This window comes from Salvelinus namaycush, chromosome 8, assembly GCF_016432855.1.
Source record: "Salvelinus namaycush isolate Seneca chromosome 8, SaNama_1.0, whole genome shotgun sequence".
NCBI lineage: Eukaryota > Metazoa > Chordata > Actinopteri > Salmoniformes > Salmonidae > Salvelinus > Salvelinus namaycush.
In genome coordinates, this window is record NC_052314.1 from 54837242 (window position 1) to 54981420 (window position 144179).

At 42.0% G+C, this 144179-nt stretch overlaps 9 protein-coding genes, 2 long non-coding RNA genes and 2 pseudogenes across 12 annotated transcripts in view; 5 read left to right on the plus strand and 8 right to left on the minus strand.

Moving 5' to 3' along the window:
- Nucleotides 1-4202: 4202 nt before the first annotated feature.
- On the minus strand, nt 4203-6761 carry LOC120052845 (endonuclease domain-containing 1 protein-like). The gene is made up of 3 exons (XM_039000032.1): nt 6653-6761; nt 5667-6035; nt 4203-5335 (listed from the first exon to the last, which is right to left on the minus strand). Exons 2-3 carry the CDS (start codon nt 6024-6026, stop codon nt 4754-4756), a joined length of 942 nt encoding a protein of 313 aa, XP_038855960.1. The 5' UTR covers nt 6027-6035; nt 6653-6761; the 3' UTR covers nt 4203-4753.
- A 6995-nt stretch (nt 6762-13756) lies between these two features.
- Nucleotides 13757-15571, minus strand: LOC120052848 (annotated as a pseudogene).
- Nucleotides 15572-36996: 21425 nt separating this feature from the next.
- Nucleotides 36997-39493, minus strand: LOC120052844 (endonuclease domain-containing 1 protein-like). The gene is made up of 3 exons (XM_039000031.1): nt 39423-39493; nt 38442-38810; nt 36997-38114 (listed from the first exon to the last, which is right to left on the minus strand). Exons 2-3 carry the CDS (start codon nt 38799-38801, stop codon nt 37527-37529), a joined length of 948 nt encoding a protein of 315 aa, XP_038855959.1. The 5' UTR covers nt 38802-38810; nt 39423-39493; the 3' UTR covers nt 36997-37526.
- A 4429-nt stretch (nt 39494-43922) lies between these two features.
- Nucleotides 43923-46941, plus strand: LOC120052203 (probable E3 ubiquitin-protein ligase HERC3). The gene is made up of 10 exons (XM_038999032.1): nt 43923-44047; nt 44665-44698; nt 44909-45039; nt 45197-45321; nt 45505-45581; nt 45691-45815; nt 45920-45979; nt 46100-46205; nt 46305-46497; nt 46742-46941. Exons 1-10 carry the CDS (start codon nt 43923-43925, stop codon nt 46939-46941), a joined length of 1176 nt encoding a protein of 391 aa, XP_038854960.1.
- Nucleotides 46942-48059: 1118 nt separating this feature from the next.
- On the plus strand, nt 48060-51133 carry LOC120052839 (E3 ISG15--protein ligase HERC5-like). The gene is made up of 8 exons (XM_039000027.1): nt 48060-48198; nt 48282-48422; nt 48743-48909; nt 49186-49249; nt 49712-49782; nt 50032-50215; nt 50524-50626; nt 50741-51133. The coding sequence occupies exons 1-8, from the start codon at nt 48061-48063 to the stop codon at nt 50950-50952; spliced, it is 1080 nt and encodes a 359-aa protein (XP_038855955.1). The 5' UTR covers nt 48060; the 3' UTR covers nt 50953-51133.
- Nucleotides 51134-56615: 5482 nt separating this feature from the next.
- LOC120052204 (probable E3 ubiquitin-protein ligase HERC3) lies at nt 56616-65248 on the minus strand. The gene is made up of 19 exons (XM_038999033.1): nt 64888-65248; nt 64697-64808; nt 64469-64545; nt 64139-64360; nt 63659-63750; nt 62795-62925; nt 62513-62637; nt 62259-62335; nt 62105-62149; nt 61337-61529; nt 60849-61027; nt 59571-59717; nt 59354-59494; nt 58867-59033; nt 58527-58590; nt 57973-58043; nt 57540-57723; nt 57133-57235; nt 56616-57018 (listed from the first exon to the last, which is right to left on the minus strand). The coding sequence occupies exons 1-19, from the start codon at nt 65117-65119 to the stop codon at nt 56807-56809; spliced, it is 2574 nt and encodes an 857-aa protein (XP_038854961.1). The 5' UTR covers nt 65120-65248; the 3' UTR covers nt 56616-56806.
- LOC120052851 lies at nt 60094-60949 on the minus strand. Its single transcript, XR_005477417.1, has 3 exons — nt 60873-60949; nt 60491-60613; nt 60094-60186 (listed from the first exon to the last, which is right to left on the minus strand). It is a non-coding gene; the product is annotated as an uncharacterized LOC120052851 (long non-coding RNA).
- On the minus strand, nt 61359-62098 carry LOC120052850. Its single transcript, XR_005477416.1, has 4 exons — nt 62022-62098; nt 61855-61914; nt 61629-61734; nt 61359-61529 (listed from the first exon to the last, which is right to left on the minus strand). It is a non-coding gene; the product is annotated as an uncharacterized LOC120052850 (long non-coding RNA).
- A 3711-nt stretch (nt 65249-68959) lies between the features above and the next one.
- On the plus strand, nt 68960-76830 carry LOC120052846 (T-cell ecto-ADP-ribosyltransferase 2-like). 2 transcript variants are annotated; one of them, XM_039000035.1, is made up of 4 exons: nt 68960-69171; nt 71002-71089; nt 73348-74054; nt 76059-76830. In XM_039000035.1, the coding sequence occupies exons 2-4, from the start codon at nt 71030-71032 to the stop codon at nt 76189-76191; spliced, it is 900 nt and encodes a 299-aa protein (XP_038855963.1). In that variant the 5' UTR covers nt 68960-69171; nt 71002-71029; the 3' UTR covers nt 76192-76830. The 2 variants fall into 2 exon arrangements, with proteins under 2 accessions (XP_038855963.1, XP_038855962.1); XM_039000034.1 differs by lacking the exon at nt 68960-69171 and adding an exon at nt 70534-70555.
- Nucleotides 76831-77936: 1106 nt separating this feature from the next.
- LOC120052205 lies at nt 77937-79002 on the plus strand (annotated as a pseudogene).
- A 17929-nt stretch (nt 79003-96931) lies between these two features.
- Nucleotides 96932-105555, plus strand: LOC120052206 (probable E3 ubiquitin-protein ligase HERC3). Its single transcript, XM_038999034.1, has 23 exons — nt 96932-97292; nt 97372-97483; nt 97635-97711; nt 97820-98041; nt 98418-98509; nt 99314-99444; nt 99602-99726; nt 99904-99980; nt 100090-100217; nt 100325-100384; nt 100505-100610; nt 100710-100902; nt 101147-101301; nt 101561-101683; nt 101988-102086; nt 102448-102594; nt 102678-102818; nt 103139-103305; nt 103582-103645; nt 104129-104199; nt 104449-104632; nt 104941-105043; nt 105158-105555. Exons 1-23 carry the CDS (start codon nt 97061-97063, stop codon nt 105367-105369), a joined length of 3021 nt encoding a protein of 1006 aa, XP_038854962.1. The 5' UTR covers nt 96932-97060; the 3' UTR covers nt 105370-105555.
- A 14098-nt stretch (nt 105556-119653) lies between these two features.
- LOC120052857 (endonuclease domain-containing 1 protein-like) lies at nt 119654-122213 on the minus strand. The gene is made up of 3 exons (XM_039000040.1): nt 122105-122213; nt 121118-121486; nt 119654-120786 (listed from the first exon to the last, which is right to left on the minus strand). Exons 2-3 carry the CDS (start codon nt 121475-121477, stop codon nt 120205-120207), a joined length of 942 nt encoding a protein of 313 aa, XP_038855968.1. The 5' UTR covers nt 121478-121486; nt 122105-122213; the 3' UTR covers nt 119654-120204.
- A 10701-nt stretch (nt 122214-132914) lies between these two features.
- Nucleotides 132915-144179, minus strand: part of LOC120052858 (T-cell ecto-ADP-ribosyltransferase 1-like) — a 13043-nt gene continuing 1778 nt past the window's right edge. The window contains exons 2-4 of the mRNA XM_039000041.1: nt 140291-140378; nt 135866-136572; nt 132915-133955 (exon numbers count right to left, since the gene is read on the minus strand). Of these exons, the coding sequence (XP_038855969.1) occupies nt 133826-133955; nt 135866-136572; nt 140291-140350 (897 nt within the window). The 5' untranslated portion in view covers nt 140351-140378 and the 3' untranslated portion in view covers nt 132915-133825. The remainder of the gene's footprint in view (nt 133956-135865; nt 136573-140290; nt 140379-144179) is intronic.

The following is a 144179-nucleotide window of genomic DNA, read 5'->3' on the forward strand; positions in this document are numbered from 1 at the left end:
GAATGCTGTACTTACATACCTGATAAATCTGAGGAAATAACTGACCTAATCCAAAACATCAGGACTGAGGGCACTAAATATCATGATTCCAATCCAGATGATTTAGGCTTAGTCATGTGGTTGTCTTCCACATTTTGTACATGAGGACATTTTTTGGTCAGCATGATACTTCCAATAGTGGGAGTTCTGGTTATTTTTCTTATCCTCATCCAGGTTATCAAGTGTGCTAAAATCCGATGGTTACGTGATAGGGAATATCATAAGATTCATCAACCGTGTCCTTTTGGAGATGGGTGTCAGTGGTGTTCACCAGAGTCTGGAGTGGGATACTTGTTATTTGGCCATTGGCCAAGTTGTCCTGCAAGGACTTCTGATTGGTCAACTCCAGGCTAGGGTGGGGGGTTATAAATAGCATCCTGATCCTTTGTTTGGTGAGGAAAATCTGAGGATAGGGGAGACTGAACATCTGACTCCCAACATAACATTTTGAATGGTCCTCTCTGAACAAACCACATTTTCTTCCCCGGATTTGCTTTGGGGTTTGTTATTGAAAAATAACATAAATTGCTAACAGATATACGTGCTTTCAGTTTGTCCCATTTATTTTCCAGCGATTGAGCGTTGGTTAGCAGAATGGAAGGCAAGGGCAGACTAGCCACTCGTCGCCTGATCCTTGCAAGGCACCCTGATCTTTTTCCTCAAGATCTCCGTTTCCTTCTCTGGCAAATCCCGGGGATCGGGGCCTGGTCAGGTGTCTGCAGTATATCCCTCGCGTCCGACTCCATGAAGAACTCCTCGTCCAATTTCAGATGAATAATCCCAGTTCTAATGTCCAGAAGTTCTTTTCGGTCATAAGAGACGGTAGCAGCAACATTATGTACAAAACAAGTTACGAATAACGCAAAAAAACAAACAAAATAGCATGATTGGTTGAGAGCCGATAAGACGGCAGCCCCACCCTCCGGCGCCATCGGTCGTTTATGTACACTCAGTGTATGTGGGTATAGTAATATGGCTTGTGGATCATTCTGTGTTTATCTAATGTAGCAGGCAGCAGAGTGTGGCATAGAGGAGTATTGACGGCAGATAATACAGAGTAGCATAGTTAAAACCAGCAAGTGACTGGCATATGTTTTAGAAAAAAAGGGGTGAACAGGTTGAAACCGTAATTCACAGAACAGTCAGTTACATCAGTTATACCAGGATTTCTGCGTATTGATATTTGCACCACAGTTGTAAGGAAGGCTTGACCTCAACTCTTCTTTGCAGAAACCCCCATGTGCTTCAATGAGGCAACACTCAAATGTATAGTTCTTCAATTCTGGTCCAGGGGACAGTGTGTGCAGGTTTTAGTTCCAGTCCAGTACTAAAACATCTGATTCAACTAATCAAGGGTTTTATGATCGGTTGATTAGTTGTATCCAGTGAGCTGGTGCTGGAACAAAAGCCGGCACAACATGCAGGTTCCAGGATAAGAATGAAATATTAGCCAAAACATGTGTTGCTCCAGCTGTGATTGAGTCAGTGCAAAAACTTTGTAACTAAGACCTAAAGGCTAGTGCTACTGTGATTTTGAGCATGGCTTGAGCTTGGAGAAAGGGCACTCTCTGTCCACATCCCTCATAGGGATGACAGTCATTGTCCCTCAGACATATTACACAACCTAAATATTACGAGGTCATACATACTGTTTGTCTGGACTGTCAGGTTATGGGCCTCATATCATTAATTCAATGTACATGCTTATCACCCCAATGTTTGTAAAGTCATTTCCCCTCAGACATATTACACAACCTAAATATTACGAGGTCATACATACTGTTTGCCTGGACTGTCAGGTTATGAGCCCAACCAAAACAATGGAAACGCCATGGAAACGCATGGGGGAAAAGAAAAGATCCAGAATCTCCTCAATGGCCACCAGCAAAATTAGCCTACATTTAGGCTATTGTTTATGTGTGTTTCACTCTATGTTGAGGTAAAAATCTGACAATAATGCTGGTATGGATGTCAACCCGAATACATGTTGATGTTATCATCACCAAGAAACTGCATTACAGTTAAAACTGACTGACGACCACCATCGATTTCTCTATGCTAGCTATGCTACCAGTCTATATGAATGGGAGTTAGCCTTTAGCAGTCACTTCTACTAAACCTGAAAATGGACTATTTCTAAATGTTATGCAACGAAAACAGACAAATACATCCAAATCAGACTTTAGTAACCACATTGTGGGCATGTCATCAAAAATGACGATTTGACAAATATCTATTTTGTTAGATCAGATTGGTTGAATGTGCGTCCTTCTATCCCCCACGGTCTGCGTTCCATTGACTTCTTTACCACATCTATTATCATTCAACACTTTAGTTTATCAGAGATGATCAGTCCTGGTGATCAGGGAGATAGAGAGAGATACAACCACAAGAACAGACAGGCTACTGCCAAGCCATTGAGTAGAGGAGCCTTTGGGGGTGATTGATGGAGGACTCGTACTTGTAGGAGATCTGGTGAGACAAACAGACAAAGACAGACTTTCATTCTCCAAAGAATAAGGTAGACATTTTAAAAACAATTGACTCTTGTGTCGTCTACACCTGTTTGGTAGTTTAATGTTGTCATATCTTTTCGTTTACATAACCTGTCCTCATCTGGGGAAGAGGTAACAGTCGCGGATGCTGTCAATGCTGTGAGTCCTTGAACTTGTCAAAACGATCTCTCTGTACTCGTGATCTTTATTTCTTACATTGTTTACCTCAGTCACCCTAAACACCTCTGCTGGGGATATCAGCTGATCAATGCTGTCTGAGAAGCAAGTGTACTCATCAATGTTGACTACAGTGCAGGAAGTGATGTTGAAAAGGATCCCACTGTCTGAAGCAGCTTCCTCCGCGTCGGAACGTTTGGCCTTGGTTGTGGTAAACCTCCCAAATCGCACTTCTGACCCTACTTGTGCCTCATATTTTTTGCTTGAGCCACGAAACACAGTTTGGCAGTTCTGTATTCAAAAGCTTCATGGCATCCATTAGCAGGAAGTGGAGGGATTTGAACCGGAAGTCGCCGTTGTAGACATTGACATTCCCACTGCATCGTTTAATCTTTCTGAACATATTTCCCCCATGTCCATAAGCCACCAATGCATCTGAGTGTTGCTTGACGCCTCCCGGGATTAACTTTGTACACTGCTTTGCCTGCCAGGCAGAACTATACTCTATACTGCCTTTCAGTTCTTCTTCCAGCAGACCCCCTTCCACAACCTTCTTCAGCATCTGCATCTCCTGACTGGAGGAGAAAATAACAAACAAAATGGTATCATTTTTCCCCCCCTTATACCGTAGTTTGGGTTGGCAATGGGCCTAGTGCAGTTTTACCAAGCTGTGCAATGGTTGTCAGTAGTGATTTAGGGTTTTGGTGTTTTGCCTGATATAAAAAAATCTAGATGGAATTAACAAATATACAGAGTCAGACTCTGGGAGTTGGACAGATAATAGTTGTGTAACAATGGCACTGCATAGGGCTACAATATACATGACATATTTTACTAGTCAGTTTCGGTTTTAATTAGAGTAGATGGGAATGAAATAGAATCGACTGAGTTGTTCGACTGAATCATGAATCGAGGCATCTCTATCTATGACACAGTTGGCCAGTAATACCTTAACTGGGGAGGACAGACTCATAGTAATGGCTGGAACGGAATTAATGGAATGGTATCAAACACATCAAATACATGGTTTTAATGCGTTTGATACCATTCACCGCATTCCAGCCATTATTATGAGCCGTCCTCACCTCAGCAGCTTCCTGTGATGCTATGGCATTTCTGTCTGCAACGTTCCACAACATTTGCATACTGATCATGGCCCGGTATGTAGCCCTTTTATACTCCAGGGTTTCCCAAACTCGGTTCTGGGATCCCGCCTGGGTGCACGTTTCGAAACCACTGTGTAGTGCGATGGCAAAAAAACTAAATGTGCACCCAAGAGGGGCCCCAGGACCGAGTTTGGGAAACCCTGTTATACTCCTTCCCAGTTTATGTACTTAATCGACCACGAGAGGTTACCGAGACCCAATGTCCACCCACAGTATTGCTGCTTTCATCCAATCTCTTTTGACAAAAAGTACCAACCAGTTCACAGACAGTATGTGGAAAATATTTCTATATTTATGTCGATGTATACATTTCATCCTTCCACAATTTGCATTGCAAGTCAAGCTTTATTGGGTTAAAGATTCATAGCAACAAGCATTCGCAAAGAGTTGAGAGCGCAACTCTGTGTGACAAAACAATCAAACATATACTTTACAAATAATTATTATGAGCCGTCCTAAGGACCTGTTTTTAAATTGTAATACATTTTAAGCACAAATTTGATAAATTGGATCATATTTATGGTCAGGGATTTGTTTAAAATATTGATGTAGCCTAAATCAGGGGTTTTCCTTCTTCTCAGGGACCCCCAGCCATTCCTTGTATTTGAACTATTCCACAATTAGCACACCTGACTCAACTAATAATCAAGCCATTGAATAGGTGAATCAGATGAGCTAAATTGTGAAACATCTGGAGGTCCCCGAGGAGAGGTTTGAAAGCCACTGACCTACATCAATATAATCTATAGGTTCAAAAACATCATTATACTGTAGGCCTATACTAAACAGTAACAACAAACGTAAGAGCCTAAGCATTAATTAAAAATCCAAAACAATCATACCAGATATATTAGACACGTCCACATCTATGTTGGACTAACAGCCATTAAAAATGTTGAAATTGTTGTCAACATTCAGTAGCCTTCTAATCTCAGTCTCAAGGTCTGTAACAGAGTTATACTCTGTAACAACACTGAGAGCTGTGTTAGGACCCAAGGCACCTCCAGATCTGAGAGGGTTGTCATTGTTGTCGGTGCAGCAGTAGGCATTCCAGTAGTGACTCGGAACATTGACTCGCTTGTTCTGGTCTACCCACGTGTCGCCTGGGACCACCCCTGTCACCACATATATCTTACTACAGCCTGCACTCAAAACATCCTTCAGCCTTGTCTCATACCGGTTCCACGGCCCGGTGTTCATCATCCTGTCTTGCGGAGCTACGTTGGTATGGGTCATGGTGGCTTTGGAGGCTTCTCCTTCATGGTGTCCTGCGGGGTTTAGGTGCCCGCGGTCATACGAGCCAAAGTTTTCATTGAGAGCCTGACTCCAGCCCAGCTTGTATTTCCGTTGGTATTGTGGAGAGCGTTCTAAGCATTCATTGTTTTGGTTGTATTTCCCGATCTCACGCGAGGATTCTATCTTATCCATTTGCTCTGGTGGTAGGTCAGGATGCACAAGCTGAAAAATACAAACATTTACAAATTAGCCACTCCACTTCAAGCTTTGCGGTAGCAGTCAAATACAACTCATTGTTATTATTACTGGTATTCTAGGCTACTGCTATTTAGTCTGAAATTACAATATACGAAATAGTACCTTCTAGTGCTTATTGCATGAATACAATCATTTTCTAACCTGCTCTACAGCTAATGTCCTGTTCTACTGCAAATATTTGAACTAAACTAATGTGTTATATCATTCTGTAGTTGTGCCAGTCACATTAAATGGCTGCTGCACTGAATTTATAGGACATTTAAAAAAGGTGATAATGAAAATGAAATATGCAAACCTGTGGTTCATAATAAACTATGGACCCCTCTCTGCCAGGGACCCCTTCGATATCCATTTGATAGGCAGAGTACAGAGGGATCCTCCTGCCATGGTCATACAGAGTGGCAAAGTAATAGTTGTTACCGTTTCTCTGACAGATGTATGCAGGAGAGGCAGCATTGTAAGCAGAGAGACATTTCGCAGGATTCACTAAGCCCTGTGTGTTGGGCTCGATCGGAGTGGGGAGAGCTATTTTCAGACCAGACACTGGCGTATTTCTGAAGAAAGAATCTTCGCAGTTGTCGAAATTTGGAGCCACTTCCCCTCTGACCCCCAACAAGGAGAGGAGACAGAGGGACAAGAGGGACAGAGTCACCATGCTGTGCCCCTGTGGAGAAAAACGTCACAGATGAACCTATATTGCAATGTTACCTTTACATTATGACTGTTTAAGGTCACAATTAGTCACTAGAATCAACTCAAGTCAGGTTATGAAAACCACCCAAGTTCCTGAAACAATATAGTTCCTGTTTACTGTAGTTGCCCACCATCTAGAGGTTGACTTCCTGCTTCTCATTTCTGGTCAAAGGTTGCTAAATGATCGTGTTGCTGTAAGGTTAATTATGCTATAATCATATACACTCCAAACATATTGTTAATATGTCAGAAGATAGTTTTGAAAATCAAATCAAATTGTATTAGTCACATGCGCCGAATACAACAGGTGTAGTAGACCTTACAGTGAAATGCTTACTTACGAGCCACTAACTGACAGTGCAGTTTTAAAAAATACAGATAAGAATAGCAGTATATTTCCTTAAGTGCATATCTTGATTGCATGACACATTAGTATTGTTTTATAAGCTGCCACTAGCCTATTTAATTTCCTTGTATGAAATAGTTTTTGCTGTGCTCGATACAGAGAACTTTGCGCTATTGCATCGATTTTCGAAATAACCATAAGAAATTGAATATCCAAATAATTTGTTAGATTTTCAATCTCACCTTCTGAACTTGTTTAACAGTCCTTTGAATTGTCTCACTCCTTCAGAGGTCTGTAGCATCAGAGAAAACACGTCCTGTTACTCTCTATATACTGTACATCATCTCTCTCTCTCTCTCTCTCTCTCTCTCTCTCTCTCTCTCTCCTCTCTCTCTCTCTCTCTCTCTCTCTCTCTCACTCACTCACTCACTCACACTTTTCTTGCAATCTAGATCCATAATCATTATGCCTAATTCTATGTCATAAATATCTATATTTTTCTGCTCGGGATGTGCACGGTTATCGAATATCCGAATGGACGTTAGTATTCGATTACTTGTTTTAATATATATTTTTTAAGACAAAAATGTATATGACTATTTTAACCCTGAAAAGGCTTTTTCTGAATTAAATTAAAATATCCATGTGACATTGTTACATACCCAGTTATGCCATGACATTTCAAATGATTCATTTAATAAAAGTTTGACTCTTTAATGTAGTTTTTATGAAGTGCACGTGCGCCCCATAAAAAGACCAGTAGCCAACCAGAGGCCTTCAGGTGGAAATAAAAGTTAATGTAAAGTTAATGAAATGAGAAGGAGTGGGCTACAACGAGCAACCAAAACTGTTGTTTTATCTGAATTGGTTTGGAGAGAAAGCGGATCCTGTGGCCTCAATTACAGTACGGTTCCTTCAGAATTGTTCACACTCTTTGACTTTTTCCAAATGTTGTTGTGTTACAGCCTGAATTTAAAATGCATTACATTTAGATCACTGGCCTACACACAATAACTCTAACATCAAAGTTGAATTGTGTTTTTATATATTTTACTTAAATTACTTAAATGAATACAAAATGTCAATAAATATTCAAACCCTTTGTTATGGCATACCTAAATAAGTTCAGAGGTAAAAATTAGAGGTCGACCGATTATGATTTTTCAACGCCGATACCGATTATTGGAGGACAAAACAGGCGATACCGATTAATCGGCCGATTTAAAAAATATATATATACAGTGGGGCAAAAAAGTATTTAGTCAGCCACCAATTGTGCAAGTTCTCCCACTTAAAAAGATGAGAGAGGCCTGTAATTTTCATCATAGGTACACTTCTACTATGACAGACAAAATGAGAAAAAAAATCCAGAAAATCACATTGTAGGATTTTTAATGAATTTATTTGCAAATTATGGTGGAAAATAAGTATTTGGTCACCTACAAACAAGCAAGATTTCAGGCTCTCACAGACCTGTAACTTCTTCTTTAAGAGGCTCCTCTGTCCTCCACTCGTTCCCTGTATTAATGGCACCTGTTTGAACTTGTTATCAGTATCAGTAAAGACACCTGTCCAAAACCTCAAACAGTTACACTCCAAACTCCACTATGGCCTTCGCAAACAGCACAGATGGACAGATCTCACGAACGCTTCTTTTACGCTGCTGCTACTCTCTGTTCATCATATATGCATAGTCACTTTAACTATACATTCATGTACATACTACTTCAATTGGCCCGACCAACCAGTGCTTGGCTAACCGGGCTATCTGCATTGTGTCCCACCACCTGCCAACCCCTCTTTTTACGCTACTGCTACTCTCTGTTCATCATATCTGTATAGTCACTTTAACCATACCTACATGTACATGCTACCTCAATAATCCTGACTAACCGGTGTCTGTATATAGCCTCGCTACTGTTATTTTCAAATGTCTTTTTACTGTTGTTTTATTTCTTTACTTATCTACACACACCTACACACACACACACATACTTTTTTTTTCTCGCACTATTGGTTAGAGCCTGTAAGTAAGCATTTCACTGTAAGGTCTACACCTGTTGCATTCGGCGCACGTGAGAAATAAACTTTGATTTGATTTGCTGCTACCCTCAGACTGCACCCCGGCAAGCTGCAGGTCCTCGGTAATGTTGCCGTCCATTTAAAATGTTTAAAGTGTGTCACCCCAAATTCAATTAATCAACAATAACGTAGTCGTAAATCTGTTTGTGCTGTTGCCAACTTCTTTTGTCCTTGTTCATTCGCTGTCTGGCAGATTTAGACTAGGCAAAACCAGTGATTATTTTTATTGAGTGTGGTATTCCTGGGCTAAAACTAAATGTGTACACTCTCGTGTTGCCCCTGGAATGATTGTGAAGTAGACCAAATTCTTTACCCCCACAAAATAGTTTGAGAAAGTAATCTGTGTGTTATCATGTCCTGTCGGTGACTGCTGGTCCTTATTGAAGCCCTCTCTCATGACCAAGCACATTGGGGTGTGGAAGAAGGCCCTGTCTGTGATTTTGACAAGGAAACATATTCTACGCACCTGTGACCCAAGGATCAAACACCACACCATTTCCCCCCCGATGTTCACAACATGGACATCTATTTATTTATGATACACATTGAATAGCACATTTCAATTCAGTGTGCAATTAATGGAGTAGCGGTCTAACCCCGGGGTCTCAAGTGCAGCTCGGCGCCATTTCACAGGGAAAACTGCCCTATTGTTGCACGCAGCTAGCTATTAGGATGTTACTCCTTCTCCTCTTTTCCGTGGATGGATTCCAATAGCTCCTAAGAGAGCTTTGGGCCCTGTGGCCGCTCACAGCCTTGATCTCTCTGGCCTCCAGACCTGCATCAGAGAGCTCCTGGATGGTAGTCATCTTGATGCAGTGGTTGGTATACCTACGGGATGTGCCGGCCTCCTAGAGAGAGCGAGCGAGCGAGCGATTAATAATAACAATATGACAATGATTCTATTCATATGACTGTATAGCAGCCAAGCTATTTGAACAAACTGTTAAACCTTGCACAGACGGGGCAGCATTGATGAAAGCGTGTTGAGTCCCATTGGCTCTATGGTATACCACAATGTTGTCATTGGATAGCTTTCGTCTGGCTAACAATGGGAATTCCAAATCACCCGTTGTATAAAACTATATAATATATGGCAGAAATGTCACGTAGCCTATCAGAGGGCAAGATGGAGCCTAAAAAACAAGTGTCCTGGGGTTGATTTGGGATTCATGGTGAACATGTTCTGAAACCTAACTAAAATGTTGTTTTGATACATTGATTTGACAAGTAGTTTGAATGGTGTTACGTGTCTATTGCTTCAACATATTGAGGGCATTTCCCCCCAAACTAGAACACTGTGTATGAAGGAGAGTACCATGCTGGGCATCCCAACATCGTCACATTCTGGGAGGTGTTTGAGGAACTGACAGAGGATCAAAAGAAAGCATTCCAGAATAAAGTTCTGTTCTGTCATTCACTGCCCTCTCCCTTTTACCACCTTTGCCCCTTCAGTGTTCCTGACTGGCTGTGATCGTGTGCCCATCCTGGGTATGAACCAGATCAGGATGAGGGTCCAAACCCTTCTCAACTCCTCCCAACAGCATTTCCCAGAGGCGCTGACCTGTCACTCTCTGTTGCAGCTGCCCATCTACCCCTCCAAAGAGATACTACAGAGCAGGCTTATAGAGGCTGTTGGCCACAACAGAGGCTTCTGGAATGAATAATGGGTGTATAGTGTTGCTGCTGTATATACTCCTCTCCTGTGTTCATCTTTTCATTGTTCCATAGTTGGGTTTAAGATTTGGATTGATTTAATGTAGGGTTGTATTTCAAATCCTAGCTTGAGATCTGTGCGGTACTATGACATTATCATATTGCATTCACCAAATTTTATTAAAACATTTATAAATCAAAAAGTACAACATGGTTTGTGCCTGCACATTAAACAACTCATTAACAAAAATAACAACCAAGATACAAGGAAATCCCAAAGTATTTGAAATAATCTAATTGTTAAAAGGAAGCATATCAGGTTGAGTTGAACACAAGAACTATTCATTTACAAGACCCACCAAATGGTTCATTACAGAAATGAATGAGAGCATAATATCCCTGCAGTTAGGTGGCACACATCCTTCTCAACCATGTTCCCCAATTCACAATATAGGTCAGGATTTAACTCAAGGCGCTCTATAGCGAAGCGCACTATAAGATACTTTTAAAGGTCATTTACACTTGAGCAGACATGCCAGCGTTACCATGAATGTGATCTCAGTGAACATCGGAGAAAATGCCTTTAAAAGGCGTATTTTGGGTTGTATAGTGCCTTGACATAGAAATAAAACCTCCAGGCTCATGATTTGAGCATTACTGACCTCAACTTATATTTACAGTACTACTCAAGTTCATAGCTCTTCTAAATTAGTAATTTTCCTTCTTGAACTTGATTCCATTTCCAAAAAGACGTACATACTGTTCAAATGACGCATTCTTAATTCCCTTTGAATAGAGACGCTCATGTGAACAAAGTCGTATCGGGTTTTAAGACACTATATAAAGGTTATGTTAAAGGTACAGTCACCCGTGATTCAATTACAAACATTACTCTTTGATTTTTAAAAGATCAGTGCAAAATAGATCACTTCCAGATCAGTGGAGGCTGCTGAGGGGAGGAGGGCTCATAATAATGGGTGGAACGGAGTGTTTGATGTATTTCATACCATTCCACTGATTCCGCTCCACTAATTACCACAAGCCCATCCTCCCCAATTAAGGTGCCACCGACCTGTGTTCCAGATAAATACAGTAAGTATATTTTTGATCAGTGCTCATCATAAGAGATCTTTATGCGACAGCGCCCTCTGGTGTTTGTGGTCAGATTTAACAATGGCGTTCAGGAACGAGTTGTTGGTGAACTCCACGGTACATGGCCAGGGGGTGCATGGGTCCAGCTCCAGGATGGTCACATTGTTGGGCGTGGCAGTGCTCAGGAGGCTACAAGTACACAGTTCATGTACAAGGTTAACTGTGGGCCGCGGGCCAGTAGCGGCCCAGGTTGAAACCGTTGATCCACACCTGGCCCTAGTGATTAAAACAAAACAAAGGAAAAGCATTTTTTTAAAGTCTAGAAATAACGTACGTGTTCAGGATTCAGTAGTTTCAGGGACCATGAATAAGTTGTATGTTGCACTAGGGTATATGAAACGAACGTGTTTTAGTAAACCACACTTATGTGATGAGTAACCTTGCCTGAGATCTGAAGAGGTGTATCTAAGGTTAATGCCTAGGCTTTAGCTCAGAGGGCTAACACACCAGTCTTGTCATCGCACAGAAGACACAGGTCAGTTATACTGACCAAAACTATAAACACAACATGCAACAATTCCAACGATTTTACTGGGATACAGTTCATATAAGGAAATCAGTTAATTTAATTTAATTCATTAGGCCCTAATCTATGGATTTCACATGACTGGGAATAAAGATACCTTAAAACAAATTGTGGGCGTGGATTAGAAAACCAGTCAGTATCTATTTGCCTCATGGGGTACTCTGTTCACAACTTTGGCATCAGCAAACCTCTCACCCACACGACGCCAAACATGTGATCTGCAGTTGTAAGGCAGTTTGGACAAACTGCCAAATTCTCTAAAATGATGTTGGAGGTGGCTTATGGTAGAAATATGAACATTCAATTTTCTGGCAACAGCTTTGGTGGACATTCCTGCAGTCAGCATGCCAATTGCAACCTCCATCAACATTTTAGACGTCTGTGGCATTGTGTTGTGTGACAAAACTGCAAATATTTGTGTCCCCAGCACATGGTGAATGCACCTGTGTAATGATCATGCTGTTTTATCACCTTCTTGATACGCCACATCTGTCAGTTGGATGGATTATCTTGGCAAAGAAGAAATGCTCACTAACAGGAATGTAAACAAATTTGAGAGAAAAAAGCTTTTTGTGCATAGGGAACATTTCTGGGATCTTTTATTTCAGCTCACGCTACATGGGACCAACACTTTGCATGGTGCGTTTCAGTGGAGGCTGCTAAGAGGAGGACGGCTCATAATAATGGCTGGAACAGAGCGAATGGAATGGCATCAAGCACATGGAAACCATGATTATGGTGATATTAGTTATCAGCTGCTGCTACTCTTAAACCTTTGGATGCCATCTCCCATAGTGCCCTTCGTTTTGTTACAGATGACAGTTTTGATACTCATCACTGCATCCTGTATCAAAAGGTTAATGTATATCTATATATTCGTTTGTGTATAAAGTATATATTTATGTTGTATATACAGGACACATTTGTAAAAGATGCCTAGGTATCAATATGTCTTCCCTGTTCAAGTAAAGGTACAAAAATCAAATAAAAGTTTGAGTTGGCATTGGGCCGAGTGCAGATTCACCAACCCTTGCAATGGTTTTGATGTTTTACCATGGTACAATAAATCAAAATCTAATGAACAAAGATACAGAGTCAGACTCTGGAAGTTGGACAGATAAGAGTTGTGTAACAATGGCACTGCATAGAGCTACAATATACATTACATATTTTACCAATCCGATTTGGTTTTTATCAGAGTAGATGGGAATGAAATAGAATCGACTGAGTTGTTCGACAGAGTCATGAATCGCCACATCTCTATGACGTTTGTCTGCAACTGACCGTGGCACTTTTCTGTTCCCAGTTTATGCACTTTATAGACCACTAGAGGGTACCGCGACCAAAGAAATCTCCACCGACAGTATTGCTGCCTTCATCCGATCTTTTTAGACATAAAATACCAACAGGTTCATCAACAGCATGTACAAATGGTTCTGTAATATGTCGATGTACACATTTCCTACTTTCACAAAACAAGCGTTTATTGGGTTATAGATTCATAGCAACAAGCATTCACAAAGACATGGTTGCACAATTCTGTGTGACCAAACAAGCAAACATACGCTTTACGAATAATTACTACAAAGGATACATTTTGAAATTGTAATACATTTTAACCACACATTTGATCAATAGGACAATATTTATGGTCAGGGATATGTTTAAAATATTGATGTAACCTAAATTAGGGGTTTTCAAACCTCTTCTCAGGGACCCCCAGCCATTCCTTGTATTTTAAGTATTCCACAGTTAGCACACCTGTCTCGACTAATAATCAAGCCGTTGAATAGGTGAATCAGGGGAGCTAAATTGTGAAACATCTGGAGGTCCCCGAGGAGAGGTTTGAAAGCCACTGACCTACATCAATATAATATATAGGTTCAAAAACATCCTTATAGAGTTAGCCTATACTAAATAGTAACAACAAACGTAAGAGCCTAAGCATCATTTCAATATCCAAAACAATCATACCAGATATATTAGACACGTCCACATCTATGTCGGTCTATAACAGCCATTAAAAATGTTGAAATTGTTGTCAACTTTCAGAAGCCCTCTAAGCTCAGTCTCAAGGTCTGTAACAGAGTTATACTCTGTAACAACACTGAGAGCTGTGTTAGGACCCAAGGCACCTCCAGACCTGAGAGGTTTGTCGTTGTTGTCGGTAGAGCAGTAGGCATTCCAGTAGTGACTCGGAACATTGACTCGCTGGTTCTGGTCTACCCACATGCTACTTGTGACCACCCCTGTCACCACATACATCTTACTACAGCCTGCACTCAAAACATCCTTCAGCTTCTTCTCGTACAGGATCCACGGCCCCTTGTTCATCTTCCCATCTTGCGGAGCTACGTTGGTATGGGTCATGGTGGCTTTGGATGCATCTTCTTTATGGTGTCCTGCGGGGTTTAGGTGCCCGCGGTCATACGAGCCAAAGTTGTCATCGAGAGCCTGACTCCAGCCCAGCTTGTAGTTCTGTCTGTATTGTGGAGAGCGTTCTCTGCAGCCATTGTTTTCTTGTATATCTTGATCTCACCCAATGATCCTTTCTTATCCATTTGCTGTGGTGGTAGGTCAGGATGCACAACCTGAAAAATACAAACATTTATAAATTAGCCACTCCACTTCAAGCTTTGTGGTAGCAGTCAAATACAACTCATTATTATACTACTGGTATTCTAGGCTACTGGTATTTAGTCTGAAATTACAATATACGAAATAGTACCTTCTAGTGCTTATTGCATAATTACAATCACTTTCTAACCTGCTCTACAGCGATTCACTAAGCCCTGTGTGTTGGGCTCGATCGGAGTGGGGAGAGTTATATTCAGACCAGACACTGGCGTATTTCTGAAGAAAGAATCTTTGCAGTTGTCGAAATTTGGAGCCACTTCCCCTCTGACCCCCAACAAGGAGAGGAGACAGAGGGACAAGAGGGACAGAGTCACCATGCTGTGCCCCTGTGGAGAAAACCATCACAGATTAACCTATATTGCAATGTTACCTTTACATTATAACTGTTTAAGGTCACAATTAGTCACTAGAATCATCTCAAATCAGGTTATGAAAACCACCCAAGTTCCTGGAACAATATAGTTCCTGTTTACTGTAGTTGCCCACCATCTAGAGGTTGACTTCATGCTTTTCATTTCTGGTCAATGGTTGCTAAATGATCCTGTTGCTGTAAGGTTAATTATGCTATAATCATATACACTCCAAACATATTGTTCATTTGTCAGTTGATACTTTAGCAAATCTAATCAAATTGTATTAGTCAAATGTGCCGAATACAACAGGTGTAGTAGACCTTATAGTGAAATGCTTACTTACGAGCCCCTAACTGACAGTGCAGTTTCAAAAATTACAGATAAGAATAGCAGTATATTTCCTTAAGTGCATATCTTGATTGCATGACACATTAGTATTGTTTTATAAGCTGCCACTAGCCTATTTCATTTCCTTAATTTCCATAACCGACAGTGCAGTTTAAAAAAATACAGATAAGAATAGCAGTATATTTCCTTAAGTGCATATCTTGATTGCATGACACATTAGTATTGTTTCTTAAGCTGCCACTAGCCTATTTAATTTCCTTGTATGAAATAGGTTTTGCTGTGTGTGATACAGAGAACCTTGCGCTATTGCATCGATTTTCGAAATAACCATAAGAAATTGAATATCCAAATAATTTGTTAGATTTTCAATCTCACCTTCTGAACTTGTTTAACAGTCCTTTGAATTGTCTCACTCCCTTAGAGGTCTGTAGTTTCAGAGTAAACACTTCCTGTTACTCTCTAGATGCTGTACATCATCTCTCTCTCTCCTCTCTCTCTCTCTCTCTGTAACGTCTTGTGGTGAATGAACGGACCAAGGCGCAGCGGGTGATGAATACATACTGAATTTATTAAATGAAAGACGAAACACTAATGAACACTAGAACAAACTACAAAACAATAAACGAAGACAACAGACCTGAAACAAACAAACTTACATATAGACGAAGAACGCACGAACAGGAACCGACTACCTAAAACGAACGAACAAACGAAACAGTCCCATGTGGTATACACAGACACAGGAACAATCACCCACAAACAAACAGTGAGAACAGCCTACCTTAATATGGTTCTCAATCAGAGGAAACGTCAAACACCTGCCTCTAATTGAGAACCATATCAGGCAACACATTAACCCAACATAGAAACACAGAACATAGACTACCCACCCCAAATCACGCCCTGACCAACTAAACACATACAAAAACAATAGAAAACAGGTCAGGAACGTGACACTCTCTCTCTCACTCACTCACTCACACTTTTTCTTGCAATCTAGATCCATAATCATTATGCCTAATTCTATGTCATAAATATCTATATTTTTCTGCTCGGGATGTGCACGGTTATCGAATATCCGAATGGACGGTAGTATTCGATTACTTGTTTTAATATTTTTTTTTTAAGACAAAAATGTAAATGTATATGACTATTTTAACCCTGAAAAGGCTTTTTCTGAATTAAATTAAAATATCCATGTGACATTGTCACATACCCAGTTATGCCATGACATTTCAAATGATTCATTTAATAAAAGTTTGACTCTTTAATGTAGTTTTTATGAAGTGCACGTGCACCCCATAAAAAGACCAGTAGCCAACCAGAAGCCTTCAGGTGGAAATAAAAGTTAATGAAAAGTTAATGAAATGAGAAGGAGTAGGCTACAACGAGCAACCAAGGCTGTTGTTTTATCTGAATTGGTTTGGAAAGAAAGCGGATCCTGTGGCCTCAATTACTGTACGGTACCTTCAGAATTGTTCACACCCTTTGACTTTTTCCAAATGTTGTTGTGTTACAGCCTGAATTTAAAATGCATTAAATTTAGATCACTGGCCTACACACAATAACCCTAACATCAAAGTTGAATTGTGTTTTTATATTTATTTTTTTATATATATATATATAAATGAATACAAAATGTCAATAAATATTCAAACCCTTTGTTATGGCATACCTAAATAAGTTCATAGGTAAAAATGTACTTAACAAGTCACATAATAAGTTGCATGAACTCACGCTGTGTGCAATAAGAGTGTTTAACATTACTTTTGAATGACTACCTCATCTCTGTATCGAGTCTCTTGATTCAGAATCATGAACAAAGCCGTGCCTTTCGTGGATTACTTTCCTAACATCTACCCTGAGCGTAGAGCTGTCAACCCTGGCCTTGAGCCTAATCTGGTCAGGGGTGATGATCAAGTCTGTCCTCTTTAACAGGCAGGAGGAGGCTCTTTAGTGCAGAGGGTTGGTGGTGCAGACTCGAGATATCAACATCTACACTATGGTACACTTCAAAGTTACTGGTATAGCTCCTGTTGTGGGTTATGACCTCGACTTAGTTTGAGATCAGGATGGTGAGGAAGAGACCTGGGAGCTGGTTGGTAGACATTGGTCTAAACATTTTGCTTCTGAGCCAGTGAACATCCACGTTCTCCATGATGACATTAAGCGGAAAGTAAATGCTCTGGTTTTCCCGCTAAAATGTATATCCTTGGCCAAAAAGTATGTAGAAACCGTCAGGGGAGCACTCATGTTTGGAGACTTCTGCCCGGACAAGGGCTACTACATTGCTCGAGACGGTAACACGCCTGCCCTATGATCCGATGTCATGTTCGGTAGGGTCTATTTCATATCCGCAAACAAGCTGAACCAGGTCCTCTCAGTCTCCGAACTCATCTATGATCACGACCTGTCTGAGGCTGAGACTAAGTTCTTTGACAGTAAACACGTAGCCTATTTCTACAAGGCAGCGTGTCTGGACATTGAGACCGTGTTTGACAAATCATACCAGGATATGTCCCTAAGATGCGACTCTTTCGCCTACAGGTTCCCCTACTGCACTGAGCGTATGGTTGAGGGCATGACAGAGTACAGGACTAAGCTGGTTCACACGCTAAACACTGGCAGGTCACAATTGCCCAAACATTGTAAGCACGTCTCCATCCCTGCTCTCTCGCCTGACATGCCAGGTCAGCAGCACGAGATAACCTGCATCTCTCTCGTGATCCTCAACTCTCACATACCCAAGACCTCACCCACCCACCACAGAAAGAAGCTGATGGTTGTCTATAATAAATGTAAGGTAACAGACAACCATCACCCAGAGGCGGACCACGAACTAGCCAGGGGTGCCGGCATAGACGATGTCACAAGGATTATGTTTTACCCGTGCTCCGGAGAACTCACAGTCCTGGAGAAGATGATCCAACTGCTGTACAAGTACGGCATAGAACTCCTGTATGTGTTCAATGCCGAATTCAATGTGAGGGTGATCGAGCAGCGTGTGCATTTCTACGCTGAATTGAACTACACCAAGTTCCGCGACGTCGTTACCCAGTAACGAGGCGCCTCGCTATTGCGAGCCTGGTACGGCCTCTTTGTCACCAGGACCCTGGCCGATGACATGGTACCTTTCTTCCAGTTTGAAAACGTACGTTACCTAGATATGTACAAGGAGATGCTGAAGAGCGTAGGCTCTCTGTTGCTCAATGGAACCTTGACCGAGTACAAGCTCCGACTGATATCTGTGCACATCGAAACGTTCAACAAAGAGAAGGCCAAGCTGGGCCACTTCAAGATGAACAGCTGCGGTATGAACATCATAGATCTTTACAGGATGGCGGGGACCAGAGATATAAAGTTTGCATGTACCAGCATGAAGTTGAACGACGTAGCACCCTTTGTCATCTCCAAGGTCAGGAAGCTACACAGAAAGGCCCCAAAGGACACCAGAAAGCTTTGCAAGCTGGCCGACATGGGTTACTCTAAAATGGATGAGATGACTCGGAGGTAAGAGTCTATTCGCCGTGCTCCTCTACAACTACTTGGTCGACTCACAGCTGTGCGCCAGGCTGGCTAAAGTTCTCAACCCAGTATCAGCTCTGTTCCATCGATGTAGGGCCACTCTCAATATAGACGTGGTGGTACACGGAAGAGGGGATAACTTTTGCGGCTTCGTACAGAGCATTCACTCGGTTCAGATTCCTCAGCTCAAGTTTACACTCGGCACTCTCAGAGTCAAAGCAGGACCCCTGGGTATGGAATTGAACAGCCGCCTGCGATGGGATCCTAATCTAGCCTCCGACAATCGTGACAGTGAGACGTGGAAAGGGGGAGCTGTGTGTGACCCCCTCACGGGCCTACACTACTCGGGACCCGGTATGGGTCTGGAGCTGTCGTTTGACTTCTCCAGTATGTACCCCTCCATCATGTGCGCTCTCAACATCTCACCTGAGACCACCATCCCCTGGCCTCCCGTGCACTTTCCCCACGATTTATCCGGTTGGGTGTGTTACAACTGGGAGGCTGAGGGGTTTGAGTACGCATCGTTCATTCTCAAGTACGACCAGACCCAAGGCTGCTTTATCCGTGCCCCGGGCATATTCTCTTCCTCGGTGGAGTACTATCTCAACCAGCGAGCTGACTTCAAGAGGAAACTCAAGAACCCTGACATCAGCGAGGCCGAGCGGGTCTACTACAAGCTGCAGGAGGGAGAGTGTAAAGTCCTAGCCTAGCCAACTCCTTCTACGGAACATATCTGGCCATGGCAGGCAACAGATTGCCGTGTTAAACAACTGCATGTCTACTTTCTACCGTCACCGTTGTCTACAGAGACACTGACAGTGTCATGGTCTCAGTTGGATACGGCCCCGGGGACCTTCCTGAAAGGGACGTGTCTGATGTAGACACAGAGAAGATACGCCCCGGTCGGGGGAGACTGACATCAAACTACTCGAGAGCTTCGCCTGTAAGGTCCGGATGGCTGTGGGTGACATGTTTAAGAGGGCTGGCGCCCAGGTGCCTGCCTTTCTGGACTACGTGCACACGGCCTTGGTGGAGGACACTCTCGAGAGGATGTACGTGATAGGCAGAGGTAACACACACCAACATGTAGTCAGAGACCCAAAAGGAAGATTGACCAAGGAAGGATATCCTGTATTTGTGGCAAGAGTCCCTGGGTTCGAAGAGGTTGGACCTTTCGTCAAAGACAGGAGAGTCAAGCTGGAGTATGAAAACAGTTGCTCTGTCTACTGCCACATAGCTAAGAAGACCTACGAGGCTCTCAGTCACAACATGGACGACATGGGTGATCTGTCTTCGATCTCCGTAAAGGTCAGGGGGCTCTCGGCCTTCAAAAGTATACGCTCCCCTTGTGATTCTGCCATGACGGACACCTTCATAGCCTGCGTCATGAGGGGAGACTGCATCAAACTGGAGACTGACATGGTATCCTGCTTTTCCACCTCTCCCTGGTACCAGCTCAAGGCTGGAGATGTAATCTTATACCTGGAGAGGGAACCGATCCTGGACGATCTCGGGCAGTGGTTAGACTTGCATCGAGCTAGCTCCTTTCTCACCTCTTACAGAGTGGACAATGTTATAACCTTGAAGCTGGACTCTGGTTTCTCTGCGGTCTCTACGACACTGGTTCCCGTGCGGGGCTACGGGTCTGCGTCGGTCGACACCGTCACAGGGAGAACATTGTACAAGGACTGGAAATACTGCATGAACCACATGTTCTCGCGCTAGCAGGGAATCCTCAGAGACCTGCTAGCGTGCAAGGCATCTCAACTCATCGCATCCAAGATGGCAGCAGAGTTCTTTCCTTGGAGCAGTCTCATCAAATCATCAAAGAACAAGCACTTTAGTCAACAACAAACGCTGGATCGCTTGAAGGTAGCCAACTCCAGTGTTAAAACGATCTACCTAGAAACTGTGAAGACGTGGCTACAGCGGATCACAGGACTCTCGGTCATGCCCGTCTAGTGCACCGAGTATCATAAGTGTATCCCTTGCGAAGCAGCCTTCTACAGATACCCCTTGAACCTCCAGGCTAGCACAGGGTGTATCACGGCCATGTTCGGTGGATCGCTCATGTGCGAGGCCAAGCGTTCCGACTCAAGCAAGGTGCCTGACAGTGATAACGAGTATGATTGCGGATCCAATCAAGTTAGAGATGACAACTCGGAGGAGCATCTCGACCAGCCCCACAGAACCCCAATCGACTCCTCCTCGTACACGGAGATCATCTGCCACCCCTACCAGCCTTTCAACAAATGTTTCGCCAACTCCAGGGTGCTGATAGCTCACTACGCAGACTGTACCTTGGTCAACCGCTCAGGAAAGCTTTTGGCTCACTGCATTATAGTCTACTGCTTAGCCCGCTACATGTACAGTTCTGCTCTTGGCTCCCACAGCCTGGATGATTGCAAAGAGCACCTGCTCACCTCCATCTCCTCAGTCAGAGAGAGGTTGAAGAGGGCAACCATGGCTTTCAACACGGTAATGAACAACTGCCCCAAACACATGATACCGGCCTGCGGTACTAGGGAGTTGGAGCACCTAAGGACAAACAGAGAGACTGTGGCTCGTCTGCCCGGTGAGAAACTCGAGGTCTGCATCAATGTGATCACCGAGGACATGTCCCTACAGCCCCGTGATGTCTACAGGAATCTAAGCGCTTCGCTCGGGAAAAGGCTCACGGAAGCCATAGCGGAAGGCATACTGTCCCTTAGCAACAACGAATCTTGCTCTGACGCCTCCATCTCGCTTTCGGTGCCGACTGTCATGCTGACAGACGCGGGGATCGACTACTCCACTGGTAGGCTTTCAATAGTGAGAAGCGAGCTGTGCGAGAGGACTTTAGTTGACCTGGCAGGTCTTCTCTATCAGACTGTACTCATGTTGCAGATACACACCCCGGACTCGTTCAGCTCTGGGTCCATCATGTACCCCGAGTCTGTTCTTTGCATCATGCCATACTGTTGTGCCGACGACAAAGTCATGCGAACCTGGATAGAGACCTTCAGGGAGAAGAAGTGGATCAAACCTATCCGGGCCAAGCTCGGAAAGAGGACACGTCCTCTCTCTGACCGCAGGGAGGTTACGTATCATTGCACAGGTTGTAATAACTTCTACAAGGACCTGTTCACCAACAACATCCCCGGCCACAAGCTTATCCAGCGTGTCTACGGTGAGGACAAGAAGAGAAGGATAGGACGGTGTGTGAATGAAAAACGGTGGTTCTCGTGAGCCTGACCTGGCCCGGTCCCCATCTCCTCAACACTGCCACTACTCAACAGTTCCCTGAACCTAGATCGAGACGAAAAGCACCGTATATACGATTCCCTATACATGCATCGAGTAAACACCTGTGATATTACACCTTATCATCCCAAGCCCGGGTAAAGATGTATTTCAGTCAGAAGGAGTATGTGTTCACCCACACCATGAACAAGGTCAGTGAGGCACATCAGCCTGCCATGTTCAAGATCGACTTGCACGGACTCATACCCTTTGGAGACTGCAGCACTCTGTTCATCATTGACAACATGACAGTTACCGCATACAAGCAAGGCACCTTGGAGAAAATACTGGTCAAGTTCACAGTCCTCAATGACAACAAGACAAGGGTCCTGACTAATGATCCGGCTAAGCTTTCATCCGAGTGGAATGTTGACATCAACGGTGGTTCCTGTATCAAGATAGCTGGCACGGACACGGTGCCGTTTAATCGAACCCTATCTGTGTATGATTGGGACAACAGGCAGGCTCTCATCAATGTCTTAGCCTTCATGATGTCAAACAGCCTCTGGGCCTCGGACAGAGCGAAAGGAGCTTTAGACGTTCTGGTCGCCTCTACCCAAGGGGAGTTTCAATTCACATGCGGCCTGTGTTCGACCATAGGCCTTGTCAGCGTTACGAAGAGACACAGTGGAATCTCATCCTTTTCTTTCCCTCAGTGTGCCGACAGCTACGTGTGCATACCGTCCCAGCAACTCAGCGCAGACAAGGACTATGATGCTCTCAGAAATGTCCTAGCTCTTTTACGATCTGCCTCCCTTGACAACCTTGGAATTCTACACCGAGTCACTCAGGAGATGGCAACCAACCCAGTCTTCCAAGATCTTGACTGTACATCTTTCCCTCCTAGACACATGTATGGGGGGGACATTGTCATCCCATATGCGGTGATGAAATACGTTACCTCCCTGTACCAGACCATGAGCGAGTACGCGGACACCATTGCCATTGTAGACGACAACACGTCTCACATCAGAGTCTTGGTCGAGAGCCCCTCTGATAACATAGGTGAAATAACTGGACATCTCTCCATCACCATACTCTACGGATCAACACTCTCGGGTATATACACCAAACTCATCCATGGACTGAGGCTTGCGGAGGGATTTGAGGAAGATGCCTTTGACAGTCTTGCTACTGTCACACAGTTAAGCACTGAGGTGTTGATCAGGAGAACCCAGTTGAAGTTTATGTTGACTAATCATGTCCTTAAAGGATTGGTATAACTTTTACTATGGGGTGACATGTATGGGTTAACAACACTGGCGTGATATGTGCATTTGCAGGAGCACTATGTTATGCAGGAATGTTTCCTATGAATAAAAACAAAAACACACATCTTTGACTGACCATTCACTTGGTTTTATTAATGTCAATACCTAACATGGTCAACTCCACTCTAGTTGTAATGTCATTGTATAAAATAGTTTACAGACTATGTTATGAAAAGAGTTCACTATTCATATCCATAGCCTCGGCCTGGGTGCCTGGTTTGAAACCTTTGACACGGTGTGGACCATCTGACTCCTCTTGTGTCCTCCGATCGTACTCCATCCTTGTCATTGTCTCCACTCACGTTAGGGGGAAGGTCGTGGCACAAAAGTTAAATGTTTAGCCTTGATCATGTAGTCAATCAACTCTCGTATGGTGGAGAAGTGTAGCTTGGGCCCACATAGAAATCCAGACCTATCGAACATGACCGTGTATGACAGTTTTTTCCCTGTTACAATGTTAAAGAGGTATCCAGCGCCGCGTTCATCCATGTAACATATTGCTGCAGCAGGATGGTTGTTGTCACTTTTCATATCCTCTAGGGCAGGGGTGTCAAACTCATTCCACGGAGGGCCTAGTGTCTGCAGGTTTTTGGTTTTTCCTTTCAATAAAGCCCTAGACAACCATGTGTGGGGAGTTCCTAACTAATTAGTGATGTTAATTCATCAATCAAGTACAAGGGAGGAGCGAAAACCCGCAGACACTCGGCCCCCCGTGGAATGAGTTTGACACCTGTGCTCTAGGGTGTTTAACACGGCAGTGTGCTCAGATGCCCATCCGGAATTATTCTTTCGGGACATACCAAGAGACAGTCCCCACCATCCACTCTTTAGTAACTGTATCATGGTATGCATCTCTTCCACTACATTTACGAAAGGGAACTCCCTCTGACCACCAGGTATGACTCTCGGGCTAGCCATCGGGTACCCTCCTGGGAATCTTCCAAACATGTCTTCTATCACTTGCGTAGGGTGACTGTATTCACAGTCTAGGAACTTGGTGCATCTGTACCTGCCTCCGGAGACGTATATGGCAAATGAGATAATGCCACATTCCTCTGTCTTCCAAATACATGAACACACTCCTCCAGGTGCCTCTCCAAGGTATGCCGCTATGGCAAAAGCTCCAACCTTTACCCCCGGTCTATTCAGGGAAGATATAATTTCTTCCTCCGGAACGGAGCACCACCAGCACCAGCGCTCACCCAGCGACTTTACAAATGAACGCCAAGTTCTCTTCAATATAGGCCAGTTGCCATACGTTACTTCCGTCCAAGCAATTTCGAAAAGACTTGATACTTCTTCCCCAGTGTTGAGACAGGCCAAATGATGTAGATCTGAAGAGCAGACCTTGCTATTTACCTGCTTCCCTGTAATATTCGGTTGGGTAAACACCCTGAGTTGTATAACAGATAGGCTTGACTGAGTGCCCAGGGCTGAATAAACAACCAGAGTTGGAAGACTGGGCAAAGGGTAGATAAACCTGACAGGGGTGGAGAGAGTAAGTCTGTGTGGATACAACAGCCACAGTGTGATAAGTGGTAAATGGGTTGCTAAACAACCTGTGTGGGATGTATTGTTAATGGCTGGATATAGAGACACGCTTGGATGCAACTGTAAAGGCTAGAAACCACTGAATGGACTCTTGTTTCATAACCCAGACATGCTTGGATGAAGCGGTACTGGGTGGAAAGCCCAGCCATAATCTCTGGGTGGAACATGTGTGGTGGCAATGTTACTGCTCTTTGTAATCTATGTGAATAAAAAAGAACAAGGCTCTGAAATGAATTGTGATTCACTTTATTGCTGTCATGTCAAACCAAGGATACATAATGGTATAGTATAATGAGACACTTACTGCCTGATATATTCATTTAGATGTGCAGGAGTTCAATGTTCATGTCCTCTATCTCTTTGCATATTGACCGGCCTGTATGAAGTGGTTGAGATGGGGTGGAGCTTCCATCTCCCATTTTCTCCTGATCGGTCCTGCTACATCTTTCACCATCCTGCTCCTGCAGAGCTCTTGCAGTGTAGGAAGGGGTCTTGGTACAAAGGTCACCTTTTCAACCTTGCTCATATAGTCCAGCAAACGTGCCATGGTGTTGAAGTGTATAGCTGTGTCGATCACGGTGTTGACTACTACATCTTTTACAAGCACAAACCCGTACTTATCAAAGGTTACCTTGTATGTGTTGCCTTTAGCGGTTACAAGTTCGAAGAGGTATACAATGTCGTTGTCGTCCATATGACAGATTGCTGCAGCCGGATTGGGGTATTTCTCTTCCATCTTTTGTAGGTCCTGTATCACTTCAATGTGCTTGTATGACCCTGGGGAATTGCCCGTTAGAATTCCCCACCATGCATGCTTCAGTAGCAGTTTCATTTCACGCATCCCTTCCACCGCAAGTGTGCCAGCCGAATTGTTCAGCCCATCGGGTATGTCTCTCGGTCTAGCCATCAAGTAACCTTCTGGGACTGCTTCAATCACATCCTCTATCATCGCAACAGGTTCACCTCTGTCCCAGTCTACGAAGTCCGTGCATTTGTAATAGCCTCGGGTGACGTATGTAGCAAATGGGATCAGGCTATTGTCAGGGCTCTTCACCATACCTGAACACACACCTCCGGGCATGTCACCAAAGTAGGCCGCGATGGCAATAGCTCCTACAGTAACTTCGGGTCTATTTAGGGATGATATTAGCTGCTCTTCAGGGGGCGGAACCCCACCACTTCTCACCCAGCCATTCTAACAGTGGAAACCACGATCTGTTCAATAGAGGCCAGTTGCCATATTCATGTCGGTAAGAGACACGGAGTGAATTGAATTGTCTTCCGTTTACATAGGCCATCGTCCAAACCCGTACCTATTTCGCTATATGTGTGTAATTGGTATCATAGTAAGCAATGGTAAGTACTATGTAATTGAAAGCATACCCCAACCCGCACACAGTCAATAACCCCAGGGAAAGGGCCTCATGTTTCTAACTGTAAAGGCTGTCGTCTTCCTCGTCTGAGGAAGATAAGTTAGAAGGATCGGAGGACCAATGCGCAGCGTGGTAATTGTTCATCTTACTTTAATAAAGGTGAACACTCAAAATACAAAACAACAAAAGTGACAACCGAAACAGTTCTATCTGGTGCAGACACACAAAGACTGAAAACAACCACCCACAAAACCCAACACAAAACAGGCTACCTGAATATGGTTCCCAATCAGAGACAACACAAAACACCTGCCTCTGATTGAGAACCATATCAGGCCAAACACAGAAATAGGAAAACATAGAAATACAAACATAGACTGCCCACACCAACTCACGCCCTGACCATACTAAATAAAGACAAAACAAAGGAAATAAAGGTCAGAACGTGACACTAACTGTTTTTGCTAGGGAGGTGGCTAGTGGCTCCTCAGGATGCTGCTGAGATGTCGCTCTCTGAACAGCTTACACAGGCGCAACGCCTGTCCCTAACCGTAACCCAACCATGGAATATCGTTTGACCTTGACACCTACTGCAACTGTTACGTTTACCAGCCAATTATAGACCTCTATCGCCTTACCTCAAGCCATTGTGCATTTCAGAATTGTAATGATGTCAGAGGACAGTGGTGTAGAAACTGACAACAGCGAGCTGAGCCTGGTAAGATACACACATGATTATATCATACGCTATACACAACTTGTTCATAGACCATGCTAACCTAAGTCATTTAACTTGTACTGATTCTGACCCTCATCTCCACTCCACAGGCATCTACCGTTACCCTGAACCGTTCTGTATGTACTCGGCTTGATTGAGACTGACTATGTTTCATGTCCTTTCATTCACTGTTGAAAAAGTATATACCATGTGTATGTGATATACACTGCTCAAAAAAATAAAGGGAACACTTAAACAACACAATGTAACTCCAAGTCAATCACACTTCTGTGAAATCAAACTGTCCACTTAGGAAGCAACACTGATTGACAATAAATTTCACATGCTGTTGTGCAAATGGAATAGACAAAAGGTGGAAATTATAGGCAATTAGCAAGACACCCCCAATAAAGGAGTGATTCTGCAGGTGGTGACCACAGACCACTTCTCAGTTCCTATGCTTCCTGGGTGATGTTTTGGTCACTTTTGAATGCTGGCGGTGCTCTCACTCTAGTGGTAGCATGAGACGGAGTCTACAACCCACACAAGTTGCTCAGGTAGTGCAGCTCATCCAGGATGGCACATCAATGCGAGCTGTGGCAAGAAGGTTTGCTGTGTCTGTCAGCGTAGTGTCCAGAGCATGGAGGCGCTACCAGGATACAGGCCAGTACATCAGGAGACGTGGAGGAGGCCGTAGGAGGGCAACAACCCAGCAGCAGGACTGCTACTTCCGCCTTTGTGCAAGGAGTAGCACTGCCAGAGCCCTGCAAAATGACCTCCAGCAGGCAACCCCCGCGACGACCTCTACATCGTACACTACTTCACAGTCCACCATCTCGTCGTCAACCTCTTTACCGTAGACCTCTTCGCAGTACACCACCTCTTCGTGGTCAATCTCTTCTTCACTGTCGACCACTTGGATGTGGACCTCGTAGTCTGAAACCACAGAATCGTAAACGTCGTAGTCCACAAGACTTTCGGTTGAATGGTACTGGGGACTAGTTTCAGCCTCCTAGTCTCTGGTATTCTCCATGTCAGCACCGGGAGTATCTCGGTTATGTGTATAGTCCTCTTGCCAGTGTCCTTGATAATCATCACACATCCAATCCTCGTAGTCACTTGACCTTGGAACCTGAAGACCTAACGGCTTGCGGTATACCGCTGTTCACAATCTCATAAACCTTACAGTACCCATAACAAGATTGAGTCTGAGGCCTCTTGACACAAACAACTGTCTCATAATGGTTCCGACTATTCTCCAAATATATGCCCTGCCTAGAGACCTGTAAACCGTTAGATCTGTATTCAATCCAACGGTTGGTATAGTATGTACATATGCTTACACCCAACATGTCTGCTGCAGCTTGAATCTCCACTTCGGTCGCCCAACTACCTAGGCAGTCCAGTTTGGATTTCGTAATGTACTCTGACACTGAACGGTAACACATTCTCAGAATGGTCCTATACGTATGTTGTTTGCTCTGTAGCTGCTGCACCACAGCATTTCGAATTGGTTCATGGTACTCCTCTGTACCACATAGCGCTTCACTGACCGCTCTGAAGAAACAGTTTCCGTCACCTTTAATTTTCACATTCTTACAAGGAGCCCCTAACACACCAGACGCAGTATGACTTAGAGACGTCTTCTTGCACTGCACCTTCAGCCTCGTGCACAGCAACTGGGCATCTTCAGCTGTAACAGGGTTGAACTGCAACTCTCTACATGTGCTGCCACTAACAAAGCAAACGTCTGAGTCATCGCTACTGTCATCCCCCTTTGCTTTATTACAATATCTGAGTTTGTCTAAAGACTGATTTAAGATGTGCCATTATACACTCTTCTGCTTTGGAGTGTCATTAGTGTAGTCATTAATATATCGCTTTGGGCCCTATTGTCAATGAACCATACTTCTGCAGAGACTGAGTCATGGTAGGGCGGACCTAAGAACTCGTCATCAATCACATAGAGCTTGACAGAAGCCACCGGAGCCTATTCTGGCTTCCATGCTTGCTCAATGTCATGGGTTGTGTCAATGATACCACTATACTTAACACTATAGACATAGTTATGGTTTATAATGCTGTTGAATGACATTAAAATGAAATTATGGTCACACAAGCAAATGTCAAGTGCTACCAATGTATTTTATTGACAACGAGGTCCACAATACCATCTTACCAAATTAATACAATATAACAATTCAACTGTTAGGATAATTACATCTCCCCCATACTTTCTCGAAGCAGTGTCAGATTCAGTGAGAACGAAGCCGGGGCAGCGAGCGGGCCAGCGGCCGGGCCAGCGGTGGGCTCCTCGCGCTGTTGATCACGAGCCGCCGTAGCACCCTGTAGGACTTTGACGAGCGCTGACGCCGCTTTGGTGCGGGGGAGATGCTGCCTTCTTTGGATCAGCGGCTTGACGAGCGCCTTTCCCAGCTGCTCCAGGAACACTCTGCGCTTCTTCCGCTTGCGATGCATCCAGTCAGGCTTGATCTCGCGCCATATGACAAAGGCGTTGTAGTAGGACAGGTCGAGGATGTTGTGGAAGACGACCAGGGGCCAGCGGGCAGTCTTCCGTCTGCAGCTGTACGTGCCGACCACCTTACATTTACATTGACATTTTAGTCATTTAGCAGACGCTCTTATCCAGAGCGACTTACAGTAGATTGCATACATTTTATTACATTTTACATTTTTACATATTACATATTACAAAGCTTGTCCAGGTTGTCCACGCCGCCCTTGTTGCAGTTGTAGTCTAGGACGAGGGCCGGCTTCCTGTCGGGGCGATCGCTAATGTCGGCCTCTGTGTGCAGCGTGCTCAGAAGTAGCACGTTCTTGTTTTTCTTTGCCAGGTAGGACACTAGAGTGGCGGTGGGCGTGAAGGCAAACCTTGGAGGTCAGGACCTTCTCACCGTGCCCACCACGGTGAGGTTCCTTTCGAGGAGCCGCTGGCCCAGTTCGTAGGAGGTGAAGAAGTTGTCACAGGTGACATTGCGACGACGCGCATCCCCTGGTTCTTCTCGGGGCCTCCGCTGGCCGCCTTACCGGTGTACACTTGCATCTTACAAGCGTAGCTAGACTTGGCGTAGCAGGCCACCCACGACTTGATGCCGTATTTCGCCGGCTTGCTGGGAATGTGCTGACGGAAAGGACAGCGGCCGTTGGCAAGGGGAGAAGAGATTAGCGTCATGACTTGTTCATTGGGGCAAATGAGTGCTATGCTACACGCACACGCACACACACACGCACACACACACACACACACACATACGCACAGTAGCTCTGAACGGGACCAGTTGCTCGTCCAACGTCACCTCGGGCCCCGGGTTGTAGAGGGCCGGCAGCCGCTCCTGCCACAGGTCCCAGACGTCTCGTTTGGCTGCGAGTTTGTCCGTGGCGAGTCTGGCGGGCCTCGACTGGCGATCGTCGAATCGCAGCAGCCTCGAGTACCTGTGAAAGACCTTGAGCGGCATGGGGGCTCGGAACACGGTCCTGCCGCTCTCGGCGTCCCACAGGCTGGCCGCGGCCTCGCCTCGGGACCTGTAGACGCCTGCTAGGATCAGCAGCCCTACGTAGGCTCGCAGGTCCGTGGCGTCCATGGCTCGCCAGCCGTCGCCGTATTTTCTGGCCACGTGCAGGTTTGTCATTTCCAGAATTATCCTTTCTATCGACGGTGTGACAAACAGGTGGAAGGTGGACGCGATGTCGCGGGTGCGCGACGCAGCGTAGGCCGTGGGGCCCGGAGTCTCGCCAGGCGTGGCAGATCGCACTGGCCCTGCGGAGGCGGCCGTAGGCCATGGGGGACCATTCGATTTTGCCGTTTTTCGACAGCAACGTCTCCCTTTGGTCCGGAGCCGAGGAGATCTCTTCCTCACGTTGGTCCTCATGCTCGTCCTCGCGTTGGTCCTCGTGTCGGTCCTCGTGCTCGTCCTCGGGGGCTTCCTCGGGGTCTTCCTCAGAAGAGGGAGAAGAAGCATCGTCGACCTCGTGGCCCTCGGGATTGTATTCCTCCCCGTCTTCGTCTTCTGAAACCTCTTCCTCCTCCTCCTCCTGGGAATCTGAGTAATCTTCTTGGTCCACGCTGGACAAGATCTGTTCTAGAACCTGCGCGGCCGTGAAACGCGAGGCCATGGCCGCTCGGGTCCACTGATCGGGTCCACTGAGCCGCGGGGAAGAGCGCACTTTGCACGGGTGGGGCACCGGTCACTTTGTGCGCCGCTGACAATATTAGTATCCTCTCTACGGCCGGCCGGCCGGATTACGCGGGAGACCAAGAACTGAAAATGCACGAGGCTCGCGTGCGCCCGTGTGTGTAGCCGTGTGCAGTTGACCCACCCGAGCCACAATAACACTTTGCTGCTCTCTAGCACACAACGGGGCATGTCTGGACCTGTGTAGTGGCTGGCTGGGTCGCTCTGACCCACGAGCACAGAGTTTGGAGCGCAGAGCCCTGGAAAAACAGGGCCTGGGTCGCTCTGACCCACGAGCACAGAGCGCAGAGCGCAGAGCGGGGAGCCACACACAACCTCGCCACACTCTCAGACTCTCTACACTCAATGGCATACTCCTCGCCAGTGGCTGGCTGGGTCGCTCTGACCCACGAGCGCAGAGCGGGGAGCCACACACAACCTCGCCACACTCTCAGACTCTCTACACTCAATGGCATACTCCTCGCCAGTGGCTGGCTGGGTCGCTCTGACCCACGAGCGCAGAGCGGGGAGCCACACACAACCTCGCCACACTCTCAGACTCTCTACACTCAATGGCATACTCCTTGCCAGTGGCTGGCTGGGTCGCTCTGACCCACGAGCGCAGAGCGGGGAGCCACACACAACCTCGCCACACTCTCAGACTCTCTACACTCAATGGCATACTCTTCGCCAGTGGCTGGCTGGGTCGCTCTGACCCACGAGCACAGAGCGCAGAGCGCAGAGCGGGGAGCAACACACAACCTCGCCACACTCTCAGACTCTCTACACTCAATGGCATACTCCTCGCCAGTGGCTGGCTGGGTCGCTCTGACCCACGAGCGCAGAGCGGGGAGCCACACACAACCTCGCCACACTCTCAGACTCTCTACACTCAATGGCATACTCCTCGCCAGTGGCTGGCTGGGTCGCTCTGACCCACGAGCGCAGAGCGGAGAGCCACACACAACCTCGCCACACTCTCAGACTCTCTACACTCAATGGCATACTCCTCGCCAGTGGCTGGCTGGGTCGCTCTGACCCACGAGCACAGAGCGCAGAGCGCAGAGCGGGGAGCAACACACAACCTCGCCATACTCTCAGACTCTCTACACTCAATGGCATACGCCTCGCCAGTGGCTGGCTGGGTCGCTCTGACCCACGAGCGCAGAGCGCAGAGCGCAGAGCCCTGGAAACACAGGGCCTGGGTCGCTCTGACCCCAGGACGACAGGAGGGTTAAGAAAAAAGTAAGCAAACACATTTGGTGTACACCAAAAGGAGTGTGGGAGACTCCCCAATCATATGGAAGAAGGTACTCTGGTCAAATTAGACAAAAATGTTGCTTTTTGGCTGTCAAGGAAAACGCTGGCGCAAACCCAACACCTCGCATCACCCCGAGAACACCATCCCCACAGTGAAGCATGGTGGTGGCAGCATCATGATGTTGGGATGTTTTTCATTGGCAGGGACTGGGAAACTGGTCAGAATTTAAGGAATGATGGATGGCGCTAAATACAGGGACATTTTTGAGGGAAGCCTGTTTCAGTTTTTCAGAGATTTGAGACTGGGACGGAGGTTCACCTTCCAGCAGGACAATGAACCTAAGCATACTGCTAAAGTATCACTCGAGTGGTTTAAAGGGAAACATTTAATGTCTTGGAATGACCTAGTCAAAGCCCAGGCCTCAGTCCAATTGAGGATCTGTGGTATGACTTAAAAATTGCTGTACACCAGCGGAACCCATCCAACTTGAAGGAGCTGGAGCAGTTTTGCCTTGAAGAATGGGCAAATATCCCATTGGCTAGATGTGCCAAGCTTATAGAGACATAACCCAGGAGAATTGAATCTGTAATTGCTGCAAAAGGAGGCTCTACAAAGTATTGACTTTGGGGGGGTGAATAGTTATGCACGCTCAAGTTTTATGTTTTTTTTGTCTTATTTATTGTTTGTTTCACAATAACAAATATTTTGCATTTTCAAAGTAGTACGCATGTTGTGTAAATCAAATGATACAAACCCCCCAAAAATACATTTTAATTCCAGGTTGTAAGGCAACAAAATAGAAAAAATGCCAAGGGGGTGAATACTTTCGCAAGCCACTGTATGCTACCAGTTATATGAATGTGAGTTAGAATTTAGCAGTCACTTCTTCTAAACCTGAAAAGGGACTACTTCTAAATGTTATGCAGCGAAAACAGACAAATACAGTGGGGAGAACAAGTATTTGATACACTGCCGATTTTGCAGGTTTTCCTACTTACAAAGCATGTAGAGGTCTGTAATTTTTATCATAGGTACACGTCAACTGTGCGAGACGGAATCTAAAACAAAAATCCAGAAAATCACATTGTATGATTTTTAAGTAATTAATTTGCATTTTATTGCATGACATAAGTATTTGATACATCAGAAAAGCAGAACTTAATATTTGGTACAGAAACCTTTGTTTGCAATTACAGAGATCATACGTTTCCTGTAGTTCTTGACCAGGTTTGCACACACTGCAGCAGGGATTTTGGCCCACTCCTCCATACAGACCTTCTCCAGATCCTTCAGGTTTCGGGGCTGTCGCTGGGCAATACGGACTTTCAGCACCCTCCAAAGATGTTCTATTGGGTTCAGGTCTGGAGACTGGCTAGGCCACTCCAGGACCTTGAGATGCTTCTTACGGAGCCACTCCTTAGTTGCCCTGGCTGTGTGTTTCGGGTCGTTGTCATGCTGGAAGACCCAGCCACGACCCATCTTCAATGCTCTTACTGAGGGAAGGAGGTTGTTGGCCAAGATCTCGCGATACATGGCCCCATCCATCTTCCCCTCAATACGGTGCAGTCGTCCTGTCCCCTTGGCAGAAAAGCAGCCCCAAAGAATGATGTTTCCACCTCCATGCTTCACGGTTGGGATGGTGTTCTTGGGGTTGTACTCATCATTCTTCTTCCTCCAAACACGGCGAGTGGAGTTTAGACCAAAAATATATTTTTGTCTCATCAGACCACATGACCTTCTCCCATTCCTCCTCTGGATCATCCAGATGGTCATTGGCAAACTTCAGACGGGCCTGGACATGCGCTGGCTTGAGCAGGGGGACCTTGCGTGCACTGCAGGAATTTAATCCATGACGGCATAGTGTGTTACTAATGGTTTTCTTTGAGACTGTGGTCCCAGCTCTCTTCAGGTCATTGACCAGGTCCTGCCGTGTAGTTCTGGGCTGATCCCTCACCTTCCTCATGATCATTGATGCCCCACGAGGTGAGATCTTGCATGGAGCCCCAGACCGAGGGTGATTGACCGTCATCTTGAACTTCTTCCATTTTCTAATAATTGCGCCAACAGTTGTTGCCTTCTCACCAAGCTGCTTGCCTATTGTCCTGTAGCCCATCCCAGCCTTGTGCAGGTCTACAATATTATCCCTGATGTCCTTACACAACTCTCTGGTCTTGGCCATTGTGGAGAGGTTGGAGTCTGTTTGATTAAGTGTGTGGACAGGTGTCTTTTATACAGGTAATGAGTTCAAACAGGTGCAGTTAATACAGGTAATGAGTGGAGAACAGGAGGGCTTCTTAAAGAAAAACTAACAGGTCTGTGAGAGCTGGAATTCTTACTGGTTGGTAGGTGATCAAATACTTATGTCATGCAATAAAATGCTAATTAATTACTTAAAAATCATACAATGTGATTTTCAGGATTTTTGTTTTAGATTCCGTCTCTCACAGTTGAAGTGTACCTACGATAAAAATTACAGACCTCTACATGCTTTGTAAGTAGGAAAACCTGCAAAATCGGCAGTGTATCAAAAACTTGTTCTCCCCACTGTATATCCAAATCAGACTTTAGTGAGCACATTGTGGGCATGTTACAATCCCTCAAAACGGACAATTTGACAAATATCTATTTTGTTAGATCAGATTTGTTGAATGTGCGTCCTTCTATCCCCCACGGTCTGCGTTCCATTGACTTCTTTACCGCATCTATTATCATTCAACACTTTAGTTTATCAGAGATGTTCAGTCCTGGTGATCAGGGAGATAGAGAGAGATACAACCACAAGAACAGACAGGCTACTGCCAAGCCATTGAGTAGAGGAGCCTTTGGGGGTGATTGATGGAGGATTCGTACTTGTAGGAGATCTGGTGAGACAAACAGACAAAGACAGACTCTCATTCTCCAAAGAATAAGGTAGACATTATAAAACCACTTGACTCTTGTGTCATCTACACCTGTTTGGTAGTCTAATGTTGTCATATCTTTTCGAACGCTTATATAGCCTGGCCTCACCTGGGGAAGAGGTAACAGCCGCGGATGCTGTCAATGCTGTGAGTCCTTGAACTTGTCAAAACGATCTCTCTGTACTCGTGATCTTTATTTCTTACATTCTTTACTTCAGCCACCCTAAACACCTCTGCTGGGGACATCAGCTGATCAATGCTTTCTGGGAAGCAACTGTACTCATCCATGTTGACTACAGTGCAGGAAGTGATGTTGAAAAGGATCCCACTGTCTGTAGCAGATTCCTCCGCGTCGGAACGTTTGGCCTTGGTTGAGGTAAACCTCCCAAATCCACTTCTGACCCTACTTGTGCCTCATACTTTTTGCTTGATCCACAAAACACAGTTTGGCAGTTCTCAGTCTTCAAAAGCCCCATGGCATCCATTAGCAGGAAATGGAGGGATTTGAACAGGAAGTTGCCGTTATAGACATTGACATTCCCAACCTGAGTCTCCACTTCATTGTTGAAAATCTTTCTGAACACATTTCCCCCATGTCCATAAACCACCAATGCAGCCGTGTGTTGATTGACGCCTCCCGGGATTAACTTTGTACACTGCTTTGCCCCACAGGCATCACTGTACTCTATACTGCCTTTCAGTTCTTCTTCCAGCAGACCCCCTTCCACAACCTTCTTCAACATCTGCTCCCGACAGTGAGTGTACTGGTCATCCACGGCATTAGGAACCATGTCCATTACCTTTGCCTGACATGCTGACCAAAACAAATGTACAATCAATCTCCTGACTGGAGGAGGAAATAACAAACAAAATGGTATCATTTTTCCCCCTTATAACGTAGTTTGTGTTGGCAATGGGCCTAGTGCAGTTTTACCAAACCGCGCAATGGTTGTCAGTAGTGATTTAGGGTTTTGGTGTTTTGCCTGATATAAAACAATCTAAATGTAATGAACAAACAAACATAGTCAGACTCTGGAAGTTGGACAGATAAGAGTTGTGTAACAATGGCACTGCATAGGGCTACAATATGCATTACATATTTTACTAATCAGTTTCGGTTTTAATTAGAGTAGATGGGAATGAAATAGAATCGACTCAGTTGTTCGACTGAGTCATGCATCGAGGCATCTCTATCTATGACACAGTCGGCCAGTGATACCTTAACTGGGGAGGACAGACTCATAGTAATGGCTGGAACGGAATTAATGGAATGGTATCAAACACATCAAATACATGGTTTTAATGCGTTTGATACCATTCACCGCATTCCAGCCATTATTATGAGCCGTCCTCACCTCAGCAGCTTCCTGTGATGCTATGGCATTTCTGTCTGCAACGTTCCACAACATTTGCATACTGATCATGGCCCGGTATGTAGCCCTTTTATACTCCAGGGTTTCCCAAACTCGGTTCTGGGATCCCGCCTGGGTGCACGTTTCGAAACCACTGTGTAGTGCGATGGCAAAAAAACTAAATGTGCACCCAAGAGGGGCCCCAGGACCGAGTTTGGGAAACCCTGTTATACTCCTTCCCAGTTTATGCACTTAATCGACCACTAGAGGTTACAGAGACCCAATGTCCACCCACAGTATTGCTGCCTTCATCCAATCTCTTTTGACAAAAAGTACCAACCAGTTCACAGACAGTATGTGGAAAATATTTCTATATTTATGTCGATGTACACATTTCATCCTTCCACAATTTGCATTGCAAGTCAAGCTTTATTGGGTTAAAGATTCATAGCAACAAGCATTCGCAAAGAGTTGAGAGCGCAACTCTGTGTGACAAAACAATCAAACATATACTTTACGAAGAATTATTATGAGCCGTCCTAAGGACCTGTTTTTAAATTGTAATACATTTTATGCACAAATTTGATAAATAGGATCATATTTATGGTCAGGGATTTGTTTAAAATATTGATGTAGCCTAAATCAGGGGTTTTCCCTCTTCTCAGGGACCCCCAGCCATTCCTTGTATTTTAACTATTCCACAGTTAGCACACCTGACTCAACTAATAATCAAGCCATTGAATAGGTGAATCAGATTAGCTAAATTGTGAAACATCTGGCCACTGGCCTACATCAATATAATCTATAGGTTCAAAAACATCATTATACAGTAGGCCTATACTAAACAGTAACAACAAACGTAAGAGCCTAAGCATTAATTAAAAATCCAAAACAATCATACCAGATATATTAGACACATCTATGTTGGACTAACAGCCATTAACAGCCATTAAAAATGTTGAAATTGTTGTCAACTTTCGGCACCAGTAGCTTTCTAAGCTCAGTCTCAAGGTCTGTAACAGAGGTATACTCTGTAACAACACTGAGAGCTGTGTTAGGACCCAAGGCACCTCCAGACTTGAGAGGGTTGTCGATGTTGTCGGTGCAGCAGTAGGCATTCCAGTAGTGACTCGGAACATTGACTGGCTCGTTCTGGTCTACCCACGTGTCGCCTGGGACCACCCCTGTCACCACATACATCTTATTACAGTCTTTACTCAAATCATTCTTCAGCTTCTTCTCGTACAGGTTCCACGGCCCGTTGTTCATCTTCCCATCTTGCGGAGCTACGTTGGTATGGGTCATGGTGGCTTTGGATGCATCTTCTTTATGGTGTCCTGCGGGGTTTAGGTGCCCGCGGTCATATGTGCCAAAATTGTTATCGAGAGCCTGACTCCACCTCAGCTTGTATTTCCGTTGGTATTGTCGAGAGCTTTCTCTGCAGCCATTGATGTCGTTGTAGTTCCCGATCTCCCTCGAGGATTCTTTAATTTTCATTTGCTGTGGTGGTAGGTCAGGATGTACAAGCTGAAAAATACAAAAATTTACAAATTAGCCACTCCACTTCAAGCTTTGTGGTAGCAGTCAAATAAAACTCATTATTATTACTGGTATTCTAGGCTACTGCTATTTAGTCTGAAATTACAATATACGAAATAGTACCTTCTGGTGCTTATTGCATGAATACAATCATTTTCTAACCTGCTCTAGAGCTAATATCCTGTTCTAATGCAAATAGTTAAACTACACTAATGTGTTGCATCATTCTGTAGTTGTGCCAGTCACATTAATGGCTGCTGCACTGAATGTATAGGACATTTAAAAAAGGTGATAATGAAAATGAAATATGCAAACCTGTGGTTCATAATACACTATGGACCCCTCCTTGCCAGGGACCCCTTTGATATCCATTTGATAGGCAGAGTACAGAGGGATCCTCCTGCCATGGTCATACAGAGTGGCAAAGTAATAGTTGTTACCGTTTCTCTGACAGATGTATGCAGGAGAGGCAGCATTGTAAGCAGAGAGACACTTCTCAGGCTTCTCTAAGCCCTGTGTGTTGGGCTCGATCGGAGTGGGGAGAGCTATATTCAGACCGGACACTGGTGTCATTTTGAAGAAAGAAGCTTTGCAGTTGTCGAAATTTGGAGCCACTTCCCCTCTGACCCCCAACAAGGAGAGGAGACCGAGGGACAAGAGGGACAGAGTCACCATGCTGTGCCCCTGTGGAGAAAAACATAACAGAGTAACATATATTGCAATGTTACCTTTACATTATGACTGTTTAAGGTCACAATTAGTCACTAGAATCAACTCAAGTCAGGTTATGAAAACCAAGTTCCTGAAACAATATAGTTCCTGTTTACTGTAGTTGCCCACCATCTAGACTCTAGAGGTTGACTTCCTGCTTCTCATTTCTGGTCAAAGTTGCTAAATGATCGTGTTGCTGTAAGGTTAATTATGCTATAATCATATACACTCCAAACATATTGTTAATTTGTCAGAAGATAGTTTTGCAAATCAAATCAAATTGTATTAGTCACATGCGCCGAATACAACAGGTGTAGTAGACCTTACAGTGAAATGCTTACTTACGAGCCCCTAACCGACAGTGCAGTTTCAAAAAATACAGATAAGAATAGCAGTATATTTCCTTAAGTACATATCTTGATTGCATGACACATTAGTATTGTTTCTTAAGCAGCCTATTTAATTTCCTTGTATGAAATAGTTTTTGCTGTGCTCGATACAGAGAACTTTGCGCTATTGCATCGATTTTCGAAATAACCAAAAGAAATTGAATATCCAAATAATTTGTTAGATTTTCAATCTCACCTTCTGAACTTGTTTAACAGTCCTTTGAATTGTCTCACTCCTTCAGAGGTCTGTAGCATCAGAGAAAACACTTCCTGTTACTCTCTAGATACTGTACATCATCTCTCTCTCTCTCTCTCTCTCCTCTCTCTCTCTCTCTCTCTCTCTCACTCACACACACACACTTTTTCTTGCAATCTAGATCCATAATCATTATGCCTAATTCTATGTCATAAATATCTATATTTTTCTGCTCGGGATGTGCACGGTTATCGAATATCCGAATGGACGTTAGTATTCGATTACTTGTTTTAATATATACTTTTTAAGACAAAAATGTATATGACTATTTTAACCCTGAAAAGGCTTTTTCTGAATTAAATTAAAATATCCATGTGACATTGTTACATACCCAGTTATGCCATGACATTTCAAATGATTCATTTAATAAAAGTTTGACTCTTTAATGTAGTTTTTATGAAGTGCACGTGCGCCCCATAAAAAGACCAGTAGCCAACCAGAAGCCTTCAGGTGGAAATAAAAGTTAATGAAAAGTTAATGAAATGAGAAGGAGTAGGCTACAACGAGCAACCAAAACTGTTGTTTTATCTGAATTGGTTTGGAGAGAAAGCGGATCCTGTGGCCTCAATTTAGGTACGGTTCCTTCAGAATTGTTCTGCTCAAAAAAATAAAAGGGAACATTAAAATAACACATCCTAGATCTGAATGAATGAAATATTCTTATTAAATACTTTTTTCTTTACATAGTTTAATGTGCTGACAACAAAATCACACAAAATTATCAATGGAAATCAAATTTATCAACCCATGGAGGTCTGGATTTGGAGTCACACTCAAAATTAAAGTGGAAAACCACACTACAGGCTGATCCAACTGATGTAATGTCCTTAACACAAGTCAAAATGAGGCTCAGTAGTGTGTGTGGCCTCCACGTGCCTGTATGACCTCCCTACAACGCCTGGGCATGCTCCTGATGAGGTGGCGGATGGTCTCCTGAAGGATCTCCTCCCAGACCTGGACTAAAGCATCCGCCAACTCCTGGACAGTCTGTGGTGCAACGTGGCGTTGTTGGATGGAGCGAGACATGATGTCCCAGATGTGCTCAATTTGATTCAGGTCTGGGGAACGGGCGGGCCAGTCCATAGCATCAATGCCTTCCTCTTGCAGGAACTGCTGACACACTCCAGCCACATGAGGTCTAGCATTGTCTTGCATTAGGAGGAACCCAGGGCCAACCGCACCAGCATATGGCCTCACAAGGGGTCTGAGGATCTCATCTCGGTACCTAATGGCAGTCAGGCTACCTCTGGCGAGCACATGGAGGGCTGTGCGGCCCCCCAAAGAAATGCCACCCCACACCATGACTGACCCACCGCCAAACCGGTCATGCTGGAGGATGTTGCAGGCAGCAGAACGTTCTCCACAGCGTCTCCAGACTCTCACGTCTGTCACATGTGCTCAGTGTGAACCTGCTTTCATCTGTGAAGAGCACAGGGCGCCAGTGGCGAATTTGCCAATCTTGGTGTTCTCTGGCAAATGCCAAACATCCTGCACGGTGTTGGGCTGTAAGCACAACCCCCACCTGTGGACGTCGGGCCCTCATACCCCCCTCATGGAGTCTGTTTCTGACCGTTTGAGCAGACACATGCACATTTGTGGCCTGCTGGAGGTCATTTTGCAGGGCTCTGGCAGTGCTCCTCCTGCTTCTCCTTGCACAAAGGCGGAGGTAGCGGTCCTGCTGCTGGGTTGTTGCCCTCCTACGGCCTCCTCCACGTCTCCTGATGTACTGGCCTGTCTCCTGGTAGCGCCTCCATGCTCTGGACACTACGCTGACAGACACAGCAAACCTTACATTTACATTACATTTAAGTCATTTAGCAGACGCTCTTATCCAGAGCGACTTACAAATTGGTGCATTCACCTTATGATATCCAGTGGAACAACCACTTTACAATAGTGCATCTAACTCTTTTAAAGGGGGGGGGGGGGTTAGAAGGATTACTTTATCCTATCCTATTAACCTTCTTGCCACAGCTCGCATTGATGTGCCATCCTGGATGAGCTGCACTACCTGAGCCACTTGTGTGGGTTGTAGACTCAGTCTCATGCTACCACTAGAGTGAAAGCACCGCCAGCATTCAAAGTGACCAAAACATCAGCCAGGAAGCATAGGAACTGAGAAGTGTTCTGTGGTCACCACCTGCAGAACCACTCCTTTATTGGGGGTGTCTTGCTAATTGCCTATAATTTCCACCTGTTGTCTATTCCATTTGCACAACAGCATGTGAAATTTATTGTCAATCAGTGTTGCTTCCTACGTGGACAGTTTGATTTCACAGAAGTGTGATTGACTTGGAGTTACATTGTGTTGTTTAAGTGTTCCCTTTATTTTTTTGAGCAGTGTATATATAAATTAATACAAAATGTCAATAAATATTCAAACCCTTTGTTATAGCATACCTAAATAAGTTCAGAGGTAAAATGTACTTAACAAGTCACATAATAAGTTGCATGAACTCACGCTGTGTGCAATACGAGTGTTTAACATGACTTTTGAATGACTACCTCATCTCTGTATCCCACACATACAATTATCTGTAAGGTCCCTCAGTCGAGCAGGGAATTTCAAACACAGATTCAACCACAAAGACCAGGGAGGTTTTCCAATGCAATGCAAAAAAGGGCACCTATTGGTCGATGGGTAAAAATAAAAAGAAGCGGACAATGAATATCCCTTTGAGCATTGTGAAGTTATTAATTACACTTTGGATGGAGTATCCATGCACCCAGTCACTACAAAGATACAGGCGTCCTTCCTGACTCAGTTGCAGTAGAGGAAGGAAACCACTGAACGATTTCACCACGAGGCCAATGGTAACTTTAAATAGTTACATAGTTTAATGGATGTGATAGGAGGAAACTGTGGATGAATCAACAATATTGCAGGTGCTCCACAATACTAACCTAATTGACAGAGTGAAAAGAAAGAAGCCTGTACAGAATTTTGAAAAATCCAAAACATGGACCCTGTTTGCAACAAAGCACTAAAGTAATACTGCAAAAAATGTGGCAAAGCAATTACATTTTTGTCCTGAACACAAAGTCTTATGCTTGGAGAAAATCCAATACAACACATTACCACAGTACCACGCTCCATATTTTTAAGTTGTGGCTGCATCATGCTATGGCTATGCTTGTAATCATTAAGGACTAGGGAGTTTTTCAGGATAAAAAATAAACGGACTGGAGCTTAGCACAGGCAAAATCCTAGAGGTAAACCCGGTTCAGTCTGCTTTCCACCAGACACTGGGAGATGAATTCACCTTTCAGCAGGACAATAAGCTAAAACACAAGGCCAAATGGAGTTGCTGGAGTTGCTTACCAAGAAGACAGTGAATCTTCCTGAGTGGAAGAGTTACAGTTTTTGACTTAAATCTACTTGAAAATCTAAGACAAGACCTTAAAATGGTTGTCTAGCAATGATCAACAATCAGTTTGACAGAGTTCGAAAAGAATAATGGACAAATGTTGCACAATCCAGGTGTGGAAAACCCTTAGAGACTTACCCAGAAAGACTCACAGCTGTAATCCTACCAAAGGTGATTCTACAAAGTATAGACTCAGGGGTGTGAATATTTATGCAAATGAAACATTTCTGTATTTAATTTTCTATAAATTTGCAATAAAATTGTAAAAACATGTTTTCACTTTGTCATTATGGGGTATTGAGTGTAGATGGGTGAGATAAACAAATTTTTAATACATTTTTGAATTCAGGCTATAACACAACAAAATGTGAAATAAGTATGAATACTTTCTGCAGGCATTGCAGCCTAGCCTGAATCCGACTAGACGTATGCGCGGAGCCGGCGAGACATATGGCTCGGAAATCCAGTGATGGGATACGGCGGTGTACTCCTAATTATCCCAACGGACAAATCGAGAAGATTTAAATACTGCTAGATTGTAATGACTGGTATTTTCGTCAGCATGTTATAGCTAATGCTATAGCAGCCCATTGGATTCTAGCGTTGGGGTGAGTAGATACAGGAAGTGTTGTCGAATCCAATAGAATAGGCTACTCCAGTCAAAACAGGCACAGTTGTATGGGATGATAATAAATAACATTGTTGCTGCTGCAAGTTAGATAGCTATGGGGGGTGATAAGGGACATATATAAGTCTTATGGGAGGTGATAAGGGACATATATAAGTCTAGGCAACCGTACCACCTGACATGACATGATACCAGCACCTTACTAACTTCTGCGTGACTCCTGCGTTACGTGTCTGACTTACATGACATGATACCAACGCCTTACTAACGTCTGCATCAGTGTTAATGAAAGTCATAATGTGCATAGTTTATATTTATGTTAATTAAATCTCAACCATAAGTGTTAGAAACGTACAATGTATCGACTGGGTGGTAATGTTTCAAGCATTATCATGTGTGTCAAATGCGTCAGTATATTTGTAGGCTATTTCCGAGCCCAGCTGCATGTCCCCCAAGCCCCTGAAGTCTCTATCAGGGATCCCCCTGATTCAGATCAATGCAGTGGGAGACCACAGCTTCGCTCTGTCCTTTTCTGGAGATGTGTTTGGCTGGGACAAGAACACAGCCGGGCAACTGGGACTAGGGGACACAAAAATACCTAGGATAGGAATACCTGGAATACCTAGGATAGGATAAAGTAATCCTTCTAACCCCCCCCCCCCCCCCCCCCCTCTTAAAAGATTTAGATGCACTATTGTAAAGTGGTTGTTCCACTGGATATCATGAATGCACCAATTTGTAAGTCACTCTGGATAAGAGCGTCTGCTAAATGACTTAAATGTAAATGTAAATGTAAAAAGTACAGTATACATAACACAATAGCATACGTGTATGTGTTGACTCCTGTTAAATATATTTAAATAATCAAGGTCCAGACCGAAGACCATGAACAATACATTATTTGAAATAGGTGTGTTAGTGCTGGGTTTAAACAAAAGCCTTCACACTCAATAGCTCTCTGACTGTAGCTGGAGACCCCTGATTTATCTAATATGAACCCAAAACAATTGTAGTTGAAAAACTTTTTTGACCAGGATGAGAGAACAATATTGTGTCATGTGTGTGATATGAGGTATGTGTTGTTTTGTAAATAAATACTTTTAATAAAATGAACCCAATTTTCTGGAGACAGACATGCTCCAGCTCCTGTTGATTGCCTGAATCTGAAGAAGACTGTTTGAATTTCATGTGGAGGAGAACATACTGCCGTTCTGACAAAGGTTGTATATCTGTCTGACATAATTACACTTTTCCCTATCATTTGAACTAAATGTTGTTTGGACCATACAATATGTCTACATTTTATGTGTATTTATTTAAATGGGTGTCTCAATGTTGTAGTTTTTAGTTCCCTAGAAATGTGCATTGAAACGTCCTCATTAACGTAGAGGAAAACACTATGATAACTATTTGGGTTGATTTTGTTCTAGGGAGGTGTGGTGTTCACATTTGGCTCAGGCCGCTATGGACAGCTTGGACACAACTCTCTCCGAGATGAACTACAACCTCGAGTGGTGGGGCAACTCTGGGGGTCAAAGGTGACCCAGATAGCCTGTGGAAGGTAGGTTATACTTATTAGACATGATCTGGAATTGACAAAATGTGACACAACCAAAATTGATGTAGGACTGTTTTGGTTATTTTCATCTTAGCATAAGACCTTTTTAGAATTCATTGTTGATTTGAGAAATGTTTTCTCTGTCCGTTTGCCACATTAGACACCACACATTAGCATTTGTGGGGCCCTCCAATAAGATCTACTCATTTGGGCACGGAGAGCAAGGGCAGCTGGGAAATGGAGTAAAGATTGATCAGTCTGTGCCCCTTCCAGTACAACTGCCAGGTAAAACATTTATGGTAATTTATGGTATAACTTTAGCCAGAGTACACACATTTTCAGAACAGATCAAACTTGAATAAATGTCAACACAACAAAATGCTTATTTCAATACTCAACTAAAATAACACGAGGTAAAACATGAAATAACATTAACTTGATAATCAACTATTTTTGTCAACATTTCAGACCAGATTGATGACCAGAAAATTGAACACATTTTTGCTGGAGGAAACCATTCCTTTGCATTGTGCACTCTTGGTCAGGTATGGACACAATTCGGGTTTGAAACAATGAGTTAGCAAAACAGGACATAGTTTGTCCTTTGTACTTAACATTGCTGTGATACGTTGCATCACATTGTCATCTTCCCAGGAGTCTGAAGAAAGGTCTAACAATCTCAGGTCAAGTGTGGGCAAAGTGACACAAGCTATAGATGAAAAGATCATTTACAAATGGATCTCGGAATGTGATTCAAAGTCTTGGAAAAAAGGACAGAAGTAAGTATGATATAAGTAACTATAATTTACCGTTGTTATTTCCTTATTTTGTTTATGTACGGTCACATAATGAACTGAAAGATTACTCAAACTTGTAATTGCAGGGAAATCACAAAAATGTTTTCTTCTGCATCATGTTTAAATGGGAGCTTTCTTGATAAAAGGTAACAGTATTTAATATTGGTTCAAATACATGATTGTCTTATGTTTGAAATATTACATTATCAAAGAATACTGATTTAAATATGGCATAAATATTGACAATTATTTCTTGCTTTTATTAGTTGTGACAAACATTACCAAACCTCACCAAAACAGTCTGGCCTGGATTTTTCACTCGTCCGAGGCGCATTCCGGAAGCTGGCGAAAAAGGGCAAAGTTTTGACTGAGGTATTTTGTGAATATATTTATAAATTGATATGTAATCAATCCTATTCTGACATGTATCTTGAACGAGGGACGATTCACACACCTCTTTCATTGCACTAGGTAGAAGCTGTTGTCCAGCACACACTGCTTCCCTCTCTGTATGAGGAGCCCATTGGAGTGGAGAGCTTGAGGGTCTACCTGGTTCTCCCTGAGCTCCTGAGGGTCCTTCACAAACAGCACAGAAGGACAGATCTCACCGAAGCCGTTGCTGCTGCTATCCTCAGACTGCACCCCGACAAGCTGCAGGTCCTCGGTAATGTTGCCGTCCATTTCAAATGTTTAAAGTGTCACCCCAAATTCAACTAATCAACAACAACGTAGTCGTAAATCTGTTTGTGCTGTAGACAACTTATTCTGTCCATCAAGCGTGGTAGTGCTGGGCTAAAACAAAACGTGTGCACATTGGGGGTGCCCCTGGAATGATTGTGAAGTAGATCAAATTCTATACCCCCACGAATGGTTTGAGAAAGTAATCTGTGTGTTATCATGTCCTGTAGGTGACTGCTGGTCCTCATTGAAGCCATCTGTCATGACCAAGCACATTGGGGTGTGGAAGAAGGCCCTGTCGGGGATTCTGAGGAGTGAACATATTCTACGCACTCGTGACCCTGGGATCAAACACCTGCTCCAGGTCCTCGGCCATCTCCACAGAGTCAGTGTCCATGCTTCTCTGCTCGTACTGTCAATCCATTTATAATGCTGTTTTCCCATTTTGACCAGTCAACTTCGAGGACCAATCTGGTGCCATGGTGGCAGTTATTTCAATGCAACCTATTTAGAATCGATGAGACCGTAACTGAGATTTGATGAAATATTATTTTGCTGACAAACATGTAAAATATTTAGCTAATACTTGCAAATAATTGTTTATTTATTATCAATGTATTTTAATTTTCTATATTATTTCAAAGGCAAACCAGAAATCTGTAGAGACCCAGACAGTTCCAGACAGTACCTTTTGTATGGAGGAGGTTCACTTCAATCCCATATTTCTAGAGGAGGATGTAAAGCTTTGGCGTTCATGGTCAAAGCAGGTAAGAAAAGTTATTTTGTCTCAGTCACCGATTGCTAACCATACTAGTGGTTGTCAGTCTTGAGGTGTTTTGATGTTCGTTGTTTGGGTCTTAGAAAGTGTCCTGGCTGCATCTCAATAGAGGCTTTAGATTTCCTGTACCTGAAATGGTCTGGAAAGAGAGAGTGAAGGAAACATTTTGTTTTCCTACTGGAGAATCTTTCTCACCTACTAAAGTTCCTTCTTATCAGTGCAGATTAACATAATTAGACAAAGAAGCTACTTAATTGAGATGCACTGTATGTTTTCTTTTACATCACTTTCAGGATGTGGATCAGACACCTGCCATCTTTTGTCGTTACCCATTCTTGATGAACCTGCAGAGCAAGATAAATGTTTTTAACATCAACGCCGCACTTACACAGGTAATGAATCTTGCTTCTCAATATATAGTATTATAATATACAGCAGATACTATAAATCAGGGTGGCTAAACCCCCTACTAGAGACCAACTGACTGTGTATGCAGGTTTTTGCTCTTACCCTGCCTTAACACACCTGGTTCTACTAATCAGCTGCTCACCAGGATTTTGATTAGCTGAATCAGGTGTGTTAGAACAGGGCTGGTGCAAAAGCCTGCATTCCAAGTAGCTCTAGAATATTGACCATCACTACTGAAGAAACCAGCCATATTTCTTAACCTTTTTGATGGAAGAAACTGGTTGAAATAATACCTGTCTTGTATACTAGAAAAGCACTAACTGAAGACTTAATATTGTACTGTATGCATTGCAGAGGACTGGCATGGGGCCTTTTGACATGTTCCTCGTGGCGGCGCCTGCTCCGTTCTTTGAGCTGAGGCTGAATAGAGCATCACTCATCGAAGACACTTTCCATCAACTGAGTGTAGCATGTCCCAGTACCTTCAAGAGGTCCCTTGTGGTAAGTCCATATTTTTTAATATGATGAGACAATGTTTTGAACAGAGAAGGGCTATGCCAAAATGTACTGCTTACCTCTCTCAGGTGTATTTCGACGAGGATGCGAAGCTGACAAATGTCTACAAAAGGGACTTCTTCCTCCATTTGTTTGATAAGCTGTTGGTCCCCGAGTCTGGGATGTTCATGTACAACGACACCGAGACGCTGGCCTGGTTCCCTGCAATGGTGAGGCACGTTTAGGGAAATCACACATGGATTATGAGGTTTTCCGCACCTCAACACATTATAGAAATAAAATATTGATAATTATTGTACTTTCAAATAGCTTCAAATGTGCTGGTAGTGAAACACTGTAATGATATGTTTCTAGAGAGGAACTACTATAGTATTACTACTGTATTACTAGCCTACTACTGTATTATAGAAACCACACTACCTTCCCTTTACTGTATATTAATCATTTCCCCCAGGTTAACAACAGCATGTCCGATACTTTCACTCATGGATTATTTCTTGTCTCTTGTCCAACACATCCTCACTAACAGCCTAGAGTGGAGGAGAAGCGTTATTTCCTGTTTGGGGTTCTGTGTGGGATGGCCCTGTACAACAACAACATGGTGCACCTCCCCTTCCCCATGGCCTTCTTCAAGAAGCTGGTGAACATCAAGCCCTCTTTAGAGGACCTGAGAGAGTTTAGCCCCATTGAAGCAGGGTAAGTTCAGACCATAAAATATTGTTATCCCTTAGTCATTACTGTATTACAGTACAGGCAGTTGTATTTGTTATAAGGACACCAAGGTCCGATTAAGAAATTGCATCTCAATGCATTTTATTGCATCTCAGGGGCAGGGCACTTGCTCTGTGTGGATAAGCAATTATTCATTATTTGGATAAATAGTTTTTCACTTATGGAAGCATCATGATTTATTGATTGCCGATTTATAATTGTCACATCTATTGTCACATATTATTTTCAATGCTTTTGAAGGAGTTTGCAGTACATCTTGGATTACCCTGATGATGATGTTGAAAACATGGACATGACTTTCTCAGTATGTATTGCATTCAAACAGTTTGATCGATGAACAAATAAAATGTAACATAATACAGATGTAGGATTTTAATTTGAACACTCTTTTGTTGCTGACAATTTTCCCACACAGCAAGAAATGCAAACTTGTAGTGTATTCAAGGTTTTAAAAGGCTTCTAAAGTTAGTAATTTACACTTTAAAATGACAGACTCTATCAACCCCTACAAAAAATGTCCATTAATTATAATACACATAATTCACATTTCCAGTTGCTGCAGGATTATTTTCCTGCTGTATCAAATTGGCTCAAATTAAGATCCTACATTGAAGTGAAGTGGTATGAATTACTGAACATTAGATCAGTTATATTATTTTAGTGTGTATGTCTCTCGCAGATCACTCCCATCTATTTGTCCATACCCTCAGTCTGCAGTGTTATCATTGTTCATTTACCTCACTATTTTCATTACTCACTATTATAGGTGATGTGGGGTGATGTAGCGGTGGAACTTGATCCCAAAGAAACTGGAAAACTTGTCACAAGTGCTAATAAGTAAGATTATAGCAATATTTACAACTGACCAAATACAAGGTTTACAGTATGACACGTTCTTCCATTGCTACAGCTACCAGGATTGGGGTCAATTCTATTTCGGCAATATCATCTCACGTTGAAATGTAATTGTATGAATGGAGAAATCATAATGGAAAGTAAATGATGCTTCTCATTCCTTGAATTGACTCCACCTATACTAGCTACAACTCAATGGATATCTGACTCTGTCTGTCATTCTTTTGACAGGAAGGAGTTTGTTGACACCTATGTGAACTACATCTTCAACCAGTCAGTAGAGGTGGTGTTTGAAGAGTTCAGGAAAGGCTTCTTCAAGGTGTGTGACATGGACGTGGTGGAGTTATTCCAGCCAGAGGAACTGAGGGGAGTGATGGTGGGGAAGGAGATTTTCGACTGGGAGACGCTGAAACAGGTCAGAACCATGTTTTGTTACGACATGACTGAAGCTCAATCCCAAATCTACCCCTAGCCAATTGTCTACATCTGAGAGCATTAGACAAGTAAAACATATAATATATGCAGAAATGTCACGTAGCCTATCAGAGGGCAAGATGGAGCCCAAAAAACAAGTGTCCAGGGGTTGATTTGGGATTCATGGTGAACATGTTCTGAAACCTGGCTAAAATGTTGTTTTGATACATTGATTTGACAAGTAGTTTGAATGGTGTTAAGTGTCTATTGCTTCACCATATTAATTGAGGGCATTTCCCCCCAAACTAGAACACTGTGTATGAAGGAGAGTACCATGCTGGGCATCCCAACATCGTCACATTCTGGGAGGTGTTTGAGGAACTGACAGAGGATCAAAAGAAAGCATTCCTGTGTAAGTATGGAACATTTTCATTGTAACACATGAACCAATAACGTAGGCTACTGAGAATAAAGTTCTGTTCTGTCATTCACTGCCCTCTCCCTTTTACCACCTTTGCCCCTTCAGTGTTCCTGACTGGCTGTGATCGTGTGCCCATCCTGGGTATGAACCAGATCAGGATGAGGGTCCAAACCCTTCTCAACTCCTCCCAACAGCATTTCCCAGAGGCGCTGACCTGTCACTCTCTGTTGCAGCTGCCCATCTACCCCTCCAAAGAGACACTACAGAGCAGGCTTATAGAAGCTGTTGGCCACAACAGAGGCTTCTGGAATGAATAATGGGTGTATAATGTTGCTGCTGTATATACTCCTCTCCTGTGTTCATCTTTTCATTGTTCCATAGTTGGGTTTAAGATTTGGATTGTTTTAATGTAGGGTTGTGTTTCAAATCCTAACTTGAGATCTGTGCGGTACTATGACATTATCATATTGCATTCACCAAATTTTATTAAAACATTTATAAATCAAAAAGTACAGCATGGTTTGTGCCTGCACATTAAACAACTCATTAAAAAAAAATATAACAACCAAGATACAAGGAAATCCCAAAGTATTTGAAATAATCTAATTGTTAAAAGGAAGCATATCAGGTTTTCAGTTGAACACAAGAACTATTCATTTTCAAGACCCACCAATGGTTCATTACAGAAATCAATGAAAACATAATATCCCTGCAGTTAGGTGGCACACAATAAGGCACAGATCATTTGGCACACATCCTTCTCAACCATGTTCCCCAATTCACAATATAGGGCAGGATTTAACTCAAGGCGCTCTATAGCGCAGCGCACTATAAGATACTTTTAAAGGTAATTTACACTTGAGCAGACATGCCAGCGTTACCATGAATGTGATCTCAGTGAACAATGGAGAAAGTGCCTTTAAAAGGCGTATTTTGGGTTGTATAGTGCCTTGACATAAAAATAAAACCTCCAGGCTCATGATTTGAGCACCACTGACCTCAACTTATATTTAGAGTACTACTCAAGTTCATAGCTCTTCTAAATGAGTCATTTTCCTTCGTGAACTTGATTCCATTTCCAAAAAGACATACATACTGTGCAAATGACGCATACTTAATTCCCTTTGAATGGAGACGCTCGTGTGAACAAAGTCATATCCGGTTTTAAGACACTATATAGAGGTCATGTTAAAGGTACAGTCACCCGTGGTTAAATTACGAACATTACTCTTTGATTTTTAAAAGATCAGTGCAAAATAGATCACTTCCAGATCAGTGGAGGCTGCTGAGGGGAGGACGGCTCATAATATTGGGTGGAACGGAGTGTTTGGTGTATGTCATACCATTCCACTGATTCCGCTCCATCCATTACCACAAGCTCATCCTCCCCAATTAAGGTGCCACCTATCTGTGTTCCAGATAAATACAGTAAGTATATTTTTGATCAGCGCTCATCATAAGAGATCTTTAGGTAACAGCGCCCTCTGGTGTTTGTGGTCAGACTTAACAATGGCGTTCAGGAACGAGATGTTGGTGAACTCCATGGTACAGGGCCTGGGGGTGTATGGGTCCCCCTCCAGCTCCAGGGCGGTCACATTGTTGGGCGCGGCCGTGCTCAGGATGCTACCGGGCACGTACAAGGTGAACTGTGGGCCGCGAGCGGGCCAGTAGAGGCCCAGGTTGAAACCGTTGATCCACACCTGGCAGTAGTGATTAAAACAAAACAAAGGAAAAGCATTAAAAAAAAGTCTAGAAATAACGTACATGTTCAGGACTCTGTAGTGTCAGGGACCATGAACAAATATGCTGCACCAGGGTATATGAAACTAACGTGGTTCAGTAAACCACGCTTATGTGATGAGTAACCTTGTCTGAGATCTGAAGAGGTGTGTCTAAGGTTAATGCCTAGGCTTTAGCTTAGAGGGCTAACACACCAGTCTTGTCATCGCACAGAAGTCAAAGGTCTGACCAAAACTATAAACACAACATGCAACAATTTCAACGATTTTACTGAGATACTTGTGCCCTGTATATACAACATAAATATATACTTTATACACAAACGAATATATAGATATACATTAACCTTTTGATACAGGATGCAGTGATGAGTATCAATACTGTCATCTGTAACAAAACGAAGGGCACTATGGGAGATGGCATCCAAAGGTTTAAGAGTAGCAGCAGCTGATAACTAATATCACTATAATCAAGAACAGATCAAAAGGTTGACTGAATAATCTGCTTCCTACTGCTTAGAGAAAGGAACGGTCTGTTTCTGTAGAAAAATCTTAGCTTCTTAACCAGCTCATCTATTACTGAACAAAAATATAAACGCAACACAGGAGGTTGGTGGATCCTTAATTGGGGAGGACGGGCTCATGTTAAAACCTTTTCTCAATAGGGGGTGCTGTTTGCACTTTGTAAAAAATTCATTCCCAAATTAAACTGCCTCGTACTCAATTCTTGCTCGTACAATATGCATATTATTATTACTATTGGATAGAAAACACTCTCTAGTTTCTAAAACCGTTTGAATTATATCTGTGAGTAAAACATAACTCGAGTTGGAGCAATTTTCCTGTGAGGAAGTGAGAAGTCTGAAATCATGCAGGCTGTTCTGAGGTCGGTTTATTAATTTGCCTGTCTTCTATTGGTTGAGATGCACTGCATACGCCTTCCCCTGGATGTCAGCAAATAGTGAGAATTGGAATGGAGTTGCTAGGCAGATCTGAGGCCTTATAAATAGGCTCGGAACGTGGGGTCCTCTCTTTCCTTCGTTCGCCATGACGCAAGACAGACCTCAGGATGGCGTTCTAGAAAGCTCCCGTTATAGCCCTTAGATATATCCGGCTCTGATTTTCTTTGTGCTGTGCAATAGTGAGTTGGGCACGTCTTCGCCACATGGCTAATGTTTACAGCTAATTCCAAAGTTGAAGGCGACAATCTACAACCGAGCAACGATTCTTTTGGACAAAGGACAACTTGCCCAAGATTCTGATGGGAGCTCATCAAAAAGTAAGAACTATTTATGATGTTAATTCGTTGTTCTGTTGAAAAATGTAAAACTCCTATTCCGCCATTAATTTCGGTGCGGTCTCGCTTTAACGCACGCTGTATGTCGTAGTAACGTTCATTTTAAAAATCTAACACAGCGGTTGCATTAAGAACTAATGTATCTTTCATTTACTGTCCAACCTGTATTTTTTAGTCAAGTTTATGATTAGTTACTGATTAGATTAGGTGCCTCTCCCAAGATTTCTCCCGACATATTGTTGGCAGCTTGGCTACTATTCTCATTGTATAACCACGATTTGTGCCGCTAAATATGCACATTTTCGAACAAACTCTATATGTATTGTGTAATATGATGTTATAGGACTGTCATCTGATGCATTTTGAGAAGGTTAGTGAAAAAATTCATATCTTTTGCTGGTTTATTCGTTATCGCTATTGTTGGCTTGAATCAATGCTGTTGTGTGGTTCGCTATTGTAGTAAGCTAATATAATGCTATATTGTGTTTTCGCTGTAAAACACTTAAAAAATCTGAAATATTGGCTGGATTCACAAGATGTGTATCTTTCATCTGGTGTCTTGGACTTGTGATTTAATGATATTTAGATGCTAGTATTTACTTGTGACGCTATGCTAGGCTATGCTAGTCAGCTTTTTTACTGATGGGGGTGCTCCCGGATCCGGGATGGTGTGCAAGTAGAAGTTTTAATGGCTGGAGCGGAATTCGTGGAATGGTATCAAATACAACAACCACATGGTTTCCATGTGTTTGATGCCATTCCATTCACTCTGTTCCAGCCATTATTATGAGCTGTCTTCCCCTCAGCAGCCTCCACTGAAACGCAACATGCAAAGCGTTGGTCCCATGTAGCGTGAGCTGAAATAAAAGATCCCAGAAATGTTCCCTATGCACAAAAAGCTTATTTCTCTCACATTTGTTTACATCCCTGTTAGTGAGCATTTCTTCTTTGCCAAGATAATCCATCCAACTGACAGATGTGGCGTATCAAGAAGGTGATTAAACAGCATGATCATTACACAGATGCACGCACCTTGTGCTGGGGACACAAATATTTGCAGTTTTGTCTATAAACGTTGATGGAGGTTGCAATTGGCATGCTGACTCCAGGAATGTCCACCAAAGCTGTTGCCAGCTAATTGAATTTTAATATTTCTACCATAAGCTGCCTCCAACGTAATTTTAGAGAATTTTGGCAGTATGTCCAACCTGCCTCACAACTGCTGATCACATGTATGGTGTCGTGTGGGCGAGCGGTTTGCTGATGTCAAAGTTGTGAACAGAGTACCCCATGAGGCAAATGGTGGTCACACTAGATACTGACTGGTTTTCTAATCCACACCCACAATTTGTTTTAAGGTATCTTTATTCCCAGTCATGTGAAATCCATAGATTAGGGCCTAATGAATTAAATTAAATTAATTGATTTCCTTATATGAACTGTATCTCAGTAAAATCGTTGAAATTGTTGCATGTTGTGTTTATAGTTTTGGTCAGTATAACTGACCTGTGACTTCTGTGCGATGACAAGACTGGTGTGTTAGCCCTCTGAGCTAAAGCCTAGGCATTAACCTTAGACACACCTCTTCAGATCTCAGACAAGGTTACTCATCACATAAGTGTGGTTTACTGAACCACGTTAGTTTCATATACCCTGGTGCAGCATATTTGTTCATGGTCCCTGACACTACAGAGTCCTGAACATGTACGTTATTTCTAGACTTTTTTTTAATGCTTTTCCTTTGTTTTGTTTTAATCACTACTGCCAGGTGTGGATCAACGGTTTCAACCTGGGCCTCTACTGGCCCGCTCGCGGCCCACAGTTCACCTTGTACATGCCCGGTAGCATCCTGAGCACGGCCGCGCCCAACAATGTGACCGCCCTGGAGCTGGAGGGGGACCCATACACCCCCAGGCCCTGTACCATGGAGTTCACCAACACCTCGTTCCTGAACGCAATTGTTAAGTCTGACCACAAACACCAGAGGGCGCTGTTACATAAAGATCTCTTATGATGAGCGCTGATCAAAAATATACTTACTCTATTTATCTGGAACAGATAGGTGGCACCTTAATTGGGGAGGATGAGCTTGTGGTAATGGATGGAGCGGAATCAGTGGAATGGTATGAAATACACCAAACACTCCGTTCCACCCAATATTATGAGCCGTCCTCCCCTCAGCAGCCTCCACTGATCTGGAAGTGATCTATTTTGCACTGATCTTTTAAAAATCAAAGAGTAATGTTCGTAATTTAATCACGGGTGACTGTACCTTTAACATGACCTCTATATAGTGTCTTAAAACCGGATATGACTTTGTTCACACGAGCGTCTCCATTCAAAGGGAATTAAGTATGCGTCATTTGCACAGTATGTATGTCTTTTTGGGAATGGAGTCAAGTTCACGAAGGAAAATTACTCATTTAGAAGAGCTATGAACTTGAGTAGTACTCTAAATATAAGTTGAGGTCAGTGGTGCTCAAATCATGAGCCTGGAGGTTTTATTTTTATGTCAAGGCACTATACAACCCAAAATACGCCTTTTAAAGGCACTTTCTCCGATGTTCACTGAGATCACATTCATGGTAACGCTGGCATGTCTGCTCAAGTGTAAATTACCTTTAAAAGTATCTTATAGTGCGCTGCGCTATAGAGCGCCTTGAGTTAAATCCTGCCCTATATTGTGAATTGGGGAACATGGTTGAGAAGGATGGGTGCCAAATGATCTGTACCTAACTGCAGGGATATTATGCTCTCATTGATTTCTGTAATGAACCATTTGGTGGGTCTTGAAAATGAATAGTTCTTGTGTTCAACTGAAAACCTGATATGCTTCCTTTTAACAATTAGATTATTTCAAATACTTTGGGATTTCCTCGTATCTTGGTTGTTATCATTTTTGTTAATGTGTTGTTTAATGTGCAGGCACAAACCATGCTGTACCTTTTGATTTATAAATGTTTTAATAAAATTTGGTGAATGCAATATGATAATGTCATAGTACCGCACAGATCTCAAGTTAGGATTTGAAATACAACCCTACATTAAAACAATCCAAATCTTAAACCCAACTATGGAACAATGAAAAGATGAACACAGGAGAGGAGTATATACAGCAGCAACATTATACACCCATTATTCATTCCAGAAGCCTCTGTTGTGGCCAACAGCCGCTATGAGCCTCCTCTGTAGTGTCTCTTTGGAGGGGTAGATGGGCAGCTGCAACAGAGAGTGACAGGTCAGCGCCTCTGGGAAATGCTGTTGGGAGGAGTTGAGAAGGGTTTGGACCCTCATCCTGATCTGGTTCATACCCAGGATGGGCACACGATCAAAGCCAGTCAGGAACACTGAAGGGGCAAAGGTGGTAAAAGGGAGAGGGCAGTGAATGACAGAACAGAACTTTATTCTTAGTAGCCTACGTTATTGGTTCATCTGTTACAATGAAAATGTTCCATACTTACACAGGAATGCTTTCTTTTGATCCTCTGTCAGTTCCTCAAACACCTCCCAGAATGTGACGATGTTGGGATGCCCAGCATGGTACTCTCCTTCATACACAGTGTTCTAGTTTGGGGGGAAATGCCCTCAATATGTTGAAGCAATAGACACTTGACACCATTCAAGCTACTTGTCAAATCAATGTATCAAAACAACATTTTAGCTAGGTTTCAGAACATGTTCACCATGAATCCCAAATCAACCCCAGGACACTTGTTTTTTAGGCTCCATCTTGCCCTCCGATAGGCTACGTGACATTTCTGCATATATTATATGTTTAACTTGTCTAATGCTCTCAGATGTAGACAACTGAAACGGGGTAGATTTGGGATTGAGCTTCAGTCATGTAGTAACAAAACATGGTTCTGACCTGTTTCAGCGTCTCCCAGTCGAAATTCTCCTTCCCCACCATCACTCCCCTCAGTTCCTCTGGCTGGAAGAACTCCACCACGTCTATGTCACACACCTTGAAGAAGCCTTTCCTGAACTCTTCAAACACCACCTCTACTGACTGGTTGAAGATGTAGTTCACATAGGTGTCAACAAACTCCTTCCTGTCAAAAGAATGACAGACAGAGTCAGATATCCATTGAGTTGTAGCTGGTATAGGTGGAGTCAATTCAAGGAATGAGAAGGATCATTTACTTTCCATTATGATTTCTCCATTCATACAATTACATTTCAACGTGAGATGATATTGCCGAAATAGAATTGACCCCAATCCTGGTAGCTGTAGCAATGGAAGAACGTGTCATACTGTAAACCTTGTATTTTGTCAGTTGTAAATATTGCTATAATCTTACTTATTAGCACTTGTGACAAGTTTTCCAGTTTCTTTGGGATCAAGTTCCACCGCTACATCACCCCACATCACCTATAATAGTGAGTAATGAAAATAGTGAGGTAAATGAACAATGATAACACTGCAGACTGAGGGTATGGACAAATAGATGGGAGTGATCTGCGAGAGACATACACACTAAAATAATATAACTGATCTAATGTTCAGTAATTCATACCACTTCACTTCAATGTAGGATCTTAATTTGAGCCAATTTGATACAGCAGGAAAATAATCCTGCAGCAACTGGAAATGTGAATTATGTGTATTATAATTAATGGACATTTTTTGTAGGGGTTGATAGATTTTTCGTAAGGGCAAATCAAGTCTGTCATTTTAAAGTGTAAATTACTAACTTTAGAAGCCTTTTAAAACCTTGAATACACTACACGTTTGCATTTCTTGCAGTGTGGGAAAATTGTCAGCAACAAAAGAGTGATCAAATAAAAATCCTACATCTGTATTATGTTACATTTTATTTGTTCATCGATCAAACTGTTTGAATGCAATACATACTGAGAAAGTCCTGTCCATGTTTTCAACATCATCATCAGGGCAATCCAAGATGTTCTGCAAACCCCTTCAAAAGCATTGAAAACAAGATGTGACAATAGATGTGACAATTATAAATTGGCAATCAATAAATCATGATGCTTTCATAAGTGAAAAACTATTTAACCAAATAATGAATAATTGCTTATCCACACAGAGCAAGTGCCCTGCCCCTGAGATGCAATAAAATGCATTGAGATGCAATTTCTTAATCGGACCTTGGTGTCCTTATAACAAATACAACTGCCTGTACTGTAATACAGTAATGACTAAGGGATAACAATATATTATGGTCTGAACTTACCCTGCTTCAATGGGGCTAAACTCTCTCAGGTCCTCTAAAGAGGGCTTGATGTTCACCAGCTTCTTGAAGAAGGCCATGGGGAAGGGGAGGTGCACCATGTTGTTGTTGTACAGGGCCATCCCACACAGAACCCCAAACAGGAAATAACGCTTCTCCTCCACTCTAGGCTGTTAGTGAGGATGTGTTGGACAAGAGACAAGAAATAAGCCATGAGTGAAAGTATCGGACATGCTGTTGTTAACCTGGGGGAAATGATTAATATACAGTAAAGGGAAGGTAGTGTGGTTTCTATAATACAGTAGTAGGCTAGTAATACAGTAGTAATACTATAGTAGTTCCTCTCTAGAAACATATCATTACAGTGTTTCACTACCAGGACATTTGAAGCTATTTGAAAGTACAATAATTATCAATATTTTATTTCTATAATGTGTTGAGGTGCGGAAAACCTCATAATCCATGTGTGATTTCCCTAAACGTGCCTCACCATTGCAGGGAACCAGGCCAGCGTCTCGGTGTCGTTGTACATGAACATCCCAAACTCAGGGACCAACAGCTTTTTAAACAAATGGAGGAAGAAGTCCCTTTTGTAGACATCTGTCAGCTTCGCATCCTCGTCAAAATACACCTGTAAGCAGTACATTTTGGCATAGCCCTTCTCTGTTCAAAACATTGTCTCATCATATTAAAAAATATGGACTTACCACAAGGGACCTCTTGAAGGTACTGGGACATGCTACACTCAGTTGATGGAAAGTGTCTTCGATGAGTGATGCTCTATTCAGCCTCAGCTCAAAGAACGGAGCAGGCGCCGCCATGAGGAACATGTCAAAAGGCCCCATGCCAGTCCTCTGCAATGCATGCAGTACAATATTAAGTCTTCAGTTAGTGCTTTTCTAGTATACAAGACAGGTATTATTTCAACCAGTTTCTTCCATCAAAAAGGTTAAGAAATATGTCTGGTTTCTTCAGTAGTGATGGTCAATATTCTAGAGCTACTTGGAATGCAGGCTTTTGCTCCAGCCCTGTTCTAACACACCTGATTCTGCTAATCAAGATCCTGGTGAGCAGTTGATTAGTAGAACCAGGTGTGTTAGAGCAGGGCAAGAGCAAAAGCCTGCATACACAGTCAGTTGGTCTCTGGTAGGGGGTTTAGCCACCCTGATTCATAGTATCTGCTGTATATTATAATACTATATATTGAGAAGCAAGATTCATTACCTGTGTAAGTGCGGCGTTGATGTTAAAAACGCTTATCTTGCTCTGCAGATTCATCAAGAATGGGTAACGACAAAAGATGGCAGGTGTCTGATCCACATCCTGAAAGTGATGTAAAAGAAAACATACAATGCATCTCAATTAAGTAGCTTCTTTGTCTAATTATGTTAATCTGCACTGAGAAGAAGGAACTTTAGTAGGTGAGAAAGATTCTCCAGTAGGAAAACAAAATGTTTCCTTCACTCTCTCTTTCCAGACCATTTCAGGTAGAGGAAATCTAAAGCCTCTATTGAGATGCAGCCAGGACACTTTCTAAGACCCAAACAACGAACATCAAAACACCTCAAGACTGACAACCACTAGTATGGTTAGCAATCGGTGACTGAGACTAAATAACTTTTCTTACCTGCTTTGACCATAAACGCCAAAGCTTTACGTCCTCCTCTAGAAATATGAGTTTGAAGTTACCCTCCTCCATACAAAAGGTACTGTCTGGAACTGTCTGGGTCTCTACAGATTTCTGGTTTGCCTTTGAAATAATATAGAAAAGTAAAATACATTGATAATAAATAAACAATTATTTGCAAGTATTAGCTAAATATTTTACATGTTTGTCAGCAAAATAATATTTCATCAAATCTCAGTTACGGTCTCATCGATTCTAAATAGGTTGCATTGAAATAACTGCCACCCTGGCACCAGATTGGTCCTCGAAGTTGGCTGGTAAAAATGGGAAAACAGCATTATAAATAGATTGACAGTACTAGCAGAGAAGCATGGACATTGACTCTGTGGAGATGGCCGAGGACCTGGAGCAGGTGTTTGATCCCAGGGTCACGAGTGCGTAGAATATGTTCACTCCTCAGAATCCCCGACAGGGCCTTCTTCCACATCCCAATGTGCTTGGTCATGACAGACGGCTTCAATGACGACCAGCAGTCACCTACAGGACATGATAACACACAGATTACTTTCTCAAACCATTCGTGGGGGTATAGAATTTGGTCTACTTCACAATCATTCCAGGGGCACCCCCAATGTGCACACGTTTTGTTTTAGCCAAGCACTACCACACTCGATTCAAATTACCAATGGTTTTGTAAATTTAGCCTAGTCTAAATCTGCCAGACAGCGAATGAACAAGGACAAAATAAGTTCTCTACAGCACAAACAGATTTATGACTACGTTATTGTTGATTAGTTGAATTTGGGGTGACACACTTTAAACATTTTAAATGGACGGCAACATTACCGAGGACCTGCAGCTTGTCGGGGTGCAGTCTGAGGATAGCAGCAGCAACGGCTTCGGTGAGATCTGTCCTTCTGTGCTGTTTGTGAAGGACCCTCAGGAGCTCAGGGAGAACCAGGTAGACCCTCAAGCCCTCCACTCCAATGGGCTCCTCATACAGGGAGGGAAGCAGTGTGTGCTGGACAACAGCTTCAACCTAGTGCAATGAAAGAGGTGTGTGAATCGTCCCTCGTTCAAGATACATGTCAGAATAGGATCGATTACATATCAATTTATAAATATATTCACAAAATACCTCAGTCAAAACTTTGTCCTTTTTCGCCAGCTTCCGGAATGCGCCTTGGACGAGTGAAAAATCCAGACCAGACTGTTTTGGTGAGGTTTGGTAATGTTTGTCACAACTAATAAAAGCAAGAAATAATTGTCAATATTTATGGCATATTTAAATCAATATTCTTTGATAATGTAATATTTCAAACATAAGACAATCATGTATTTGAACCAATATTAAATACTGTTACCTTTTATCAAGAAAGCTCCCATTTAAACATGATGCAGAAGAAAACATTTTTGTGATTTCCCTGCAATTACAAGTTTGAGTAATCTTTCAGTTCAGTATGTGACCGTACATAAAGAAAATAAGGAAATAACAACAGCGCTAAATTATAGTTACTTATATCATACTTACTTCTGTCCTTTTTTCCAAGACTTTGAATCACATTCCGAGATCCATTTGTCAATGATCTTTTCATCTATAGCTTGTTGTGTCACTTTGCCCACACTTGACCTGAGATTGTTAGACCTTTCTTCAGACTCCTGGGAAGATGACAATGTGATGCAACGTATCACAGCAATGTTAAGTACAAAGGACAAACTATGTCCTGTTTTGCTAACTCATTGTTTCAAACCCGAAATGTGTCCATACCTGACCAAGAGTGCACAATGCAAAGGAATGGTTTCCTCCAGCAAAAATGTGTTCAATTTTCTGGTCATCAATCTGGTCTGAAATGTTGACAAAAATAGTTGATTATCAAGTTAATGTTATTTCATGTTTTACCTCGTGTTATTTTAGTTGAGTATTGAAATAAGCATTTTGTTGTGTTGACATTTATTCAAGTTTGATCTGTTCTGAAAATGTGTGTACTCTGGCTAAAGTTATACCATAAATGAATGTTTTACCTGGCAGTTGTACTGGAAGGGGCACAGACTGATCAATCTTTACTCCATTTCCCAGCTGCCCTTGCTCTCCGTGCCCAAATGAGTAGATCTTATTGGAGGGCCCCACAAATGCTAATGTGTGGTGTCTAATGTGGCAAATGGACAGAGAAAACATTTCTCAAATCAACAATGAATTCTAAAAAGGTCTTATGCTAAGATGAAAATAACCAAAACAGTCCTACATCAATTTTGGTTGTGTCACATTTTGTCAATTCCAGATCATGTCTAATAAGTGTAACCTACCTTCCACAGGCTATCTGGGTCACCTTTGACCCCCAGAGTTGCCCCACCACTCGAGGTTGTAGTTCATCTCGGAGAGAGTTGTGTCCAAGCTGTCCATAGCGGCCTGAGCCAAATGTGAACACCACACCTCCCTAGAACAAAATCAACCCAGACAGTTATCATAGTGTTTTCCTCTACGTTAATGAGGATGTTTCAATGCACATTTCCAGGGAACTAAAAACTACAACATTTCAATTGTTATGTTTGTTTTTTATTTCAACATTATTTAACTAGTCAAGTCAGTTAAGAACAAATTCTTATTGACAATGACGGCCTACCAAAAGGCCTCCTGCGGGGACGGGGTCTGGGATTAAAAATATAAATTAATTATATAAAAATAAAGGACAAAACACATCATGACAAGAGAGACAACACAACACTACATAAAGAGAGACCTAAGACAACAACATAGCATGGCAGCAACACATGACAACACAGCATGGTAGCAACACAACAACAACATGGTAGCAACACATGACAACACAGCATGGTAGCAACACAACAACAACATGGTAGCAGCACAACATGGTACAAACATTATTGGTTACAGACAACAGCACAAAGGGCAAGAAGGTAGAGACAACAATACATCACGCAAAGCAGCCACAACTGTCAGTAAGAGTTCCCATGATTGAGTATTTGAATGAAGAGATAAAACTGTCCAGTTTGAGTGTTTGTTGCAGTTCGTTCCAGTCGCTGGCTGCAGCGAACATTGAGACACCAATATAAATAAACGCACATAAAATGTAGACATATTGTATGGTCCAAACAACATTTAGTTCAAATGATAGAGAAAAGTGTAATTATGTCAGACAGATATACAACCTTTGTCAGAACGGCAGTATGTTCTCCTCCACATGAAATCCAAACAGTCTTCTTCAGATTCAGGCAATCAACAGGAGCTGGGGCATGTCTGTCTACAGAAAAATGGGTTCATTTTATTGTTATTATTATATATTATTTTTTACAATTATTTATGTACAACACATAACCCTCAAACACACGACACATTGTGCTCTCTCATCCTGGTTAAAATAGTTTTTAGACAGATAAAGGCCCATTTCTGTACTTGTCTTTATTTTCTTCACATTTCAACCACCAAAAAATGTGGTTCATATGAAATAAATCAGGGGTCTCCAGCTACAGCCTGAGAGAGCTACTGACTGGGATGACTTTTGTTTAAACCCAACACTAACACACCTGTTTCAAATAATGTACTGTTCATGGTCTTCGGTCTGGACCTTGATTATTTAAATATATTTAACAAGAGTCAACACATATGCTATTGTGTAATGTATACTGTACTTGTTGTGTCCCCTAGTCCCAGCTGCCCGGCGGTGTTCTTGCCCCAGCCGAACACAGCTCCAGAAAGGGACAGAGCGAAGCTGTGGTCTCCCCCTGCAGTGATCTGAACCAGGGGGATCCCTGATAGAGACTTCAGGGGCTTGGGGGACATGGCGCTGAGCTCGCCCCACCCCAAACCCAGCTGACCGCTGGTGTTCTGACCCCATGTGAACACCTGACCATCTGAACAGAAATCAGAAGTAAGCAACCATACAGTGAGAACATTGTACAGGATTACGTTTTGAAAGGTTAGACTGTTTTTCAATTAGTGGTGTGTTAATGGTCATTTACCCTGTGTTAGTGAAATTGAATGCTGGTCTCCACATGCAACCTGAGTTACCTGTCGGTTACATAGGTTATCCAATGGTCTGGGGGGGAAAAGAAGAAAGATGAATAAGATTAGTTGGCCCATTTTAATTAAATGACAAATTGTTTTTATACTTTAGCTACTTGAATGAGAGGGTGACAATGTCTTAGGGTAAACTACATATAAATGTATCATTATGGAATAGATCCCACCTGAGAATATTGGCTTTGTCCAAGCAAAGAACCCGGCCCTCTTCAGACAGTAAAACAGCATGAGAATCTCCACAACTCAGAGCCCGAATCGTCTCCTTACATGTCACACTCTCTAAAGCACATAAAACATATGATTGGGCAACTCAAGAAAATATATTATGAAAATTGATTGGAAAGGAGATTAGACCTACTCAGTTTCCCTGTGATTCTTCTCCCATCTTGGTCCTCTTGAATCCGTGCGACAGACACTAGTCTCCCATTATTTCTGATAAACGCGACCACACTGTTACCTGCGGACAGACCCTGAATTTTAGATTTAAGGTGTATCAAATTAACGCAACTAATATCCGTTTTGGTCGTATCTAAACCATTCGGCTTCACTAAACCAAAGCCATTACGACTATCCTCTCCCCATGAAATCATTGTTGTGTTATATTCTTAAACTAGTCCATACAGATTCTAACACTTGAAGGAGAGGCACCTGCCGATGTGTCCGACTCAATGATGGGTTTATATGACCGCAACCAACCATATGACATACAGAAAGTCTCATCATCATCATCATCAACAAAGCAGGAAACGAAAATGATTCTTAAATGAAATTGTATTTATAGAGGGCATAAAACAAAACACGCCTACAAACAAATATAAATAGTTTCGAATAGTTACTGATGACGCAAGGCCGAAAACGAAAGTGAACGTCTACGGACAATAGCAGCCCAATTATCTTGGAAATAGCCTACAATAAACTGACGCATTTGACACACACGATAATGCTTGAAACATTACCACCCAGTCGATACCTCCCTAGATGCATTTCAGTGGAACTGGCTGCAACGTCTACTTTATGCTGTGTCATGCATTACTGCTAAATGCTGAACTGAAAATTGTTTCGGAGTTTGAAAAGACCCATGCCTCAGAGACGTCCCTCATATTTGTCCTGTTTTTTTCAGATGTTAAATTAATGACCAAACTTTTTTAAGCTCACGTTTATCATAAATATTTCAAAAAATAACTGTCAGCAGTATTTTGCAGAGGGTGCACACTGACTTGACCAGGCAGAGTACAGAAAATACTAAAATTGCTTTAATTATTGGGTTATGATACTATTGTTAGTAAAACAGTTACTAGAGACAGGAGATCAAGTTGAGACATAGGACGAGGTGTTTAATTGTATAATAAGGCAGTTTTATTCAAGTGTAAAAATATCAGACAAAGCGTGCAGCACGGCCCCTTTCTGTCTGACTCATAAGGAATCGTCGGAAGAAGGGCGCTCTAAACAGTTCATACAGATTATATAGGCAACAAGCAAAGTAGGTTGATCTTGTAGTCTGGCCTTCCGATTGGTCGATCTGGGTCGTGGGTAGTCCTGTCCGGGCCTGATGTCGACATTCCATTGGCTCTTCACACAGTTCTTTGTCTTAGTCTCATCCAAAAGCATCCTGCATGTGTGTTTGTTTTCACAGGGCCCTATTCATGGGGGAGGGGAGTGTGTGTGTGTGTCTGCGGTTATTTATAAGGGTACAAAGTAGTGGGGGTATAGTGGGGATGGGTGCATGTTGTGCCAAGTATAGCTTGTGTTGAGAAGTTGTAAAACAAGTTACCAGTATCTATTACAATTTCTTACACTATACACCAGTGTGGCAGTTGTACTAAACTTCATGAATTAAAATGACAATTGAACAGGTAAATAGGTAACGTTATATAATAACCTATGCAGAAAGCCAACACTAGCTAGCTAACTTGCAGCAGCGACGATGTTATTTATTATCATCCCATATAACAGTGTCTATATTGACTGGAGTAGCCTATCGGATTCGACAACACTTCCTGTAGCTACGGGCGTTTCGCAAGCGGTTCATACGGGCAGTTATACAGGACAGTTGGTGGCTGTTTCTCAGGAGCCTGGTGGTGCAGTTACCTCTTTTTGGAGGGAGCAGGTCATTCAGTGGATGGTCAAGAGTGTGCATGTCCTTCACCAGGTGCTCTGCAGCCTGCTCTCGCCTGCTCTGCAGTGAGGGGAGCTGTGGTTGGACTGCTCCACCTCTGGAGATGATCCTCAAGGCCCTCTGCACCCTGTCTAGTTGGGCCTGCTGCTTTTTACTGCATCCAACTAACAGCACTCCACCGTATTCCAGACAAGGTCTGACCAGTGTAGTATGTCTGTCACCACTGAGGTTAGAGTCTAGATGAAAACCAATATACTTAGTTGTTGTTACCACTGGTACTTACTGTCCTTCTAGGATTAGTGGTGCGGGTTGTGGATGGTCTCTAGAATAATATATCAGAATTTCCACAGACTTTTTCCCATTCAGGAGCATGTTGTTGAATGTGGCCCACTCTTCCAGCTGCTTTGCCGCCAAGCCCATGGAAATGTCCTCTTTGATGCTGGTTAATGGTATGGCTCGGGACAGCCCTACATCGTCCAGTGTGTCACTGAAGACAACTTTTCAGGTGGACATGTGAAGGAGAAACAGATATCTTGCAACCACACCCCCTTGTGGCACACCAGAGGTGACCTCTGACCAAGGGCTGAAAGTGCCATTTGCCATCACACTCTGCATTCTTCCTGTGGTGTAGCTGTGGAGCCAGGCCGGTAACCTTGGACACAGTTCAATGTCAGACAGATGTTGCAGGAGCTTTGCGTGATCTACTCAATCAAAGGCTTTGGACATATCAGCAAGTAACACCCTCACCATTGTTGTTTTTTTGGAGTCTGTAGCTGTCAGCCAGGAGTGTGTGGCTTTAACAAGGGCGGTAGTAGTGCTGGACTTTGGTAGGTAGGCATACTGATTTGTGCACTCAGATAAAACTGTTGGCATTAGTTTTTTTTTTATGGAGCTCTCCTGGATTTTTCCAAGGAATGACGTCCAGTCGGATTCTGGCTAGGCTTCAATGCTTTCAGAAAGTATTCATACCTCTTGACTTAATCCACATTTTGTTGTGTTACAGCCTGAATTCAAAATGTATTAAATATTTGTTTTCTCTCACCCATCTACACATAATACCCCATAATGACAAAGTGAAAATATGTTTTTAGAATTTTATTGCACATTTATTGAAAATGAAATACAGATATGTTTCATTTACATAAGTATTCACACCCCTGAGTCAATACTTTGTAGAATCACCTTTGGCAGCGATTACAGCTGTGTGTCTTTCTGGGTAAGTCTCTAAGAGCTTTCCATACCTGGATTGTGCAACATTTGTCCATTATTCTTTTCAAAATTCTTCAAGCTCTGTCAAATTGGTTGTTGATCATTGCTAGACAACCATTTTAAGGCCTTGCCATAGATTTTCAAGTAGATTTAAGTCAAAACTGTAACTCGCCCACTCAGGAAAATTCACTGTCTTCTTGGTAAGCAACTCCAGTGTAGATTTGGCCTTGTTTTAGCTTATTGTCCTGCTGAAAGGTGAATTCATCTCCCAGTGTCTGGTGGAAAGCAGACTGAACCAGGTTTTCCTCTAGGACTTTGCCTTTGCTTAGCTCCATTCCGTTTCTTTTTTATCCTGAAAAGCTCGCCAGTCCTTAATGATTACAAGCATACCCATAACATTAAAATATGGAGAGTGGTACTTTCTTACTTGTGTTGTATTGGGTGTTCCTCAAACATAACAATTTGTGTTCAGGACAAAAATGTAATTGCTTTGCCACATTTTTTGCAGTATTACTTTAGTGCTTTGTTGAAAGTGCTTTGTATTCCATGTTTTGGAATATTTTTTATTCGGTACAGGCTTCTTTCTTTTCACTCTGTAAATTAGGTTAGTATTGTGGAGTAACTAAAATGTTGTTGATCCATCCTCAGTTTCCTCCTATCACATCCATTAAACTATATAACTGTTTTAAAGTCACCATTGGCCTCATGCTGAAATCCCTGAGTGGTTTCCTTCCTTCTACGGCAAATGAGTTAGGAAGGACGCCTGTATCTTTGTAGTGACCGGTTGTATGGATACACCATCCAAAGTGTATTTCATAACTTCACCATGCTCAAACGGATATTCATTGTCTGCTTATTTTTTGTTTTTTTTGTTTTACCTATCTACCAATAGATGCCCTTCTTTGCAAGACATTGGAAAACCTCCCTGGTCTTTGTCAGGGATGCAAACTAGTCACCTTTCGGCGAAATTCGACGTTTTTAAACCAAAATATGTGACCTACGTAATTCGTGTAGATCCGATGAGAACGGTTTGGGGGTGGGTTTGGATCACTACTGACGAAGGCTGAGCCAATCGTTACATAACAGCAGAATGCAGCGCAGCACGCTACTGAAGAAAGAGGAGACAACCAACTTACTAGTTACAGCATCAGCGCGCCTCTGGAAAGTCAGCTTGTCAGTTACAGCAGCAATTCCCCTGAACGATAACGAAGAGGTAACTTTAGGTGAGAAACCTGACCACGGAGCCTGGGTGAGAAGTTGATGAAGCGTACTTCATGAGCTGTAACCGAAAAACTACTGGCTTTTGGAAAGTTTGAGGTGAGGGAGAAACTGGTGAACAAGTATTAGCACTGTTAAGTATCTTGCTAGCTGGACCCGTTAGCTAGCCAGAGAAATGTTGGGCAACATTAGCCAACTTATCTGATAAATAATTGAGTTTATGGTGTGATGATTAGCTTGCTAATAAATTTAAACAGCTAACATCGTGTGAGCTAACATTAGTAACCTAACCAATTCGCTATAGTATTAACTGGTATACGACTCCTTGCCGTTGTGCCGACCCCCCCCCCCCCTGCCAGAATTCACCCCACCCTTCTAATTTCCTTACATTTTGTGGCTAGAGTCTAATACTTTCCGTGGCACACAGAGTCAAATACTTTCAATAGAACAAACTTCACGTCAGGATAGGCAACCGAAATGAATAATTAATGTATCTGTGTTATATTAAACATAGAGGTTCGGGCGACATAGGCAGCCACCCAGGGCGGCATCAAGGGGGCGCCCCCGAAAGCGGGCGCTGAAGGGCGGGTTCGCCTAGGGTGCCATACAAGCTAGAACCACCACAGTGTAGCCCAAATATATTGTTTTTGTTGTGTTGAATTTGACAGTAACCTGTGTGAGTGAGGGGGGATTATACTTTTTTTTACTCAGTGAACATTATTTTTGCACACATGTAGCCTTGTGCACTTGATCGATGTCTATAGTAGCCACTATAATAGAGCAAACAGAATGCCTGTTTGTTTCATTCTATTTTTACTTTAAGATTTTCCCAAGTGCAATATTTATGTGTGGTCATAAGCGTTCTATTATAAAGGCTATAATGGCTAACTGCAATATTAATGTTTTTTTTTTTTTCAAGTGTCATTTGCATTAAAGTCTAGGCAACAAATAACATTGGATTGCTTTCTTTACATTTTTTAACTGTGAGTTAGGTTCACATGAACCACTTTTGTCAAGTTTTTGTCAAGTTTGTGAAACGCTGGAGAATGAAAGGGCTCCATACCAAGCCACGATCAGTATGCAAATGTGGAACGTTGCAGACAGAAATGCCATAGCATCACAGGAAGCTGCTGAGGTGAGGACGGCTCATAATAATGGCTGGAATGCGGTGAATGGTATCAAACGCATTAAAATCATGTATTTGATGTGTTCGATAGCATTCCATTAATTCCGTTCCAGCCATTACTATGAGCCTGTCCTCCCCAATTAAGGTATTACTGGCAGACTGTCATAGATAGAGATGCCTCGATTCATGATTCAGTCGAACAACATCTACTCTAATAAAAACCAAAACTGACTAGTAAAATATGTAATGCATATTGTAGCCCTATGCAGTGCCATTGTTACACAACTCTTATCTGTCCAACTCCCAGAGTCTGACTATGTTTGTTCATTACATTTAGAGCACCACACGACTCTGAAGGTATGTGTCCAAATCTTATCTTTCATGTATTATTTTGATTGTCCCATGTTATGCTTGTTAGGTGTTAGGGCCTTTTATAACAGCGAATTGTAGGCCTATAGTTTGAGTGATTAATAGTAGAACTTACTCAATTAAAACAGCTGTAGGCTACTTACACTTGAGTCTAGGAACATACCACACTGAAAATATCTATGTAGTAGATGCGTCAACTTTCAGAATGATACCTGTGAGAAGGGGTACTATTTGTGAAGTTAAACATTGCCTGGACATTTTGTTATGAAAGACCCCTAAATGTTGTAAAACATACAGTAAAATTGTGTCTGTGTAAATTTAAGATTCTTGTTTGCTATTTATAACCTCACAATGTAATTTATTCTCAATTGCATTTTGTTTCTCATCTCTGATCTGTCCCATCTCCTCTCAATCCCTCATTCATTGGTCACCAGAACACACAAGGCAGCCATTGCTGGGAAAATGCAGGGCCAGAGAGAGAAGATAATCATATTGATCCTCGTTGCTGCGCTCTCTCACAGGGTAAGAGTTTTGACCAAACACATTTTTTTGTGTCATAAGATTGAAATGATAGAACCCAGATGTGGAAAAAGTATCCGATTGTCATACTTGAGTAAAAGTATAGATACCCTACCGTTCAAAAGTTTGGGGTCACTTAGAAACATGAAATTAGTTGCAAAATGAATAGGAAATATAGCCAAGACGTTGACAAGGTTATAAATAATGATTTTTAATAGAAATAACAATTGTGTCCTTCAAACTTTGCTTTTGTCAAATAACCCTCCATTTGCAGCAATTCTAGCTGTGCAGACATTCAGCATTCTAGTTGTCAATTTGTTGAGATAATCTGAAGAGATTTCCCCTCATGCTTCCTGAAGCACCTCCCACAAGTTGGATTGGCTTGTTGGGCACTTCTTACGTACCATACGGTCAAGCTGCTCCCACAACAACTCAATAGGGTTGAGATCCCACTTTACTACCACCAAAGTGTCCCCAGACCATCACATCGCCTCCACCATGCTTGACAGATGGCGTCAAGCACTTCTCCCGCATCTTTTAATTTTTTCTGCGTCTCACGAATGTTCTTCTTTGTGATCCGAACACCTCAAACGTAGATTTGTCTGTCCGTAACACTTTTTTCCAGTGTCTGTTCTTTTGCCCATCTTTTCTTTTTATTGGCCAGTCTGACATATGGCTTTTTCTTTGCAACTCTGCCTAGAAGGCCGGCATCTCGGTATCACCTCTTCACTGTTGACATGGAGAGTGGTGTTTTGCGGGTAGTATTTCATGAAGCTGCCAGTTGAGGACTTGTGAAGCGTCTGTTTTTCAAACTAGACACTAATGTACTTGTCCTCTTGCTCAGTTGTGCACCGGGGCCTCCCACTCCTCTTTCTATTCTGGTTAGAGCCAGTTTGCGCTGTTCTGTGAAGGGAGTAGTACACAGCGTTGTATGAGACCTTCAGTTTCTTGGCAATTTCTCGCATGGAATTGCCTTCATTTCTCAGAACAAGAATAGACTGACAAGTTTCAGAAGAAAGTTATTTGTTTCTGGCCATTTTGAGCCTGTAATCGAACCACAAATGCTGAATCTCCAGGTTCTCAACTAGTCTTAAGATGGACAGTTTTATTGCTTCTTTAATCAGCATACACCAGTTTTCAGCTGTGCTTACAGAATTGAAAAATGGTTTTCTAATTATCAATTAGCCTTTTAAAATGATAAACTTGGATTAGCTAACACAACGTGCCATTGGAACACAAGAGTGATGGTTGCTGATAACGGGCCTCTATACCTTATGTAGATATTCCATAACAAGTCAGCCGTTTCCAGCTACAATAGTCATTTACAACATTAACAATGTCTACACTGTATTTCTGATCAATTTTATGTTATTTTAATGGACAAAAAAATTGCTTTTCTTTCAAAAACAAGGACATTTCTAAGTGACCCCAAACTTTTGAATGGTAGTGTACCTTAATAGAAAGTTACTCAAGTAAAAGTGAATGTCACCCAGTAAAATACTACTTGAGTAAAAAATCATTTGGTTTTAAATATACTTAAGTATCAAAAGTAAATGTAATTGCTAAAATATTCTTAAGTATCAAAAGTAGAAGTAAAAGTATAAATAATAAATTCCTTATATTAAGCAAAACAGACAGTACCATTTTCTTGTTTTTAAAATGTATTTATAGCCAGGGGCACACTCCAACACTCAAACATTATTTGCAAAAGATGCATTTGTGTTTAGTGAGTCCGCCTGACAATAGGCAGTAGGGATGACCACGAGTTCTCTTGATAAGTGCTTGAATTTCACAATTTTCCTGTCCTGCTAAGCATTCAAAATGTACTTTTGGTTGTCAGGGAAAATGTATGCAGTAAAAAGTACAATATTTTCTATAGGAATGTATTGAAGTAAAAGTAGTTAAATGTAAAAAGTAAAGTACAGATACCCCAAAAAACTACTTAAGTAGTACTTTAAAGTACTTTTTAAAAAGTACTTTACACCACTGATTGAACCAGCCATACTGTAAGGACAGACTTCTGGGCCGGTTTCCCAGATCCAGAGTGAGCCTATTCCTGGACTCTCCATTGAGCATGATTTTTAGTTAAGGACTAGGCTTTACTCTGGGTCTGGGAAACTGGCCTTGATGTACTTCATTTGAAAAATGCTTGAATTTGAACTTGGCAAATTACTATTGTATTGTCATAAAATATTGAGTGCTATAAATTGTTACACTGCTACCTGTATTAAAAAAGGTAGCAATTCTCTTTACTATTATAGGTGACTCAGGCAAAGGTAATGGACATGGTTCCTAATGCCGTGGATGACCAGTACACTCACTGTCGGGAGCAGATGTTGAAGAAGGTTGTGGAAGGGGGTCTGCTGGAAGAAGAACTGAAAGGCAGTATAGAGTATAGTTCTGCCTGGCAGGCAAAGCAGTGTACAAAATTGATCCCGGGAGGCGTCAAGCAACACACAGATGCATTGGTGGCTTATGGACATGGGGGAAATGTGTTCAGAAATATTTTCAACCAAGCAGTGGAGACTCAGGGTGGGAATGTCACTGTCTATAACGGCAACTTCCGGTTCAAATCCCTCCACTTCCTTCTAATGGATGCCATGAGGCTTTTGAAGACAGAGAACTGCCAAACTGTGTTTCGTGGCCCAAGCAAAGAGTATGAGGCACAAGTAGGGTCAGAAGTGCGATTTGGGAGGTTTACCACAACCAAGGCCAAACGTTCCGACGCGGAGGAAGCTGCTTCAGACAGTGGGATCCTTTTCAACATTATTTCCTGCACTGTAGTCAACATTGATGAGTACACTTGCTTTTCAGACAGCATTGATCAGCTGATATCCCCAGCAGAGGTGTTTAGGGTGGCAGAGGTAAACAATGTAAGAAATAAAGATCACGAGCACAGAGAGATCGTTTTGACAAGTTCAAGGACTCACAGCATTGACAGCATCCACGACTGTTACCTCTTCCCCAGGTGAGGCCAGGTTATGTAAGCCAAAAGATATGACAACATTAGACTACCAAACAGGTGTAGACGATAGAGGTCGACCGATTATGATTTTTCAACGCCAATACCAATACCGATTATTGGAGGGCCAAAAAAGCCGATACCGATTAATCGGCCAATTATTATTTTTTTTAAATTTGTAATAATGACAATTACAACAATACTGAATGAACACTTATTTTAACTTAATATAATACATCAATAAAATAAATTTAGCCTCAAATAAATAATGAAACATGTTCAATTTGGTTTAAATAATGCAAAAAAAAAAGTGTTGGAGAAGAAAGTAAAAGTGCAATATGTGCCATGTAAGAAAGCTAACGTTTAAGTTCCTTGCTCAGAACATGAGAACATATGAAAGCTGGTGGTTCCTTTTAACATGAGTCTTCAATATTCCCAGCTAAGAAGTGTTAGGATGTAGTTATTATAGGAATTATAGGACTATTTCTCTCAATACTTTGTATTTCATTAACCTTTGACTATTGGATGTTCTTATAGGCACTTTAGTATTGCCAGTGTAACAGTATAGCTTCCGTCCTTCTCCTCACTCCTACCTGGGCTCGAACCAGGAACACATCGACAACAGCCACCCTCGAAACAGCGTTACCCATGCAGAGCAAGGGGAACAACCACTCCAAGTCTCAAAGCGAGTGACGTTTGAAACGCTATTAGCGCGCACCCCGCTAACTAGCTAGCCATTTCACATCGGTTACACCAGCCTAATCTCGGGAGTTGATAGGCTTGGAAGTCATAAACAGCGCAATGCTTGAAGCACAACGAAGAGCTGCTGGCAAAACACACTAAAGTGCTGTTTGAATGAATGCTTACAAGCCTGCTGCTGCCTACCACTGCCTAGTCAGGCTGCTCTATCAAATCATAGACTTAGTTATAACATAATAACACACAGAAATACGAGCCTTAGGTCATTAATATGGTCGAATCCGGAAACTATCTGTCACGTCCTGACCATAGTTCTTATGTGTTTTGCTTGTTTTAGTGTTGGTCAGGACGTGAGCTGGGTGGGCATTCTATGTTGTGTGTCTAGTTTGTCTGTTTCTGTGTTCGGCCTAATATGGTTCTCAATCAGAGGCAGCTGTCAATCGTTGTCCCTGATTGAGAATCATATATAGGTGGCTTGTTTTGTGTTGGGGATTTGTGGGTGGTTGTTTCCTGTGTCAGTGTTTGTGCCACACGGGACTGTTACGGTTAGTTCATTTGTTATTTTGTATCGTGTCTTTGTTTCGTGTATATTAAATCATGGAAACTTACCACGCTGCACATTGGTCCTCCGATCCTTCTCGCCTCTCCTCGTCTGAGGAGGAGGAAAAGCTAGACTGCCGTTACACTATCATCTCGAAAACAAGACGTTTATTCTTTCAGTGAAATATGGAACCGTTCCGTATTTTATCTAACTGGTAGCATCCATAAGTCTAAATATTCCTGTTACATTGCACAACCTTCAATGTTATGTCATAATTAGGTAAAATTCTGGCAAATTAGGCGGCCCAAACTGCCACCTAGTTTGGCGGCCCAAACTGTTGCACTGCGTGCAATGAACGCAAGAGAAGTAACCCAATTTCACCTGGTTAATATTGCCTGCTAACCTGGATTTCTTTTAGCTAAATATGCAGGTTTAAAAAATATATACTTATCTGTATTGATTTTAAGAAAGGCATTGATGTAATATTGCCTGCTAACCTGGATTTCTTTTAGCTAAATATGCAGGTTTAAAAAATATATACTTATCTGTATTGATTTTAAATAAAGGTGTAAAAAAAAAAAATCGGCCAAAACGGTGTCCAAAAATACCGATTTCCGATTGTTATGAAAACTTGAAATCGGCCCTAATTAATCGGCCATTCCGATTAATCGGTCGACCTCTAGTAGACGACACAAAGGTCAAGTGGTTTTAAAATGTCTACCTTATTCTTTGGAGAATGAACGTCTGTCTTTGTCTGTTTGGCTCACCAGATCTCCTACAAGTACGAATCCTCCATCAATCATCCCCAAAGGCTCCTCTACTCAATGGCTTGGCAGTAGCCTGTTTGTTCTTGTGGTTGTATCTCTCTCTATCTCCCTGATCACCAGGACTGATCATCTCTGATAAACTAAAGTGTTGAATGCTATTAGATGTGGTAAAGAAGTCAATGGAACGCAGACCGTGGGGGATAGAAGGATGCACATTCAACCAATCTGATCTAACAAAATAGATATTTGTCAAATTATCATTTTTTATGTATTGTAACATGCCTTGAATGTGCTTACTAAAGTTTGATTTGGATCTGTCTGTTTTCACGGCATAACATTTAGACATAGTCCCTTTCAGGTTTGGTAGAAGTGACTGCTAAAGGCTAACTCCCATTCGTATAGACTGGTAGCATAGCTAGCATAGAGAAATCGATGGTGGTAGTAAGTCGTTTTTTAACTGTAATGCAGTTTCTTAGTGATGATGACATCAACATGTATTCGGGTTGACATCCATACCAGCATTATTCTCAGATGTTTACCTCAACATAGTGTGAAACACACAAACAATAGCCTAAATGTAGGCTAATTTTGCTTGTGGCCATTGAGGAGATTCTGAATCTTTTCCCCAACCTTTCAAACCCCTCTTAGCATAATGATATTCTCTTGAAAAATGTATTTCTTTGCATTTTATTGTTTTTGTAAAAAAATATATAATGAATAGATATTAGAAAATACGTTTTAAACATTGTGGTATGCATTTAGCACATATTTTGGTATCACAACAATTGACTGGGTGGTGTCCAGTTTTCATAGATGTAATTTAATTTTCCTCTTGTTTTGTTATCGAATAAAGAAACAAGTTGAGCATTTCTGAGTGTTGTATAGGACACCTTTTGCATCTACGCATTGAGATGGGGTGAGAGGGAGTGATTGATTGATTTATTAAATGTTTAGATAATTAAAGGTAGTAAGCTTTTCCAGCTGGAAATGACTTTACTAACATTGGGGTGATAAGCATGTACATTGAATTAATGATGTAAGGCTCATAACCTGACAGTCCAGACAAACAGTATGTATGACCTCGTAATATTTAGGTTGTGTAATATGTCTGAGGGGAAATGACTGTCATACCTATGAGGGATGTGGACAGAGTGCCTAGCCCAAAGTTCTTTGTATCGAGCACAGGAAAAAACTCTCAAACAAGGAAATGAAATAGGCTAGTGGCAACTTAATTAAGAAACGATACTAATGTGTCATGCAATCAAGGTATGCACTTCAGGAAATATACTGCTAAAGTATCTGGTCACAAATTAACAATATATTTGCAGTGTGTATAATCATACTGTCACGTCTGCTCCCGCTCTTCCCTTCCCCTGGCGCTTGAGGGCGCCAGATTACCCTGCATCACACGCTCCTGCCATCTATCACCCACACCTGCCTTCCCTCGTCACTTGCGTCAGCATTATTGGACTCACCTGGACTCACTTATGTCCTGTTAACTTCCTCCCCTATTATTGTCAGTTCCCTAGCTCTGTTGCCAGATCCTTCATTGTATTGTTTTTGTCCTTGTATTTGTTTCTGACGCTGTTCCTGTCTCGTCTCTGTCCGTTGTAATTAAATGTTTTACTCCCCGTACCCACTTCGTCTCTCCAGGGTCATTCCGCGTGACACATACAGCAACATGATCATTAAGCAACCTTTGACAAGAAGCAGGAAGTCAACCTCTAGATGGGGTAGACTACAGTAAACAGGGACTATAATGTTTCAGGAACTTGGGTGGTTTTCATAACCTGATTTGTTGATTCTACTATACAGTTATAATGTAAAGGTAACATTGCAATATATGTTCATCCGTGATGTTTTTTTCCACAGGGGCACAGCATGGTGACTCTGTCCCTCGGTCTCCGCTCCTTGTTGGGGGTCAGAGGGGAAGTGGCTCCAAATTTCGACAACTGCAAAGATACTTTCTTCAGAAATAGCTCCAGTGTCCGGTCTGAATGTAGCTCTCCCCACTCCGCTCGAGCCCAACACACAGGGCTTAGCGAATCCTGCGCGATGCATCTCTGCTTAAAATGCTTCCTCTCCTGCATACATCTGTCAGAGAAACGGTAACCACTATTACTTTGCCACTCTGTATGACCGTGGCAGGAGGATCCCTCTGTACTCTGCCTATGAAATGGATATCGAAGGGGTCCCTGGTAGAGGGGTCCATAGTGTATTATGAACCCCAGGTTTGCATTTTACATTTTCATTTTCACCTTTTTTAAATGTCCTATAAATTCAGTGCAGCAGCCATTAATGTGACTGGCACAACTACAGAATGATGCAACAAATTAGTGTAGTTTAAATATTTACAGTAGAACAGGACATTAGCTGTGGAGCAGGTTAAACGATTGAATTCATGCAAGAAGCACTAGAAGGTACTATTTCGTACATTGTAATTTCTGACTAAATAGCAGTAGCCTAGAATACCAGTAATATATTAATGGGTTGTATTGGACTGCTACCACAAAGCTTGATGTGGAGTGACTAATTTGTAAATATTTGTATTTTTCAGTTTATGCATTCTGCCCTAACACTACAGCAAATGGATAAGAAAGAATCCTTGAGTGAGATCAAGAAATACAACCAAAACAATGGCTGCAGAGAACGCTCTCCACAATACCGACAGAACTAAAAGCTGGGCTGGAGTCAGGCTCTCGATGACAACTTTGGCTCGTATGACCGCGGGCACCTAAACACTGCAGGACACCATGAAGGAGAAGCCTCCAAAGCCACCATGACTCATACCAACGTAGCTCCGCAAGACAGGATGATGAACACCGGGCCATGGAAGAGGTACGAGAAGAAGCTTAAGCAGAGATACATTGCGCAGAATTCGCTAAGCCCTGTGTGTTGGGCTCGAGCGGAGTGCTACATTCAGACCGGACACTGGAGGTATTTCTGAAGATAGTATCTTTGCAACTTCCCCTCTGACCCCCAACAAGGAGGAGACCGAGGGACAGAGTCACAATGCTGTGCCCCTGTGGAGAAAAACATCACGGATGAACATATATTGCAATGTTACCTTTACATTATAACTGTATAAGTAGTAGAATCAACTCAAATCAGGTTATGAAAACCACCCAAGTTCCTGAAACTTTATAGTCCCTGTTTACTGTAGTCTACCCCATCTAGAGGTTGACTTCCTGCTTCTTATTTCTTGTCAATGGTTGCTAAATGATCATGTTGCTGTATGTGTCACACGGAATAACGATGGAGAGACGAAGTAGGTACGGGGAGTAAAACATTTAATTATAACGGACAGAGACGAGACAGGAACAGCGTCAGAAACAAATACAAGGACAAAAACAATACAATGAAGCAACAGAGCTAGGGAACTGACAATAATAGGGGAGGAAGTTAACAGGACATAAGTGAGTCCAGGTGAGTCCAATAATGCTGACGCAAGTGACGAGGGAAGGCAGGTGTGGGTGATGGATGGCAGGAGCGTGTGATGCAGGGTAATCTGGCGCCCTCAAGCGCCAGGGGAAGGGAAGAGCGGGAGCAGACGACAGTATGATTATACACACTGCAAATATATTGTTAATTTGTGACCAGATACTTTAGCAGTATATTTCCTGAAGTGCATACCTTGATTGCATGACACATTAGTATTGTTTCTTAATTAAGTTGCCACTAGCCTATTTAATTTCCTTGTTTGAGAGTTTTTTCCTGTGCTCGATACAGAGAACTTTGGGCTAGGCACTCTGTCCACATCCCTCATAGGTATGACAGTCATTTTCCCTCAGACATATTACACAACCTAAATATTACGAGGTCATACATACTGTTTGTCTGGACTGTCAGGTTATGAGCCTTACATCATTATTTCAATGTACATGCTTATCACCCCAATGTTAGTAAAGTCATTTCCAGCTGGAAAAGCTTACTACTTTTAATTATCTAAACATTTAATAAATCAATCACTCCCTCTCACCCCATCTCAATGCGTAGATGCAAAAGGTGTCCTATACAACACTCAAAAATGCTCAACTTGTTTCTTTTTTCGATAACAAAACAAGAGGAAAATTAAATTACATCTATGAAAACTGGACACCACCCACAGTCAATTGTTGTGATACCAAAATATGTGCTAAATGCATACCACAATGTTTAAAACGTATTTTCTAATATCTATTAACCATGATATTTTTTTTACAAAAACAATAAAATGCAAAGAAATACATTTTTCAAGAGAATATCATTATGCTAAGAGGGGTTTGACAGGTTGGCGCTTTGTCACATTTGATGAATATCAATGTGTCTGTGTGCACTGATATTACATACATGCAAGTGTGTGTGTGTTTGTCCTTTTCAATAGATGCAGTGAAGAGGTCATTGGAACTCAACCAAAACAATGGAAACGCCATGGAAACGCATGGGGGAAAAGATGTCTTGGGGAAAAGATTCAGAATCTCCTCAATGGCCACAAGCAAAATTAGCCTACATTTAGGCTATTGTTTGTGTGTTTCACACTATGTTGAGGTAAAAATCTGAGAATAATGCTGGTATGGATGTCAACCCGAATACATGTTGATGTCATCATCACCAAGAAAAAGCATTACAGTTAAAAAACGACTTACTACCACCATCGATTTCTCTATGCTAGCTATGCTACCAGTCTATACGAATGGGAGTTAGCCTTTAGCAGTCACTTCTACTAAACCTGAAAGGGACTATTTCTAAATGTTATGCCGTGAAAACAGACAGATCCAAATCAAACTTTAGTAAGCACATTCAAGGCATGTTACAATACATAAAAAAATGATCATTTGACAAATATCTATTTTGTTAGATCAGATTGGTTGAATGTGCGTCCTTCTATCCCCCACGGTCTGCGTTCCATTGACTTCTTTACCGCATCTATTATCATTCAACACTTTAGTTTATCAGAGATGATCAGTCCTGGTGATCAGGGAGATAGAGAGAGATACAACCACAAGAACAGACAGGCTACTGCCAAGCCATTGAGTAGAGGAGCCTTTAGGGATGATTGATGGAGGACTCGTACTTGTAGGAGATCTGGTGAGACAAACCGACAAAGTGTTACGGCTGTCCTCGCTGACAGAAGGTGTGGACCAAAACGCAGAGTGGTTAGTGTTCATTCTTTTAATGAAAGTCAACAAAACCGTTCAAAATACAAAAAACAACCAACGTGACAAAACCGAAACCGTCCTGTGTGGCAACAAAACCTCCACAGGAACAAACACCCACAAAACACAAGTGAAACCCAGGCTGCCTTAGTATGATTCTCAATCAGGGACAACGATAGACACCTGTCTCTGATTGAGAATCATACCAGGCCGAACACAAAATCCCAACATAGAAATAGAAAACATAGACTGCCCACCCAAAACTCACGCCCTGACCAATAAACACATACAAAACAAGAGAAAACAGGTCAGGAACGTGACATAACCCCCCCCTTAAGGTGCGAACTCTGGGCGCACCAGCACAAAGTCTAGGGGAGGGTCTGGGTGGGCATCTGACCACGGTGGTGGCTCAGGCTCTGGGCGAGGTCCCCACCCCACCATAGTCACTCCCCGCTTCCGTATCCCCCTCCCAATGACCACCCTCCAACTAAACCCACCTAAATGAAGGGGCAGCATCGGGATAAGGGGCAGCACCGGGATAAGGGGCAGCGCCGGGATAAGGGGCAGCAGCTCCGGGCTGAGGGACCCTGGCAGGTCCTGGCTGAGGGACTCTGGCAGGTCCTGGCTGAGGGACTCTGGCAGGTCCTGGCTGAGGGACTCTGGCAGGTCCTGGCTGAGGGACTCTGGCAGGTCCTGGCTGAGGGACTCTGGCAGGTCCTGGCTGAGGGACTCTGGCAGGTCCTGGCTGGACGGCTCTGGCAGGTCCTGGCTGGACGGCTCTGGCTGGTCCTGGCTGGACGGCTCTGGCTGGTCCTGGCTGGACGGCTCTGGCTGGTCCTGGCTGGACGGCTCTGAAGGCTCGGGACAGACGGGCAGCGCTGGGCAGGCAGACAGTTCAGACCACGCTGGGCAGGCAGGCAGTTCAGACAGCGCTGGGAAGGCAGACAGTTCGGGCAGCGCTGAGCAGGCAAGCAGCGCAGGCGGCGTTGGGCAGACGGCCGACTCTGACCTGCTGAGGCGCACAGTAGGCCTGGTGCGTGGTGCCGGAACTGGAGGCACTGGGCTGGAGACATGCACCACAGGGAGAGTGCGTGGAGGAGGAACAGGGCTCTGGAAACGCACTGGAAGCCTGGTGCGTGGTGTCGGCACTGATGGTACTGGGCTGGGGTGGGAAGGTGGCGCCGGATCTACCGGACCGTGAAGGAGGACACGCGCTCTTGAGCACCGAGCCTCCCCAACCTTACCAGGTTGAATGGTCCCCGTAGCCCTGCCAGTGCGGCGAGGTGGAATAGCCCGCACTGGGCTATGCAGGCGAACCGGGGACACCACCTGTAAGGCTGGTGCCATGTACGCCGGCCCGAGGAGACGTACTGGAGGCCAGATATGTTGGGCCGGCTTCATGGCACCCGGCTCGATGCCCAACCTAGCCCTACCAGTGCGGCAAGGTGGAATAGCCCGCACTGGGCTAAGCACGCGTACTGGGGACACCGTGCGCTCCACCGCATAACACGGTGTCTGACCAGTACGACGCCCTCTCACTCCACGGTAAGCCCGGGGAGTTGGCTCAGGTATCCAACCCGGCTTCGCCACACTCCCCTTTAGCCCCCCCCCCAAGAAATTTTTGGGTGAGCCTCTCGGGCTTCCGTGCTAGCCGCGTACCCTCATACCTTCGGTTCCTCTCTCCGGTTGCCTCTGCTCTCCTCGCTGCCTCCAGCTGTTCCCATGGGAGGCGATCCTTTCCAGCCAGGATCTCCTCCCATGTGTAGCAACCCTTGCCGTTCAAGACGTCTTCCCATGTCCATTCCTCTGTCTGTCTCTGCTGCTGTCGCTGCCCTTCTCCACTCCGCTTGGTCCTCTTGTGGTGGGTGTTTCTGTTACGGCTGTCCTCGCTGACAGAAGGTGTGGACCAAAACGCAGAGTGGTTAGTGTTCATTCTTTTAATGAAAGTCAACAAAACCGTTCAAAATACAAAAAAAACAACCAACGTGACAAAACCGAAACCGTCCTGTGTGGCAACAAAACCTCCACAGGAACAAACACCCACAAAACACAAGTGAAACCCAGGCTGCCTTAGTATGATTCTCAATCAGGGACAACGATAGACACCTGTCTCTGATTGAGAATCATACCAGGCCGAACACAAAATCCCAACATAGAAATAGAAAACATAGACTGCCCACCCAAAACTCACGCCCTGACCAATAAACACATACAAAACAAGAGAAAACAGGTCAGGAACGTGACACAAAGACAGACGTTCATTCTCCAAAGAATAAGGTAGACATTTTAAAACCACTTGACTCTTGTGTCGTCTACTAGAGGTCGACCGATTAATCAGGGCCGATTTCAAGTTTTCATAACAATCGGAAATCTTTTTTTTTTTTTTTTTTTTTACACCTTTATTTAACTAGGCAAGTCAGTTTAAGAACACATTCTTATTTTCAATGACGGCCTAGGAACGGTGGGTTAACTGACTCGTTCAGGGGCAGAACGACAGATTTTTACCTTGTCAGCTCGGGGAATTCAATCATTTTATTTTGTTGAATTTTCCCCTTTTCTCCCCAATTTCGTGGTATCCAATTGTTAGTAGTTACTATCTTGTCTCATCGCTACAACCCCCGTACGGGCTCGGGAGAGATGAAGGTCGAAAGCCATGCGTCCTCCGAAACACACCCCAACCAAGCCGCACTGCTTCTTAACACAGCGCGCATCCAACCCGGAAGCCAGCCGCACCTGGCGACCTAGTTAGCATGCACTGCGCCCGGCCCGCCACAGGAGTCACTAGTGCGCGATGAGACAAGGATATCCCTACCGGCCTAACCCGGGCGACGCTAGGCCAATTGTGCGTCGCCCCACGGTCCGACAGAGCCTGGGCCTGGGCGCGAACCCAGAGTCTCTGGTGCCCTAGACCACTGCGCCACCCGGGATGCCCAGGGGATTCAATCTTGCAACTTTACAGTTAACTAGTCCAACACTCTAACCACCTGATTACATTGCACTCCACGAGGAGCCTGCCTGTTACGCGAATGCAGTAAGCCAAGGTAAGTTGCTAGCTAGCATTAAACTTATCTTATAAAAAACAATCAATCAATCATAATCACTAGTTAACTACACATGGTTGATGATATTACTAGTTTATCTAGCGTGTCCTGCGTTGCATATAATCGATGCGGTGCATATCGTTGCTCCAATGTGTACCTAACCATAAACATCAATGCCTTTCTTAAAATCAATACACAGAAGTATATATATTTTAAACCTGCATATTTAGCTAAAAGAAATCCAGGTTAGCAGGCAATATTAACCAGGTGAAATTATGTCACTTCTCTTGCGTTCATTGCACACAGTCAGTGTATATGCAACGGTTTCGGCCGCCTAATTTGCCAGAATTTTACGTAATTATGACATAACATTGAAGGTTGTGCAATGTAACAGGAATATTTAGACTTATGGATGCCACCCATTAGATGAAATACGGAACGGTTCCGTATTTCACTGAAAGAATAAACGACTTGTTTTCGAGATGATAGTTTCCGGATTTGACCATATTAATGACCTACGGCTCGTATTTCTGTGTGTTATTATGTTATAATTAAGTCTATGATTTGATAGAGCAGCCTGACTGAGCGGTGGTAGGCAGCAGCAGTCTCGTAAGCATTCATTCAAACAGCACCTCCGTGCGTTTTGCCAGCAGCTCTTTGTTGTGCTTCAAGCATTGCGCTGTTTATGACTTCAAGCCTATCAACTCCCGAGATTAAGCTGGTGTAACCGATGTGAAATGGCTAGCTAGTTAGCGGGGTGCGCGCTAATAGCATTTCAAACGTCACTCGCTCTGAGACTTGGAGTGGTTGTTCCCCTTGCTCTGCTTGGGTAACGCTGCTTCGAGGGTGGCTGTTGTCGATGTGTTCCTGGTTCGAGCCCAGGTAGGAGCGAGGAGAGGGACGGAAGCTTGGCAATACTAAAGTGCCTATAAGAACATCCAATAGTCAAAGGTATATGAAATACAAATCGTATAGAGAGAAATAGTCCTATAATTCCTATAATAACTACAACCTAACACTTCTTACCTGGGAATATTGAAGACTCATGTTAAAAGGAACCACCAGCTTTCATATGTTCTCATGTTCTGAGCAAGGAACTTAAACTTTAGCTTTCTTACATGGCACATATTGCACTTTTACTTTCTTCTCCAACACTTTGTTTTTGCATTATTTAAACCAAATTGAACATGTTTCATTATTTATTTGAGGCTAAATTGATTTTATTGATGTATTATATTAAGTTAAAATAAGTGTTCATTCAGTATTGTTGTAATTGTCATTATTACAAATACATGTTTTTTTTTTGTTTTTTTCGGCCGATTAATCAGTATCGACTTTTTGGTCCTCCAATAATCGGTATCGGAGTTGAAAAATCATAATCGGTCGACCTCTATCGTCTACACCTGTTTGGTAGTTTAATGCTGTCATATCTTTTCGTTTACATAACCTGGCCTCACCTGGGGAAGAGGTAACAGTCGCGGATGCTGTCAATGCTGTGAGTCCTTGAACTTGTCAAAACGATCTCTCTGTACTTGTGATCTTCATTGCTTACATTCTTTACCTCAGCCACCCTAAACACCTCTGCTGGGGATATCAGCTGATCAATGCTGTCTGAGACGCAACTGTACTCATCAATGTTGACTACAGTGCAGGAAATAATGTTGAAAAGGATCCCACTGTCTGAAGCAGCTTCCTCCGCGTCGGAACGTTTGGCCTTGGTTGTGGTAAACCTCCCAAATCGCACTTCTGACCCTACTTGTGCCTCATACTCTTTGCTTGAGCCACGAAACACAGTTCGGCAGTTCTCAGTCTTCAAAAGCCTCATGGCATCCATTAGAAGGAAGTGGAGGGATTTGAACCGGAAGTTGCCGTTATAGAGATTGACATTCCCACCCTGAGTCTCCACTGCTTGGTTGAAAATCTTTCTGAACATATTTCCAACATATGTCCATAAGCCACCAATGCATCTGTGTGTTGCTTGACGCCTCCCGGGATTAATTTTGTACACTGCTTTGCCTGCCAGGCAGAACTATACTCTATACTGCCTTTCAGTTCTTCTTCCAGCAGACCCCCTTCCACAACCTTCTTCAACATCTGCTCCCGACAGTGAGTGTACTGGTCATCCACGGCATTAGGAACCATGTCCATTACCTTTGCCTGAGTCACCTGTAATATTAAAGAGAATTGTTACATTTTTTAATACAGGTAGTATCACAGTGTAACAATTTATAGCACTCAATATTTTATGACAATACAATTCTAATTTGCCAAGTTCAAATTCAAGCATTTTTCAAATGAAGTACATCAAGGCCAGTTCCCAGACCCAGAGTAAGCCTAGTTCTTGACTAAAAATCATGCTCAATGGAGAGTCCAGGAATAGGCTCACTCTGGATCTGGGAAACCGGCCCAGAAGTCTGTCCTTACAGTATGGCTGGTTCAATCAGTGGTGTAAAGTACTTTTAAAAAAGTACTTTAAAGTACTACTTAAGTAGTTTTTTAGGGTATCTATACTTTACTTTTTACATTTTTGACTACTTTTACTTCACTACATTCCTATAGAAAATATTGTACTTTTTACTGCATACATTTTCCCTGAGAACCAAAAGTACATTTTTAATGCTTAGCAGGACAGGAAAATTGTGAAATTCAAGCACTTATCAAGAGAACTCGTGGTCATCCCTACTGCCTATTGTCAGGCGGACTCACTAAACACAAATGCATCTTTTGCAAATAATGCCTGAGTGTTGGAGTGTGCCCCTGGCTATATATACATTTTAAAAACAAGAAAATGGTACTGTCTGTTTTGCTTAATATAAGGAATTTATTATTTATACTTTTACTTCTACTTTTGATACTTAAGAATATTTTAGCAATTACATTTACTTTTGATACTTAAGTATATTTAAAACCAAATGATTTTTTACTCAAGTAGTATTTTACTGGGTGACATTCACTTTTACTTGAGTAACTTTCTATTAAGGTACACTACCGTTCAAAAGTTTGGGGTCACTTAGAAATGTCCTTGTTTTTGAAAGAAAAGCAATTTTTTTGTCCATTAAAATAACATAAAATTGATCAGAAATACAGTGTATGTAACGGCTGTCTAATTCCTCCTCCTCGGATGAGGACGCAGCGTTGAATGAAGACATAATGAATTTATTTACAGACAGACGAAGACGGTAAAACTCTTAAACAAACTACAAAACAACAAACGACGTAGACAGACCTGAACTTGAGAACTTACATATACACGAAGAACGCACGAACAGGTACAGACTACACAAACGAACGAAAACACGAAAAAGTCCCGTGTGGTGCATACAGACACAGGAACAATCACCCACAAACAAACAGTGAGAACAGCCTACCTTAATATGGTTCTCAATCAGAGGAAACGTCAAACACCTGCCTCTAATTGAGAACCATATCAGGCAACACATTTAACCCAACATAGAAACACATAACATAGACTACCCACCCAGCTCACGTCCTGACCAACTAAACAAAGTAAAACAAAGGAAAATAAGGTCAGGAACGTGACAGTGTAGACATTGTTAATGTTGTAAATGACTATTGTAGCTGGAAACGGCTGATTTGTTATGGAATATCTACATAAGGTATAGAGGCCCGTTATCAGCAACCATCACTCTTGTGTTCCAATGGCACGTTGTGTTAGCTAATCCAAGTTTATCATTTTAAAAGGCTAATTGATCATTAGAAAACCATTTTGCAATTCTGTAAGCACAGCTGAAAACTGGTGTATGCTGATTAAAGAAGCAATAAAACTGTCAATCTTAAGACTAGTTGAGAACCTGGAGATTCAGCATTTGTGGTTCGATTACAGGCTCAAAATGGCCAGAAACAAATAACTTTCTTCTGAAACTTGTCAGTCTATTCTTGTTCTGAGAAATGAAGGCAATTCCATGCGAGAAATTGCCAAGAAACTGAAGGTCTCATACAACGCTGTGTACTACTCCCTTCACAGAACAACGCAAACTGGCTCTAACCAGAATAGAAAGAGGAGTGGGAGGCCCCGGTGCACAACTGAGCAAGAGGACAAGTACATTAGTGTCTAGTTTGAAAAACAGACGCTTCACAAGTCCTCAACTGGCAGCTTCATGAAATACTACCCGCAAAACACCACTCTCCATGTCAACAGTGAAGAGGTGATACCGAGATGCCGGCCTTCTAGGCAGAGTTGCAAAGAAAAAGCCATATGTCAGACTGGCCAATAAAAAGAAAAGATGGGCAAAAGAACAGACACTGGACAGAGGAAGATTGGAAAAAAGTGTTACGGACAGACAAATCTACGTTTGAGGTGTTCGGATCACAAAGAAGAACATTCGTGAGACGCAGAAAAAATTAAAAGACGCGGGAGAAGTGCTTGACGCCATCTGTCAAGCATGGTGGAGGCAATGTGATGGTCTGGGGACACTTTGGTGGTGGTAAAGTGGGATCTCAACCCTATTGAGTTGTTGTGGGAGTAGCTTGACCGTATGGTACGTAAGAAGTGCCCATCAAGCCAATCCAACTTGTGGGATGTGCTTCAGGAAGCATGAGGGGAAATCTCTTCAGATTATCTCAACAAATTGACAACTAGAATGCTGAACGTCTGCACAGCTAGAATTGCTGCAAATGGAGGGTTATCTGACAAAAGCAAAGTTTGAAGGACACAATTATTATTTCAATAAAAAATCATTATTTATAACCTTGTCAACGTCTTGACTATATTTCCTATTAATTTTGCAACTCATTTCATGTATGTTTTCATGGAAAACAAGGACATTTCTAAGTGACCCCACATTTTTAAAGGTAGGGTATCTATACTTTTACTCAAGTATGACAATTGGGTACTTTTTCCACAACTGGGTTCAATCAATTCAATCTTACAACAAACAAAAAAATGTGTTTGGTCAAAACTCTTACCCTGTGAGAGAGCGCAGCAACAAGGATCAATATGATTATCTTCTCTCTCTGGCCCTGCATTTTCCCAGCAATGGCTGCCTTGTGTGTTCTGGTGACCAATGAATGAGGGATTGAGAGGAGATGGGACAGATCAGAGATGAGAAACAAAATGCAATTGAGAATAAATTACATTGTGAGGTTATAAATAGCAAACAAGAATCTTAAATTTACACAGACACAATTTTACTGTATGTTTTACAACATTTAGGGGTCTTTCATAACAAAATGTCCAGGCAATGTTTAACTTCACAAATAGTACCCCTTCTCACAGGTATCATTCTGAAAGTTGACGCATCTACTACATAGATATTTTCAGTGTGGTATGTTCCTAGACTCAAGTGTAAGTAGCCTACAGCTGTTTTAATTGAGTAAGTTCTACTATTAATCACTCAAACTATAGGCCTACAATTCACTGTTATAAAAGGTCCTAAAACCTAACAAGCATAACATGGGACAATCAAAATAATACATGAAAGATAAGATTTGGACACATACCTTCAGTCGTGTGGTGCTCTAAATGTAATGAACAAACATAGTTGGACAGATAAGAGTTGTGTAACAATGGCACTGCATAGGGCTACAATATGCATTACATATTTTACTAGTCAGTTTTGGTTTTTATTAGAGTAGATGGAAATGAAATAGAATCGACGGAGTTGTTCGACTGAATCATGAATCGAGGCATCTCTATCTATGACAATCTGCCAGTAATACCTTAATTGGGGAGGACAGGCTCATAGTAATGGCTGGAACGGAATTAAAGGAATGCTATCGAACACATCAAATACATGATTTTAATGCGTTTGATACCATTCACCGCATTCCAGCCATTATTATGAGCCGTCCTCACCTCAGCAGCTTCCTGTGATGCTATGGCATTTCTGTCTGCAACGTTCCACATTTGCATACTGATCGTGGCTTGGTATGGAGCCCTTTTATTCTCCAGGGTTTCACAAACTTGGTCCAGGGACCCCCCCCCCCATGTGACATTGTTGCATACCCGGATATGCCATGACTTTTCAAATTATTCATTTAATAAAAGTTCAACTCTTTAATGTAGTTTCTATGAAGTGCACGTGCGCCCCATAAAAAGACCAGTAGCCAACCAGAACCTTCAGGTGTGTAGCTTTTTGTTTATGTTTGCCAATCAAAGTGGCAAAGAGGCTCAATGTCAAGCAAGTGGAGTGAGAGTTCACTGATGCAATGCAAGTTGGAAAAGAAATATGGAAATAAAAGTTAACGAAATGAGGAGTAGGCTACAATGAGTAGGCTGTTGTTTTATCTGAATTGGTTTGGAGAGAAAGCGCAGCATGTGGCCTCAATTACAGATGCCTTAAGAAAGGTTGACTTTTTCCAAATTTTGTTGTGTTATAGCCTGAATTTAAAATGTATTAAATTTAGATTTTTTGGTCACGGGCCTACACACAATCCCCCATAATGGCAAAGTGGAATTGTGTTTTTTGATTAAAAAAATAAATAAAATTTATACAAAAATAAAATAAATATTCAACCCTTTTGTTATGGCATGCATAAATAAGTTCAGAGGTAAAAATGTCCTTAACCTCTCTAGGGTAGGGGGCACTATTTTCACCTCCGGATGAAAAGCGTGCCCAAAGTAAACTGCATGTTACTCAGGCCCAGAAGCTAGGATATGCATATAATTGGTAGATTTGGATAGAAAACACTCTAACGTTTCCAAAACTGTTAAAAAAAGGTCTGAGTATAAAAGAACATATGGCAGGCGAAAACCTGAGAAATATCCATCCAGGAAGTGGGATTTTTTTATGTTTGTAGTTTTCTATTGAATGCTTATACAGTATCCAATGACTTAGGACTCAAATTGCACTTCCTATGGCTTCCACTAGATGTCAACAGTCTTTAGAAATTGTTTCAGGCTTGTATTCTGAAAAATGAGGGAGTAAGACCACTCTGAGTGAGTGGACCCTGGGAAGTCCCCAGACCTGTTTGCTGCGCACGGCCGAGAGTGCGCCTTTCTTGTTTTTCTTTATATTGACGAAGCTATTGTCCGGTTGAAATATTATTGATTATTATGACTAAAAACAACCTGAGGATTGATTATGAACATCGTTTGACATGTTTCTACGAACTTTACCGGTACTATTTGGATTTTTCGTCTGTCTGTTGTGACTGCCTTTGAGCCATTGGATTACTGAACAAAACGTGCCAACAAAACTGAGGTATTTGGATATAAAGAGGGACTTTATCAAACAAAACAAACATTTATTGTGTAATTGGGAGTCTTGTGAGTGCAACCATATGAAGATCATCAAAGGTAAGTGATTCATTTTATTGCTATTTCTGACTTTGGCGACTAATCTACTTGTTTGGTAACTGTATGTAATGTTTTGTGTGCTGGGCGCTGTCCTCAGATAAACTCATGGTATGCTTTCGCCGTAAAGCCTTTTTGAAATCTGACATAGCGGCTGGATTAACAAGAAGTTAAGCTTTATTTTGATGTATAACACATATTTTCAAGAATGTTAAATATTTGAATTGAGTATTTTTGAATTTCGCGCTCTGCAATTTCACTGGATGTTGGCCAGGTGGGACGCTACCGTCCCACGTACCCAAGTCATATAATAAGTTACATGGACTTTCTCTGTGTGCAACAATAGTGTTTAACATGATTTTTTAATGACTAACTCATCTCTGTATTCCACACATACAATTATCCCTCAGTCGAGCTGGAAAGTTCAAACACAGATTCAACCACAAAGCAGGGATGCAAACTGGTGAGGTCCCAAAAAGGTGACACTTTTTTTTGTTGCATTCAAACATGCAAAAAATCACTGCTAGGGGGAAATGCAGGTTTTAACTAATTAAACAACAAAGAATATGATCTACATGATCAGTCTCTGTGTGTAAAATAAAAAGTGGTTCATGTGAACCTAACTCAGTTAAAAAATGTAAAGAAAGCAATCCAATGTTATTTGTTGCCTAGACTTTACTGCAAATGACACTTGAAAAAAAACAACACTCCAGTTAGCCATTATAGCCTTTATAATAGAACGCTTATGACCACACATAAATATTGCACTTGGGAAAATCTTAAAGTAAAAATAGAATGAAACAAACAGGCATTCTATTTTTGCTCTATTATAGTGGCTACTATAGACATCGATCAAGTGCACTATATTTTTGCTACATGTGTGCAAAAATAATGTTCACTGAGTAAAAAAAAGTATAATCCCCCCTCACTCACACATGTTACTGTCAAATTCAACACAACAAAAACAATATATTTGGGCTACACTGTGGCGGTTCTAGCTTGTATGGCACCCTAGGCGAACCCGCCCTTCAGCGCCCGCTTTCGGGGGCGCCCCCTTGATGCCGCCCTGGGTGGCTGCCTATGTCGCCCGATCCTCTATGTTTAATATAACACAGATACATTAATTATTCATTTCGGTTGCCTATCCTGACGTGAAGTTTGTTCTATGGAAAGTATTAGACTTTCCACAAAATGTAAGGAAATTAGAAGGGGTGGGGAGAATTCTGGCGGGGAGGGGGGGGGTCGGCACAACGGCAAGGAGTCGTATACCAGTTAATACTATAGCGAATTGGTTAGGTTACTAATGTTAGCTCACACGATGTTAGCTGTTTAAATTTATTAGCAAGCTAATTATCACACCATAAACTCAATTATTTATCAGATAAATTGGCTAATGTTGCCCAACATTTATCTGGCTAGCTAACGGGTCCAGCTAGCAAGATACTTAACAGTGCTAATACTTGTTCACCAGTTTCTCCCTCACCTCAAACTTTCCAAAAGCCAGTAGTTTTTCGGTTACAGCTCATGAAGTACGCTTCATCAACTTCTCACCCAGGCTCCGTGGTCAGGTTTCTCACCTAAAGTTACCTCTTCGTTATCGTTCAGGGGAATTGCTGCTGTAACTGACAAGCTGACTTTCCAGAGGCGCGCTGATGCTGTAACTAGTAAGTTGGTTGTCTCCTCTTTCTTCAGTAGCGTGCTGCGCTGCATTCTGCTGTTATGTAACGATTGGCTCAGCCTTCGTCAGTCTACACGAATTACGTAGGTCACCTATTTTGGTTTAAAAACGTCGAATTTCGCCGAAATGTGACTAGTTTGCATCCCTGACAAAGACCAGGGAGGTTTTCCAATGTCTTGCAAAGAAGGGCATCTATTGGTAGATAGGTAAAAAAAAAAAAAAAAATAAGCAGACAATGAATATCCGTTTGAGCATGGTGAAGTTATGAAATACACTTTGGATGGTGTATCCTTACAACCGGTCACTACAAAGATACAGGCGTCCTTCCTAACTCATTTGCCGTAGAAGGAAGGAAACCACTCAGGGATTTCAGCATGAGGCCAATGGTGACTTTAAAACAGTTTAATAGTTTAATGGATGTGATAGGAGGAAACTGAGGATGGATCAACAACATTTTAGTTACTCCACAATACTAACCTAATTGACAGAGTGAAAAGAAAGAAGCCTGTACCGAATAAAAAATATTCCAAAACATGGATCCTGTTTTCAACAAAGCACTAAAGTAATACTGCAAAAAATGTGGCAAAGCAATTACATTTTTGTCCTGAACACAAATTGTTATGTTTGGGGAACACCCAATACAACACAAGTAAGTAAGTACCACTCTCCATATTTTAATGTTATGGGTATGCTTGTAATCATTAAGGACTGGCGAGCTTTTCAGGATAAAAAAGAAACGGAATGGAGCTAAGCAAAATCCTAGAGGAAAACCTGGTTCAGTCTGCTTTCCACCAGACACTGGGAGATGAATTCACCTTTCAGCAGGACAATAAGCTAAAACAAGGCCAAATCTACACTGGAGTTGCTTACCAAGAAGACAGTGAATTTTCCTGAGTGGGCGAGTTACAGTTTTGACTTAAATTTACTTGAAAATCTATGGCAAGGCCTTAAAATGGTTGTCCAGCAATGATCAACAACCGATTTGACAGAGCTTGAAGAATTTTGAAAAGAATAATGGACAAATGTTGCACAATCCAGGTATGGAAAGCTCTTAGACTTACCCAGAAAGACACACAGCTGTAATCGCTGCCAAAGGTGATTCTACAAAGTATTGACTCAGGGGTGTGAATACTTATGTAAATGACACATATCTGTATTTCATTTTCAATAAATGTGCAATAAAATTCTAAAAACATATTTTCACTTTGTCATTATGGGGTATTGTGTGTAGATGGGTGAGAGAAAACAAATATTTAATACATTTTGAATTCAGGCTGTAACACAACAAAATGTGGATTAAGTCAAGAGGTATGAATACTTTCTGAAAGCATTGAAGCCTAGCCAGAATCCGACTGGACGTCATTCCTTGGAAAAATCCAGGAGAGATCCATAAAAAAAAAACTAATGCCAACAGTTTTATCTGAGTGCACAAATCAGTATGCCTACCTACCAAAGTCCAGCACTACTACCGCCCTTGTTAAAGCCACACACTCCTGGCTGACAGCTACAGACTCCAAAAAAACAACAATGGTGAGGGTGTTACTTGCTGATATGTCCAAAGCCTTTGATTGAGTAGATCACGCAAAGCTCATGCAACATCTGTCTGACATTGAACTGTGTCCAAGGTTACTGGCCTGGCTCCACAGCTACACCACAGGAAGAATGCAGAGGGTGATGGCAAATGGCACTTTCAGCCCTTGGTCAGAGGTCACCTCTGGTGTGCCACAAGGGGGTGTGGTTGCAAGATATCTGTTTCTCCTTCACATGTCCACCTGAAAAGTTGTCTTTAGTGACACTGGACACTGGACGATGTAGCCCGAGCCATACCATTAACCAGCACCAAAGAGGACATTTCCATGGGCTTGGAGGCAAAGCAGCTGGAAGAGTGGGCCACATCCAACAACATGCTCCTGAATGGGAAAAAGTCTGTGGAAATTCAGATATGTTATTTCTAGAGACCATCCACAACCAACTAGACAGGGTGCAGAGGGCCTTGAGGATCATCTCCAGAGTTGGAGCAGTCCAACCACAGCTCCCCTCACTGCAGAGCAGGTGAGAGCAGGCTGCAGTGTACCTGGTGAAGGACATGCACACTCTTGACCATCCACTGAATGATCTGCTCCTTCCAAAAAGAGGTAACTGCACCACCAGGCTCCTGAGAAACAGCCACCAACTGTCCTGTATAACTGCCCGTACGAACCGCCTGCGAAACGCCACTCTACCCACTGCTATCAGACTGTATAATAACGCTAGCTCTTAAATGGTTCTCCCCAAAATAATATATTTTTTAAATCATTTTAATATTTCAATTTCCATCATGAAAAATGTCCTGTAATGTTTTACATTTTTCAATATTCTATGTATGTCACGTATTACGTGTTATGTATTTTAAATTAGTGTTTTGCAATGATTAGTAATGTCAATTCTGCATTTCTTCAGTTTCATCTGTGAGCAAGAATAAATCAACTCAAACTCTTCATTACGTTCTCTCTAGTCGGAATGCTGCTATGCCACGATCAGGACAGTGCGGAGCCGGCGAGAGATATTGCTCGGAAAACGTAACCTCATTCCAGGAATGGAATACAGCGGTGTACTCCTAATTATCCCAACTGACAGATCGAGAAGATTGAAATACTGCTAGTTGTTAATGAATGTTCGTTTTTAGTCAGCATGCTAGGCTAGGCAATCCTATAGCAGCCCATTGGATTCCATTAAAAGGCGATGCCTAGCGTTGGGTTGAGTAGCTACAGGAAGTGTTGTCGAATCCAATATGCTACTCCAGTCAATATAGACACCTTTATATGGGATGATAATAAATAACATCGTCGCTGCAAGTTAGCTAGCTAGTGTTGGCTGTAGCGGAGTTGCCTTGGCGTCTCTCTCCCTTCGTCTGCTCGCACCATTCTGTATTTCCTGTTCTTCCGCAGCTGCAACAATAAAGTACCATCTTCTCCCTCGCATAGCTGTGTTCAGGTTTAAAACGTAGGTTTTTAAAAACCACATGTATTTCAAATATCCGGATATCAGACAAAAATGAATGTTACTATTCGAATAGTAAAAGTATTTCAAACAACCATCCCTACTTTCTGCATAGGTTATTATATACCTATTTACCTGTTCAATTGTCATTTTAATTCATGATGGACATTGATTATTTTAGAACTTTTATGCCTTAGGAGTTTAGTACAACTGCCACGCTGGTGTATAGTATCATAACCCAATAATTAAAGCAATTTTTGTATTTTCTGTACTCTTTGCCTGGTCAAGTCAGTGTGCACCCTCCGCAAAATACTGCTGACATTTCTTTTTTGAAATAATTATGATAAACTTGAGCTAAAAAATTAAGTTTGGTAATTAATTTAAAATCTGAAAAAAACAAGGCAAATATGAGGGACGTCTCTGAGGCATGGGTCTTTTCAAACTCCGAAACAATTTTCAGTTCAGCGTTTAGCAGTAATGCATGACACAGCATAAAGTAGACGTTGCAGCCAGTTCCACTGAAATGCATCTAGGGAGGTATCGATTGGGTGGTAATGTTTCAAGCATTATCGTGTGTGTCAAATGCGTCAGTTTATTGTAGGCTATTTCCAAGATAATTGGGCTGCTATTGTCCGTAGACGTTCACTTTCGTTTTCGGCCTTGCGTCATCAGTAACTATTCGAAACTATTTATATTTGTTTGTAGGCGTGTTTTGTTTTATGCCCTCTATAAATACAATTTCATTTAAGAATCATTTTCGTTTCCTGCTTTGTTGATGATGATGATGATGAGACTTTCTGTATGTCATATGGTTGGTTGCGGTCATATAAACCCATCATTGAGTCGGACACATCGGCAGGTGCCTCTCCTTCAAGTGTTAGAATCTGTATGGACTAGTTTAAGAATATAACACAACAATGATTTCATGGGGAGAGGATAGTCGTAATGGCTTTGGTTTAGTGAAGCCGAATGGTTTAGATACGACCAAAACGGATATTAGTTGCGTTAATTTGATACACCTTAAATCTAAAATTCAGGGTCTGTCCGCAGGTAACAGTGTGGTCGCGTTTATCAGAAATAATGGGAGACTAGTGTCTGTCGCACGGATTCAAGAGGACCAAGATGGGAGAAGAATTACAGGGAAACTGAGTAGGTCTAATCTCCTTTCCAATCAATTTTCATAATATATTTTCTTGAGTTGCCCAATCATATGTTTTATGTGCTTTAGAGAGTGTGACATGTAAGGAGACGATTCGGGCTCTGAGTTGTGGAGATTCTCATGCTGTTTTACTGTCTGAAGAGGGCCGGGTTCTTTGCTTGGACAAAGCCAATATTCTCAGGTGGGATCTATTCCATAATGATACATTTATATGTAGTTTACCCTAAGACATTGTCACCCTCTCATTCAAGTAGCTAAAGTATAAAAACAATTTGTCATTTAATTAAAATGGGCCAACTAATCTTATTCATCTTTCTTCTTTTCCCCCCCAGACCATTGGATAACCTATGTAACCGACAGGTAACTCAGGTTGCATGTGGAGACCAGCATTCAATTTCACTAACACAGGGTAAATGACCATTAACACACCACTAATCGAAAAACAGTCTAACCTTTCAAAACGTAATCCTGTACAATGTTCTCACTGTATGGTTGCTTACTTCTGATTTCTGTTCAGATGGTCAGGTGTTCACATGGGGTCAGAACACCAGCGGTCAGCTGGGTTTGGGGTGGGGCGAGCCCAGCGCCATGTCCCCCAAGCCCCTGAAGTCTCTATCAGGGATCCCCCTGGTTCAGATCACTGCAGGGGGAGACCACAGCTTCGCTCTGTCCCTTTCTGGAGCTGTGTTCGGCTGGGGCAAGAACACCACCGGGCAGCTGGGACTAGGGGACACAACAAGTACAGTATACATTACACAATAGCATATGTGTTGACTCTTGTTAAATATATTTAAATAATCAAGGTCCAGACCGAAGACCATGAACAGTACATTATTTGAAACAGGTGTGTTAGTGTTGGGTTTAAACAAAAGTCATCCCACTCAGGCTGTAGCTGGAGACCCCTGATTTATCTCATATGAACCACATTTTTTTGGTGGTTGAAATGTGAAGAAAATAAAGACAAGTACAGAAATGTGCCTTTATCTGTCTAAAAACTATTTTAACCAGGATAAGAGAGCACAATGGGTCGTGTGTTTGAGGGTTATGTGTTGTAAATAAATAATTATAAAAAATAATATATAATAATAACAATAAAATGAACCCATTTTCTGTAGACAGACATGCCCCAGCTCCTGTTGATTGCCTGAATCTGAAGAAGACTGTTTTGATTTCATGTGGAGGAGAACATACTGCCGTTCTGACAAAGGTTGTATATCTGTCTGACATAATTACACTTTTCCCTATCATTTGAACTAAATGTTGTTTGGACCATACAATATGTCTACATTTTATGTGCGTTTATTTATATTGGTGTCTCAATGTTCGCTGCAGCCAGCGACTGGAACGAACTGCAACAAACACTCAAACTGGACAGTTTTATCTCTTCATTCAAATACTCAATCATGGGAACTCTTACTGACAGTTGTGGCTGCTTTGCATGATGTATTGTCTCTACCTTCTTGCCCTATGTGCTGTTGTCTGTAACCAATAATGTTTGTACCATGTTTTGTGCTAATACCATGTTGTGCTGCTACCATGCTGTTGTCATGTGTTGCTACCATGCTGTGTTGTCATGTGTTGCTGCCATGCTGTGTTGTCATGTGTTGCTACCATGCTGTGTTGTCATGTGTTGCTACCATGCTGTTGTCATGTGTTGCTACCATGCTGTGTTGTCATGTGTTGCTGCCATGCTATGTTGTTGTCATAGGTCTCTCTTTATGTAGTGTTGTGTTGTCTCTCTTGTCATGATGTGTTTTGTCCTTTATTTTTATATAATTAATTTATATTTTTAATCCCAGACCCCGTCCCCGCAGGAGGCCTTTTGGTAGGCCGTCATTGTCAATAAGAATTTGTTCTTAACTGACTTGACTAGTTAAATAATGTTGAAATAAAAAACAAACATAACAAATAAAATGTTTTAGTTTTTAGTTCCCTGGAAATTTGCATTAAAACGTCCTCATTAACGTAGAGGAAAACACTATGATAACTGTCTGGGTTGATTTTGTTCTAGGGAGGTGTGGTGTTCACATTTGGCTCAGGCCGCTATGGACAGCTTGGACACAACTCTCTCCGAGATGAACTACAACCTCGAGTGGTGGGGCAACTCTGGGGGTCAAAGGTGACCCAGATAGCCTGTGGAAGGTAGGTTACACTTATTAGACATGATCTGGAATTGACAAAATGTGACACAACCAAAATTGATGTAGGACTGTTTTGGTTATTTTCATCTTAGCATAAGACCTTTTTAGAATTCATTGTTGATTTGAGGAATGTTTTCTCTGTCCGTTTGCCACATTAGACACCACACATTAGCATTTGTGGGGCCCTCAAATAAGATCTACTCATTTGGGCACGGAGAGCAAGGGCAGCTGGGAAATGGAGTAAAGATTGATCAGTCTGTGCCCCTTCCAGTACAACTGCCAGGTAAAACATTCATTTATGGTATAACTTTAGCCAGAGTACACACATTTTCAGAACAGATCAAACTTGAATAAATGTCAACACAACAAAATGCTTATTTCAATACTCAACTAAAATAACACGAGGTAAAACATGAAATAACATTAACTTGATAATCAACTATTTTTGTCAACATTTCAGACCAGATTGATGACCAGAAAATTGAACACATTTTTGCTGGAGGAAACCATTCCTTTGCATTGTGCACTCTTGGTCAGGTATGGACACAATTCATATTTGAAACAATGAGTTAGCAAAACAGGACATAGTTTGTCCTTTGTACTTAACATTGCTGTGATACGTTGCATCACATTGTCATCTTCCCAGGAGTCTGAAGAAAGGTCTAACAATCTCAGGTCAAGTGTGGGCAAAGTGACACAACAAGCTATAGATGAAAAAATCATTGACAAATGGATCTCGGAATGTGATTCAAAGTCTTGGAAAAAAGGACAGAAGTAAGTATGATATAAGTAGCTATAATTTACCGTTGTTGTTATTTCCTTATTTTGTTTATGTACGGTCACATACTGAACTGAAAGATTACTCAAACTTGTAATTGCAGGGAAATCACAAAAATGTTTTCTTCTGCATCATGTTTAAATGGGAGCTTTCTTGATAAAAGGTAACAGTATTTAATATTGGTTCAAATACATGATTGCCTTATGTTTGAAATATTACATTATCAAAGAATACTGATTTAAATATGGCATAAATATTGACAATTATTTATTGCTTTTATTAGTTGTGACAAACATTACCAAACCTCACCAAAACAGTCTGGCCTGGATTTTTCACTCGTCCAAGGCGCATTCCGGAAGCTGGCGAAAAAGGACAAAGTTTTGACTGAGGTATTTTGTGAATATATTTATAAATTGATATGTAATCGATCCTATTCTGACATGTATCTTGAACGAGGTACGATTCACACACCTCTTTCATTGCACTAGGTTGAAGCTGTTGTCCAGCACACACTGCTTCCCTCTCTGTATGAGGAGCCCATTGGAGTGGAGAGCTTGAGGGTCTACCTGGTTCTCCCTGAGCTCCTCAGGGTCCTTCACAAACAGCACAGAAGGACAGATCTCACCGAAGCCGTTGCTGCTGCTATCCTCAGACTGCACCCCGACAAGCTGCAGGTCCTCGGTAATGTTGCCGTCCATTTAAAATGTTTAAAGTGTCACCCCAAATTCAACTACTCAACAACAACGTAGTCGTAAATCTGTTTGTGCTGTAGACAACTTATTTTGTCCATCAAGCGTGGTAGTGCTGGGCTAAAACAAAACGTGTGCACATTGGGGGTGCCCCTGGAATGATTGTGAAGTAGATCAAATTCTATACCCCCACGAATGGTTTGAGAAAGTAATCTGTGTGTTATCATGTCCTGTAGGTGACTGCTGGTCCTCATTGAAGCCATCTGTCATGACCAAGCACATTGGGGTGTGGAAGAAGGCCCTGTCGGGGATTCTGAGGAGTGGACATATTCTACGCACTCGTGACCCTGGGATCAAACACCTGCTCCAGGTCCTCGGCCATCTCCACAGAGTCAGTGTCCATGCTTCTCTGCTCGTACTGTCAATCCATTTATAATGCTGTTTTCCCATTTTGACCAGTCAACTTCGAGGACCAATCTGGTGCCATGGTGGCAGTTATTTCAATGCAACCTATTTAGAATCGATGAGACCGTAACTGAGATTTGATGAAATATTATTTTGCTGACAAACATGTAAAATATTTAGCTAATACTTGCAAATAATTGTTTATTTATTATCAATGTATTTTACTTTTCTATATTATTTCAAAGGCAAACCAGAAATCTGTAGAGACCCAGACAGTTCCAGACAGTACCTTTTGTATGGAGGAGGTTCACTTCAATCCCATATTTCTAGAGGAGGATGTAAAGCTTTGGCGTTTATGGTCAAAGCAGGTAAGAAAAGTTATTTTGTCACAGTCACCGATTGCTAACCATACTAGTGGTTGTCAGTCTTGAGTTGTTTTGATGTTCGTTGTTTGGGTCTTAGAAAGTGTCCTGGCTGCATCTCAATAGAGGCTTTAGATTTCCTCTACCTGAAATGGTCTGGAAAGAGAGAGTGAAGGAAACATTTTGTTTTCCTACTGGAGAATCTTTCTCACCTCCTAAAGTTCCTTCTTATCAGTGCAGATTAACATAATTAGACAAAGAAGCTCCTTAATTGAGATGCATTGTATGTTTTCTTTTGCATCACTTTCAGGATGTGGATCAGACACCTGCCATCTTTTGTCGTTACCCATTCTTGATGAATCTGCAGAGCAAGATAAACGTTTTTAACATCAACGCCGCACTCACACAGGTAATGAATATTGCTTCTCAATATATAGTATTATAATATACTATAAATCAGGGTGGCTAAACCCCCTACTAGAGACCAACTGACTGTGTATGCAGGTTTTTGCACTTGCCCTGCTCTAACACACCTGATTCTACTAATCAGCTGCTCACCAGGATCTTGATTAGCAGAATCAGGTGTGTTAGAACAGGCCTGGAGCAAAAGCCTGTAATTCAAGTAGCTCTAGAACATTCACCATCACTACTGAAGAAACCAGACATATTTCTTGACCTTTTTGATGGAAGAAACTGGTTGAAATAATACCTGTCTTGTATACTAGAAAAGCACTAACTGAAGACTTAATATTGTACTGTATGCATTGCAGAGGACTGGCATGGGGCCTTTTGACATGTTCCTCATGGCGGCGCCTGCTCCGTTCTTTGAGCTGAGGCTGAATAGAGCATCACTCATCGAAGACACTTTCCATCAACTGAGAGTGGCATGTCCCAGTACCTTCAAGAGGTCCCTTGTGGTAAGTCCATATTTTTTAATATGATGAGACAATGTTTTCAACAGAGAAGGGCTATGCCAAAATGTACTGCTTACCTCTCTCAGGTGTATTTCGACGAGGATGCGAAGCTGACAGATGTCTACAAAAGGGACTTCTTCCTCCATTTGTTTGATAAGCTGTTGGTCCCCGAGTCTGGGATGTTCATGTACAACGACACCGAGACGCTGGCCTGGTTCCCTGCAATGGTGAGGCACGTTTAGGGAAATCACACATGGATTATGAGGTTTTCCGCACCTCAACACATTATAGAAATAAAATATTGATAATTATTGTACTTTCAAATAGCTTCAAATGTGCCGGTAGTGAAACACTGTAATGATATGTTTCTAGAGATTAACTACTATAGTATTATTACTGTATTACTAGCCTACTACTGTATTCTAGAAACCACAATACCTTCCCTTTACTGTATATTAATCATTTTACCCAGATTAACAACAGCATGTCCGATACTTTCACTCATGGCTTATTTCTTGTCTCTTGTCCAACACATCCTCACTAACAGCCTAGAGTGGAGGAGAAGCGTTATTTCCTGTTTGGGGTTCTGTGTGGGATGGCCCTGTATAACAACAACATGGTGCACCTCCCCTTCCCCATGGCCTTCTTCAAGAAGCTGGTGAACATCAAGCCCTCTTTAGAGGACCTGAGAGAGTTTAGCCCCATTGAAGCAGGGTAAGTTCAGACCATAATATATTGTTATCCCTTAGTCATTAATGTATTACAGTACAGGCAGGTGTATTTGTTATAAGGACACCAAGGTCCGATTAAGAAATTGCATCTCAATGCATTTTATTGCATCTCAGGGGCAGGGCACTTGCTCTGTGTGGATAAGCAATTATTCATTATTTGGATAAATCGTTTTTCATTTATGAAAGCATCATGATTTATTGATTGCCGATTTATAATTGTCACATCTATTGTCACATACTATTTTCAATGCTTTTGAAGGAGTTTGCAGTACATATTGGATTACCCTGATGATGATGTTGAAAACATGGACATGACTTTCTCAGTATGTATTGCATTCAAACAGTTTGATCGATGAACAAATAAAATGTAACATAATACAGATGTAGGATTTTAATTTGAACACTCTTTTGTTGCTGACAATTTTCCCACACAGCAAGAAATGCAAACTTGTCGTGTATTCAAGGTTTTAAAAGGCTTCTAAAGTTAGTAATTTACACTTTAAAATGACAGACTTGATTTGCCCTTACGAAAAATCTATCAACCCCTACAAAAAATGTCCATTAATTATAATACACATAATTCACATTTCCAGTTGCTGCAGGATTATTTTCCTGCTGTATCAAATTGGCTCAAATTAAGATCCTACATTGAAGTGAAGTGGTATGAATTACTGAACATTAGATCAGTTATATTATTTTAGTGTGTATGTCTCTCGCAGATCACTCCCATCTATTTGTCCATACCCTCAGTCTGCAGTGTTATCATTGTTCATTTACCTCACTATTTTCATTACTCACTATTATAGGTGATGTGGGGTGATGTAGCGGTGGAACTTGATCCCAAAGAAACTGGAAAACTTGTCACAAGTGCTAATAAGTAAGATTATAGCAATATTTACAACTGACAAAATACAAGGTTTACAGTATGACACATATTTCCATTGCTACAGCTACCAGGATTGGGGTCAATTCCATTTTGGCAATATCATCTCACGTTGAAATGTAATTGTATGAATGGAGAAATCATAATGGAAAGTAAATGATGCTTCTCATTCCTTGAATTGATTCCACCTATACTAGCTACAACTCAATGGATATCTGACTCTGTCTGTCATTCTTTTGACAGGAAGGAGTTTGTTGACACCTATGTGAACTACATCTTCAACCAGTCAGTAGAGGTGGTGTTTGAAGAATTCAGGAAAGGCTTCTTCAAGGTGTGTGACAAGGACGTGGTGGAGTTCTTCCAGCCAGAGGAACTGAGGGGAGTGATGGTGGGGAAGGAGAATTTCGACTGGGAGACGCTGAAACAGGTCAGAACCATGTTTTGTTACGACATGACTGAAGCTCAATCCCAAATCTACCCCTAGCCAATTGTCTACATCTGAGAGCATTAAACAAGTAAAACATATAATATATGCAGAAATGTCACGTAGCCTATCAGAGGGCAAGATGGAGCCTAAAAAACAAGTGTCCAGGGGTTGATTTGGGATTCATGGTGAACATGTTCTGAAACCTAGCTAAAATGTTGTTTTGATACATTGATTTGACAAGTAGTTTGAATGTTGTTAAGTGTCTATTGCTTCACCATATTAATTGAGGGCATTTCCCCCCAAACTAGAACACTGTGTATGAAGGAGAGTACCATGCTGGGCATCCCAACATCGTCACATTCTGGGAGGTGTTTGAGGAACTGACAGAGGATCAAAAGAAAGCATTCCTGTGTATGTATGGAACATTTTCATTGTAACAGATGAACCAATAACGTAGGCTACTGAGAATAAAGTTCTGTTCTGTCATTCACTGCCCTCTCCCTTTTACCACCTTTGCCCCTTCAGTGTTCCTGACTGGCTGTGATCGTGTGCCCATCCTGGGTATGAACCAGATCAGGATGCGGGTCCAACCCCTTCTCAACTCCTCCCAACAGCATTTCCCAGAGGCGCTGACCTGTCACTCTCTGTTGCAGCTGCCCATCTACCCCTCCAAAGAGATACTACAGAGCAGGCTTATAGAGGCTGTTGGCCACAACAGAGGCTTCTGGAATGAATAATGGGTATATAATGTTGCTGCTGTATATACTCCTCTCCTGTGTTCATATTTTCATTGTTCCATAGTTGGGTTTAAGATTTGGATTGTTTTAATGTAGGGTTGTATTTCAAATCCTAACTTGAGATCTGTGCGGTACTATGACATTATCATATTGCATTCCACAAATTTTATTAAAACATTTATAAATCAAAAAGTACAGCATGGTTTGTGCCTGCACATTAAACAACACATGAACAAAAATGATAACAACCAAGATACAAGGAAATCCAAAAGTATTTGAAATAATCTAATTGTTAAAAGGAAGCATATCAGGTTTTCAGTTGAACACAAGAACTATTCATTTTCAAGACCCACCAAATGGTTCATTACAGAAATCAATGAAAACATAATATCCCTGCAGTTGGGTGGCACACAATAAGGTACAGATCATTTGGCACACATCCTTCTCAACCATGTTCCTCAATTCACAATATAGGGCAGGATTTAACTCAAGGCGCTCTATAGCGCAGCGCACTATAAGATACTTTTAAAGGTCATTTACACTTGAGCAGACATACCAGCATTACCATGAATGTGATCTCAGTGAACATCGGAGAAAATGCCTTTAAAAGGCGTATTTTGGGTTGTATAGTGCCTTGACATAGAAATAAAACCTCCAGGCTCATGATTTGAGCATTACTGACCTCAACTTATATTTAGAGTACTACTCAAGTTCATAGCTCTTCTAAATTAGTAATTTTCCTTCTTGAACTTGATTCCATTTCCAAAAAGACATACATACTGTTCAAATGACGCATTCTTAATTCCCTTTGAATAGAGACGCTCATGTGAACAAAGTCGTATCGGGTTTTAAGACACTATATAAAGGTCATGTTAAAGGTACAGTCACCCGTGATTCAATTACAAACATTACTCTTTGATTTTTAAAAGATCAGTGCAAAATAGATCACTTCCAGATCAGTGGAGGCTGCTGAGGGGAGGACGGCTCATAATAATGGGTGGAACGGAGTGTTTGATGTATTTCATACCATTCCACTGATTCCGCTCCACTAATTACCACAAGCCCATCCTCCCCAATTAAGGTGCCACCGACCTGTGTTCCAGATAAATACAGTAAGTATATTTTTGATCAGTGCTCATCATAAGAGATCTTTATGTAACAGCGCCCTCTGGTGTTTGTGGTCAGATTTAACAATGGCGTTCAGGAACGAGTTGTTGGTGAACTCCACGGTACATGGCCAGGGGGTGCATGGGTCCAGCTCCAGGATGGTCACATTGTTGGGCGCGGCAGTGCTCAGGAGGCTACAAGTACACAGTTCATGTACAAGGTTAACTGTGGGCTGTGGGCCGCGGGCCAGTAGCAGCCCAGGTTGAAACCGTTGATCCACACCTGGCCCTAGTGATTAAAACAAAACAAAGGAAAAGCATTTTTAAAAAGTCTAGAAATAACGTACGTGTTCAGGATTCAGTAGTTTCAGGGACCATGAATAAGTTGTATGTTGCACTAGGGTATATGAAACTAACGTGTTTTAGTAAACCACACTTATGTGATGAGTAACCTTGCCTGAGATCTGAAGAGGTGTATCTAAGGTTAATGCCTAGGCTTTAGCTCAGAGGGCTAACACACCAGTCTTGTCATCGCACAGAAGTCACAGGTCAGTTATACTGACCAAAACTATAAACACAACATGCAACAATTCCAACGATTTTACTGGGATACAGTTCATATAAGGAAATCAGTTAATTTAATTTAATTCATTAGGCCCTAATCTATGGATTTCACATGACTGGGAATAAAGATACCTTAAAACAAACTGTGGGCGTGGATTAGAAAACCAGTCAGTATCTATTTGCCTCATGGGGTACTCTGTTCACAACTTTGGCATCAGCAAACCTCTCACCCACACGACGCCAAACATGTGATCTGCAGTTGTAAGGCAGGTTGGACAAACTGCCAAATTCTCTAAAATGACGTTGGAGGCGGCTTATGGTAGAAATATGAACTTTCAATTTTCTGGCAACAGCTTTGGTGGACATTCCTGCAGTCAGCATGTCAATTGCAACCTCCATCAACATTTTAGACATCTGTGGCATTGTGTTGTGTGACAAAACTGCTAATATTTGTGTCCCCAGCACATGGTGAATGCACCTGTGTAATGATCATGCTGTTTAATCACCTTATTGATATGCCACATCTGTCCGTTGGATGGATTATCTTGGAAAGAAGAAATGCTAACTAACAGGGATGTAAACACGTTTTTGAGAAATAAGCTTTTTGTGCATAGGGAACATTTCTGGGATCTTTTATTTCAGCTCACGCTACATGGGACCAACACTTTGCATGGTGCGTTTCAGTGGAGGCTGCTGAGGGGAAGACAGCTCATAATAATGGCTGGAACAGAGCGAATGGAATGGCATCCAACTTATGGAAACCATGTGTTTGTTGTATTTGATACCATTCCACTAATTCCGCTCCAGCCATTAACATGAGCCCGTCCTCCCCAATTAAGGATCCACCAACCTCCTGTGTTGCGTTTATATTTTTGTTCAGTAATAGATGAGCTGGTTAAGAAGCTAAGATTTTTCTACAGAAACAGACCGTTCCTTTCTCTAAGCAGTAGGAAGCAGATTATTCAGTCAACCTTTTGATTGGTTCTTGATTATGGTGATATTAGTTATCAGCTGCTGCTACTCTTAAACCTTTGGATGCCATCTCCCATAGTGCCCTTCGTTTTGTTACAGATGACAGTTTTGATACTCATCACTGCATCCTGTATCAAAAGGTTAATGTATATCTATATATTCGTTTGTGTATAAAGTATATATTTATGTTGTATATACAGGGCACATTTGTAAAAGATGCCTAGGTTTCTATATGTCTTCCCTGTTAAAATAAAGGTACAAAAATCAAATAAAAATCAAATAAAAGTTTGGGTTGGCATTGGGCCTAGTGCAGATTCACCAACCCTTGCAATTGTTTTGGTGTTTTACCATGGTACAATAAATCAAAATCTAATGAACAAAGATACAGAGTCAGACTCTGGAAGTTGGACAGATAAGAGTTGTGTAACAATGGCACTGCATAGAGCTACAATATGCATTACATATTTTACCAATCCGATTTGGTTTTTACCAGAGTAGATGGGAATGAAATAGAATCGACTGAGTTGTTCGACTGAGTCATGAATCGCCACATCTCTATGACGTTTATGTCTGCAACTGACCGTGGCACTTTTATGTCCTTCCCAGTTTATGCACTTTATAGACCACTAGAGGGTACCGCGACCAAAGAAATCTCCACCGACAGTATTGCTGCCTTCATCCGATCTTTTTAGACATAAAATACCAACAGGTTCATCAACAGCATGTAAAAAATGGTTCGGTAATATGTCGATGTACACATTTCCGACTTTCACAATTTGCTTTGCAAAACAAGCTTTATTGGGTAATAGATTCTTAGCAACACGCATTCACAAAGACATGGTTGCGCAACTCTGTGTGACCAAACAAGCAAACTAATAATAACAAAGGATATGTTTTGACATTTTAATACATTTTATCCACAAATTGTATCAATAGGATAATATTTAAGGTCAGGGATTTTTTACATTTATTCTGATGTAGCCTACGTCAGGGGTTTTCAAACCTCTCCTTGGGGACCACCAGCCATTCCATGTATTTTAACTAAGCATGAATTCAAAAATATACCAGATCATAATGAAATATGAAATTGTTGCCAACACTCAGTAGCCCTCTAAGCACAGGATGCTCTCGATGGTGGAGCTGTAAAAACTTTTGAGGATCTGAGGACCCATGCCAAATCTTTTCAGTCTCCTAAGGGGGAATAGGTTTTGTCGTGCACTTTTCACTTTTCTGCCTTGGTGTGCTTGGAGCATGTTAGTTTGTTGGTGATGTGGACACCAAGGAACTTGAAGCTCTCAACCTGCTCCACTACAGCCCCGTCGATGAGCATGGGGGCGTGCTCAGTCCTCCTTTTCCTGTAGTCCAACTATCATCTCCTTTGTCTTTGATCACGTTGAGGGAGAGGTTGTTGCACAACACGGTCAGGTCTCTGACCTCCTCCCTATAGGCTGTTTCATCGTTGTCGGTGATCAGGCCTACCACTGTTGTGTCATCAGCAATCTTAATGATGGTGATGGAGTTGTGCCTGGCCGTGCAGTCATGAGTGAACTGGGAGTACAGTAGGGGGCTGAGCACGCACCTCTGAGGGGCCCCCGTGTTGAGGATCAGCGTGGTGGATGTGTTGTTACCTACCCTTACCACCTGGGGGCGGCCCATCAGGATGTCCAGGATCCAATTGCAGAGGGAGGTGTTTAGTCCCAGGGTCCTTAGCTTAGTGATGAGCTTTGAAGGCACTATGGTGTTGAATGCTGAGCTGTAGTCAATGAATAGCATTCTCACATATGTGTTCCTTTTGTCCAGGTGGGAAAGGGCAGTGTAGAGTGCAATAGAGATTGCATCATCTGTGGATCTGTTGGTGTGGTATGCATATTGGAGTGAGTCTAGGGTTTCTGGAAAACCAGCCTTTCAAAGCATTTCATGGCTACCGACGTGAGTGCTACGGGTTGGTAGTCATTTAGGCAGGTTACCTTAGTGTTCTTGGGCACAGGGACTATGTGGTCTGCTTGAAACATGTTGGTATTACAGACTCCAATAGGGAGAGGTTGAAAATGTCAGTGAAGACACTTTCCAGTTGGTCAGCGCATGCTCGGAGTACACATCTTGGTAATCCGTCTGGCCCAGTGGCCTTGTGAATGTTTACCTGTTTAAAGGTCTTACTCACATCGGCTGCGGAGACCGTGATCACACAGTCATCCGGAACAGCTGATCCTCTCATGCATGTTTCAGTGCTACTTGCCTCGATGCGAGCATAGAAGTTATTTAGCTCGTCTGGTAGGCTCTTGTCACTGGGCAGCTCTCAGCTGTGCTTCCCTTTGTAGTCTGTAATAGCCTGCAAGCTCTGCCACATCCGACGAGCGTCGGAGCCGGTGTGTAGTACGATTCGATCTTTGTCCCGTATTGACGGTTTGCCTGTTTGATGGTTCGTCGGCGGGCATAGCGGGATTTCTTATAAGCTACCGGGTTAGAGTCCCGCTCCTTGAAAGAGGCAGCTCTACCCTTTAGCTCAGTGTGAATGTTGCCTGTAATCCATGGCTTCTGGTTGGGGTATGTACGTACAGTCACTGTGGGAACGACGTCCTTGATGCACTTATTGATAAAGCCAGTGACTGATGTGGTGTACTCCTCAATGCCATTGGAAGAATCCCGGAACATGTCAGTCTGTGCTAGCAAAACAGTTCTGTAGTTTAGCATCTGCTTCATCTGACCACTTATTTATAGACCGAGTCACTGGTGCTTCCTGCTTTAATTTTAGCTTGTAAGCAGGAATCAGGAGGATAGAGTTATGGTCAGATTTGCCAAAAGGAGGGCGAGGTAGAGCTTTGTACGCGTCTCTGTGTGGAGTAAAGGTGGTCTAGAATAAAAAATGTCCCTCTGGTTGCACATTTGACATGCTGATAGAAATTTGGTAAAACTGATTTAAGTTTCCCTGCATTAAAGTCCCCGACTACTAGGAGTGACGCCTCTGGATGAGCGTTTTCCTGTTTGCTTATGGCGGGAAACAGCTCATTGAGTGCGGTTTTACTGCCAACCTCGCATTGTGATGGTATGTAGACAGCTATGAAAAATACAGATGAAAATTCTCTAGGTAGATAGTGTGGTCTACAGCTTATGAGATACTCTACTTCAGGCGAGCAAAACTTTGAGACTTCCTCGAATTTCGTGCACCAGCTGTTGTTTAAATAAATGCATAGGCCCCCGCCCCGTGTCTTACCAGGGGCTGCTGTTCTTTCTTGCCGATAGTGTATAACCCGCTAGCTGTATGTTCTTAATGTTGTCGTTCAACCACGACTCGATGAAACATAAGATATTACAGTTTTTAATGTCCCGTTGGTAGGATATTTAAGAATATTTTGAAGATAAACACACAACGCAGAGTTTGAGAGGACTAAAAACTAGAGTACTAATGGTCAATAGCGAATTGTAAATAGGAGTTGGGTGTCAGTTCAACATCTGTTCAGAATCTGTGGAATGTCACTCCTGAACTCAGAGCGACGTGTGCTACGTGGGTCACGTTTCCATTGGTCTGTACATTGAGTCTGGAGTGGGATACTTGTTATCTGGCCACTGGCCAAGTTGTCCCGCAAGGACTTCTGATTAGTCAACCCCAGGCTAGGGTAGGGGGTTATAAATGGCATCAAGTTCCTTTGTTCGGTGGGGAAAATCTGAGGACAGGGGAGACTGAACATCTGAACATCTACCTCCCAGCATAACATCTTGATTTGTCCTCTCTGAATAAACCAATTTTTCTCCCCCTGATTTGCTTTGGAGTTTGTGTTATTGAAGAATAGCATAAATTGCTAAAACTTGGTGCCGAAACCCGGATGAATTGGTCTGAACTACAACAAGAAAAAATATCAACTGTGTGTTGATCCAGAGGAAAGAGAGAAGGCTGTGCGCAACCCACTTTGGGGAGTCAATTCTTAATCTCCTAATTGATGGCAGAATTGCTGGGTTAGTCTAGACCAATATCATTTTAAAAGAACCAAATCAGGTTAAAATAGTGTATGCAATGAGTGATATGTATCTGTGATGTATAAGTGTTCAAGTCCTTTGTGATATTACAGAGTTTAGTCCTGTGTTACTCTATTAAAAAGTTTGAGGCTTCTGTTTTTTTGTGAAACTTTCTTGTTGTATAGAAGTGAGTTGTTAGCTGAGAAGCATTTCTTGGGGGGTGAAAGCTTTTTGAGTGAACATAAGTTATGGGTAGCCAGGCCCTACAGAAACAATTTGTGTTCTAGAAGAGTTTTGGGTCCTCAAAAGGCGATATACATGTATATATATCACTTTTGCCGTTAATGTAATGTTATTGTTAAGTGAGAAAACCACTCTGGAAAAAAGCTCTTGTGAACATGAAACTCACTGTCTATAATCATTTCAAAGTAGAGCAGGAGAAAAAGTCAGACGGGTGAAAAAGTCAGACGTGACCCCCACCTGTGGCCTCTCTGTTCCCTCTCACACTGAATTGGGCAAGGCAGATCAGGTTTCAAGCAACTGGTCGGCACTGCTTGTTTTTGAGTCAACAGATTCTAACAGCAGTGACGAGCGATGTCTTAGGCCAACCAGAACACAGGCTGTAAAAGGAAGTAAAGACAAACTTCGAGAGACAGTGATCACACAAATCAGCATCTCCAAAACAGTTGGATGAATGGTCAACAACTTTTAAGCATCCACGAGACGTAGTTATCAGAGTTATGCAGGTTCCGAGTGAAACCAACATTATCCGTTTAGTAGAAAATAAACCTGGTTCATGTTATTATTGCAGGAATTCTGGTCACTGGCAATGAGAATGTCGGGAAAGAAAATGTGATTTTATGAAAAGTGGCCAGGAGAAGAAGGGTCTGTCTAAGGGAAGATGGAATCAAGACAACAGCCCCAATGACACAATACTTGTGCAGAAATTTAAGAAGCTCTCTCCGGCTCAGCAGCAGAGGTTGCTAGATGCTGTAGAGGTAAACTAACAGACCCCCTCCTACGTCCCATCTCAGCTGGTGAACATATGAAATCGGATGGAATATATGTGAACATGATGGTTAACAACTTTGCAGTAGATTTTTTTAGTAGATACGGGTGCTGAATTCACTGTATTACCCATATCTTATGCAAAACATATATGTCCTCAGTACACGGGCAAGAAGATGAGAGAAACCTCATCTTTTATCTTGAAACCAAGACATGTTACTTTCACTTTTTTGCTTCCTTCATTACAGGTTATGAGAATCTACAGTCTGAAGGAATATCCTTCGATTCAAGGACTGTACCTGAAAAAATACAAGATCACTGGTGAAGTGCAACCAGTGGAAGGGAAGAATTCCTCACTACCTGCAGACTGTCAGAACATAATTTCTAATAGTTATCTATGTGGGACTGATACCATGGTGGAAGAGCTGGTCACTTTTAAATTACTTTGTGAATGATTACTTTGACAATAGGACGATTGAATATTGTTGTCTTGCAGACAAGTGAAAGATGTTTGAAATTATTTCCCCTGTGAGTTTCCTACTAATACAGGATGTGGGTGGTGTGTCCATTTCTAACACAGAGATGCATAAGCAGGATGAGACACTCGGGCGTCAATACGTTTCTATCTCTCTCTCTACATTATGCCACAGTAGTCCATCAAAGTAGTTGTTGGGTTTGTACGTATGCTCCATTCACATCAAGGCCAGGTATTCCATTAAGGGTTATTCATTTTAACCAGAATGAAATGTTGTGTGTATGGAGAGATGTTAATTGGTATAAGGAGATTATTGGTACTAATTTGGGTGAGAACGTTAAGAATCAACATGCGAAAGTACCTAGTTCTACAGTACCTTCCTTCATTTGAGATAACCAATGACACTAATCAGTGACCACTTTACCTAGTTATTACACATGCCCTTGTTGGGTGGTTGTTTTAATAGGTCACTCTCTCAGAACTTGTCTCAACAGCACCAGGACTCATTTGTCAAAATAGAACAGAGTAAGTGTGATCAGACAACAGACCCATCTGCCTGTGACGGTACTAAGGTTGCGGAATGTCTAATGTCTGTTGAATCGACACTCAGTAATGGCACTAGGACTACTTTTTATGCCAATACCTTCGGTAATATCATCAATAATGGTATGATAGCTCCTAATGGGACTTACTTTATCTGTGGATCCCATGCCTCTTCCTGGTTACCAAAGTTGTGGCAAGGGTCGTGTTAGTAAGGGTCGTGTTAGTAAGGGTCGTGTTAGTAAGGGTCGTGTTAGTAAGGGTCGTGTTAGTAAGGGTCGTGTTAGTAAGGGTCGTGTTAGTAATGGTCGTGTTAGTAAGGGTCGTGTTAGTAAGGGTCGTGTTAGTAAGGGTCGTGTTAGTAATGGTCGTGTTAGTAAGGGTCGTGTTAGTAAGGGTCGTGTTAGTAAGGGTCGTGTTAGTAAGGGTCGTGTTAGTAATGGTCGTGTTAGTAAGGGTCGTGTTAGTAAGGGTCGTGTTAGTAAGGGTCGTGTTAGTAATGGTCGTGTTAGTAAGGGTCGTGTTAGTAAGGGTCGTGTTAGTAAGGGTCGTGTTAGTAAGGGTCGTGTTAGTAAGGGTCGTGTTAGTAAGGGTCGTGTTAGTAAGGGTCGTGTTAGTAATGGTCGTGTTAGTAAGGGTCGTGTTAGTAAGGGTCGTGTTAGTAATGGTCGTGTTAGTAAGGGTCGTGTTAGTAAGGGTCATGTTATTTGGGATATATTGTACATTCTGTGAATTCTCCTTTTTCACAGCGCCATAAACGTGTGATTACAGAAACTGAGAGATTCTTTGCAATTGCGTTTCCCTCTTATGGTATTTCTAAATTAGCACGGGAAGTTATTAATATGGCTAAATCTTTGGAAATCCTAACTAATAGTACAGCTGAGAGTCTTGAGTTAATTACTGCTGAGATGGTTGCCATTCGGACTGTGGCAATGCAAAATAGTTTGGCCCTTGATTATCTTCTGTCCGCATAAGGGGGTACATGTGCTGTTACTGGTGCTGAATGCTGTACTTACATACCTGATAAATCTGAGGAAATAACTGACCTAATCCAAAAGATCAGGACTGAGGGCACTAAATATCATGATTCCAATCCAGATGATTTAGGTTTAGTCATGTGGTTATCTTCCACATTCGGTACATGGGGACATTTTTTGGTCAGCATGATACTTCCAATAGTGGGAGTTCTGGTTATTTTTCTCATCCTCATCCAGGTTATCAAGTGTGCTAAAATCCGATGGTTACGTGATAGGGAATATCATAAGATTCATCAACCGTGTCCTTTTGGAGATGGGTGTCAGTGGTGTTCACCAGAGTCTGGAGTGGGATACTTGTTATTTGGCCATTGGCCAAGTTGTCCTGCAAGGACTTCTGATTGGTTAACCCCAGGCTAGGGTGGGGGGTTATAAATGGCATCCTGTTCCTTTGTTCGGTGGGGAAAATCTGAAGATAGGGGAGACTGAACATCTGACTCCCAACATAACATGTTGAATGGTCCTCTCTGAATAAACCACATTTTCTTCCCTGGATTTGCTTTGGAGTTTGTTATTGAAAAATAACATACATTGCAAACAGATATACGTGCTTTCAGTCCGTCCCATTTATTTTCCAGCGATTGAACGTTGGTTAGCAGAATGGAAGGCAAGGGCAGACTAGCCACTCGTCGCCTGATCCTCGCAAGGCACCCTGATCTTTTTCCTCAAGATCTCCTTTCCTTCTCTGGCGAATCCCAGGAATCGGGGCCTGGTCAGGTGTCTGCAGTATATCCCTCGCGTCCGACTCCATGAAGAACTCCTCGTCCAATTTGAGATGAATAATCCCAGTTCTAATGTCCAGAAGCTCTTTTCGGTCATAAGAGACGGTAGCAGCAACATTATGTACAAAACAAGTTACGAATAACGCAAAAAAACAAACAAAATAGCATGATTGGTTGAGAGCCGATAAGACGGCAGCCCCACCCTCCGGCGCCATCGGTCGTTTATGTACACTCAGTGTATGTGGGTATAGTAATATGGCTTGTGGATCATTCTGTGTTTATCTAATGTAGCCGGCAGCAGGGTGTGGCATAGAGGAGTATTGACGACAGATAATACAGAGTAGCATAGTTAAAACCAGCAAGTGATTGGCATATGTTTTAGAAAAAAAGGGGTGAACAAGTTGAAACCGTAATTCCCAGAAGAGTCAGTTACGTCAGTTATACCAGGTCCTGTGCGTATTGATATTTGCACCACAGTTGTAAGGCAGGCTTGACCTCAACTCTTCTTTGCAGAAACCCCCATGTGCTTCAATGAGGCAACACTCAAATTAATTGTTCTTCAATTCTGGTCCAGGGGACAGTGTGCAGGTTTTAGTTCCAGTCCAGTACTAAAACATCTGATTCAACTAATCAAGGGTTTTATGATCGGTTGATTAGTTGTATCCAGTGAGCTGGTGCTGGAACAAAAGCGGGCACAACATGCAGGTTCCAGGATAAGAATGAAATATTAGCCAAAACATGTGTTGCTCCAGCTGTGATTGAGTCAGTGCAAAAACTTTGTAACTAAGACCTAAAGGCTAGTGCTACTGTGATTCTGAGCATGGTTTGAGCTTGGAGAAAGGGCACTCTCTGTCCACATCCCTCATAGGGATGACAGTCATTTTCCCTCAGACATATTACACAACCTAAATATTACGAGGTCATACATACTGTTTGTCTGGACTGTCAGGTTATGAGCCTTACATCATTAATTCAATGTACATGCTTATCACCCCAATGTTTGTAAAGTCGTTTCCAGCTGGAGAAGCTTACTACTTTTAATGATCTAATCCATTTAATAAATCAATCACTCCTTCCCACCCCATCTCAATGCATATATACCAAAGGTGGACTATCCAACACTCAAAAATACTAATCTTATTGCTTTGCTTGATATCAAAACAAGAGGGAAATTAAAATACATCTATGAAAACTGGACACCACTCGCACTCAATTGTGATACCAAAATATTTGCTAAATGCATACCACATTGTTTAAAACATCTTATTTAATATTATCTATTCACCATAATCTTTTTTAATTACAAAAAAAAAAATGCTAAGAAATGAATTTTAAAGAGAATATCATTATGCTAAGAGGGATTTGACAGGTTGGCGCTTTGTCACATTTGATGAATATCTGTGTCTGTGTGCATTGATATTACATGTGAGTGTGTGTGTGTGTGTCCTTTTCAATAGATGTGGTAAAAAGGCCCATGGAACTCAACCAAAACAATGGAAACGCCATGAAAACGTATGGGGGGAATACTGCCGTGGGGAAAAGATCCAGAATCTCCTCAATGGCCACCAGCAAAATTAGCCTACATTTAGGCTATTGTTTATGTGTGTTTCACACTATGTTGAGGTCAAATCTGAGTATAATGTTGGTATGGATGTCAACCCGAATACATGTTGATGTCATCGTCACCAAGAAACTGCATTACAGTTAAAACCGACTGACGACCACAATCGATTTTTCTATGCTAGCTATGCTACCAGTCTATATGAATGGGAGTTAGCCTTTAGCAGTCACTTCTACTAAACCTGAAAAGGGACTATTTCTAAATGTTATGCAACGAAAACAGACAAATACATCCAAATCAGACTTTAGTAACCACATTGTGGGCATGTTGCAATACATAAAAAATGACGGTTTGACAAATATCTATTTTGTTAGATCAGATTGGTTGAATGTGCGTCCTTCTATCCCCCACGGTCTGCGTTCCATTGACTTCTTTACCGGAGATAGAGAGAGATACAACCACAAGAACAGACAGGCTACTGCCAAGCCATTGAATAGAGGAGCCTTTGGGGATGATTGATGGAGGACTCGTACTTGTAGGAGATATGGTGAGACAAACAGACATAGACACACTTTCATTCTCCAAAGAATAAGGTAGACATTTTAAAAACAATTGACTCTTGTGTCGTCTACACCTGTTTGGTAGTTTAATGTTGTCATATCTTTTCGTTTACATAACCTGGCCTCACCTGGGGAAGAGGTAACAGTCGTGGATGCTGTCAATGGTGTGAGTCCTTGAACTTGTCAAAATGGTCTCTCTGTACTCGTAATCTTTATTTCTTACATTGTTTACCTCAGACACCCTAAACACCTCTGCTGGGGATATCAGCTGATCAATGCTGTCTGAGAAGCAAGTGTACTCATCCATGTTGACTACAGTGCAGGAAGTGATGCTGAAACGGATCCCACTGTCTGAAGCAGCTTCCTCCGCATCGGAACGTTTGGCCTTGGTTGTGGTAAACCTCCCAAATCGCACTTCTGACCCTACTTGTGCCTCATATTTTTTGCTTGAGCCACGAAACACAGTTTGGCAGTTCTGTATTCAAAAGCTTCATGGCATCCATTTGCAGGAAGTGGAGGGATTTGAACCGGAAGTCGCCGTTGTAGACATTGACATTCCCACTGCATCGTTAAATCTTTCTGGACACATTTCTCCCATGTCCATAAGCCACCAATGCATCTGAGTGTTGTTTGACGCCTCCCGGGATTAACTTTGTACACGGCTTTGCCTGCCAGGCAGAACGATACTCTATACTGCCTTTCAGTTCTTCTTCCAGCAGACCCCCTTCCACAACCTTCTTCAACATCTGCTCCCGACAGTGAGTGTACTGGTCATCCACGGCATTAGGAACCATGTCCATTACCTTTGCCTGACATGCTGAACACGCCGCCCGCGTCGCATGCGCGAGCGGTGCAAAATAAATGTACAATCAATCTCCTGACTGGAGGAGGAAATAACAAACAAAATGGTATCATTTTTCCCCCTTAAAACGTAGTTTGTGTTGGCAATGGGCCTAGTGCAGTTTTACCAAGCCGTGCAATGGTTGTCAGTAGTGATTTAGGGTTTTGGTGTTTTGCCTGATATAAAAAAAATCTAGATGGAATGAACAAACATACAGAGTCAGACTCTGGAAGTTGGACAGATAAGAGTGTAACATTGGCACTGCATAGGGCTACAATATGCGATACATATTTTACTAATCAGTTTTGGTTTTTATTAGAGTAGATGGGAATGAAATAGAATCGACGGAGTTGTTCGACTGAATCATGAATCGAGGCATCTCTATCTATGACAGTCTGCCAGTAATACCTTAATTGGGGAGGACAGGCTCATTGTAATGGCTGGAACGGAATTAAAGGAATGCTATCGAACACATCAAATACATGATTTTAATGCGTTTGATACCATTCACCTCATTCCAGCCATTATTATGAGCCGTCCTCACCTCAGCAGCTTCCTGTGATGCTATGGCATTTCTGTCTGCAACGTTCCACAACATTTGCATACTGCTCATGGCCCAGTGTGTAGCCTTTTTATACTCCAGGGTTTCACAAACTTGGTTCTGGGATCCCGCCTGGGTGCACGTTTTGAAACCACTGTGTAGTGCGATGGCAAAAAAACTAAATGTGCACCCAAGAGGGGCCCCAGGACCGAGTTTGGGAAACCCTGTTATACTCCTTCCCAGTTTATGTACTTAATCGACCACGAGAGGTTACCGAGACCCAATGTCCACCCACAGTATTGCTGCCTTCATCCAATCTCTTTTGACAAAAAGTACCAACCAGTTCACAGACAGTATGTGGAAAATATCTCTATATTTATGTCGATGTATACATTTCATCCTTCCACAATTTGCATTGCAAGTCAAGCTTTATTGGGTTAAAGATTCATAGCAACAAGCATTCGCAAAGAGTTGAGAGCGCAACTCTGTGTGACAAAACAATCAAACATATACTTTACAAATAATTATTATGAGCCGTCCTAAGGACCTGTTTTTAAATTGTAATACATTTTAAGCACAAATTTGATAAATTGGATCATATTTATGGTCAGGGATTTGTTTAAAATATTGATGTAGCCTAAATCAGGGGTTTTCCTTCTTCTCAGGGACCCCCAGCCATTCCTTGTATTTGAACTATTCCACAGTTAGCACACCTGACTCAACTAATAATCAAGCCATTGAATAGGTGAATCAGATGAGCTAAATTGTGAAACATCTGGAGGTCCCCGAGGAGAGGTTTGAAAGCCACTGACCTACATCAATATAATCTATAGGTTCAAAAACATCATTATACAGTAGGCCTATACTAAACAGTAACAACAAACGTAAGAGCCTAAGCATTAATTAAAAATCCAAAACAATCATACCAGATATATTAGACACGTCCACATCTATGTTGGACTAACAGCCATTAAAAATGTTGAAATTGTTGTCAACATTCAGTAGCCTTCTAAGCTCAGTCTCAAGGTCTGTAACAGAGTTATACTCTGTAACAACACTGAGATTTGTGTTAGGACCCAAGGCACCTCCAGATCTGAGAGGGTTGTCATTGTTGTCGGTGCAGCAGTAGGCATTCCAGTAGTGACTCGGAACATTGACTCGCTTGTTCTGGTCTACCCACGTGTCGCCTGGGACCACCCCTGTCACCACATACATCTTACTACAGCCTGCACTCAAAACATCCTTCAGCCTCGTCTCATACCGGTTCCACGGCCCCTTGTTCATCTTCCTATCTTGCGGAGCTACGTTGGTATGGGTCATGGTGGCTTTGGATGCATCTTCTTTATGGTGTCCTGCGGGGTTTAGGTGCCCGCGGTCATACGAGCCAAAGTTTTCATTGAGAGCCTGACTCCAGCCCAGCTTGTATTTCCGTTGGTATTGTGGAGAGCGTTCTAAGCATTCATTGTTTTGGTTGTATTTCCCGATCTCACGCGAGGATTCTATCTTATCCATTTGCTCTGGTGGTAGGTCAGGATGCACAAGCTGAAAAATACAAACATTTACAAATTAGCCACTCCACTTCAAGCTTTGCGGTAGCAGTCAAATACAACTCATTGTTATTATTACTGGTATTCTAGGCTACTGCTATTTAGTCTGAAATTACAATATACGAAATAGTACCTTCTAGTGCTTATTGCATGAATACAATCATTTTCTAACCTGCTCTACAGCTAATGTCCTGTTCTACTGCAAATATTTGAACTAAACTAATGTGTTATATCATTCTGTAGTTGTGCCAGTCACATTAAATGGCTGCTGCACTGAATTTATAGGACATTTAAAAAAGGTGATAATGAAAATGAAATATGCAAACCTGTGGTTCATAATAAACTATGGACCCCTCTCTGCCAGGGACCCCTTCGATATCCATTTGATAGGCAGAGTACAGAGGGATCCTCCTGCCATGGTCATACAGAGTGGCAAAGTAATAGTTGTTACCGTTTCTCTGACAGATGTATGCAGGAGAGGCAGCATTGTAAGCAGAGAGACATTTCGCAGGATTCACTAAGCCCTGTGTGTTGGGCTCGATCGGAGTGGGGAGAGCTATTTTCAGACCAGACACTGGCGTATTTCTGAAGAAAGAATCTTCGCAGTTGTCGAAATTTGGAGCCACTTCCCCTCTGACCCCCAACAAGGAGAGGAGACAGAGGGACAAGAGGGACAGAGTCACCATGCTGTGCCCCTGTGGAGAAAAACGTCACAGATGAACCTATATTGCAATGTTACCTTTACATTATGACTGTTTAAGGTCACAATTAGTCACTAGAATCAACTCAAGTCAGGTTATGAAAACCACCCAAGTTCCTGAAACAATATAGTTCCTGTTTACTGTAGTTGCCCACCATCTAGAGGTTGACTTCCTGCTTCTCATTTCTGGTCAAAGGTTGCTAAATGATCGTGTTGCTGTAAGGTTAATTATGCTATAATCATATACACTCCAAACATATTGTTAATATGTCAGAAGATAGTTTTGAAAATCAAATCAAATTGTATTAGTCACATGCGCCGAATACAACAGGTGTAGTAGACCTTACAGTGAAATGCTTACTTACGAGCCACTAACTGACAGTGCGGTTTTAAAAAATACAGATAAGAATAGCAGTATATTTCCTTAAGTGCATATCTTCATTGCATGACACATTAGTATTGTTTCTTAAAGCTGCCACTAGCCTATTTTATTTCCTTGTATGAAATAGTTTTTGCTGTGCTCGATACAGAGAACTTTGCGCTATTGCATCGATTTTCGAAATAACCATAAGAAATTGAATATCCAAATAATTTGTTAGATTTTCAATCTCACCTTCTGAACTTGTTTAACAGTCCTTTGAATTGTCTCACTCCTTCAGAGGTCTGTAGCATCAGAGAAAACACGTCCTGTTACTCTCTATATACTGTACATCATCTCTCTCTCTCTCTCTCTCTCTCCTCTCTCTCTCTCTCTCTCTCTCTCGCACTCACTCACTCACTCACACTTTTTCTTGCAATCTAGATCCATAATCATTATGCCTAATTCTATGTCATAAATATCTATATTTTTCTGCTCGGGATGTGCACGGTTATCGAATATCCGAATGGACGTTAGTATTCGATTACTTGTTTTAATATATATTTTTTAAGACAAAAATGTATATGACTATTTTAACCCTGAAAAGGCTTTTTCTGAATTAAATTAAAATATCCATGTGACATTGTTACATACCCAGTTATGCCATGACATTTCAAATGATTCATTTAATAAAAGTTTGACTCTTTAATGTAGTTTCTATGAAGTGCACGTGCGCCCCATAAAAAGACCAGTAGCCAACCAGAAGCCTTCAGGTGGAAATAAAAGTTAATGTAAAGTTAATGAAATGAGAAGGAGTAGGCTACAACGAGCAACCAAGTCTGTTGTTTTATCTGAATTGGTTTGGAGAGAAAGCGGATCCTGTGGCCTCAATTACAGTACGGTTCCTTCAGAATTGTTCACACTCTTTGACTTTTTCCAAATGTTGTTGTGTTACAGCCTGAATTTAAAATGCATTAAATTTAGATCACTGGCCTACACACAATAACTCTAACATCAAAGTTGAATTGTGTTTTTATATATTTTACTTAAATTACTTAAATGAATACAAAATGTCAATAAATATTCAAACCCTTTGTTATGGCATACCTAAATAAGTTCAGAGGTAAAAATTAGAGGTCGACCGATTATGATTTTTCAACGCCGATACCGATTATTGGAGGACAAAACAGGCGATACCGATTAATCGGCCGATTTAAAAAATATATATATACAGTGGGGCAAAAAAGTATTTAGTCAGCCACCAATTGTGCAAGTTCTCCCACTTAAAAAGATGAGAGAGGCCTGTAATTTTCATCATAGGTACACTTCAACTATGACAGACAAAATGAGAAAAAAAATCCAGAAAATCACATTGTAGGATTTTTAATGAATTTATTTGCAAATTATGGTGGAAAATAAGTATTTGGTCACCTACAAACAAGCAAGATTTCAGGCTCTCACAGACCTGTAACTTCTTCTTTAAGAGGCTCCTCTGTCCTACACTCGTTACCTGTATTAATGGCACCTGTTTGAACTTGTTATCAGTATCAGTAAAGACACCTGTCCACAACCTCAAACAGTTACACTCCAAACTCCACTATGGCCTTCGCAAACAGCACAGATGGACAGATCTCACGAACCCTTCTTTTACGCTGCTGCTACTCTCTGTTCATCATATATGCATAGTCACTTTAACTATACATTCATGTACATACTACTTCAATTGGCCCGACCAACCAGTGCTTGGCTAACCGGGCTATCTGCATTGTGTCCCACCACCTGCCAACCCCTCTTTTTACGCTACTGCTACTCTCTGTTCATCATATCTGTATAGTCACTTTAACCATACCTACATGTACATGCTACCTCAATAATCCTGACTAACCGGTGTCTGTATATAGCCTCGCTACTGTTATTTTCAAATGTCTTTTTACTGTTGTTTTATTTCTTTACTTATCTACACACACCTACACACACACACACATACTTTTTTTTTCTCGCACTATTGGTTAGAGCCTGTAAGTAAGCATTTCACTGTAAGGTCTACACCTGTTGCATTCGGCGCACGTGAGAAATAAACTTTGATTTGATTTGCTGCTATCCTCAGACTGCACCCCGGCAAGCTGCAGTTCCTCGGTAATGTTGCCGTCCATTTAAAATGTTTAAAGTGTGTCACCCCAAATTCAATTAATCAACAATAACGTAGTCGTAAATCTGTTTGTGCTGTTGCCAACTTCTTTTGTCCTTGTTCATTCGCTGTCTGGCAGATTTAGACTAGGCAAAACCAGTGATTATTTTTATTGAGTGTGGTATTCCTGGGCTAAAACTAAATGTGTACACTCTCGTGTTGCCCCTGGAATGATTGTGAAGTAGACCAAATTCTTTACCCCCACAAAATAGTTTGAGAAAGTAATCTGTGTGTTATCATGTCCTGTCGGTGACTGCTGGTCCTTATTGAAGCCCTCTCTCATGACCAAGCACATTGGGGTGTGGAAGAAGGCCCTGTCTGTGATTTTGACAAGGAAACATATTCTACGCACCTGTGACCCAAGGATCAAACACCACACCATTTTCCCCCCGATGTTCACAACATGGACAGCTATTTATTTATGATACACATTGAATTGCACATTTCCATTCAGTGTGCAATTAATGAAGTAGCTGTCTAACCCCGGGGTCTCAAGCGCAGCTGGGCGCCATTTCACAGGAACAACTGCCTTGTAGTCGCACGCAGCTAGTTGATAGGATGTTACTCCATCTCCTTTTCCGTGGATGGATTCCAATAGCTCCTAAGAGAGCTTTAGGCCCTGTGGCCGCTCACAGCCTTGATCTCTCTGGCCTCCAGACCTGCATCAGAGAGCTCCTGGATGGTAGTCATCTTGATGCAGTGGTTGGTATACCTACGGGATGTGCCGGCCTCCTAGAGAGAGCGAGCGAGCGATTAATAATAACAATATGACAATGATTCTATTCATATGACTGTATAGCAGCCAAGCTATTTGAACAAACTGTTAAACCTTGCACAGACGGGGCAGCATTGATGAAAGCGTGTTGAGTCCCATTGGCTCTATGGTATACCACAATGTTGTCATTGGATAGCTTTCGTCTGGCTAACAATGGGAATTCCAAATCACCCGTTGTATAAAACTATATAATATATGGCGGAAATGTCACGTAGCCTATCAGAGGGCAAGATGGAGCCTAAAAAACAAGTGTCCTGGGGTTGATTTGGGATTCATGGTGAACATGTTCTGAAACCTAACTAAAATGTTGTTTTGATACATTGATTTGACAAGTAGTTTGAATGGTGTTACGTGTCTATTGCTTCAACATATTGAGGGCATTTCCCCCCAAACTAGAACACTGTGTATGAAGGAGAGTACCATGCTGGGCATCCCAACATCGTCACATTCTGGGAGGTGTTTGAGGAACTGACAGAGGATCAAAAGAAAGCATTCCTGTGTAAGTATGGAACATTTTCATTGTAACAGATGAACCAATAACGTAGGCTACTGAGAATAAAGTTCTGTTCTGTCATTCACTGCCCTCTCCCTTTTACCACCTTTGCCCCTTCAGTGTTCCTGACTGGCTGTGATCGTGTGCCCATCCTGGGTATGAACCAGATCAGGATGACAGTCCAAACCCTTCTCAACTCCTCTCAACAGCATTTCCCAGAGGCGCTGACCTGTCACTCTCTGTTGCAGCTGCCCATCTACCCCTCCAAAGAGACACTACAGAGCAGGTTTATAGAGGCTGTTGGCCACAACAGAGGCTTCTGGAATGAATAATGGGTGTATAATGTTGCAGCTGTATATACTCCTCTCCTGTGTTCATCTTTTCATTGTTCCATAGTTGGGTTTAAGATTTGGATTGATTTAATGTAGGGTTGTATTTCAAATCCTAACTTGAGATCTGTGCGGTACTATGACATTATCATATTGCATTCACCAAATTGTATTAAAACATTTATAAATCAAAAAGTACAGCATGGTTTGTGCCTGCACATTAAACAACACATGAACAAAAATGATAACAACCAAGATACAAGGAAATCCCAAAGTATTTGAAATAATCTAATTGTTAAAAGGAAGCATATCAGGTTTTCAGTTGAACACAAGAACTATTCATTTACAAGACCCACCAAATGGTTCATTACAGAAATCAATGAAAACATAATATCCCTGCAGTTAGATGGCACACAATAAGGTACAGATCATTTGGCACACATCCTTCTCAACCATGTTCCCCAATTCACAATATAGGGCAGGATTTAACTCAAGGCACTCTATAGCGAAGCGCACTATAAGATACTTTTAAAGGTCATTTACACTTGAGCAGACATGCCAGCGTTACCATGAATGTGATCTCAGTGAACATCGGAGAAAATGCCTTTAAAAGGCGTATTTTGGGTTGTATAGTGCCTTGACATAGAAATAAAACCTCCAGGCTCATGATTTGAGCATTACTGACCTCAACTTATATTTAGAGTACTACTCAAGTTCATAGCTCTTCTAAATGAGTAATTTTCCTTCGTGAACTTGATTCCATTTCCAAAAAGACATACATACTGTACAAATGACGCATACTTAATTCCCTTTGAATAGAGATGCTCGTGTAAACAAAGTCGTATCGGGTTTTAATACACTATATAGAGGTCATGTTAAAGGTACAGTCACCCATGATTAAATTACAAACATTACTCTTTGATTTTTAAAAGATCAGTGCAAAATAGATCACTTCCAGATCAGTGGAGGCTGCTGAGGGGAGGACGGCTCATAATAATGGGTGGAACGGAGTGTTTGATGTATTTCATACCATTCCACTGAGTCCGCTCCACCAATTACCACAAGCCCATCCTCCCCAATTAAGGTGCCACCGACCTGTGTTCCAGATAAATACAGTAAGTATATTTTTGATCAGCGCTCATCATAAGAGATCTTTATGTAACAGCGCCCTCTGGTGTTTGTGGTCAGACTTAACAATGGAATTCGGAACGAGATGTTGGTGAACTCCACGGTACATGGCCCGGGGTTCCATGGGTCCCCCTCCAGCTCCAGGGCGGTCACATTGTTGGGCGCGGCCGTGCTCAGGATGCTACCAGGCACGTACAAGGTGAACTGTGGGCCGCGAGCGGGCCAGTAGAGGCCCAGGTTGAAACCGTTGATCGACACCTGGCCCTAGTGGTTAAAACAAAACAAAGGAAAAGCATTAAAAAAAGTCTAGAAATAACGTACATGTTCAGGACTCTGTAGTGTCAGGGACCATTAACAAATATGCTGCACCAGGGTATATGAAACTAACGTGGTTCAGTAAACCACACTTATGTGATGAGTAACCTTGCCTGAGATCTGAAGAGGTGTGTCTAAGGTTAATGCCTAGGCTTTAGCTCAGAGGGATAACACACCAGTCTTGTCATCGCACAGAAGTCACAGGTCAGTTATACTGACCAAAACTATAAACATAACATGCAACAATTCCAACGATTTTACTGAGATACAGTTCATATAAGGAAATCAGTTAATTTAATGTAATTCATTAGGCCCTAATCTATTCATTTCACATGACTGGGAATAAAGATACCTTAAAACAAATTGTGGGCGTGGAATAGAAAACCAGTCAGTATCTAGTGTGACCACCATTTGCCTCATGGGATACTCTGTTCACAACTTTGACATCAGCAAACCTCTCGCCCACACGACGCCAAACATGTGATCTGCAGTTGTAAGGCAGGTTGGACAAACTCCCAAATTCTCTAAAAGGACGTTGGAGGCGGCTTATGGTAGAAATATGAACATTACATTTTCTGGCAACAGCTTTGTTGGACATTCCTGCAGTCAGCATGCCAATTGCAACCTCCAACATTTTAGACATCTGTGGCATTGTGTTGTGTGACAAAACTGCAAATATTTGTGTCCCCAGCACAAGGTGCATGCACCTGTGTAATGATCATGCTGTTTAATCACCTTCTTGATATGCCACATCTGTCAGTTGGATGGATTATCTTGGAAAGAAGAAATGCTCACTTACAGGGATGTAACAAATTTGAGAGAAATACGCTTTTTGTGCATAGGGAACATTTCTGGGATCTTTTATTTCAGCTCACGCTACATGGGACCAACACTTTGCATGGTGCGTTTCAGTGGAGGCTGCGAAGAGGAGAGCGGCTCATAATAATGGCTGGAACAGAGCGAATGGAATGGCATCCAACTTATGGAAACCATGTGTTTGTTGTATTTGAAACCATTCCACTAATTCCGCTCCAGCCATTAACATGAGCCTGTCCTCCCCAATTAAGGTGTCACCAACCTCCTGTGTTGCGTTTATATTTTTGTTCAGTAATAGATGAGCTGGTTTAGAAGCTAAGATTTTTCTACAGAAACAGACCGTTCCTTTCTCTAAGCAGTAGGAAGCAGATTATTCAGTCAACCTTTTTATCTGTTCTTGATTAAGGTGATATTAGTTATCAGCTGCTACTACTCTTAAACCTTTGGATGCCATCTCCCATAGTGCCCTTTGTTTTGTTACAGATGACAGTTTTGAGACTCATCAATGCATCCTGTATCAAAAGGTTAATGTATACCTATATATTAGTTTGGGTATAAAGTATATATTTATATTGTATATTCAGGGCACATTTGTAAAAGATGCCTAGGTATCAACAGGTCTTCCCTGTTAAAATAAAGGTACAAAAATGAAAAAAAGATATAATAAAAGTTTGGGTTGGCATTGGGCCTAGTGCAGATTCACCAAACCTTGCAATGGTTTTGGTGTTAAACCATGGTACAATAAATCAAAATCTAATTAACAAAGATACAGAGTCAGACTCTGGAAGTTGGACAGATAAGAGTTGTGTAACAATGGCACTGCATAGAGCTACAATATGCATTACATATTTTACCAATCCGATTTGTTTTTTTATCAGAGTAGATGGGAATGAAATAGAATCGACTGAGTTGTCTCTATGACATTTATGTCTGCAACTGACCGTGGCACTTTTATCTCCTTCCCAGTTTATGCTCTTTATAGACCACTAGAGGGTACCGCGACCAAAGAAATCTCCACCGACTGTATTGCTGCCTTCATCCGATCTTTTTTGACATAAAATACCAACAGGTTCATCAACAGCATGTAAAAATGGTTCTGTAATATGACGATGTACACATTTCCTACTTTCACAAAACAAGCGTTTATTGGGTTATAGATTCATAGCAACAAGCATTCACAAAGACGTGGTTGCACAACTCTGTGCGACCAAACAAGCAAACATACGCTTTACGAATAATTACCACAAAGGATACGTTTTGAAATTGTAATACATTTTAACCACAAATTTGATCAATAAGATAATATTTATGGTCAGGGATTTGTTAAAAAAATTCTGATGTAGCTAACGTCAGGGGTTTTCAAACCTCTCCTTGGGGACCCACAGCCAATCCATGTATGAATCTAAGAACTAATTCAAAATTATACCAGATCATAATGGAATATGAAATTGTTGCCAACACTCAGTAGCCCTCTAAGCACAGTCTCAGAGTTAATATAATCTCTAACACCCTGGGCTGTGTTATTTCTCAAGACACCTCCAGACATGAGAGGGTTGCGGTTCTTGTCAGCGCAGCAGTAAGCATTCCAGTAGTAACTCGGAACATTGACTTGCTGGTTCTGGTCTACCCACATGCTGCTTGGGAACACCAGTTACCACACATCTTACTACAGCCTACACTCAAAACATCATTAAGCTTCTTCTCGTACCTATTCCATGGCCCGGTGTTCATCATCCTGTCTTGCGGAGCTACGTTGGTATGAGTCATGGTGGCTTTGGAGGCTTCTCCTTTATGGTGCCCGCGGTCATACGAGCCAAAGTTGTCATCGAGAGCCTGACTCCAGCCCAGCTTTTAGTTCTGTCTGTATTGTGGAGAGCGTTCTCTGCAGCCATTGTTTTGGTTGTATTTCTTGATCTCACTCAAGGATTCTTTCTTATCCATTTGCTGTAGTGTTAGGTCAGAATGCATAAACTGAAAAATACAAACATTTACAAATTAGTCACTCCACATCAAGCTTTCTGGTAGCAGCCCAATACAACCCATTAATATATTACTGGTATTCTAGGCTACTGCTATTTAGTCAGAAATTACAATGTACGAAATAGTACCTTCTAGTGCTTCTTGCATGAATTCAATTGTTTTCTAACCTGCTCCACAGCTAATGTCCTGTTCTACTGTAAAGATTTAAACTACACTAATGTGTTGCATCATTCTGTAGTGGTGCCAGTCACATTAATGGCTGCTGCACTGAATTTATAGGACATTTAAAAAAGGTGATAATGAAAATGTAAAATGCAACCCTGCAGTTCATAATAAACTATGGACCCCTCTACCAGGGACCCCTTCGATATCCATTTCATAGGCAGAGTACAGAGGGATCCTCCTGCCACGGTCATACAGAGTGGCAAAGTAATAGTTGTTACCGTTTCTCTGACAGATGTATGCAGGAGAAGAAGCATTTTAAGCAGAGATACATTGCGCAGGATTTGCTAAGCCCTGTGTGTTGGGCTCGAGCGGAGTGTGGAGAGCTACATTCAGACCGGACAACGGAGGTATTTCTGAAGAAAGTATCTTTACAGTTGTCGAAATTTGGAGCCACTTCCCCTCTGACCCCCAACAAGGAGAGGAGACCGAGGGACAGTCACCATGCTGTGCCCCTGTGGAGAAAAATATCACGGATGAACATATATTGCAATGTTACCTTTACATTATAACTGTATAGTAGAATCAACAAATCAGGTTATGAAAACCACCCAAGTTCCTGAAACATTATAGTCCCTGTTTACTGTAGTCTACCCCATCTAGAGGTTGACTTCCTGCTTCTTGTCAAAGGTTGCTAAATGATCATGTTGCTGTATGTGTCACGCGGAATGACCCTGGAGAGACTAAGTGGGTACGGGGAGTAAAACATTTAATTATAACGGACAGAGACGAGACAGGAACAGCGTCAGAAACAAATACAAGGACAAAAACAATACAATGAAGCAACAGAGCTAGTGAACTGACAATAATAGGGGAGGAAGTTAACAGGACATAAGTGAGTCCAGGTGAGTCCAATAATGCTGATGCAAGTGACGAGGGAAGGCAGGTGTGGGTGATAGATGGCAGGAGCGTGTGATGCAGGGTAATCTGGCGCCCTCAAGCGCCAGGGGTAGGGAAGAGCGGGAGCAGACGTGACAGTTTGATTATCCTATAATCATACACACTGCAAATATATTGTTAATTTGTGACCATATACTTTAGCAGTATATTTCCTTAAATGCATACCTTGATTGCATGACACATTAGTATTGTTTCTTAATTAAGTTGCCACTAGCCTATTTAATTTCCTTGTTTGAGTTTTTTCCTCGATACAGAGAACTTTGGGCTATTGCATCGATTTGTAAATAACCATAAGAAATTGAATATCCAAATAATAATTTGCTAGATTTTCAGTCTCACCTTCTGAACTTGTTTAACAGTCCGTTGAATTGTCTCACTCCCTCAGAGGTCTGTAGCATCAGAGAAAACACTTCCTGTTACTCTCTAGATACTGTACATCATCTCTTTCTCTCTCTCACAACGCACACACTTTGTCTTGCAAAATTTAGAGCCATAATCATTATGCTTAATTCTATGAAAAAAAAAAAGTTTATTTTTCTGCTAGGGATGTGCACTGTTATAAAAAATCCATAAAACATACAAAAAAAATATACAGGCGTCTTTTTAACACTTCAAAACTTTTCTAAATTAAATAAAAAATCCATGTGACATTGTTACATACCCGGATATGCCATGACATTTCAAATGATTAATTTAATAATGTCGTTTTTATGAAGCGCACGTGCGCCTCCCCCAAAAAGACCAGTAGCCAACCAGAAGCCTTCAGGGGTGAGGCTTGTTGTTTATGTTGGCCAATCAAAGTGGCAAAGAGGCTCATTGTCAAGCAAGTGGAGTGAGAGTTCACTGATGCAATGCACATTGGGAAAAAAATATGGAAATAAAAGTTAACGAAATGAGAAGGAGTAGGCTACAACGAGCAACCAAAAGGTAGGCTGTTGTTTTGGTATAGAGTGGCAAGGTTTGTATTGTACACTAAGTGCACAAAACATTAGGAACACCTGCTCTTTCCATGACATAGAGTGAACAGTTGAATCCAGGTGAAAGCTAGGATGCCTTATTGATGTCACATGTTAAATCCACTTCAACCAGTGTAGATGAAGCGGAGATGACAGGTTAAAGAAGGATTTTTGATCCTTAAGACAATTGAGACATGGATTGTGTATGTGTGCCATTCAGAGGGTGAATGGGCAAGACAAAATATTTAAATGCATTTGAACGGGGTTTGGTAGTAGGTGCCAGGCGCACCAGTTTGAGGGTGTCAAGAACTGCAACGCTGCTGGGTTTTTCACATTCAGCAGTTTCCCATGTATATCAAGAATGGTCCACTACCCAATTGACATCCAGCTAACTTGACACAACTGTGGGAAGCATTGCAGTCAACAGTACTAAAACATCTGATTCAAATAAATCAAGGGTTTTAAGGGTTTTATGATCGGTTGATTAGTTGTTCCAGTGAGCTGGTGCTGGGCTGGAACAAAAGCCGGCACAACATGCAGGTTCCAGGATAAGGATGAAATATTAGCCAAAACATGTGTTGCTCCAGCTGTGATTGAGTCAGTGCGAAAACTTTGTAACTAAGACCTAAAGGCTAGTGCTACTGTGATTTTGAGCATGGCTTGAGCTTGGAGAAAGGGCACTCTGTCCACATCCCTCATAGGTATGACAGTCATTTCCCCTCAGACATATTACACAACCTAAATATTACGAGGTCATACATACTGTTTGTCTGGACTGTCAGGTTATGAGCCTTACATCATTAATTCAATGTACATGCTTATCACCCCAATGTTTGTAAAGTCATTTCCAGCTGGAAAAGCTTACTACTTTGATTTATTAAATGTTTAGATAATTAAATCACTCCCTCCCACCCCATCTCAATGCGTAGATGCAAAAGGTGTCCTATACAACACTCAAAAATGCTCAACTTGTTTCTTTATTCGATAACAAAACAAGAGGAAAATTAAATTACATCTATGAAAACTGGACACCACCCACAGTCAATTGTTGTGATACCAAAATATGTGCTAAATGCATACCACAATGTTTAAAACGTATTTTCTAATATTATCTATTCACCATATTTTTTTTTTTACAAAAACAATAAAATGCAAAGAAATACATTTTTCAAGAGAATATCATTATGCTAAGAGGGGTTTGACAGGTTGGCGCTTTGTCACATTTGATGAATATCTGTGTCTGTGTGCACTGATATTACATACATGCAAGTGTGTGTGTCTGTGTGTGTGTTTGTCCTTTTCAATAGATGCAGTGAAGAGGTCATTGGAACTCAACCAAAACAATGAAAATGCCATGGAAACGCATGGGGGAAAAGATGTCGTGGGGAAAAGATTCAGAATCTCCTCAATGGCCACCAGCAAAATTAGCCTACATTTAGGCTATTGTTTGTGTGTTTCACACTATGTTGAGGTAAAAATCTGAGAATAATGCTGGTATGGATGTCAACCCGAATACATGTTGATGTCATCATCACCAAGAAACTGCATTACAGTTAAAAAACGACTTACTACCACCATCGATTTCTCTATGCTAGCTATGCTACCAGTCTATACGAATGGGAGTTAGCCTTTAGCAGTCACTTCTACTAAACCTGAAAGGGACTATTTCTAAATGTTATGCCGTGAAAACAGACAGATCCAAATCAAACTTTAGTAAGCACATTCAAGGCATGTTACAATACATAAAAAATGATAATTTGACAAATATCTATTTTGTTAGATCAGATTGGTTGAATGTGCGTCCTTCTATCCCCCACGGTCTGCGTTCCATTGACTTCTTTACCGCATCTATTATCATTCAACACTTTAGTTTATCAGAGATGATCAGTCCTGGTGATCAGGGAGATAGAGAGAGATACAACCACAAGAACAGACAGGCTACTGCCAAGCCATTGAGTAGAGGAGCCTTTGGGGATGATTGATGGAAGATTCGTACTTGTAGATCTGGTGAGCCAAACAGACAAAGACAGACGTTCATTCTCCAAAGAATAAGGTAGACATTTTAAAACCACTTGACTCTTGTGTCGTCTACTAGAGGTCGACCGATTAATCGGAATGGCCGATTAATTAGGGCCGATTTCAAGTTTTCATAACAATCGGAAATCGGTATTTTTGGACACCGTTTTGGCCGATTTTTTTTTACACCTTTATTTAAATAAAGATTAACTAGGCAAGTCAGTTAAGAACACATTCTTATTTTCAATGACGGCCTAGGAACGGTGGGTTAACTGCCTCGTTCAGGGGCAGAACGACAGATTTTTACCTTGTCAGCTCGGGAGATTCAATCTTGCAACCTTACAGTTAACTAGTCCAACGCTCTAACCACCTGATTACATTGCACTCCACGAGGTGCCTACCTGTTACGCGAATGCAGTAAGCCAAGGTAAGTTGCTAGCTAGCATTAAACTTATCTTATAAAAAACAATCAATCAATCATAATCACTAGTTAACTACACATGGTTGATGATATCACTAGTTTATCTAGCGTGTCCTGCGTTGCATATAATCGATGCGGTGCGTATCATTGTTCCAATGTGTACCTAACCATAAACATCAATGCCTTTCTTAAAATCAATACAGATAAGTATATATTTTTAAACCTGCATTTTTAGCTAAAAGAAATCCAGGTTAGCAGGCAATATTAACCAGGTGAAATTGGGTTACTTCTCTTGCGTTCATTGCACGCAGTCAGTGTATATGCAACAGTTTGGGCCGCCTAATTTGCCAGAATTTTACCTAATTATGACATAACATTGAAGGTTGTGCAATGTAACAGGAATATTTAGACTTATGGATGCTACCCGTTAGATAAAATACGGAACGGTTCCATATTTCACTGAAAAAATAAACGTCTTGTTTTCGAGATGATAGTTTCCGGATTCGACCATATTAATGACCTAAGGCTCGTATTTCTGTGTGTTATTATGTTATAACTAAGTCTATGATTTGATAGAGCAGCCTGACTAGGCAGTGGTAGGCAGCAGCAGGCTTGTAAGCATTCATTCATTCAAACAGCACTTTAGTGCGTTTTGCCAGCAGCTCTTCGTTGTGCTTCAAGCATTGCGCTGTTTATGACTTCAAGCCTATCAACTCCTGAGATTAGGCTGGTGTAACCGATGTGAAATGGCTAGCTAGTTAGCGGGGTGCGTGCTAATAGCGTTTCAAACGTCACTCGCTTTGAGACATGAAGTGGTTGTTCCCCTTGCTCTGCATGGGTAACGCTGCTTCGAGGGTGGCTGTTGTCGATGTGTTCCTGGTTCGAGCCCAGGTAGGAGTGAGGAGAGGGACGGAAGCTATACTGTTACACTGGCAATACTAAAGTGCCTATAAGAACATCCAATAGTCAAAGGTTAATGAAATACAAAAGGTATTGAGAGAAATACTCCTATAATTCCTATAATAACTACATCCTAAAACTTCTTAGCTGGGAATATTGAAGACTCATGTTAAAAGGAACCACCAGCTTTCATGTTCTCATGTTCTGAGCAAGGAACTTAAACGTTAGCTTTCTTACATGGCACATATTGCACTTTTACTTTCTTCTCCAACACTTATTTTTTTGCATTATTTGAACCAAATTGAACATGTTTCATTATTTATTTGAGGCTAAATTTATTTTATTGATGTATTATATTAAGTTAAAATAAGTGTTCATTCAGTATTGTTGTAATTGTCATTATTACAAATTTAAAAAAAGATTAATTGGCCGATTAATCGGTATCGTCTTTTTTGGCCCTCCAATAATCGGTATTGGTATCGGCGTTGAAAAATCATAATCGGTCGACCTCTATCGTCTACACCTGTTTGGTAGTCTAATGTTGTCATATCTTTTCGCTTACATAACATGTCCTCACCTGGGGAAGAGGTAACAGTCGTGGATGCTGTCAATGCTGTGAGTCCTTGAACTTGTCAAAACGATCTCTCTGTACTCGTGATCTTTATTTCTTACATTGTTTACCTCTGCCACCCTAAACACCTCTGCTGGGGATATCAGCTGATCAATGCTGTCTGAAAAGCAAGTGTACTCATCAATGTTGACTACAGTGCAGGAAATAATGTTGAAAAGGATCCCACTGTCTGAAGCAGCTTCCTCCGCGTCGGAACGTTTGGCCTTGGTTGTGGTAAACCTCCCAAATCGCACTTCTGACCCTACTTGTGCCTCATACTCTTTGCTTGGGCCACGAAACACAGTTTGGCAGTTCTCTGTCTTCAAAAGCCTCATGGCATCCATTAGAAGGAAGTGGAGGGATTTGAACCGGAAGTTGCCGTTATAGACAGTGACATTCCCACCCTGAGTCTCCACTGCTTGGTTGAAAATCTTTCTGAACACATTTCCCCCATGTCCATAAGCCACCAATGCATCTGTGTGTTGCTTGACGCCTCCCGGGATCAATTTTGTACACTGCTTTGCCTGCCAGGCAGAACTATACTCTGTACTGCCTTTCAGTTCTTCTTCCAGCAGACCCCCTTCCACAACCTTCTTCAACATCTGCTCCCGACAGTGAGTGTACTGGTCATCCACGGCATTAGGAACCATGTCCATTACCTTTGCCTGAGTCACCTGTAATAGTAAAGAGAATTGCTACCTTTTTTAATACAGGTAGCAGTGTAACAATTTATAGCACTCAATATTTTATGACAATACAATACTAATTTGCCAAGTTCAAATTCAAGCACTTTTCAAATGAAGTACATCAAGGCCAGTTTCCCAGACCCAGAGTAAAGCCTAGTCCTTAACTAAAAATCATGCTCAATGGAGAGTCCAGGAATAGGCTCACTCTGGATCTGGGAAACCGGCCCAGAAGTATGTCCTTACAGTATGGCTGGTTCAATCAGTGGTGTAAAGTACTTTTTAAAAAGTACTTTATAGTACTACTTAAGTAGTTTTTTGGGGTATCTGTACTTTACTTTTTACATTTTTAACTACTTTTACTTCACTACATTCCTATAGCTTTATATTTATCCTATAGCCGTCCTTGGCCAGCTCTCCTGCTATCTCTCTCAGAATGACCTTCTTGATCCAAATCAGTCAGGTTTCAAGACTAGTCATTCAACTGAGACTGCTCTTCTCTGTGTCACGGAGGCGCTCCGCACTGCTAAAGCTAACTCTCTCTCCTCTGCTCTCATCCTTCTAGACCTATCGGCTGCCTTTGATACTGTGAACCATCAGATCCTCCTCTCCACCCTCTCCGAGCTGGGCATCTCCGGCGCGGCCCACGCTTGGATTGCGTCCTACCTGACAGGTCGCTCCTACCAGGTGGCGTGGCGAGAATCTGTCTCCGCACCACGTGCTCTCACCACTGGTGTCCCCCAGGGCTCTGTTCTAGGCCCTCTCCTATTCTCGCTATACACCAAGTCACTTGGCTCTGTCATATCCTCACATGGTCTCTCCTATCATTGCTATGCAGACGACACACAATTAATCTTCTCCTTTCCCCCCTCTGATAACCAGGTGGTGAATCGCATCTCTGCATGTCTGGCAGACATATCAGTGTGGATGACGGATCACCACCTCAAGCTGAACCTCGGCAAGACGGAGCTGCTCTTCCTCCCGGGGAAGGACTGCCCGTTCCATGATCTCGCCATCACGGTTGACAACTCCATTGTGTCCTCCTCCCAGAGTGCTAAGAACCTTGGCGTGATCCTGGACAACACCCTGTCGTTCTCAACTAACATCAAGGCGGTGACCCGTTCCTGTAGGTTCATGCTCTACAACATTCGCAGAGTACGACCCTGCCTCACGCAGGAAGCGGCGCAGGTCCTAATCCAGGCACTTGTCATCTCCCGTCTGGATTACTGCAACTCGCTGTTGGCTGGGCTCCCTGCCTGTGCCATTAAACCCCTACAACTCATCCAGAACGCCGCAGCCCGTCTGGTGTTCAACTTTCCCAAGTTCTCTCACGTCACCCCGCTCCTCCGCTCTCTCCACTGGCTTCCAGTTGAAGCTCGCATCCGCTACAAGACCATGGTGCTTGCCTACGGAGCTGTGAGGGGAACGGCACCTCCGTACCTTCAGGCTCTGATCAGGCCCTACACCCAAACAAGGGCACTGCGTTCATCCACCTCTGGCCTGCTCGCCTCCCTACCTCTGAGGAAGTACAGTTCCCGCTCAGCCCAGTCAAAACTGTTCGCTGCTCTGGCACCCCAATGGTGGAACAAACTCCCTCACGACGCCAGGTCAGCGGAGTCAATCACCACCTTCCGGAGACACCTGAAACCCCACCTCTTTAAGGAATACCTAGGATAGGATAAAGTAATCCTTCTAACCCCCCCCCCCCTTAAAAGAGTTAGATGCACTATTGTAAAGTGGTTGTTCCACTGGATATCATAAGGTGAATGCACCAATTTGTAAGTCGCTCTGGATAAGAGCGTCTGCTAAATGACTTAAATGTAAATGTAAATGTCTATAGAAAATATTCTACTTTTTACTGCATACATTTTCCCTGACAACCAAAAGTACATTTTGAATGCTTAGCAGGACAGGAAAATTGTGAAATTCAAGCACTTATCAAGAGAACTCGTGGGCATCCCTACTGCCTATTGTCAGGCGGACTCACTAAACACAAATGCATCTTTTGCAAATAATGTTTGAGTGTTGGAGTGTGCCCCTGGCTATAAATACATTTTAAAAACAAGAAAATGGTACTGTCTGTTTTGCTTAATATAAGGAATTTATTATTTATACTTTTACTTCTACTTTTGATACTTAAGAATATTTTAGCAATTACATTTACTTTTGATACTTAAGTGTATTTAAAACCAAATGATTTTTTACTCAAGTAGTATTTTACTGGGTGACATTCACTTTTACTTGAGTAACTTTCTATTAAGGTACACTACAGTTCAAAAGTTTGGGGTAACTTAGAAATGTCCTTGTTTTAGAAAGAAATCAATTTTTTGGTCCATTAAAATAACATAAAATTGATCAGAAATACAGTGTAGACATTGTTAATGTTGTAAATGACTATTGTAGCTGGAAACGGCTGATTTGTTATGGAATATCTACATAAGGTATAGAGGGCCGTTATCAGCAACCATCACTCTTGTGTTCCAATGGCACGTTGTGTTAGCTAATCCAAGTTTATCATTTTAAAAGGCTAATTGATCATTAGAAAACCCTTTTGCAATTCTGTAAGCACAGCTGAAAACTGGTGTATGCTGATTAAAGAAGCAATAAAACTGTCCATCTTAAGACTAGTTGAGAACCTGGAGATTCAGCATTTGTGGTTCGATTACAGGCTCAAAATGGCCAGAAACAAATAACTTTCTTCTGAAACTTGTCAGTCTATTTTTGTTCTGAGAAATGAAGGCAATTCCATGCGAGAAATTGCCAAGAAACTGAAGATATCATACAACGCTGTGTACTACTCCCTTCACAGAACATCGCAAACTGGCTCTAACCAGAATAGAAAGAGGAGTGGGAGGCCCCGGTGCACAACTGAGCAAGAGGACAAGTACATTAGTGTCTAGTTTGAAAAACAGACGCTTCACAAGTCCTCAACTGGCAGCTTCATTAAATACTACCCGCAAAACACCACTCTCCATGTCAACAGTGAAGAGGTGACACCGAGATGCCGGCCTTCTAGGCAGAGTTGCAAAGAAAAAGCCATATGTCAGACTGGCCAATAAAAAGAAAAGATGGGCAAATTAACAGAAACTGGAAAAAGGTGTTACGGACAGACAAATCTACCTTTGAGGTGTTCGGATCACAAAGAAGAACATTCGTGAGATGCAGAAATTTTTTTAAGATGCAGGAGAAGTGCTTGACGCCATCTGTCAAGCATGGTGGAGGCAATGTGATGGTCTGGGGACACTTTGGTGGTGGTAAAGTGGGATCTCAACCCTATTGAGTTGTTGTGGGAGCAGCTTGACCGTATGGTACGTAAGAAGTGCCCAACAAGCCAATCCAACTTGTGGGAGGTGCTTCAGGAAGCATGAGGGGAAATCTCTTCAGATTATCTCAACAAATTGACAACTAGAATGCTGAATGTCTGCACAGCTAGAATTGCTGCAAATGGAGGGTTATTTGACAAAAGCAAAGTTTGAAGGACACAATTATTATTTCTATTAAAAATCATTATTTATAACCTTGTCAACGTGTTGACTATATTTCCTATTCATTTTGCAACTAATTTCATGTTTCTAAGTGACCCCAAACTTTTGAACGGTAGGGTATCTATACTTTTACTCAAGTATGACAATCGGATACTTTTTCCACATCTGGGTTCTATCATTTCAATCTTATGACCCAAAAAAATGTGTTTGGTCAAAACTCTTACCCTGTGAGAGAGCGCAGCAACGAGGATCAATATGAATGTCTTCTCTCTCTGGCCCTGCATTTTCCCAGCAATGGCTGCCTTGTGTGTTCTGGTGACCAATGAATGAGGGATTGAGAGGAGATGGGACAGATCAGAGATGAGAAACAAAATGCAATTGAGAATAAATTACATTGTGAGGTTATAAATAGCAAACAAGAATCTTAAATTTACACAGACACAATTTTACTGTATGTTTTACAACATTTAGGGGTCTTTCATAACAAAATGTCCAGGCAATGTTTAACTTCACAAATAGTACCCCTTCTCACAGGTATCATTCTGAAAGTTGACGTATCTACTACATAGATATTTTCAGTGTGGTATGTTCCTAGACTCAAGTGTAAGTAGCCTACAGCTGTTTTAATTGAGTAAGTTCTACTATTAATCACTCAAACTATAGGCCTACAATTCGCTGTTATAAAAGGCCCTAACACCTAACAAGCATAACATGGGACAATCAAAATAATACATGAAAGATAAGATTTGGACACATACCTTCAGAGTCGTGTGGTGCTCTAAATGTAATGAACAAACATAGTTGGACAGATAAGAGTTGTGTAACAATGGCACTGCATAGGGCTACAATATGCATTACATATTTTACTAGTCAGTTTTGTTTTTTATTAGAGTAGATGGGAATGAAATAGAATCGACTGAGTTGTTCGACTGAATCATGCATCGAGGCATCTCTATCTGTGACACAGTTGGCCAGTAATACAGTGGGGCAAAAAAGTATTTAGTCAGCCACCAATTGTGCAAGTTCTCCCACTTAAAAGATGAGAGAGACCTGTAATTTTCATCATAGGTACACTCAACTATGACAGACAAAATGAGAAAAAAAAATCCAGAAAATCACATTGTAGGATTTTTAATGAATTTATTTGCAAATTATGGTGGAAAATAAGTATTTGGTCAATAACAAAAGTTTATCTCAATACTTTGTTATATACCCTTTGTTGACAATGACAGAGGTCAAACGTTTTCTGTAAGTCTTCACAAGGTTTTCACACACTGTTGCTGGTATTTTGGCCCATTCCTCCATGCAGATCTCCTCTAGAGCAGTGATGTTTTGGGGCTGTTGCTGTGCAACACGGACTTTCAACTCCCTCCAAAGATTTTCTATGGGGTTGAGATCTGGAGACTGGCTAGGCCACTCCAGGACCTTGAAATTTTTCTTACGAAGCCACTCCTTCGTTGCCCGGGCGGTGTGTTTGGGATCATTGTCATGCTGAAAGACCCAGCCACGTTTCATCTTCAATGCCCTTGCTGATGGAAGGAGGTTTTCACTCAAAATCTCACGATACATGGCCCCTTTCATTCTGTCCTTTACACGGATCAGTCGTCCTGGTCCCTTTGCAGAAAACAGCCCCAAAGCATGATGTTTCCACCGCCATGCTTCACAGTAGGTATGGTGTTCTTTGGATGCAACTCAGCATTCTTTGTCCTCCAAACACGACGAGTTGAGTTTTTACCAAAAAGTTATATTTTGGTTTCATCTGACCATATGACATTCTCCCAATCTTCTTCTGGATCATCCAAATGCTCTCTAGCAAACTTCAGACGGGCCAGGACATGTACTGGCTTAAGCAGGGGGACACGTCTGGCACTGCAGGATTTGAGTCCCTGGCGGCGTAGTGTGTTACTGATGGTAGGCTTTGTTACTTTGGTCCCAGCTCTCTGCAGGTCATTCACTAGGTCCCCCCGTGTGGTTCTGGGATTTTTGCTCACCGTTCTTGTGATCATTTTGACCCCACGGGGTGAGATCTTGTGTGGAGCCCCAGATCGAGGGAGATAATCAGTGGTCTTGTATGTCTTCCATTTCCTAATAATTGCTCCCACAGTTGATTTCTTCAAACCAAGCTGCTTACCTATTGCAGATTCAGTCTTCCCAGCCTGGTGCAGGTCTACAATTTTGTTTCTGGTGTCCTTTGACAGCTCTTTGGTCTTGGCCATAGTGGAGTTTGGAGTGTGACTGTTTGAGGTTGTGGACAGGTGTCTTTTATACTGATAACAAGTTCAAACAGGTGCCATTAATACATGTAACGAGTGGAGGACAGAGGAGCCTCTTAAAGAAGAAGTTACAGGTCTGTGAGAGCCAGAAATCTTGCTTGTTTGTAGGTGACCAAATACTTATTTTCCACCATAATTTGCAAATAAATTCATTAAAAATCCTACAATGTGATTTTCTGGATTTTTTTTCTCATTTTGTCTGTCATAATTGAAGTGTACCTATGATGAAAATTACAGGCCTCTCTCATCTTTTTAAGTGGGAGAACTTGCACAATTGGTGGCTGACTAAATACTTTTTTGCCCCACTGTACCTTAATTGGGGAGGACAGGCTCATAGTAATGGCTGGAACGGAATTAATGGAATGCTATCGAACACATCAAATACATGATTTTAATGCGTTTGATACCATTCACCGCATTCCAGCCATTATTATGAGCCGTCCTCACCTCAGCAGCTTCCTGTGATGCTATGGCATTTCTGTCTGCAACGTTCCACATTTGCATACTGATCGTGGCTTGGTATGGAGCCCTTTTATTCTCCAGTGTTTCACAAACTTGGTCTAGGGACCCCCCCCCCCCCCATGTGACATTGTTGCATACCCGGATATGCCATGACATTTCAAATGATTCATTTAATAAAAGTTCAACTCTTTAATGTAGTTTCTATGAAGTGCACGTGCGCCCCATAAAAAGACCAGTAGCCAACCAGAACCTTCAGGTGTGTAGCTTTTTGTTTATGTTGGCCAATCAAAGTGGCAAAGAGGCTCAATGTCAAGCAAGTGGAGTGAGAGTTCACTGATGCAATGCAAGTTGGAAAAGAAATATGGAAATAAAAGTTAACGAAATGAGGAGTAGGCTACAATGAGTAGGCTGTTATTTTATCTGAATTGGTTTGGGGAGAAAGCGCAGAATGTGGCCTCAATTACAAATGCCTTCAGAATGGTTGACTTTTTCCAAATTTTGTTGTGTTAAAGCCTGAATTTAAAATGTATTAAATTTAGATTTTTTGGTCACGGGCCTACACACAATCCCCCCATAATGGCAAAGTGGAATTGTGTTTTTTGATTTTTTTTTTTTTTTTTAATTAATACAAAAGTAAAATAAATATTCAACCCTTTTGTTATGGCATGCCTAAATAAGTTCAGAGGTAAAAATGTCCTTAACCTCTCTAGGGTACGGGGCACGATTTTCACCTCCGGATGAAAAGCGTGCCCAAAGTAAACTGCATGTTACTCAGGCCCAGAAGCTAGGATATGCATATAATTGGTAGATTTGGATAGAAAACACTCTAACGTTTCCAAAACTGTTAAAAAAAGGTCTGAGTATAAAACATATGGCAGGCGAAAACCTGAGAAATATCCATCCAGGAAGTGGGATTTTTTTATGTTTGTAGTTTTCTATTGAATACAGTATCCAATGACTTAGGACTCAAATTGCACTTCCTATGGCTTCCACTAGATGTCAACAGTCGTTAGAAATTGTTTCAGGCTTGTATTCTGAAAAATAAGGGAGTAAGACCACTCTGAGTGAGTGGACCCTGGGAAGTCCCCAGACCTGTTTGCTGCGCACGGCCGAGAGTGCACCTTTCTTGTTTTTCTTTTATATTGACGAAGCTATTGTCCGGTTGAAATATTATTGATTATTATGACTAAAAACAACCTGAGGATTGATTATAAACATCGTTTGACATGTTTCTACGAACTTTACCGGTACTATTTGGATTTTTCATCTGCCTGTTGTGACTGCCTTTGAGCCATTGGATTACTGAACAAAACGTGCCAACAAAACTGAGGTATTTGGATATAAAGAGGGACTTTATCAAACAAAACAAACATTTATT

Bases quoted from the DNA above. Each gene is read 5' to 3' on its own strand.
- LOC120052204 (XM_038999033.1), bottom strand. From the start codon at position 65,119: ATGATTTCATGGGGAGAGGATAGTCGTAATGGCTTTGGTTTAGTGAAG. The intron at 62,638-62,794 runs GTAGGTTACACT...TTGCCACATTAG, and splicing joins ACCCAGATAGCCTGTGGAAG to ACACCACACATTAGCATTTG. The intron at 58,591-58,866 runs GTAAGTTCAGAC...ATGCTTTTGAAG, and splicing joins TTTAGCCCCATTGAAGCAGG to GGGTTTGCAGAACATCTTGG.
- LOC120052846 (XM_039000035.1), top strand. From the start codon at position 71,030: ATGCAGGGCCAGAGAGAGAAGATAATCATATTGATCCTCGTTGCTGCG. The intron at 71,090-73,347 runs GTAAGAGTTTTG...TTACTATTATAG, and splicing joins TTGCTGCGCTCTCTCACAGG to GTGACTCAGGCAAAGGTAAT. The intron at 74,055-76,058 runs GTGAGGCCAGGT...TTGGCTCACCAG, and splicing joins GACTGTTACCTCTTCCCCAG to ATCTCCTACAAGTACGAATC.
- LOC120052844 (XM_039000031.1), bottom strand. From the start codon at position 38,801: ATGGTGACTCTGTCCCTCTTGTCCCTCGGTCTCCTCTCCTTGTTGGGG. The intron at 38,115-38,441 runs GTTTGCATATTT...TGTATTTTTCAG, and splicing joins TAGTGTATTATGAACCACAG to CTTGTACATCCTGACCTACC.
- LOC120052857 (XM_039000040.1), bottom strand. From the start codon at position 121,477: ATGGTGACTCTGTCCCTCTTGTCCCTCTGTCTCCTCTCCTTGTTGGGG. The intron at 120,787-121,117 runs GTTTGCATATTT...TGTATTTTTCAG, and splicing joins TAGTTTATTATGAACCACAG to CTTGTGCATCCTGACCTACC.
- LOC120052203 (XM_038999032.1), top strand. From the start codon at position 43,923: ATGTCCCCCAAGCCCCTGAAGTCTCTATCAGGGATCCCCCTGATTCAG. The intron at 44,699-44,908 runs GTTGTATATCTG...ATTTTGTTCTAG, and splicing joins ATACTGCCGTTCTGACAAAG to GGAGGTGTGGTGTTCACATT. The intron at 45,980-46,099 runs GTAACAGTATTT...TGCTTTTATTAG, and splicing joins GGGAGCTTTCTTGATAAAAG to TTGTGACAAACATTACCAAA.
- LOC120052845 (XM_039000032.1), bottom strand. From the start codon at position 6,026: ATGGTGACTCTGTCCCTCTTGTCCCTCTGTCTCCTCTCCTTGTTGGGG. The intron at 5,336-5,666 runs GTTTGCATATTT...TGTATTTTTCAG, and splicing joins TAGTTTATTATGAACCACAG to CTTGTGCATCCTGACCTACC.
- LOC120052839 (XM_039000027.1), top strand. From the start codon at position 48,061: ATGGGGCCTTTTGACATGTTCCTCGTGGCGGCGCCTGCTCCGTTCTTT. The intron at 48,910-49,185 runs GTAAGTTCAGAC...ATGCTTTTGAAG, and splicing joins TTTAGCCCCATTGAAGCAGG to GAGTTTGCAGTACATCTTGG. The intron at 50,216-50,523 runs GTCAGAACCATG...CCCCCAAACTAG, and splicing joins ACTGGGAGACGCTGAAACAG to AACACTGTGTATGAAGGAGA.
- LOC120052206 (XM_038999034.1), top strand. From the start codon at position 97,061: ATGATTTCATGGGGAGAGGATAGTCGTAATGGCTTTGGTTTAGTGAAG. The intron at 98,510-99,313 runs GTTGTATATCTG...ATTTTGTTCTAG, and splicing joins ATACTGCCGTTCTGACAAAG to GGAGGTGTGGTGTTCACATT. The intron at 105,044-105,157 runs GTATGTATGGAA...TTGCCCCTTCAG, and splicing joins TCAAAAGAAAGCATTCCTGT to TGTTCCTGACTGGCTGTGAT.